General features: G+C 38.1%; 5 protein-coding genes across 7 annotated transcripts; 3 read left to right on the forward strand and 2 right to left on the reverse strand.

Moving 5' to 3' along the window:
* Nucleotides 1-18,432: 18,432 nt before the first annotated feature.
* LOC127654689 (ras GTPase-activating-like protein IQGAP1) lies at nucleotides 18,433-72,668 on the reverse strand. Its single transcript, XM_052141970.1, has 37 exons — nucleotides 72,488-72,668; nucleotides 69,944-70,046; nucleotides 46,298-46,454; nucleotides 46,115-46,192; nucleotides 45,872-45,948; nucleotides 44,491-44,558; nucleotides 43,972-44,085; nucleotides 43,604-43,782; nucleotides 43,228-43,315; nucleotides 42,970-43,133; nucleotides 40,874-40,958; nucleotides 40,512-40,675; nucleotides 39,182-39,342; nucleotides 37,875-37,999; nucleotides 37,624-37,787; nucleotides 31,635-31,725; nucleotides 31,316-31,483; nucleotides 30,797-30,939; nucleotides 29,918-30,088; nucleotides 28,901-28,984; nucleotides 28,682-28,753; nucleotides 28,513-28,582; nucleotides 27,503-27,867; nucleotides 27,253-27,416; nucleotides 26,851-27,075; nucleotides 24,972-25,112; nucleotides 24,652-24,736; nucleotides 23,816-24,048; nucleotides 23,596-23,728; nucleotides 23,400-23,502; nucleotides 22,560-22,695; nucleotides 22,388-22,475; nucleotides 22,088-22,297; nucleotides 20,680-20,846; nucleotides 20,395-20,517; nucleotides 20,155-20,263; nucleotides 18,433-20,042 (listed from the first exon to the last, which is right to left on the reverse strand). The coding sequence occupies exons 1-37, from the start codon at nucleotides 72,531-72,533 to the stop codon at nucleotides 19,929-19,931; spliced, it is 4,968 nt and encodes a 1,655-aa protein (XP_051997930.1). The 5' UTR covers nucleotides 72,534-72,668; the 3' UTR covers nucleotides 18,433-19,928.
* Nucleotides 71,019-76,091, forward strand: cartl (cocaine- and amphetamine-regulated transcript-like). Its single transcript, XM_052142035.1, has 4 exons — nucleotides 71,019-71,341; nucleotides 75,053-75,202; nucleotides 75,513-75,587; nucleotides 75,747-76,091. Exons 2-4 carry the CDS (start codon nucleotides 75,071-75,073, stop codon nucleotides 75,852-75,854), a joined length of 315 nt encoding a protein of 104 aa, XP_051997995.1. The 5' UTR covers nucleotides 71,019-71,341; nucleotides 75,053-75,070; the 3' UTR covers nucleotides 75,855-76,091.
* A 25,519-nt stretch (nucleotides 76,092-101,610) lies between these two features.
* LOC127654721 (cocaine- and amphetamine-regulated transcript protein-like) lies at nucleotides 101,611-102,598 on the forward strand. The gene is made up of 3 exons (XM_052142021.1): nucleotides 101,611-101,869; nucleotides 101,995-102,078; nucleotides 102,317-102,598. Exons 1-3 carry the CDS (start codon nucleotides 101,705-101,707, stop codon nucleotides 102,422-102,424), a joined length of 357 nt encoding a protein of 118 aa, XP_051997981.1. The 5' UTR covers nucleotides 101,611-101,704; the 3' UTR covers nucleotides 102,425-102,598.
* Nucleotides 102,599-106,212: 3,614 nt separating this feature from the next.
* Nucleotides 106,213-111,158, reverse strand: LOC127654703 (protein CDKN2AIP homolog A-like). Of its 3 annotated transcripts, XM_052142012.1 has the most exons (5): nucleotides 111,038-111,158; nucleotides 110,280-110,526; nucleotides 110,048-110,169; nucleotides 108,309-108,637; nucleotides 106,213-107,026 (listed from the first exon to the last, which is right to left on the reverse strand). In XM_052142012.1, the coding sequence occupies exons 2-5, from the start codon at nucleotides 110,522-110,524 to the stop codon at nucleotides 107,006-107,008; spliced, it is 717 nt and encodes a 238-aa protein (XP_051997972.1). In that variant the 5' UTR covers nucleotides 110,525-110,526; nucleotides 111,038-111,158; the 3' UTR covers nucleotides 106,213-107,005. The 3 variants fall into 3 exon arrangements, with proteins under 3 accessions (XP_051997972.1, XP_051997962.1, XP_051997954.1); XM_052142002.1 differs by having other exon boundaries at nucleotides 106,213-108,634; XM_052141994.1 differs by having other exon boundaries at nucleotides 106,213-108,637; nucleotides 111,038-111,157.
* Nucleotides 111,159-111,166: 8 nt separating this feature from the next.
* Nucleotides 111,167-120,632, forward strand: LOC127654697 (gamma-tubulin complex component 4). Its single transcript, XM_052141982.1, has 18 exons — nucleotides 111,167-111,353; nucleotides 111,946-112,074; nucleotides 113,519-113,641; nucleotides 113,727-113,780; nucleotides 113,893-113,949; nucleotides 114,030-114,109; nucleotides 114,245-114,446; nucleotides 116,097-116,262; nucleotides 116,356-116,480; nucleotides 116,928-116,978; nucleotides 117,057-117,162; nucleotides 118,143-118,250; nucleotides 118,345-118,492; nucleotides 118,622-118,799; nucleotides 119,696-119,830; nucleotides 119,929-120,045; nucleotides 120,135-120,274; nucleotides 120,357-120,632. The coding sequence occupies exons 1-18, from the start codon at nucleotides 111,276-111,278 to the stop codon at nucleotides 120,367-120,369; spliced, it is 2,010 nt and encodes a 669-aa protein (XP_051997942.1). The 5' UTR covers nucleotides 111,167-111,275; the 3' UTR covers nucleotides 120,370-120,632.
* The last annotated feature ends 17,583 nt before the right edge of the window (nucleotides 120,633-138,215 follow it).

Below are 138,215 nucleotides of genomic sequence, written 5' to 3' on the forward strand. Positions count from 1 at the left end.
CGACAAAGTGAAAAACAGAGAGCAATAAGGAAGGAGAAGAAAAAAAAAAACAAATCAATTAAAATATGAGTTTGAATAGAGGTGTAATCTGATGAGGGGTCAGTCTCTAGCCCTCATGTGATGACAGGACGACACATACTGCGCTGCCAGCTGAACACACTCCACTTTCTCTCCCATTAGATACGAGAGTTTGTCTACGTCATTTATGTCCTGGAATTCAGGTAGAATATGAGCTATTTTTGTAAAGTGAGTGCTTCTAATGGTCTCATATTTACTGCAGTGAGTGAGGAAGTGAAGTTCATCCTCCACAACTCCTTCAGTGCAGCGTGAACACAGTCTGTCCTCTCTGGGTCTCCGGTTCTGTCCGTGTCGACCCGTCTCTACAGACAGACTGTGCTCACTCAGACGATACTTTGACAGTAGCTTTCTTTGTCTATAATCTTTAATATGGATCAAATATGGTGCCAATTTATAATCCGTCTTAATTCTGTGGAAGTAGTTTAATTTATGTACCTGAGTGACTTTGTGCTGCCAATCGTGTATGTATTCTTCCTGCGTTATTCTGTCTGTCTGTTTCAGTTTGGCCAATCTGAACTGGATGGAGGAATTTAGCTGATATTTTTGTACTAAATAGTGCATAGGGTCACTCTCTGGGTGTCCTGTCCTGTGTGTAAAGGCACAGTGATGGTAATTATCTGGAGGTGCGTCTGACAAATGGAACCAGAACTTCAGGGCTCTCTTCTGGATTTCAGAGAGCAGAGGGAATCTGCCTAATTCTGCCCGGCAACCCAGGCTTGGAGCGCTTCTGTGAGTTCCCAGGATGTTCTTGCAGAACTCAAGGTGGAAAATTTCAGCGGGGTTTTGTCCCAGGATTCGTAATTTAGTTTAAATTTGGGGCCCCAGATTTCACAGCCGTAAAGAAGGATGGGTTTTATGATGCTGTCAAAGATTTTCAGCCACAGTTTAATGGGTGGGTTAAATTTGAACAGGGGTTTTCTTATACTGTAATAAGCCCTACGTGCTTTATCAGTCAGATCTTTTATTGCAGTGTCAAATTTTCCAGAAGCTGAGATTGTCAGACCCAAATAATTATAACAGGTGACATGATTAAGAATTGTTCCCCCAAGTGTAAATTTGTATTTCTTGTCAGTAAGGCGAGGTTTTTTCTGAAAGATCATGATTTTAGACTTGTCCATGTTGATGGGTAAGGCCCAGTCGCTGCTGTACTGGTCCAGAAGCGAGAGGCTGTGGTGCAGACCCTCTTCATGAGTAGACAGCATCAGAAGATCGTCAGCGTACAGGAGGCTTCTGATCTCTCTGTCCTCGAGGGTCAGACCGGGACAAGAGGACTTCTCCAGTGTTGATGCCAGTTCATTAATATAGATATTAAATAGAGTCGGGCTGAGGCTGCAGCCTTGACGGACTCCTTTAGTTTGGCTGAAATAATCAGTACGTTTGTCATTAATCTTAACCCCGCATAACTCTCCTCTCTCTCTCTCTCTCTCTCTCTCTCTCTCTCTCCCTCTCTCTCTCTCTCTCCTCTCTCCCTCAACCCTCTCTCACACTTTAAATAGTTTGTTTATGAATGATTTGCGACTTGCTATTTCTAGACGTTGATAGGTGTTTATAATTTCGATTGAGGCCATAGTGACATTGTAGAGAGCATTTTATTGGACAAAATGTTTTGGATATGCCCCTATGTCATCAATAGAGTGCAACAGTGCCTTCTGGGTTTCCGGAAGTATTTTTCCTCTTCATTTTTTTGCATAGGCTTTTCTTGAAATCCTCTATAAAAGAGTTGTAAGCTATGAACCAAACCAGCCAGCTCTGAGGTGAATCACAATATCACAAACTTTGATTTAAGGCAAAAAAGTATTTGAAAATTGGACAAAAAGACAAAGGTACAAGAAACAGTACACAACGTATCGTCTTTCACTAGCGCACAAACTACAATCCCATGAAGCGGAAGTTTAAATCCTATTAATTTTTTCCATAGACTAATAGATTTTCAATTATAATTTATAAACCTTTAAAGACAGACCTACCGTGAGCTCCGAGGTTGTTCGTGGATGGTATATGCTTCCATTGAAGCCATCAGTCTGCATTATTTCAACTTCATTGTTACAAAATCATGTTTGATAGCTAAACTGGTGTTCAACTACATTACCCATGGTCCAGCAGAGAAAGAACCACCAATCAGCAAACGGCCACTCCCATGACGTACTGTGAGTGACACAAGCAAGTCTGTGTCTCTTCACCCTTAAACTACTTATATATTTGAATATTTTGTAATAAATATAAAATATATTGTTTCTATAATTATAATCAACAACAAAAAAATCAATAGTTTTATATATTCCCATCAATGAGATATAAAACTATTGAATTTAGGTTGTTGATTATAAGTATAGACACAGTATATTTAACATTTATTGCAAAATTATTTGATCTGTACCAATATATATATGTAGTTTAAGGGTGAAGAAACACAGACTTGATTGCGTCATTCACAGTATGTCATGGGAGTGGTCGGTCGCTCTGAAGCACCTTTCGTGGGCTTTGTTGGCTGTGATTCTCTGATTAGTGAAGCGTTTCTCTGCTGGACCATGTCAGGGGGTGTCAAAGGGTACAGATGACACCAAGGCACATGGGGGCCCATGCAAAGGTCTATAGTTGACCCTTAATGGGATCAACAATTGACTTACTGGCTTATATCACCAAAAATAGAATGTATATATATTTACATGATAAATACATACATTTTTATCATTAAAACACATTTCAACTTGTCATCTGATTCTGACACCCCATCCCCCCGCTGTTATTCTGAAAATGTTTCGGTCGAAACTCCTGGCCAATCAGATGTGTAGGACACACACAATGTACACTGTGCAAAGCAGGGACTGACTAGAGAGTCAAAATGCCTCACCAAAGGCTAAAATCAGGGGCACAAAAAAGAGCAAACAGAGACAGTGTTGCCAACTTAGCAACTTTGTCACTAGATTTAGCGACTTTTTGGACAAACCTTAGCTACTTCCGTAGAAGTCGCCAATACTGCCCCGCGAGCGCGTGGTCTTGCTTTCCTGCCTGGACTCGGAGGCACACCTCGCAGTGTGTCTACTCTGTTCAGTTAGACTGACAGAGAGAGAGAGGTGAGCAGGCGAGAAGGCGGAGCAGCACAATTAGTTGACCGCACAGCAGCTGACATAGATGGAATGGGGTTCGGGGCCCCCCAACACCCCCAATTATTTTATTTTCTGCCCATCAATTACTCTAATCAACAAAACACACAACCGTATCAATGAAACGTGGTATGTTTAGTTTTGTATATTTTTCTAAATTTCTTAAACCTAATTTTGGAACTAGGATGGAGGATTTTAAATTGTGTGGGTGCCGAGAGGATGATGCGCGCAGCACTCTGCTGTTTCCGTTTGTCAACACACAGGAGCAGTTGCTAGGTAACAGACATCCAGCCATCATGAAGTGAACGTTCCCACCTGGATCAGAGAAATGCTGTTTTCCCGAATCAGACGAGAGTGCATGCCAGAAGCATAGCCTCTTTTAATATTGTTTGTTACTTTTGTGTGCTGGATTTATTCATCATTACAGTGCAAACAACTTAAAATACTCCGTCATTTTTGGGCATACAGAACTGTAAGACATCATTAGAGACTATAAAGGGTCTACTTTTATTTGTGTAAATTCACAATAACAACAAAACCGTGTGCTTTTGTAAAATAAAGAAAATACAGCCTTCTGTCTCCGCAAGCATATTTCTGAAACACGTCACAAAACTGAACTTAAACTCTGCGAATACTTATCACACAAACATGAAACATATGTCTAAAGAAAGCTTAAAATGTCTACTTTTAAATAAAACAATTCAAATTTAAAACAATTTAAAATATGTACATTTAAAATATTATCCTCCAATGTAATCTGTATGAAACAAAGCTATGTTAGTTGACATGCTATTTTATAAAAAAAGTTACATATTTTACTAGTGGGACTGTTTCCAGAATTGCCAGCCAAGATTCAGAGTATTAAAATTTGAAATATGTCCTAATAAGAAAGTTTTAGTTACATTTAAAATGTATTTAAATTGTATGTTGTGTGATATAAATATGATATGTAATATGATATAAAAATAATATGAATGTTTAGATTATATTTTACCTAGTGTTTATGCTTCCTCAATATCATCAACAAAGCTTGTGCTTGCAAATATCTGTTCAGGTGTAAATGAGTAAAATGCACTTTTAAATATGCCCATATTAGAAAATCAGCAACTTATAATGATTTCTAAAGGATCATGTTACACTGAAGACTGCAGTTATGATGCTGAAAATTCAGCTTTGATCACAAATGGCATTTTACAATATATTCAAATAGAAAACTGTTCTTTTAAATTGAAAAAATATTTCACAATATCACTGTTTTTGCTGTATTTTGGATCAAATAACAGCCTTGGTGAGCAGAAGAGACTTCTTTTAAAAACATAAAACATCTTACTAATCTAAACATTTTAAACAGTAGTGTAGGTCTAAAGTTTTTAAGTCTTTATGTAAATAAAATGTATAGTCAGATTACTTGTTTTAACTTAAACTTTATTGTGATTATTAACTCACATTCATTCTCTCTCAGTCACATTCCTCATTGATAGGCCCAGGGGAGGGGTTTTGTCTCCTCAGGTGTGAATTACAATCAATATTCATGATTATCCTCGCATATGGCCTTTCTAACACTAAAAGTGTCTTATAAAGGTTAAAGGACTATATTGTTTTGTATGAATGAGTGATCAGGATGATTTTCACATCATTTTGTAGCAAAAACTCTAGGCTACAAGATCCAGTCCTCAAAAGTCTTGTGGACAAATGTTGAATATGTGTTATATGGCCTTATTTCAATGACTTGATTTAAAAAACCAAGCATAAACTTTATTTTCTCAAAAATACAAACATGTACACACATGTTGCTCACATATTATTGTAGCCCAGTTTGTGCTGAATACAGTGTTATCAGACTTTAGCCATTAATATGTTTTTAAGAAACTGAAAAAAGCACAAATGTCAAGGCATCTCAAAACTTCTCCAGGGCCCAAAACACCCTCAGACCCCAGAGGGTTAATTGTAATGCTCCTTCTATCCATTTTTGTATATATAATTTCCTTCACCTCAGGAGCACTATTAAATATTTCGGGACAGGACCACCCTCCACCGATGACACTGCTAGTGAATGGCCTTTACTAACTGTTCTGGTAACTTATTGGTCTAATTCTCTCTCTGAAATGAGAGCTTTTTTATTTACTTCTTTTAGGCTAGTTCAGAAACCTGTAGGGCCCCATACACTATTTTTGTTTAGGGCCCCCAAAAACCTAGGGCCGGCTCTGTGCACCAAAAGGAAAAAGGAAAGCCGCATGGGTGATGGATCTGATTGTGAACAAAAAATTAACAAATTGAGAAATATAAGAAATGAAACCAGTAAGGAGATGGTAGAAAGAGAAATCAAAGTGATTGTTACTTTTTCTAAACAATCAGAACAACAAAAGCATCCGATTAAACTATTAAAAAACAATTGAGAAAGAGATAGGAATAGTGAAAGCTGTATCCTGTCTCAGTAATGGAAGAATAATGATCAAATGCAAGGATGAGAAGCAGAAACAAAAGATTCTTAAACTGAAAACACTTGCAAGAGGAAAGGTAGTATGCACAGAAATAGGCAATAAAACTAGAGGGGTCATTTCAGGAGTGCCTCTTAATGTAAGCATGGATGACATCAAAGGAAGTTTGGATGGTGGCACAGTCATTTCTGCTAGAAGATTGCAGACATGGAGAGAAAATATAAGGTGTGACAGCATGAGCGTGTTGATCCGTGTTGATTTGAAGGAAAAACACTACCAACAAAAGTGAAGCTAGGATTTATAAGCTTTTCAGTGTGAGAGTATATACCCCCTCCTTTGAGATGTTTTAAATGCCAACGCATGGGACACACTGCAAATACCTGTAAAGGGAAAATGCACTGTGCGAAATGCGGAGGAGAACATGAGTATGGTAAATGTGAGGAAGGAACAGAGATTAAATGTTGTAACTGTGGGGGAGACCATAGCGCTCCCTATGCAGGATGTCCCATACAACAAGAAGCTCTGGAAATACAAAAAATAAAGACAGTGCAAAATATATCATATGCAGAAGCTACCCGTAAGATAAAAGGCAAAGCAGAAACAAAGAGAATATATGTGCAATTAATCAATGCGGAATCTTCCATCCAGAATAATGTAAATCCTGAAAGAAATGAATCAGATGTTCTGTTTGTGATGAACAAAATTGATTTTGTGGCATTTATTTGTGCAGTGGTAAATGGTACTGTAATGCATTACTGGGAGGATGTCCAGCAAAATCAATAAATAAACTTCAATTGGTTCAAAATGCAGCAGCCAGAGTGCTGACGAGAACCAAGAAATATGATCATATTAGCCCCATTTTATCATTGTTACATTGGCTACCTGTTAAATTCCGTATTGATTTTAAAATTCTGTTAACTACGTACAAAGCTTTGAATGGTCTAGCTCCGCAGTACTTAAATGATCTTCTACCACGCTATATTCCAACATGTTCATTAAGATCACAAAATTCTGGCCTATTAATAGTTCCTAGAATATCAAAATCCACAAAAGGAGGAAGATCCTTTTCATATTTGGCTCCTAAACTATGGAATAATCTCCCTAACACTGTTTGGGACTCAGACACACTCGCTCAGTTTAAGTCTAGACTAAAGACTCATCTATTTAGCCAGGCATACACCTAATTTATCCTCCAACCCACAATTAGGCTGCTTTAGTTTAGTCTGCCAGAACCAGAACCCAGAAACATTGATCATGATCTCTAACTCTGCAATATGAATGTCATCTATGCTTATATTATTTAATATGTTTCCCTGTCTCAACCTCGGGACTCCTATCCTGAGGTCACCAGAACCGGCTGGATCCAGCTCCATTCATGCTTCGTGTTGGACTCCACTGCTACGTGTCGCTGAATGATGATGATGACTAAATGCAGCCGGTGTCAGCCAAACATCACTTCAGTCTATTATGATGGAATTCAGAGGATGAACTGATGCCAACGCCAAACATAAGACATGGGATAATTCATATGCCACTGCCTGAACCTTGGATTTAGGATGGACCTCACCGAACCTCACCGAAATTACCGGCCAGGTTGAACTGCGTTTCACATCCCTGATCTTAGCCTGCATCACCTCGGTCTATTGATGGACTATGATCTTGAAATGGAATACATAGACTAACAATTGCCAACAAAAGCCTTCATCAGCCAATTAACAAGGACAATTACATCTATGTGAACTTCTGCAATTAATCAAGATGGACTTCAAAGACATTGGTCATTAATCATACAGTTCAAACACAATCGATGTTTAAACACTGACCCTTAACACTTACTTAGTTTACTAATTTTAAACCATGACTTTAACTATACATAAGTAATATTGGCATTATATTCATGATGTTAGCCAGAGGGGAACTGGCTCCCACAGTGAGTCTGGTTTCTCCCAAAGTTATTTTTCTCCATTAATCTACATCTTATGGAGTTTTGTGTTCCTTGCCACAGTCAATTTCAGCTTGCTCACTGGGGTTATTAATACAATTATTATTTAATTACACGATAAACAATTGTATTTTATCAAACTACACAATGATGACTCATAGACATAATAGACTTTAATGTCTATTATCTTCTGTTAATGCCTGAACTTCTGTAAAGCTGCTTTGAAACGATGTGTGTTGTGAAAGGCGCTATACAAATAAAAGTGACTTGACTTACAGCACAAGTAGAAAGGAAGTCAGACAAGTTAAAAATAATTGTAGGATGTGCTAATAAATTCCTAAAGTTAACAGGAATTTCAGCTGAACAAGTCCATGAGATTTTAAAAGCGATAGAAGGAACTGTTGCTTTGGACATGACTCAGAGTAACAATACATAATTCTATAATGTCTTTCCTACTATTACATTGGAATGCCAGGAGCTTAATAGCAAATGGGCTAGAATTTAAAAAACATATCACAGAAATGGGAAAAACACCAGACATTATTTGTATCCAAGAAACATGGTTAAATAGCTCCTTGGAATTTAAGATCAATGGATATGTAGTAGAGAGGAAAGACAGAGAAAATGGCAGAGGTGGAGGGTGTGCAACATTTATTAAAGAAAACATAGCATATAAAAGAATATATAAAAATAGTAATGTAGAATACATACATATAGAAATAATGGGAATGAATGAAGTAATTAGAATTATAAATGTGTATAATCCATGTAAAGAAATAAGTAATACTTTTCTAAAAGAGGTGATAGGTGAGACACAGGGCAAAATTATTATGTGTGGGGATTTTAATGCACATAATGGTTTATGGGGTAGTAAAAACACTGATAATAACGGGGAAATAATAGAGTAATTTATAGAAGAGCATTCACTGGTTTGTTTGAATGATGGGAAACCAAAAAGAATGGATATAACAAGAGGTAGCTCTTCATGCTTAGATCTCACTACAATGTCAGAAGCATTAACTGGTAAATGTACTTGGACAGTGCATGACGATAATATGGGCAGTGATCATTGGCCAGTAATATGTGAAATTCAAAATGCAGTACAAAGGCAAAATATTAATCAATGTGTAAGGTGGAGATATAAACTGAATTGTATATGTTGTGTGAAGTAAATTTCAATAATATGAAACTGGAAGGAAGTGTTGAGGAAAAATATAATAAAATAGTAGAAGGAATTATCTTTGCAGCAAAACAGTCTATTCCTTTAATAAGAGATAATGGAAAGAAAAAGAAAAGTGTACCATGGTGGTCAGAAGAATGCACAGTGGCAATTAGAGAAAGAAATAAGGCATTTCAAAGTCTAAAAAGATGACTAAATCAAGATACAATCGTAGAGTATCAGAAGAAAAGGGCAATGGCAAGAAGGGTAAATCAAAATGCAAAAAGAAAAGCGTGGCAAGAGTTCTGCAGTACTATTGGGAAAGAGACTGAAATGCATGTGGTCTGGAGAATGTTTAGGAAAATGAATGGCATTAATAACTATGAGCAGATCTCTGTAATAGAAGAGAAAGGGAAAATGGCCATTACAAAGTCTCAGCTACAAACTTTGTTAAAATCCACAATACTGAAAACTTGGATATCAATATGGATGAAGATTTTAATTCTTTTGAGTTAAAATAGCTATTAACAGTTCAAAGAATACAACACCAGGGAGAGACATGATCAGTTACAGTATGTTAAAAAACTTACCAGAGATAGCATTAAAGCATTATTGAATTTATATAATTATGTTTGGAATGAAAGTACTTTGCCCAAAGATTGGAAAAGTGCAATAGTGATACCAATAGTTAAACCTGGGAAAGATGCAACAAAATCTAACAGCTATAGACCAACGGCACTCACATCTACATTGTGCAAAGTAATAGAGAAAATGATAGTAAGAAGGCTGAATTACATTTTGGAGAAAAATGTAATTATAATAGAAAATATTATCACCAGATCAGAGTGGTTTTAGGAAAAGAGATCTACAATGAATGTTCTAATCTTATTTGAAAATGATGCAAAGAAAGCACTTCTAATGAAAGAATATCTTGTTACAGTTTTCTTTGATACTGAAAAAGCATACGACACTTTATGGAGGGAAGGACTTTTAATTAAATTAAATAAACTTGGAATAGGGGAGAATGTATAATTGGAAATTAGATTTCCTATTTGAAAGTACATTCCAGGTAAGAATAAGGAAAGAAATGTCAGCACCGTATGATATTATGAATGGGACTCCACAAGGAAGTGTCATCAGTCCAATTTTATTTAATTTAATGATTAATGATATATATATAGAAATAGTTAATCCAAATATTGGAAAGGCATTATATGCCGATGATGGAGCAGTATGGAAAAGAGGTAGGAATTTAAGAAATGTAGGTAGGAATTTAAGATACAAGAAACAATAAGTGAAGTTGAAGAATGGTCAATAGATTGGGGATTCAAATTTTCAGTACCAAAGACTCAGTATATGATTTTCACAAAGAAAAAGAAAATGAAACAAATGATTCTGAAATTATATGATCAACCACTAGAAAGAGTGACAGAATTCAAGTATCTAGGATTAATATTTGTTGAGAAATGAACATGGAAGAGACATATTAAGAAAATTGAAAACAAATGAAAAGGTATAATAAATAAGGTAAGCAATAAGATCAACCCCTTTAGATGCCATCAGGGTTGAAATGGGGGAGATGCCATTAGATTTAAGAAGGGAAAAACTAACTATTATGTATTGGGTTAACTTGCAAGGAAGTGACAACAGTCATCGCACATGCACAGTTTTAAAAGATTGCTGGGAATATAAAATAATGGAGGAAATAGCTTTGGATGGAAGTGTGAACAGTGGGTCAAGGATTGTTGTCTGGAGAGTGAAGTTATCTGCCCTAATCTGCCATGACATGGTGTGCCTGTATGGAACTTTCCTGAACCTATTATTGAAATGAGATTATTAGAGGCCCGGGAAAAAGCAGAAAAAGGGTATTATAATAATAGTAATAAAATCAATGTGTTTATGAGACAACATTTTTACTCTTTTATGCAGATGTTTACAGATGGATCTAAAGATACAATGGATTGAACAGACTAAACCAATTAGGACTGTAATTTGTTCAGATTTGTCATCAGCTCTTAAAAGTATAATGTCTACAAGAACTGACAGAGAAGATCTACTGATGGAAATCTATACATTATTGTACAGATTGAAAGCAGAGGGTATAACAGTATACTTTTGTTGGATACTGGCAGGGAATGAAATAGCTGATAAGTTAGCAAAAAAAGCATTAAAGAAAAACTTGGTGGATATTAAAGAACCCCTGGGGAGAAGTGAGGTAAAATCAGTGATTAAAACTAAACTAGTAAATTTATGGCAACAATGATGGGAAAATAGCAGCACAGGGAGATGGGAGACTAATTGCAAAATTAGTAGGAAAAGTACAATTTTCTGGAAGGTATAGAAAGGAAGATGTAATGATTTCTAGATTAAGACTGGGACACACAGGATTAAATTCAACACTTGTAATAATGGGGAAGCATGAAAATGGTATGTGTGATGAATGTGATGTTTTAGAATCTGTAGAGCATGTATTCTTCAAATGTAACAAATATGATTTTCAACGCAGTAGTCTTTTTAATAACATAAAGGATAGACCAGTAAATGTCACGGACCTCTTGGGAAAGGGTTTGAGAGATTCTCAGACATATAGGTCTGTTTTACCCTTTTTAAAGAATACAGGACTAGAGCACTGGATATAATGTATGAGGATTGTGGTGCTTCTGTCCATTCTGGTGGTTGAGGAGCCCAGCGTGGAAGCTGGAGGAGCTGAACACTCAGCGCCAGCTGAAGCGTGGGCTCTGATCCTTTGGGGTGGGTGAGGCATTACATCCTATTGTATATATATATGTGCAATATATGTATATAGGGTAGCATATACACTCACCTAAAGGATTATTAGGAACACCATACTAATACTGTGTTTGAACCCCTTTCGCCTTCAGAACTGCCTTAATTCTACGTGGCATTGATTCAACAAGGTGCTGAAAGCATTCTTTAGAAATGTTGGCCCATATTGATAGGATAGCATCTTGCAGTTGATGGAGATTTGTGGGATGCACATCCAGGGCACGAATCTCCTGTTCCACCACATCCCAAAGATGCTCTATTGGGTTGAGATCTGGTGACTGTGGGGGCCATTTTAGTACAGTGAACTCATTGTCATGTTCAAGAAACCAATCTGAAATGATTCGAGCTTTGTGACATGGTGCACTTTCCTGCTGGAAGTAGCCATCAGAGGATGGGTACATGGTGGCCATAAAGGGATGGACATGGTCAGAAACAATGCTCAGGTAGGCCGTGGCATTTAAACGATGCCCACTTGGCACAAAGGGGCCTAAAGTGTGCCAAGAAAACATCCCCCACACCATTACACCACCACCACCAGCCTGCACAGTGGTAACAAGACATGATGGATCCATGTTCTCATTCTGTTTACGCCAAATTCTGACTCTACCATCTGAATGTCTCAACAGAAATCGAGACTCATCAGACCAGGCAACATTTTTCCAGTCTTCAACTGTCCAATTTTGGTGAGCTCTTGCAAATTGTAGCCTCTTTTTCCTATTTGTAGTGGAGATGAGTGGTACCCGGTGGGGTCTTCTGCTGTTGTAGCCCATCCGCCTCAAGGTTGTGCGTGTTGTGGCTTCACAAATGCTTTGCTGCATACCTCGGTTGTAACGAGTGTTTATTTCAGGCAAAGTTGCTCTTCTATCAGCTTGAATCAGTCGGCCCATTCTCCTCTGCCCTCTAGCATCAACAAGGCATTTTCAGCCCACAGGACTGCCGCATACTGGATGTTTTTCCCTTTTCACACCATTCTTTGTAAACCCTAGAAATGGTTGTGCGTGAAAATCCCAGTAACTGAGCAGATTGTGAAATACTCAGACCGGCCCGTCTGGCATCAACAACCATGCCACGCTCAAAATTGCTTAAATCACCTTTCTTTCCCATTCTGACATTCAGTTTGGAGTTCAGGAGATTGTCTTGACCAGGACCACACCCCTAAATGCATTGAAGCAACTGCCATGTGATTGGTTGATTAGATAATTGCATTAATGAGAAATTGAACAGGTGTTCCTAATAATCCTTTAGGTGAGTGTATGTGTGTGTGAATAATAAAATAATAAAAATACAGATGCATCACCCATGTAAGCTAAACAGTAGGTGGTATACCTACTCTTAAAGCGTGAATGGCCATTAACAAGAAGAAGAAGAAGCGAGTTTTCGAGCAGGATTTAGCTACTTTCCATTTAAACTAGTTGGCAACACTGAACAGAGAGCAAAAGTGAACGAAAGAGCAGAGAGGCAATTGCCAAATTTCTTGCCAAGCATGAAGCACTAGGTATGACAGGCGAAGCTGAACCTGGCAATAGCGAGGAGCTAGTGTAGACTTGCAAATAAACTGCAGCTAGCTAGCTTAACCTTTAAATAACGTTAGCACATTCACTTAACCACATAAGATACCAATATAATAGATAGATATAAATGCCCTTATAATGTAACGAACCCCGCCCCTTCGGTTCGCCCCGATCTCACTAACGTTCACGCTCGTTTTGATTCCTCGAGCTCTCCCGCTCGCACGCAATCTCTCCCCGCGGGCTCACATGCCCGCTCCCAATCGCCAGAGTATTGATTACACCTGCACTCGTCCCAATCACCACATCATTGTTTACACCTGCACTCACCTCTTTAAATACCACAGCACATTCGTCTCACTCTTGTTGGTTATTGTTTAGTTACCCCTTCACTTTGCTAGCACTAGTGTTCCCCTAGCTCCCCCTGTTTATTCTACTTGTTAGATTGCTGCGTTTATTCTGATTACCCCGGCTTTGACCCCTTGCTTTCCTTGACCACTCTATTGTAGATTTGCCCTTTTGTAATATCCTGATTTTCCTGGCTCTAGACCCTAAGCTTACCTCGACCATTCTCCCTCTGGATTTCCCCCACTGTACCTTCGCCTGCTTTTTATCTAATAAAGCAGTTTTGACTTGCATTGTGACTGTCTTGTGTGTGTGTGTGTGTGTTCGGGTTAGGCCTACATATAAGTAGGGATGGGTACCAAAACCCAGTATTAAACAGGCCCCGGTGCTAAATTATAAAAGACTGTAGTATTGATAAGCTCCGACATTACAGATCTTTTTAACGTTTTGGTGTAATTTATAATCACGCTGCTGCAGCTTCTTTACTCTGTTTCATAGCTGCGCTACACACACACACACACTCTCTCTAGGGGTGACCAGATCCCAACAAACCAAATGTGGGACAAAGAGTAGCTATGTTAATGTGGTACACGTTACCAATGCTGAGAAGTCTACATTTTTTATATTACATCTATCTAAATTAAAAAATAAACATTGCAATTTTCCCCGGCACTTTGTAGGCAGCAAAGACAGTGACAGGTCCACCTGCACTTGACCCACATTTTGCACAGTTTGATGACCACCTTCCTGCTTTCTTCACAGCCATTGGATACAATTATTTTATTGACATTTTAGATTTGTTTCCAGTGAGAAATTGAGTTTAAATAGTGACTTTGCTGTTGTAAACATTACTGTTGCTACTCTAGAAACAACATTCTTTTAAAAATATATATATTTTTATCAATTATTATGAAATAAAGTTATTTATGAATAAAGTTTCAAAATGTTGACCCCCTGTCCATAAATCCTGATGGTGGCCCTGGACCATGGGTAATGTAGTTGTTCACCAGGAATGCCACTATCAAACACAATTTTTAAACAATGAAGATGAAATAAAGCAGACTGATGGCTTCAACGGAAATGTATACCATCCATGAACAATCTCTGAGCTCATGGTAGCTCAGTCTTTAAATGTTCATAAGTTATTGTTGAAAATCAATGAGTCTATGGATACAATTATTGGGATTTTTACTTCCAGAACCAGACTGTTCTCTATAGATTTATCACAGTTCACGTGTCAACACTTCTGGCTCTTAATAGTAGTGTTATCAAACTTCCAACAATAGATGTCCATGGACAATCACCAGTTTTAATAAACAGTTTAAACTGACTTTACAATAAACATCAACCGTTTCAACTGTTTCTGTAGCTTGACACACAGCACTTTACTGCAGTATACAGCACATGTGTCATCTTCCATTTAAATGTACAACAGTGTCTGAGCGAGGCGATCATTACGGAAAAGTGTTCCCAGGTTTCTCGACTAATGTGCTCAACTCAAGTCCTGTCTTGTTTTTAATATTATTGTTTTCACTATTGCAGCAAATGTTCATCTCTATTTTTTGACGTGTATTTACATTGTATTCATATCTCAAGATTGTAATTCTTCTTGTTGTACATACTTGTAACAAAGTTCACAAGATGGGCAAGAAGGAAGCTGGGACCGGCTTGACAAACATGTAAGACACTTTAATGTGGCACTTTTCAGTGTTCATTTAAGCAATATCACACGAGTATGATATATATATATATAAATGGCCCTAAATCAGCACTGCTGCATCCGAATCACAGCAGTGCTGAAATAGAGCCATATCGCACTTTTGCGAGTGTGATATTGCTTATATACAACAGTTCAATGAACAAGTACATTTTAAAAAATTTGAAAAACTGAGTGCGGTCATAAAAAGAGCATTTGTGCATGGAACTACTTTCTTACGCGACTGATCAGAATCTGCCATTGCTGGTTCAAAACAAATTATGTGTCCAAGCCTCTCAAAAACATAACTTCAGATCTACTAGTATCACAGCTTGGGCTGTTTCTAACATGTTATTGGAGAAACAAGCATGTGTGTGTGTGTGTGTGTGTGTGTGTGTGTGTGTGTGTGTAGAGAGAGAGAGACAGAGAGATGGAGCATGTGCGATCACATGTTGATGATGCTGTAGTCTGTTAGTCAGCTTTCTGAAGATAATGTCATATTATTTATATCAATATCCAATATTTTCTATCAATATCAGATATTTTCTCTGTGAAAAATAGCGTCCAAGTGGGGGTATTCCTCCATATTTCGCTGGTGCGCAAGTGTCTTTCACTATAGAAACCACAATCTCCTTTGCCATTTTGAACATTATTTTCTGAGCCTTAATTCTGAAGTTGTTAGTTTAAAGCCATTTAAAGCTATTTCTTTGCTTTAGTAGTGTAGTAGTTATACAAGCGATTACAGAGTGGTGTTGAATATAACATTGAGTGATGCTGGCTCACTTCACATCACCAACTGGCTCATAGTGTATGCAAAAATTGTCTTTTGCCTCCTCCTGCTGGCTAAAATATGTAATGTAACAAAATTAAATGTAAAGAGACATATACAGTAGCTCTTAACACATATGCACTGCTCTTATACTATTGTTTAGAACGACACAAACACAAGCAGAGTGAATCACACAGTGAAGAGTTTGAGTGCTGATGGTGTGAGACCATCAGTACTCATGGAACATCTCTTGTCCAATCAGATTCGAGGACCGGAATTAACTGTTGTATATTAAAGACTACAACACAGCTGCTTTTAGCAGCTCCAACACATATTGCTTTTCAGCATAACACTGACACATCTCTCTACCCGTCTGCCACTGTCTCCTCTCTTTAAATACTCCTGCCGCCCCTCACCAGAACACAAGACAGGTGTGGCACACAGGCTCACTACTTATCTTCCCAGCCTCGCTCTGCCCAGACTCCGTTTGGAGTTACTAGACAAGAATAATATGAATAATAGATGTTAATACAGGAAAAGAATATGTGCTTGATGTTACATTTGTATCAAACACCATTGCATCAGTATGTGATTGGACAGTGTATCAAGACGGATGTATAGGGAGTGATCATTACCCAGTCTGGTGCAAGATAAATATTGCTACCTCACTGACCACAGATGGCACAGGTGAGAAATTAAACTTGAAAAAGCTAATTGGGAGAAATGTTTGGAAGAAATTGATAGATATCTAAGTACATAAATAGACCATAATTATTCAGTGCTATGGGCACTGCCATTAATACAAACTGTGGAGGAAATTACAAGTGAAAACTTCTGCTTAGCGAATGAGTAAGCATGATAAAGGCCTATACGTTTGGTTAATTCAAAATGTATGATATGTCTGCTTTTAAGTCAACATTGAGCTGTCTAAAACCTAGAGAGCTGCTTATCTAGATGGTATTTTTAGGCATATATTACATACATTTGTAAAGTGATGCAGTCTATTGTGTGTTTTTTTATATATATAGTGAGTAAGATTTTAACATCGTTAACAGCTAAGAGTTACTAAGTAACCTCTCTGACCAATTTGGTGAGTGGCTGAGTCAAAGGCTGTGTCTCGTTTGGAGGGATGCGTCCTCCGGATGTCGCATTTGAAGGCCGCATACGTCATCGAGTCTTTCAAAAGCGATTAGGACATTCCAAATGCAGCCTTCGAATTCAGAGGATGCATGAGGTGTATCCTTCTTGGGCACTCTCAACCCACAATTATTTGCTTCAACGTAAATGCGTTTGTGTCATCTTGGACACTGCCACTGACTCCTAGCGGCTTGGATGTTGTATCATTTAAAATCAATAATTTTCAGTTTCAGATGCCATTGTAGAAATGTAGAATTCACAGTCAGCCATGATAACTTTAATCAATGAGTGTACGTGTCAAATAACAGGACGGTTACTGAGATTAAGTGAGTAGTATTGAGCTGGTCATGTGAATCCAACATGGCCACCCCATGAGGGGACCCTCTTATGTAGAATAAATCAGCTTTTATAAGGTTACTGATGTGACTGGAGTCTTCATTTTAATGTGAGTGCTCATGATTTCCTACATATATTGCAAAATTACAATTCATGTTTTAGGAGTTAAACTTTTTTAATGAAGAAAACATTACTGAGTGAATCTTTAACAATCTCAGCAATATAGGTAGTAGGAAGTAAAAATCTGTCTTGTTTGAATTGGATCAACTGCCACTAATTGGAAATCATTGAATGTGAATTCGGTGGGAAATACCAAATTTGTGTAAGCCAGTGGAAAATGTTGCTTTGTGGAACGAATGTGCAGAACCACTCATGGCCTCAAGTTCTTTGCACTGCTTTCTTTATTCAAGGTCAGTCAGCCTAGTCGTGTAACTTTTGTTCACACAAAATCAACGGTCAGTCAAGACTAATAAGTACATCAGATTTTGGTTTGTTTCTCACCAACCCTGGTCATATTCCTTCAGAACAAGACTTTAGAGTCGCATAAAATAATTTATTAGACTTCTGAATAATACTTTGTGTCCGTTTGAAGCTTGAAGAGGTGGTCACCATAAACCACAATTCTATGACATCACTGAGCACACATTTTTTTTCCCAGAATTTCTTCCTTTGTGTAAAAAGGTTATAACAACACAAGAGTAAGTAAACAATGACTGAATTTAAATTTTGGGGTGAACTATCCCTTTAAACATTTCAGTAACGTTTACTAACCTGAATACCCTTTGTAAAGGTCGGTCTGTGTGGACCTGTGTGGAGTGGTGGTGGCGTAGTGGGCTAAAGCACTAAACTGTCAATCAGAAGGTTGCTGGTTCAATCCCCACAGCCACCACCATGGTGTCATTGAGCAAGGCACTTGACTCCAGGTTGCTCTGGGGGGATTGTCCCTGTGATAAGGGCTCTGGAAGTCACTTTGGATAAAAGCATCTGCCAAATGCATAAATGTAAGGTCTGCATTTGAAATGTTCAAAAGTGATGTCATATTTCGGCCATTTAAACAACAGTAATACAACATACCCACTTGTACAGATAAATCAAATAATAATTAGTTATACCTTAACGTGTCTGGGCTTCAAAACAATACTGTATGCATCATTCTCTCCATCACTGTGGTGATAATTGTTTTTATTTTTTATTAATAGTTTTAAAGGTGCAACAGCTAACAACTGACTGCTAGAGCTATCTGCAGTTCATGAAAGAAACAATACAGTGAGCATGCATTTTGTGTCTTGAAAAACATACACGAGATCAAAGACTTTCAGGTATAATTGAAATTACTTTTTGTCATGTAAAACATTAGACAGTGAAATTCAGCATCCTATGTCATCATTCTGATCAGCATTTTTATGAGCTACTTGTACTGTACAGTTTGCTGGTATTATAAGCAAAAATACACGTTTTATGATACATTAAGACATTTGAACCCCTTTGCAGATCATATTTAAAACAAATATGGCATTCCAGTATTCCAGATGCATATGTGAATATGCATAATACAGCTTTCTGAAACATTGACATAGAAAACAGTGTGGCACTTTGTTTAAAGGGTACAATAGCTAAAAAGAAAATCTGTCACCAGATATCAGAACCGAACACCAGAAATGTACATAGGTTTTTCCTTTAAAGCTGAATCCTTTCTTGTCATGTACTACAAATTCCAGCATATCAAATTATGCCAGTTTAAACCGTTTTTGTAGAATGGATTTCCTGAACATAATGAAGCATACAAACCAACATCATTACCAATTAGTCAAAATCTGTAACTGCAGTATCACGTAACTTGCTTTAGATACATTTTATAAAACCGATGAGATAGATTTAGACATTAAAAATATGTTCTATGTGCTTCTGGCTGACAGGAGGAATTTATGAGCCATGATAAGGCTTTTCCACCAATGTTTTCCTTAAAGTTTATTCAAGTTAAAGCACCGTATAACAAAGAAAAATGGACAAAACAATGGACACAAGGCTATGAAAATAAGTGGGACGTTAACTCATCCAGCATACAGTGTCTGAAAAAAATTATATATATATATATCATCAATTATCATAATTTTTTACCAGTCAGTTAAGTGTACCTACTCATTGTTGGGTTACAAATAATGAACCAAAAGTTGCTCTAATAAATATATTTCGATAACATTTGAAGGAATGTAGCTATAACACTCATTTTCTTTCCTATAGGATAGGGATACTAAGAAATGATTTCTTTTCTCCCAAAGATTAGAGGAAGTAATAAAAAAAGTTCATTTTACATATAACATATACAGTACACAAAGCTCATGCAAGTGCAGCTTGCAAAAGATCAAAGCAAACTAGTAATGACACCCTTTTGGACACTGATAATCTCAATAAAAATGAAAGTCAACCATTATATATCCGGAACATTAAGGTTGGTGATGAACCATGCATTTAGTAATGTACATTCAAGGAATCTATCCTTTAAGAAAGGCACAAAAGGTATGCAGGCATAGTCAGAGTAGTGCAGAAAAGACACATTTAAACTGTAAAGATGCATGTGGTGTAGGCTTCATTTGGTGAACAACAGTCTGAGAAGTCCCTCTCTGAGTCTCTATTTGCCATAGAACTTCTTGTTGAGCAGGAAAATGAGAAGGTTCACATTTACAGTAGCTTTATCAAACAGCTTCATCACTGCCACTCCCTCATATTGTAACTGGAGAAGGTCCTGTAATCATGGAGTAAAAAAAAACATAAAACATTGTAACAAAAGGCAACGCCTTCCTCTATACATGATATTAGATTATGAGATGTTTAGGGAGATTTAGAAGAACTTTCACCTGGTATTCCAGCATTAATGTCTCCAAATGGACTCCCATTAACTTAGCTTTCACATCAAACACTCCTACAGCCTCAGATGGGGAGATCTCGAAAATTACATTCTTATACCTGTACAAGATGACGTAAATTAAAGTTATTAAAAAGGACAAACAGGAGAAAATTGACACATAAAGTACTGGTTATTGCCTATAAATTATATACATTTATAAACCCAAAAGCAATGAAAAGTTGAAACTCACTGATTTTTCTGTAAATCCTCAATGTCAATGAGCACTCCCTTTTCATGCAGACGGGCTGCTGTGTACTTCTGCGATACTTGCTTACTCTTCTTAGCCTTATTGTCTCCAGGTTTCTTAGACACTCTGTGTGAAGGAATGACGTAAATAATTTTTATTTCCATTGCTTTTCTTTTCCATTCTCCACCTGAAGCCAAGAGCTCAACAGCAATCATCCAATCAGAGATACAAATATGAATAAACCAAAGCAAAACTACAAAGTAAATATTGTTAAAACTTGTCACTCACTTGCCCTTGGTGGCTAAATTGTCCATGCATGTTTTGATGTATTGATTGTAGTAGTCAATCTGCACATTGTAGAAATTGCTCTTGGAGTTCAGACCAGCATTAGTCTGCTGAAGTTTTACCAGCTCTGCCTTCCGTCTCTGACGATATCGCCTCTGGTTCCGGATATCCTACGCACATCACCACCAAATAAAAGTGGACGTATAAGTATAAAATATATAAATACATACTCTAGGATCTCATTCCAGCCCCTTTATATAATTTTTTGAAGTTATGCCCTCACTTCTTTAGTATTCGTCAACCTTTCTATTATGTATAGAGTAACAATAAAAAAAATGCCAAAATTGCTAAAAATATTTTTTTTTCTAGTTGCTAGATTACTAAAAGTGTATAGGGTTGTTAAGTGATCCGAGTGTCCCAATATGCATTTCCACTTCCATAAATCATATTTTTCACATCTATATAAGTGTACTATCACAGGATATCCATTTCTTTGATTATTACAAGACAAATGAGTACTATATTCATACGAGTTCTCAAAATTAACACGTTAATGTGTTATTTTTTTTTTTATCACAAATAACGTATTTACCATTAATACAGCATTTACCAGCATAAACACTGGTTGGAAGGGCCGAATCTTTGCGATATGTCCACAATATGTCATTGCACTGACGCACACTTCACAACATACACAGCAGTGATTCAGTTTCAGTGATACAGTGATGGGAAAAAAAGAGCTCTAAAGGATATTTGTTGTACAAAACAAAGCAAGTAATGTGCATTTTAATTTCCACAGAAGCACGTCAAGTCTTAACTATCACCAAAACGCAGAATGAGATGTTTTTGTCTGCAAGCGCTTTTCATGTGGAGTTCAAAATGGCGTTTGATGCTAGCAATGATGTCCTGACGCAAATTATGAACACAGCTTCACGATAGCTGTAACAATGCGTATAGCCACAGTCTGCCAGCAGATTAATATTGTGGAGGATGAGAGTTTAAGAGATTTAATGCCCATTGCAATGAATATGCAACCTATGTGGGCACTAGTTCTTTCTATTAGTCAAACTCCCTCTTAGACTTTGGGAAATGTTTAATGTTACTTGAATTGGCGCTATTTCAGTGCATTTCTATCTTTATATTGTGGAAGGCTTGAAACCCACACAAATTTTGATTTAGAAAATGTTTCTAAGTAAACAAATGCATTTTTATAGAAATTTCAGCACTTTTGCGATTAATCGCAATTAAACAATTTAATTGACTGACAACACTAATTCATACAAATGAGACCTAAGGTATGTAAATAATGTTTACTGAAAAAAAAGACACATTTAAGGGATATTACATTGTGGGAGCCACTGATAGGTCTGAAAATCCCAGGATGAGGTCATAAAGTTCATAGGAATGGTACCTTGGCAATGTCGTTGATAAGATCCTGGTATTTCTTCTCAGGGTGAACCTTGCCCAACTCTCCTAGTCTTTGCAGGTTGCTCTTGATCTTGTCCTTTTTGCCTTGCAAGGTAAGGCTGTCATCCACAACTGGTTTGGCTTTCTTCATCTTCTCTGGGGTCTTTGCATCACGAATGGCTCGTCGCTGCATCGCACGCTGGTATTCAGCTTCCTATTCCAAAGTAAAACAGAGAAACTCTATGAAACCAGCACTGTTTTTATTCAAGTCACTTTTATTCTGAAACAACTGCTATTTAAGGACCTGCTCTGGTGTAGCAACAGTATCGAAGATCTCAGTGAGGGTCTCTCCTGGCTGGAACCTGATCACATCGACTATAAGCCTCTTAGTGCTAAATAATACAAATGAATGGTCAAAGATTTATGCAGAAATAGTAATAAAACAGTTTGCACATTGAGTGAAGGATTATCCTTACTTGAGGAGGAGAGTCTTGGCATCCATTTCAGCATTGGCCTCATCAGGAACATCAAACTTGTTGGTGAGTGTGAGAGAAACTTCTGTCTTACCCATCATTTCCTTATTGGGATCATCAGGTGGAAGTGGGCTCTCACCTGAGAGAGAATGACAGTCCATTACTCTGACACTGTAGATCATCATTCAACACCAATATTAAAAAGCAAGATTTTCATAGTAAAACGTATGAACTTTCTAACCTTCTAGAATGCTTAACAGATCATTAATGTCTCACATTTAGAAATAATTTTTAAATATATATCTACAGTATATATAGAATGTGTATTTTTTTTTTTAAGAAAGTTAAGCTCAATCTGAAGTATTTGTGGCATTGTATTTCTTGACATATGTATTTACTTGCACTCCAAGTCCTCGTGGTGGTGTAGTGATCGCCTCAATTCGGGTGGCGAAAGACGGATCTCTGAGACCGTCAACCCGCGCCTTTTATCATGTGGCTTACCGCGTTACCGCGGAGACATAAAAAAGCTTGTGGAGACACCCACGCACAACTTGTCACGTGCCCCACCAAGAGCGAAGCACATTATAGCGACCACGCGGAGGTTACCCCATGTGACTCTACCCTCCCTATTAACCGGACCAATTTGGCTGCTTAAGAGACCTGTCTGGAGTCACTCAGCACACCCTGGGATTTGAAAAAGTATTGTACCTTATTATTTCATGTTAACGATTGCATTTACTGATGTTAACGAAAACAGCCCAGAAAATCCTAAATGTCATATAACCTTCATAAACCCCCTGCTGTAGGACTTCACAATCCTTTGAAATGAAAGCAAATGCTCACCTATTAAAGACTCTATGGTAGGCACTTCTCCCAGGTCATCTAGCAACTCATGGATGGGGTCATTGTGGTCTGGTGCAATAGCATCCTGGTGATCCAGCAAAAGCTGAAGAAGATAAGACGGCAACATATTTAATCCTGAAAACCAGCTATACTGCTGCATTGTGTGTGATGTCTACAGCAAGCCTCAGAAGGTTACCGTGTGAGTGTTGATGATCTCCCCGATGGAAATGTAGATCACAGGCTTGGTCAAGGTGACCAGGTCAGAGTATTGATCCACATTGAACTTGTCTTCCAAAGAGGGGACATCACAAGCGGCCAAAAAGAACCGTCTGAGGGACAGAATTTATCTTGCATCAGCATGGATTGTGTTTGTGTAAGTCAAGAAACAAAAATAGGCACTCTCATGTCACTTGTACCTAAATTTCTGGTATGAGTTGGAGAGGTATTCGTTAATGGGGTTCAGATGAGCGTTGTCTCCGAGGAACATCTTGTTGGAGGCGGCATGCTGCAGCATTTTGGCGATGGATCCCAGGTTTCGTCTCTGCTCCGTGGTCAGCTGGCCTCCAGCCGATAGGTCGATGATATCAAAGGCATCAGGAGCCACAATGGCAGGATTCATGTAGCGGTAATACAGCAGGTTGCCTACAATCTTAAAAGACAGTCAGAATGTGTTTAGTCTGTGCTTCAGGCCAACACAACATCTGTGCAACTTTCAAATCCACAGCTAAAAATCTTATTGTGCACTTTTCTATCCTTTATTTGATCATCTGCTGCTGGGGGGTGAAATAAAAATATAAAGAAAAAGAGAAGGAATGAAAGTAGAGTGAAAAAGGAGTGACTTACCTAGGCTGGTAGCTCATCAAAAATCAGAAACCTCTTGAAAGGGATATAAGCAAGGGCCAAGAAGAGAGCTGGAGCCATGGCATAGAGAAAAAGAGAGAGTGGAGGAATCTTTCCAGGAAAAAAAGAGAAAGAGATGGAAACTAGTAGTATTCCATTTGGAATATCACCAAAAAAACAAGAGACACAAAAGCAGAGAAATGCTCAGGATTCAGGACAATCGACAATATTCCACAATGGGACAGAGCTGAAATATGTAGAAGCAGCAAGTGGGGAGCTTAGCGATGTGACATTTAGCAAAAAGGTAAACACAGTGCCTAAAGCATTTGAATATGTGCCATCTTGGTCTGGACTTAAAGTTCTGCAATGGAACAAAGTAGGAGTGATTTCTAGAAGCTGTAATGACACAAACCTTCAAGAGCTCATCCTCTGTGGCATCAGGGAACCTTTCGTGAAGTGTGTCCTTAAGAGTCTTGGCAGTGAAGCGCATGCCATATCTACAAGGGAGCACATTTAGTCAAATAAACAGACTTGCATACAGGAACAAAGGAGCGGCTCATGTAACCGACCTCTATTTTAATATTCAAACATAGGCCTGCCAAGAGTCATTTTCATATATTGAAGAATGATTTATGGTTGCCGCATAAAGAAATGGGTGCAAACGATGAAGACAAAGACTTTCTTAACCCACAAGGGAAATGTCACCCAGCAAACGCAGGTGTGTGAACTCACGGGATTTTATCCACAGAAACAATTATAGCCGAGAGGAATTTGTCTGTGACCGTCCTCATATTCTTGATGGAGGCTTCCAGGCGGGTTCGAACCTCCTCGTGACTCATTGCTTGCTCTGGCGTCACATCATACGGCAATTTGCTGAAAAGCAGGAATCGGATGGAAAGTTCAAGATTATTCAAGAAGAAGCCCTGAAATGTCAGCTAGCAATACATTTTACTTTTGCATTATGATTTGTATTTATTCACATGTATTTAATTAACAGAAAACTTTCCAATAACCAGGCCCACACGGAATGTGTCCGCAGAACTCTGCAGAAAGCTCCATGTTTTAAAGCTTTGCTTTACTCACAGAAAATAAATAGAGTGAGCAATAGTTAAGTACATGTCTTTTACATACATGTAAATAGGTATTGCTTATAACACACAACATAATCAGCCACCAGGAGATGGCGCCAAGTACATGACACTCTGCTTCCCAATCTGGACCCTATCCACCTTAAAAAGTACCCGAGATGCACACAATTTCTTGCTTAACAGAAGAGGAGTTTGACCGTTCGCTTAAGAATTGTCATACTTGAAAACAGAAAGTAAACCAAATGAACACAACTGTCTGTTCTCATTTTATTTTTGTCCTTTATTGTATCACTGAAATATAGTGGAGGTCTGATTCAAAATCAGTTATTTAGTATTTAACCTGCAACACACTGTAAACATCACACGATAGGAAAAGAGACAAGTTTGATTTGCATTAACTACACTTTACTACGTGCAATATTATATCAAAACATCAGTAGCTCTCCACAGGAAACACCCCTTGACAGATATTCAACGATGCGCTGTTTCTTCTCCAATAAGGTAGGAATCATTATAGGGACTGCAAATGAAATGCAAAGAAGAATGGTGAATGAAATAACATCAAGAACGTGCATGTCGTGATAACTGTAATAGGAAGATTGACAGGTTGGTGGACGGTGTCAGGATACACATAACAATGTGACAGAAGGGTCTTTGTTTCAAGGCACGTTTTAATGATGTGATAGTGTGTCCAAGTACTTGCACACTTTTTTGATACAAACTAAAATGTACACACATTTCATCACAAAAACAGTGCACACTTTGAGGGTGTAGTAAAAGTAGGCGAATTGGGATGCAGCAACAGACTAAATGATGACTCAAATGACACAGAATGGAACTGAATCTGATTTCATTACTCATACCTGCATGCTTTGGAGAGAGAGCGCATATATTTAGTTGTTGTATTTGCATGGGTAACAAGTTCATATGTACAATTATTACGTTTTATTTGTTTGGAGAGGCTTTTGGACACTTGGGAGATGTTTTTGGACAATAGGATAAATTATTTTTGTAATGCTATAGCTTTTGATTGTTTTGTCGTATCAACACAAAGTTACAGGTGACATGATTGGGAACAAAACAAAAGCTGTTATTTGGAGCTACCGTATTTACACCCTGAGATATTTAATGTTAAAATATCTCCCAATATCTTCTTAGGCAGAGCGTCTCATAATTTATCAATCTATATCATTACAAAATTTGAAAAGTTTTCTTTTAAATGATACCAAACAATTGATCCTCTTTGATATTTTGTAGAGTTATAATTATTTAATTTGGACATGCCACTGAAACAGGAAATCTTTAAAAACACCTTTTGAGCTTAAATGGTTACTTGTTTTATATTTTGGGTAATTTGGCTAACTCTTATTTCTGTTTAACACATTTTAACATGTTTAAATCCATTCCACAGAAGTCTGAAGATTTTGCCCCAAAGAAAATGGGCAAAAAAACAAAACAAATCAATAACGGAAATAGTGTTTCCTCTTTGAGGAACATAGGTTTTAATGTGTCAATATTCTCACCTGGCCTCTCCTGTTTGACTCTCCATCTGGTTCACCCAGCTCTTGTATATGTCGACAGGGTCAGTTTTGATGTTAAGTGTCTTGTCATCCATGATTTCCTTCACGACAGGAGCCAGTATCTGCCTGAGGGCATTCTGACCACGGGCACCCCTGTTAAAGCTCACCACCATCTTAATGACTGTCGGGTTTCCTGTTACGATCTCCTGGATTTGATCCACTTTTGATCTGTTTTTACAAGACAAATATCACCAAGAGGTTTATAGGAATGCAATGTATTCCATCATAATCTTGATAAATACAGTTTCTAGAACCAATACTTATCGGTCCATAACTATTGTTGATAAAATACAAACAATAGTGAGTATAAAGGATATAGAGCATAATGTAGCAATCAGTTCCTACTTGATTTCTTCTTGTAGGGCAGTTTTGAAAAGATTGAGCAAGAGGTACTCTTCACGCTGATTGGAAGCATAATTATACAATGTGAAAATCACAGAATCCATGAATTTGGTCGACTTGTTCTGTGGCATCTGAAAGATCAGCTTGGCCAGATAGGTGGGATTGGTCTATGGAAAACACAGAGAGCAAAACATAATCCAATGTTCGTTAGAAACTTTGATGTAGCCTCTTAACTAGACTTGGTAAGTCTTACCTGCAAGACATAGAAGAGGAACTGATATGCCTCCAGCTTATCTCTCTTCTCTTTACTGAGAGCCTTCAGGCCTCCTCTCTGCTTGTTCATCATCATGAGGTTGGACAGTTCACCCTTGTTCTTCTTGGTGAGCTTCTTGCTGTGAGAGACCACCTCCTGAAGGGTGATCTTGTTCTTCACTAGTAGGCCAATCTTAATGTCCATCAGATTAAGATCATTCTCCAGCTGTTGGTTGGAGCGGATGTTGGTGATCACCTCCTCTCTGAGCCGCATCAGCTCCAGCTCCTCCTGGAAGTCCTGGTCGCTGTGATCCAGCAGGTGAACAAACTTACGAACGACTGCCATTGGAGGGTCATCTGCGTTGACTGTTAAAAATGGGGAATGGTCTCATAATTGGGCATCAAAAATAAAGGGTGGACCACATGATATTTGTGGCTTTTAGTACATGTCTATTAGCTTTAAGTCCATCTATGTGTAAGTGTACACCTACACTGGTTGAAATGTTTAACTTATAGCAGATATACACATTTGAAATGGTCTTTCTCTTCAAGGAAAAAAAAAAAATCTATATATATTGGTGACTCATACTGAACTCAAATTGTTGTCCAGATAATAGCTCTCTAGAATGAGAAACTCCTGTTAAAACCCCTGTCATGGACCAACAACAAATCATGCTTTATGGCTGTGATGTAACCTAAAAGCTATTTAAAAAGAAAAAAAATCTCTCTCAAACATCCTGTTTTCATACGACAAGCCTATTCAACTGGTGGCCCTTAAAGTCGCCCACATGAGGTTGTCTTAGGGGCTGTTCAATTGTTGTCAAATCATTTATTGGGTCTTCTATAGAAGTAGTTGTTTTTATTTGGTGTCTATTGAAGTGGGAGGAGGAAGAATAATCGTACAATTTTTGAGGCATGTTCTCAGTAAAAGAGAATATGAAATACAATCGGCTTCAGTTGAGACACAGCAAATGCCAATATTGGAGTATATGAAAGAGGGTAAATGCTTACTGAGCGTTTTGTAGTCATCTCTTGCTTTGTTGGCTCGAATAAATGCCTGAATTTTCACCACATCATTTATCTAATATCAGAAAATTGGAGGGAGAACATTATATACATCCTGACCAAACAACTGTGCAATTAATATAAATTATACTGCAAGCATTTAAACAATACTCACATGGTCTTTGAAGTATTTCAAACGATCTCTGTATTTTTTGCGAGCTTGCTGCATCCTGACCATTGATTGAATCTACAGATAAAAGGCATTCAAATATTTACTCACATAAAGTCGAATCAAAATAAACATGCCAACTGAGATATGATGTACTCAGAGCTGCTCTGAGATGTTGTTTCATTCCATTAGAACTTCTGTTGCAGCTGCTGATCATCGTCTTACCTTGACAGCATCATCTGTATGATCCTTCAGGTACTGCTTTCTGTCTTTGTACTTTTTTCTCTCCTTAAAGCCTTTCCAGTGAGCCTAAAAGGCAAACATTAATGCAGGGCATTAACGGTCAATAGCTGATCCAAGCTGGTGTAGATAGTTTGTAGATAGGTTTCGACATGGTTAAAACTATCCGAGCATACATTAGACCAGGAACAAACCAGCTACCATGTTTCAAAAACCAGCTTGACCCCCTTACACTGGTATAAGCATTTTTTCAGCAGGGAATGTTTAGTTTTCCAAGAACAGCACAGCCTTAAAGGGAAAGTTCACCCAAAAATGTAAGTTATCTAATTATTTACATACTTTCATGCCATCCAAAGAGTATAACTTTTTTTCTTCTTCTAAACTCTAATGAGGGTTTTGGAAGAATATTGCAGCTCTGTAGGTCCTTTCAATATAAGTGAATGATGACCAAACCTTTAAAGCTCCAAAAATCACAAAGGCCACATAAAAGTAATCCATACGACTCCAGTGGTTTAATATACAGTATGTCATTTGAAGCGATGCAATCACTTTGGGTGAGAAACAGATCAATATTTAAACTTTTTTTTTTTTTACTATAAAGCTCTACTTTCACTTTCAGAATGTGAAAGAGTGTGAAAGTGTAGACATTTATAGTTTCTCACCCACATCTATCATTTCGCTACTGAAGATATGATTTAACCACAGGAGTCTGACAGATTACTTTTATGCTGCCTTTATGTGATTTTTTGAGCTACAAAAGTTCTGGTCACCATTCACTTGCATTGAAACTACCAACAGAGCTGAAATATTCTCCTAAAAATCTTCATTTGTGTTCTGCAGAAGAAAAAAAATCTTTATACACATCTGGCATGGCATGAGGGTAAGTAAATGATTTTTGGGTGAATATCTCTTTAAAAAAAAAAGTTAATATAGTTTTAATTTACAGTGATGTCCTTTAAAGTTTTGTCTGGCACTAATAGGATGAAGGAAGAGGAGAATGACCTGTATGCATTTTACAGATGGCTCCTGAGACTCCAAGAACCCAAGACGTTCTTTCATTCCACGCCGCACCAGAAAACCACGGCAACGCGCCTGAAGCTTGGCGATCAAACTCTCGTTGGCCAACCACAGCTGTTCTCTGTTATATGCCGTTGTTACTCCTGATACAACAGACTACAAAGACACACAGACATTGTTGATTTAAGAGGTGTTAAATTATTTAAAAAAATATATTCTTTCCAGCAGCAGTAGAAAATAAATCTTCAATAACTTGCATTCATATTTTATCCCTTAAAGGGATAGTTCACCAAACAATTAAAATTCTCTCATAATGTATTCATGATTTTCTTTCTTCTGCAGAACACAAACAAAGATTTTTAGAAGAATATTTCAGTTCTGTAGATCATTACAATGCAAGCGAATGGTGACCAGACCTATGAAGGTCCAAAAATCACATAAAAACTGCATAAAGTAATCCACACGACTTCAATGGTTAAATCCATATCTTCAGAAGCGATATGATAAGAGTGGGTGAGAAACAGGTCAATTTCTCACCCACTATTATATTGTTTCTGAAGATATGGATTTAACCACTGGAGTCGTGTGGATTACTTTTATGCAGTTTTTATGTGATTTTTGGTGTTTTAAATGTCTGGTCACCATTCAGTTGCATCGAAAAGACTTAGAGCTGAAATATTCTTTTAAACATATTTGTGTTCTACCTAAGAAAGAAAGTCATACACATCTGGGATGGCATGGTGGTGATTAAATGATAAAGAAAATTGCATTTTTGGATGAACTATCCCTTTAAGAGATAATACCTAACAGCTGAGGACAGGAAAATATTGTTCAGCTGTAACAAAGAATCCCATGAAGGTCAACCTGTATTTCCTCCTTGTTGAGTTGAGTGTTGTTTGGAACAAAGTCTGCAGACTCATCCCAGGTGCCTTGTCCAGTCTTCAGGTTATAGTAGTAGTTGTGTCCTCCCTTCACCCAGTGCTTCATCCATTCACTGCCATTTTCCCCTATAAAAACTCACTCTATTACTCTATTACCATGCATATAATGCTCCTAATATCTGACATATCACTCAAATAGGTGTCTTAAGAGGTTACACACCCAAGGAAAAAGTTGGGAGAGTGGCTTTTTTCTCTCTTCCCACATCTCAAAACATTTATGTGTTAGCGTTTGCTCACATTAATTTTGCTGACAGTGTCTTTAGAAAGTGGGGTTTTGGAGAAAGGGTGTGTCTAATTCAGTGGCTTCTCCACTAAGGATGTTAGTAAAATGGCTAAAAATCACTTGCAGCACTTTTTATTTATATACACATACACAGCATATATATTTGTACCAACTATCATAGCAAGTTCCAGAAACAGCTAAACAAAAACCCACTCTCACCTTCCTTTTTCTTGTCCTCCTTGATTTTGTACAGGTCATCCTGGTATGTCTGAGCACATTCTGGGGTGACTCCATACAGACCAGCAGCAGGTGAGCGCAGAGCTGCCAGCGTCTTAGAAGCGTCCCTGTTATCCACAGCCTCATTAATGGACTGGATCGCCCGAGAGACTAAAGGAAGGCAAGAAGATCACTCCTTTGAAAAACTGGGGTGATTTAAACAAAAGAATAATCCTCCTTCAAATCTTTAATTAAAGTTGAGAGATACAGACTGAATACACACACAAGTAGAGAGAAGTTAAATTTAAATGAGAATTATTACACTGCAAAGCTTCTTCTGAGTCCTTGTTGGCTCTCAGAATGGCATCCTGGATCTCATCTAGCCAAAGTACTGCAGAAGGATCTCCACACTCCTGGAAATACATTTACATTGACAAGAAGTCATTAACCCATTAAACAGAATTTAAAGCTGACCCGTTTCATTCTGTGTCAATAGCACCAAACAGATTTGAAAAATGTCATTTTTAAACACCAACTCTATCTGCAATTGCTTGGAAAAACCGATAAGACTATCCAAAACTCACCAATGTTGTTATGTCTACCCACTTTGGCAACTCAAACTAACAAGAGTAGAACTGACTCAAACTGACTAGATTTTGAGTTTTTAAGGATAATACTAATATGGGCAATAGGTGTCAGTCACACCTATGAGATATGATGCAGTACATTAATTCCATTAACCAACATGTTTAAACTGTCAACAGGTAAACTATTGTATTTTTTTTGTATCTCTTTTGTGGGTAACACTTTAAAATAAGGATCCATTTGTTAACATTAGTAAGCATCATTAGTTAACCTGCATAAACAATAATTTTACAGCATTTATTAATCTTGATTAACGTTAATTTAAACATATTCATTGTAAAAATCAAAAGTTGTATATGTTACCATTAGATAATGCACTATGAACTAACACAAACTAACAATTGTATTTTTATTAACTAACATTCACAAAGATTAATAACTGCTATAAAATATATTGTTTATGGTTAATTCATGATACCTAATGCATTAACTCATGTTAATGAATGGAAACTTATTGTAAAGTGTTAACCTTTGTGAGCACTTGACACAATCCTATTAATGCATCCTATCAATAATTTTTTCATGAAAAAATAAATAAAAATGAATAAAGCTCATTCCATTCCTTTATTTACTCCATTCAAATCGTTTTTGCTGTCACTTTGGATAAAAGCGTCTGCTAAATTAATAAATGTAAATGTATGACCTGGATGGAAAAACACCTCAGATATCTTTACATAAACACCGTTTTATACCAACAAATACTGTATAAATGATAGACAGTAAGTCAGGCAGTAGGAACTGCTAAAGCTATATAAACACTTATAGTCAAAAACAAGAACAAACAGAGCTAACCTATTTCAATAAGTGTAGTGGTACTTACAGTGGCAAGAAAAAGTGAACCCATAGAATTACCTGCATTTATGTATAAAGTTTTCTTAAAATATGGCTTGATCTTCATCTAAGTTACAATAATGAACAACACACAAATTATTATATTGTTCTTGTACATATTGAATACATCATTCACAGTGTAGGTTAAAAAAAAAGTATGTGAATCTTCAGACTAATGATGCCAATAAAAGCTAATTAGAGTCAGGCATTGGCAAACCTGGCATCCAGTTAATGAAACGAGATTGGAGGTGTGGGTTAGAGCTACTTTAACTAACAACAAGCACTCTTTTTAAAGTTTGGTATTCACAAGATGCATCTGCTGACATAGACCATGACTCACATAAAAGAGATCTCAGAAGACCTACGATCAAGAATCACCTGGATCGTTTGCCATCAGAGGGAAAAATTAATTCCCAAAATCAATATATCCTCCCAGATAATTTCAGGGTGGCTGTGCATCAGCTGAAGATCCGTAGAAGTTGGGTGATGCAGTAGAGCAATGACCCTAAACATCGATGTAAATCCACTACAGAATGGCTTAAAAAAAAACAAATCCATCTTTTGGAGTGGCCCAGTCAGAGCCCAGACCTTAACCCAATACAAATGCTTTGAAATGACCTCAAGAGAGGATCGACCAGTTATTCAATCCAAAGTTTTCTTTTTAGCCTTTCTAGAATTTCCACAAATTGATCTGTTGGATTAGCCACACCCCATTTTCCAAACCCCTCTCTCCAACTCCATCATCCTGATCACGGGAGCCCCACAGGGTTTTGTCCTGAGCCCTCTTCTCTAGTCTCTCTACATATATGACTGTGTGTCCTCTCGCAGCTCCACTTCTATCATTACGTTTCCTGAAGACAGTGGTTATGGGGCCTCATTTCTAACAACAATGAGGCCATCTATTTTGATGAGGTAGAGAGACTGACATCATGGTGCCAGGCTAACTGCCTCACTCGGAATGCCACCAAAACCAAGAAGTTGGTTGTGGACTTCAGGAAGAGGCAGCAGAGGACCTACACCCCCCTCTCAAGATTGGCGGGATACCTGTGGAGAGGGTGAATAGTTTCAAGTACCTTGGGAGTACACATTTCTGAGGACCTGACCTGGACTCATCTCACTCAAGCTCAGGTGAACAAAGCTAGACAACGGTTGTACCAACTGAGGAAATTCAGGGTCTATCCAGTGATCATAAAAACGTTCTATACTAGGGCTATAGAGAGCATACTGACTCCGTGCATCTCAGTGTGGTACGGTAACTGCTACAACCAGGATAACAAAATCCTGCAGAGAATGGTGCGCTTAGCTGAGTGCATCTCCGGGACTGCATTACCCTCTGTTCAAGACATTTACACCATGCGATGCAGTAACAGAGCAGTTAAAATCATCAAGGACTCCATCCACCCCGGTAATAGTCTGTTCAGCCTGCTGTGATCTGGCAAGCACTTCTGCAGTCTGATGGCCAAAACTAAGAGGCATAGGAGGAGCTTCTTCCCTCAGGCCATCAGAGTCTTCAACATGGACATGCCTACCTTCACTTATCTCATAAGACTCTTATACTATAGTTATACTCTGTGACACTCTGCACACTCACTTTGTATTTTTCCTGCCACGTAACATACTATGCATCTTCGTAAATTCCTTGTTTATATTTATTTATTTTGAACAGTTTTAATTGATTCCATCCACAAGACAGACAAACACAACAATAAAATACAGAATCAATTATATACATTAAACCTTACCCCCCCGAACACATGGATCTTAACACATCCCCAAAAAACATGGGTTGTGTCCCAGTCTTCTTGACATCATCAACAGGTGGGTGTGTCTTTAAGGCCAAGCCTATACAATCTAGAGGGGGTCCAATAATATCTATGCTAAACCTTAAACTGCATCAGATGCACCCTTGAATCTCTGGTTGTAGACTTGATGTTTTTTAGAATTCTAGCCCACACTCCCTCCTCCAATACCAAGTTGAAATATTTCTCCCATAATCTCTTGAGAGAAGTTGAAGCTCCGTCACCCAGACTCTGAATTAGCAGGGAGTAATACACTGATGCCTCATGACCTTTTCCAAAAGGCAGTAATCACCACTCCCAGAGTACCTGCCGCTAAAGGGGGGTGTATGCTACTCCCAAAAATAGTACACAGCAGATGGCGCAGCTGTAACTACCTAAAAAAACTGAGATTTGGGAATCTTAAAATGTTGAACCAGGTCAAAAGGTCAATGGTTGAACCATTGACCTTTTCCATATTTGTTTTTATATTATTATTATTGTTACTTATTTTTATTATTATACTATTTATATACATGTCTATGAAGCTGACTAGGTTTGCAATTCACTTCAAGTTGTATATTGTATATAACTGTGAATGTGAGAAATAAATAAATAAAATGGCAGTAAGCCTCAGAAATTTGCTTCACCTGCAACATTATGAGAACAATGATTGACAGGCAGAAAGCGTCAAGTGACCGCGGATTGTGGAACATTTTAATTTGCTGTTTACAGAGTCTAGAGCTGTCAGGTGATATATCTCAGGACACTTATTTCATTAATATCTTTGAGGGAGTAGTACTATTTTTAGCAAACCTTTCCATAAAAAAAAAGATTAAATAAAAATCGCTTACAGCACCTTTAAGCACATTGTTTTTGTCTATATCTGTGACTTTGATGACGATGAGATCACATTTTATGACCAATTAATGCAGAAAACCAGCTAATTCCAAAGGGTTCACATACTTTTTCTTGACTATTTATATTGTTTTCTCCCTTGGATTAATTACTTATGCTTATCTTCTCATTTTTAAGCCGATTTGGAAAGAAGCATATGCTGAATGATGCCCAACAGATGTTGAGATACATTACTACTGTCACCAGGTGGTGCAGCAGCTCTCCTATAATAGCGCCAACTGCATGTACATGCTGAGCTCAGTTTCCGGAGCACAGTTTGTGGCTCCCTGATTTGCTGAGTGCTCATGCCCCTTTTTGCAATCTGCCCGCCTTTTTTGCAGATCTACAGCAGCACAGTGAGCACACGAAACCCGAGGGTGTGGCAAATTGTGCAACCGAGGGAAACGCTCCTTTATATGTTGATAAGACTCGGCTTCAATGGGTAACATTTCATCGCCTGTATAAAAATAATTCCTGCTGGATTAGTACAAATATGGTACAAAGAGTCCCATTGGGGTGGAGTGGAATTTATATGCACTTCTGAATAAAATCTGTCCACTCTGACAAAGGAAGTGAAAAGGGGTGTGGTGCAATGTCCAAGATTACATTACCATCTCCACTGGGCCTTGTTTATAACACCGTACGTTAGAAGAGGAAATATTTCTACTCCAAACATTCTCGGGTAAATATCAAACGTGTAAAAGTGTTCTTTAAATGTGAACGTGCTTAACATCCTGTTTTAATTTCCTACTTAAATGCTAAGAAAATAATGACTTGACCTCAGAATTCAAATGCATGTATAGTATACTTTCATATCACACTTCTTACAGTACAGGTCAAAGCTACACAACAATTCTAATTTTACTCAAAAGTATAAGATTACGTCAATTAAGAATCGTCTGAAATAGTTGCTGCCTGTCTAGTCACATATCACTCCATCTTTTGAGGACAACTTATGTCTTCAGCTGGAGATCGTTTTAAATTGCGGAAGTTAAAATATCCTCAAACTTCCTTTCTAACCACTTCCTGAGTCAGTTGAGCAGATCTAGGTTTGTCTGTGCTGCTTCACACAGCAGAGTGACCCATGCTGGTGTAAGCCAGGAGTGATGTCACAGCTAAAAATCCTTTACTTAGCAATGGCAGCATACAGGACCACAATTTTGCCCATTTAAGGCAGAGAAAGAGTCATCAGACTTGTTATTTCCGACGTCTGTGAAAATCATGACAAAAGGAAATACTTAGTTTTTCCAGCCATGTTTTTGGTCTGCATGCACTCTATATAGGAGTTTGGCAGAAATTAGGGTCCAATAGCAGCATCATGTCAGTTATAAGACAAAACCAAGTTAAATGAGTTGTGAGTTAGATATATGGTACACAAACACTTTAGGTTCAATTTAAAAGAACTACCTACAAAAAAGCAAACCAAACATGGTATTTAGGGTCTGTAACATCTGACGCCTCAGAGTCCTCTGGATATACTAGTAAAGATAACTTAGAAACAAATGTAACCTTAACAGACTGCTCTATGCCATCTGTACAGCTCTAAACCACAGTGGCACACTCTGCTGCGGTAAACCGTGGCGTCTTATGTGCCCTCCAGTATTCACCTGCATCCCTGAGGTTTCGGTCTCATGTCCACAGGAAACACGTGGCCTAAAAACTGACTAAACACAAAACTAAAATGATTGCTTACCTCTTAGACATGAACATACTTCATTTATCTCAATCGGTGAGCCTCAGATTAGAGCCATTATCTGCTATTACCCATAAAAACGATTCCTCAAAAGAGGTCAAGTAAGGTCATGTAAAATGACTTGAACATTTTCAAATAGTCATTCCTACAATTATATCCCAGTACATGAAAAATGAAGGAACCTTTTGTTGAAATGGACAGGGAAGCTGGCGATTGAAAGCCAGACAAAATGTGGGAGTGAGGAATGAGATGGTGTAATGTCAGATGATGTCATCAGACTTGAGTCAAGAGAAGCTCATATGGCTCACATGATAAGTATAAAGTGAGAAAGAACGACTTTCAAACCTTAGACTTCCCTCAGTGAAGGGAATTCCATCAGGTGCTACTATGAAGTCTAGACTTCTATGACTGAAAATAAAGCTTTTTATGTGCCCTAATCAGAGTGCAGAAAGTTTTGTGAGATTACATACGTGGGCCTTCTCTCTCCTTGACTCCTGCAATATATCATAATAATGCTGGGCCAAAGACGGATCTATATCTGTTAGCTTGGCGGCAGGGTGCTGTAAAGCAGCCATTGTCTTCTGTAGGTCACCCTCATCCAAGGCCTCATTGATCAGACCAATAGCAGCAATCCCTGAAACCATAAGAGGTTCAGCACTATCAGTACAATCTGAATTACAGTCAGGATAGCTGTGAATACTTTGCACCATGTTAGACTCACTTTCATGTTCCTCTTGAACTGTACTGTTGACCTGGTCCACGCAGGCCTGGATGTCATTCCAGGAAAGATAATCACTACCCTCTTCCCTCGCAGCTGCCTTCAGACGTATCAGCTCATCTATATACCTGCAGGAAATCACCAAATAGAGTGAGATAAATCAGTATGTTCTGCAACCATATAGTCTTTGTTAGCATGTTTCTTTAAAGTCAACATGAAATAGCTTTCACAATCCATTTTACTTTCTTTCATAATATAACCTACTTTAAAGTGAAGCAGGATTATCAAAGTCAATTAAATTTAGGACAGGATGTGATTTTCTTTTCCATTAAGAATTGATTGAATAGTGAAAAGTGGGCGTTCCATTCCCAAATGGAGACAGACCTGAATTAAAGTTTACTAAAACAATGCCTAGAGAGCTATTTGGATTTTGGTTAACATTATTTAATACCCCACATCAGTGTGATGATAGTGGAAAAGGAACATTATTTCAGAGGGGGAATTGTAGTTATCACAATGTCAGCATAAAAGTAGTCTGTACTTTTGTAATCCATATGACTATATCTTCAGAAGTAATATGGTGTGGGTGAGAAACAGATCTATATTTAAATCCTTTTTTAATTTAAATATCCACTTTCACTTTCAGAAAGTGAAAGTGGAGATTTATAGTAAATAAATATGGATTTCTCACCCAAAGTGATTGCATCTCTTCAGAAGACATATTAAACCACTGGAGACTTATAGATTACTTTTATGCTGCCTTTGTGCTTTTTGGAGCTTCAATGTTCTGGTCACCATTCACTTGCATTAAAAGGACCTACAGAGCGGAATTATTCTATTCTAAAATCTTTGTGTTCTGCAGAAGTCACACATCTGGGATGGCATGCAAGTAAATGACTAGATCATTTGTATTTTTGGGTGAACAATCACTTTAAGGTATACAATATGAATGCAAGTTATTGAAGCTTTATTTTCACACAAACCATTTCTAAATTTCTATCATTATTTACTCACCCTCATGTGGCTCCAAACCTGTATGACTTTCTTCCATGGTACAGCAGAGGAAATGTTCATTCACCTCAATCGCCATTCACTTTCATGGCATTTTTTCCCATAACATTTCATTCATTTTAAGTGAATGGTGAGTGAGGTTAACATTCTGCCTAACATCTTTAGAACAACGGACTACAGGTTTGGAACAACTTGAGGTTGAGTAAATGATGACAGAATTTTCATTTTTAATGGTGAAATGGTAAATGGTGTCAATAATGATTTCATGTTGATGCGAGTCTGTCATCACTCACTCTCACCTCTGGGCATACTCATCCTCTACATTGCTGAGGCCGGTGACAGAACTGCTGAGCTGTTTCCAAACTGATTGCCGGTCCCCTACATCCAGCGCCTCATTTATCAGCACCACAGATGACAGCATCTCCACAGCAACTAGCAGTTCCGGGTGTGACAAGGAGCCCTGCGCAGTCAAGCGGAGCATGAAAATCACTCAGAATAAGCTGAACTGTTCCAGATCATCAACTTATGTAAACTTCATGTAAATAATTTAATTTGGAAGGATGGGTACAGCAAAATAGTTAATATTTATATTAATATTTAATATATTTTATGCATAGTGCCAGATGGAATCTACTGACTTTATTCTAACTTAGTGTTTATTTTGGGGGATAATCTATGAGATTGCATAAACCTGGTTAAATGTGTTGCAAAGACCTGAGAGTATTTCTCTCTAATTGGCAGCTGAGAGCACAATCAAATTAACAAAAATAAATAAACAAAGAATAGACTAGAGCTGTCAAAATTAACACGTTTAATACATTTACTAAATGTTGACATTAGATTCTGACATTTTATTGAGCTCAGAGTGAGTTTGAGCACTGGTTGCAATAGGGCGGAACCACTGAAATGTGTCAGGGGTCATTACACTGACACACACACCACAAACACATACGTCAATGATTCCATGTTCATTACGTGGACAATGCCAGCACATAAAACAAAGCAAGATAATTCTCTGCAAGCACTTTTTTTATGTGGAGTTCAAAGCAGTGCAAATCATGTAAATGCAGCTTCACGATTGCTGTAGCAAAGTGGATAGCCACAAATAAAATATAGTGGCAGAAAAGGGTTAAAGAGATTTTATGTTCATTGCAATTAATACACCACCTATAGGGACAATTTATTTCTGTTAGACAACCTTCCACTTAGACTATGCAATGTTAGTGCATTTCTGTCTTTATACTGTGGAATACAGTTTGGAAAATGTTAATAAAACATTGTTGTGTGGGGGCCTGGGTAGCTCAACGAGTATTGACACTGACTACCACCTATTTTTACTTTTCTGGTAGTTTATCTCTATAACCTACAGTATAGTATGCCTTCAGACTTGCAAGATTATGCAAAAGCTGCATGGACAACTTTTATAATACCTCTGGAACATTTTTAGCTTTACAGGGTTTGGAACGACATGAGGGTGAGCAAATTATGATGGAATGGGGAGGCATGTTTAGAACTTTTTGATTGATGGGCGATCATTGAGTCTGTTGAGTTCTGTGTTGGTCTGGGTATACAGTAGATCTTGTCTGGATATGAATGCGGGTGTTTGTGGGGGTGTGTGTGAATTCTAACCTCTGGGCTCTGCTGTTGCAGGCTGGCAAGTTCTCTTTGGTACAGATCGGCAGCAATCGGGTAAACCTGCGGCAACTGAGCATCTGGGTTCATCAGTTCATTAACCGTTTCCTCTGCTACACTCTTTCTGATGGCAGCATTAATCCTCTCCACTGCCCGTAGCACTGACAAACACACACAAACATCTCACTCATTGTTCTTTTCACAGTGACAGCTGTGGGACAGCATTAATGAATAAATAAAATAGAGACGAACAAAACACTGGCATCTCTGACACGTTTACATTTTCTACCATGGCTATCTGGGAATGCAAACTACCTCAGGATTCAAAAGAATGTAGTGATACAGAAGGGAGTACATACATTTTTGATAGTCTGCTGCAAGCTCATTGGCTGCTTCCACTCCACTCTGTAACTCTTCCTTGATCAGTGGCTCTCCAGGGGCATTCTAGATATGGCAAAGATTGAAGAGGAAAGATATGATGATGAGATGCTACAATCTAGGGCTTCACAATTTGGTAAAACAAAATAATTGAACAATTATTTTGACCAATATTGCAATTGAGATTTCAAATGCAATACGATAAACATTTCTGTGTAGTAGTAGACAATAGCTGGGTTTCTAAATGTTCGCATATAGCACATTTAAAAAAATGTGACGAAACAAAAATGAATTGTTGCACGTTTCCATCCACTACGTCATGCACATTATCTTGAGGGAGCCCGCTTTGTCTTGATGGAGCAGCTGAATGACCTCCTTGCTTAGGGGAGAGTTGTATTTGCAGGATTGTAGCATTTGTGCCTCGTTTTATTAAATGCTGACACCACAGAAAAAGTGTAATATCTGGTGTTCAGCAGAGACACGTATATAAACATGTAAACTGCGAGAGAACGGACTGGAGGGGGGCCTGATGAATGCATTTTGTACCGGGCCCAATAATTCCTATCTGCAGCCCTGCACAAAACTACAATTTTCTGCATCCTGTTTAGATTTGTATAGTAACTTGTAACAGCCCAAAACCTTTGGAGTTATGCAAATTTGAACCTGGAGCATTATGTAAGGGATAATCAGGAATGTTGCAGAGTTTAAGACCTTTTTCAAGACCTGAACAAATAAAATTAACAAAACAAACCCACACACTCTCAAAAAAGATTTGATTCATAGTATGGAACTTTTAAGTTTAAAAGCTGACATACTGTTTGCGTTTCACTGCATCCAGCTGCTCACTCAAACAGATAAGGGAAATAAAATGTGCACTCCTACAATAATATATAACATATTACAATATAAACAATTAAAAGTAAACATTGTCATATTTCATCAACATTATATCATTATCATCATCATCAACAGATCATCATTAGTGATCACTTGTCATACATTTCCGATATTGCTTAATGATTGTGGACTGCTCCGCAACAGCTGGAAACACTCACAAGCCCCGTGTGTGGGGAGAAAATAGTACCATGTTTTCACTCTGAAAGATGCAGTGCATGCATTTGTTTAATTAAATTGTACACTTTTTAAGTTTGATAATCACATTAGACATATAACAATTCCCCATCTTTCCACATGCAAATTTAAGACCTCTTTAAATGATAATAAAGACTTTTGTTGTATCATTTAAGATATTTAAGACTGTTTATGACCTTACATTTTAGAAAACTGAATTTAAGACATTTTAAGACTTTTTAAGGATCTGCGGGAACCCTGGTAATGTACAGTCAACCTGTTGTTATTGCAAAATTAACCCCTTTATGGTGATCAGGACCCGACGCGAAGCAGATAACAACCGGCTGACTGTACATTATCCCACTTATTACACAGCTACTAACCAAATAAATAAATTGACGTAAAATATTGATTTGCATGAGTTCGGTTGGTGATTATTTTGTAAAAATTATCATCTGGCTGCTCATTATCCAGTCTATTACAAGACTATTAATATATAAATAAATAAATGGACTTGAAACATGGATTTGAGTTAAAAAATAAAAAAATAAATTGTATTAGCTTACTTGTAGAGATCACACAGTGATCCAAATAATAGGAAGATGACTCCCAGATGACCAGTACCAGCAATATCCAGATAACCGGTCAGACAGCTAGATAGCTTCATTGACCAATCAGAATCGATTAGTCCAGAGAACCATGTAATAAGTTTTCTTAATGCACGATGTTTAGCAAAAGACTTAAAGCGACAAACAGAGCAATGAAGCGTGCACATATTTTGGACTGCTTGGAGTATTCTGCATTCTGAGCTGTATTCTGAGCCCTGAGCATGTTTGGAGTATGTGAAGTAGATTTCAGCACAGAGTAACACCCCTTCACTTTAAAGCACAAGACGCATGCGGAAAGTATTTATTTAAAAACTTACAATTTAGATTTTAATTGGATTCATTGTTTAGCCCTACTGTAATACCATCATTCTTTCTCAAATCATTATGTATCCCATTACCTGATCCTTCAGCTCACGGTCTGCCAGCAGCTGTTTGAGGTACCATCCCTTGTTCTGACCCTGTACAGACTGCAGGCCTAATGCTGGGGAACGGAGAGCATTATACAGCTTGTCCTCATCACCACTCAGCAGGGCCTGTTCTGCTGAATTCAGGGCTTTGGACACTGAGACAAAACTCAAACAATGAGATCTCAGATCATTGACTCAAAAGAACAGAAAGAGCTCGAGGGGTAATGGGATAAGTGGTCAAGTACACACAGTTGACTTTGCTGACGTTGCCCTGAATTTCGGCGTGTGTGAGCAGTTCGTCGTAAGCATCTCTTTCAGCATCAGAGTTCTCTCCAATCTGCAACCAAAGAAATATATATTTCATTTATGGTCTTTTATCTTCATACTATGCAACAATGGATAAATTATCAATTGTTTTTAAATTGGTATCAAACTACTTCTTAGAACATTATCACAGTAGCTCTGTTACAAAACATAGTGAGCTGCTGTGCTGCATATATGGGCAGCTAGCATCCAAAGCGGCATTCAATCAATCATGGAATATTATAAGTGACTAAAATGACCATAGCTACCCAGATATAACAAGTATAATATTTGGAAACTGGCTGCAGAGTGCAGTTCGTACTCTTTTTCGGGAACTGGCCACTTTCTCAGACTTGGCCTGGAACAGGGTGTCCTGGTAATGCTGGGCGGCGCTCTCATCCAGGTGCAGTAACATGGCATTTGGGTTTCTCATGGCAACTATAGTCCCCTCAGGGACTCCCTGGTCAATGGCCTCATTGATGGCGATCACAGCAGCATGCACTGAATCATTGCAGTAGAAGATAATTCAGATCATTTGAGCACAGACAAATGTAAAACACGTCATAATTTACTGTGCTAAACTATTGGCAGTACAAACTACATCTAGTTGTTTATGTTTACAAGTTAAGAGTGCCAATATGCCAAGAGGGAAATTGCCAGATTTAAAGCAAATGTTGAAAAAATACTCACAGGCTGCCTCGTCCACAGACAATTCATTGGCTAAAATCCCACCAATTTTGCTAAATGCTGGCATTTGAATGTTGTACTTCTCTAATTCACTCTTCATGTTATTAATCTCCTCCTCTGTGAAGAAAAACAGATTCAACAAATAAGTAACAGCAAAAAATGGTGATTGTGCAACTCAATGGAAAGTATTCTGTATGTTTTTTTTATATTTACTATTGTATGAATTTAGACAGACTCAGTATGAAGATTGCAATGTCATGCTTTAATAAACATATAAACCTTTTGGAAAGTAATCTTGGCTGTGCATTTTTCCTCAACTCAATGTGATTGGCTAGACATCAACAGGTCTGGTAAAAAATATTTTCAAGCCATGAACTTGGCAGGCAGATCAAGCCAGACAAAATGACAGGAAACACTCATACAATTGGTAATGACTTTCACATTGACCACAGCTCCCGGGAACAGGGGAATTTTCCTGCTGTTGTTGTATAAACTAGAGAATTAGTGAGCAAGCTGACTCACCTGTGAAGGCGACCTTGCCATACAGGTCTGTTATCTGGGGCGCAAGGCCAAGTTTAAACAGGTAGAGACTGTAAAAAAAAGAAAAGTGATTATGGAAAATGAAATACCCATGAAACTTAGTTCAAGTTTAACACATCCCAAACAAGCGAACTCCATCAACTCTAACAACTACAAAGCCCCACAATTGACCCCTCACCCCACGCCAGGTCTAAGCCAATTTTTCGCACCCAGTATGCTGTTATTTCCTGTTACTGAAGGCCAGATTTATGGCCATTGGGCCCAGCGTCAATTCTGCACCGAGCTGGAATGTGAGAGTTACACATGGTGGAAGGATTTCCCAAACCTATTGCTAAATGCCTACACAGAAACAGAACAGGTTCCCTCCTTAATTCCAATGAATTGATTATATCTGTAGATGCAGAAATAATCCATGAAACCTTGTTGCCTTGCCCCTCTTTCATAGTGCTCATGAATGTGCAACATCTAGATTTTCATAGAAAAGTTACTTTGTCGTGGATGAAAACGAAAGTTACTTTTTTGATCGTTCTCATCAAAATGTATGCCTTAGGAAGACTTGGAATATGACTTAGGAGTCGCATGGACTACTTTTATGACACCTCTGGGTGCTTTTAAGCTTTAAAGTGAAGCACTATCCATTAAGTCATTTTGCAGACGCTTTTATCCAAAAATGAATTTCAAACGTGGAACATAACAAGCAATTTGTGGTACAAGAGTCAACAATATTTGCAGTATCACACTGCCAAGTTCTTAAAGTGGCTGGAGTAGACGCTTAGATGAAAGAGACAGAAAAAAAAATGACATTTCTTTTTTCTTTTTTTATATATATTGTTAAATATTAAGTAAGTGCATTTAGTGTGTATTAGTAAAGTACTCTTGGAACAGATGTGTTTTCAGCTGGTTCTTGAATGTAGAGATGGTTTAAGCAGATCATTTGGAGGTTGGAAGCTCATTCCACCACAGAGGAACAGTGAAAGTGAATGATCGTGAAATAGACTTTGTGCCTCTATGTGACGGGACCAGTGGCGGTTCTAGCTTGTATGGCGCCCTCAATGAGAGGGCAGAACGGTCATGTAAGTAACCAAGTCTAGATTAGAAAAACTCTAAATAACATAAATAACATTTAGATGTTATTTTCTGCCCCCGTATTTTGAATTTCAGGGCAATTTTTTGTTAATTTCTGTGGTATTTGTGCCTCGAGCCCCCATTAATAGCAGACCCTGGAGTGGTCTAAAAGAATGACATGAGGGTGAGCAAATTATGACAGAATTTTCATTTGTGGTTGAACAATCGCTTCAATAATTGTCATTAGAACTTGAGTTTGAAAGAGATTTGTGAATGCCCACAGAGACATCCTAGTTACCTGAGAGCATGTATGCAGTAGATGCAGCGTGGCATGTTCTTCCTGTCGTAGATGTCTGTTGTCTCAGGATAGAAAATCTGGCAGAGAGAGAGACAAGTGTATTTTCATTGATGAGGTTGAATGCAGCATTGTTGCCAAACATGGGACGGTTGCTGAAAGGCAAGTTCTGTCATGCATGTGACTCAATGGAGAAGAAACTCATAAAAGAACAAAGGAAAGCTCTTATACACCTACACTACTTACCTTGGGAAGGCCCTTATCTGTCATTGCATTTAGCCATTGGATGATATTGTCTGTGTGTCTGAAATGGAGCCCAGTGGCCTACAAGTGGGACAAAGGAACACAAAAGCAGCATATGAAATCCAACCTTCAGCTATCTCCATATTAGTGCTTTTGGAAATGTTTTTCCATAAACTTCAGTCCTACCTTGTAACGTGTTTGCTCACGGTCATAGATCCTTTTGAGAGAGACCACACTGGGAGCGAAGAAGTTGCCCATCTTGGCAAGGTATACGCCGTTCCTCAGGCCCTCTTCCAACTCAGTGGTGGGCGGGAGATCCTCATTTAAACACGCCTCAATCCATCTGAAACACACAAATGCACTGCGTATTCAGCAAGGCAAACACACTACCTACAGAGGATCTTAAACTTCAGTAAGCCATGTCATTGTATAGATAGGACTAATGATATGTAGGAGAGGGGCAATGTGTTCGCAAATGAGCTGGCCAGATGAACTGGACTTAAACTCGCATTAAAGCATGTATGATATCCACGAGCCCCTGTGTTCAAAAAGCTGATTGTTTTAAACTAGTTCAAAGCTTGATGAAAATTAATTAGTACATAAACATCGATACTGTATCACTGTATATTTCACATACTTCAGACAAAGTTCAACAGCTGTGTAAACTAGTGTGAACTTGAAGAATAAGTGTGCTTTTATAAGCAGATGTTGATGGACTGTCACAACCCAAACTCATTTAATCAGGAGTCAAAATTTTTTAAACTTGTATCTGGACTTCAAAGGATTTAGATCTCTTTTTTGTTAAATTTAGTTGTATGATAGCAGTCCACTTTTCATTCACACTGTTATTTTTTGGAACCCAATTGTAAATAAATGATAATAAAATATTATAATAGTAATATATCTCAATCGTTCACCTTTAACTGTTAAACCCTCATGCTTTTATTTTGATATTCTGAACTCTCCAGGATGTCCTGTATGTGTCTGTTTGTAGGCAAGTTCACAGTAGTTTAATTCACTTCTTATTCAAATTCTGGTCAAATGCACCTCCGATGTCATTCTAAATGCATATTATAAGTGTACCGAACTATTGAGCGTCTACATCTGAGATGATGTTCATGAGTAGACCTCAAATATTGTGCACCGCGTGAAGGCTAAAAATAGCCGCGAGTGAGTGTGACAGAGCAGCGCCATTCACTGACACACTGGAGCTGCGTGTGCATTTTATATATTTACTTATAAAATACAGCCTTTTTGATTCACAGAGCTATCTCACGTCTTCAAGTGGATTTGAATAAAATGCACGAGTCATATGAACTACTTTAATTTTGTTTTATGGTTCTTTTATGTAATTTTTTGAGCTTGACAGAAACGAACATGACTAACACACAGTATTGGATTTGGATCTGGCTCTTCGGACTTATACCCGATCCATCTAAAAACATCAGTATCGGAGCCGATACCAATCCAGGTTTTGGATCAGTGCATCCCTACTGCTGACACCATCACTAAGAAATGCAAAGGCATTTTTATAAAGGCAGCATGTTAGACTGCAAGGATCAATTCATTTGCATGCATTTGTAGGGCTTGGCACAGTTTCAAATACATTTGAATGCCTTTATTAAGCTCACAGCCCTTCGGGGAGGGACTCAAATAGAGAGTCAAATGTTTTGATCATCTGAAAAGACCAGCATTCACTCATGGTATGAAAATGACATTTAAGCACACCATGATCTGTTCTCTTTCCATCCTATTATTCATTTGTTAAGAGCCTTGTGTTCACGTTTACGCAGTTTTTTGTTTTAGTCATAGTTTTAGTCTTTTGATGAAAATATCCTTTAAAATTAATCGATATTTTGTCATGTCATATTCAGAATTTGACAGACTAATTTTAGTCAATGAAGATAATGTATGTTTTGTAGTTGATTATAATGTGCAAAATGACAAAAATGTGCAGACCAAACTTTAATCTAATAGTCACATTTAAAAAGAAAATTTAAATCATAATTTTCCTAATTTAAATTCAAACATATACAAGATCTGCATGCCAAATACTGGTCAATTATCCTTGTTGTGAAAACCTGAGATCCTGAAATACAGTAAAAGTATACAGTGCATCCGGAAAGTATTCCCAGTGCTTCACTTTTTCCACATTTTGTTATGTTACACCCTTATTCCAAAATTGATTTAATTCAATATTTTCCTCAAAATTCTACAAAAAATACCCCATAATGACAACGTGAAAGAAGTTTGTTTGAAATCTTTGCAAATGTATAAAAAAAAAAAAAAAAATCACATGTACATAAGTATTAACAGCCTTTGCAATGACACTCAAAATTGAGCTCAGGTGCATCCTGTTTCCACTGATCATCCTTGAGATGTTTCTACAACTTCATTGGAGTCCACCTGTGGTAAATTCAGTTGACTGGACATGTTCAGTTGATTTGGAAAGGCACACACCTGTCTATATAAGGTCACACAGTTAACAGTGCATGTCAGAGCACAAACCAAGCCATGAAGTCCAAGGAATTGTCAGTAGACCTCCGAGACCGGATTGTATCAAGGCACAGATCTGGGGAAGGGAACAGAAAAATGTCTGCAGCATTGAAGGTCCCAATGAGCACAGTGGCCTCCATCATCTGTAAATGGAAGAAGTTTGGAACCACCAGGATTCTTCCTGGATGCCCAGCCAAACTGAGCGGTTGGGGGAGAAGGTCTTTGGTCAGGAAGCCAAGAACCCGATGATCACTCTGACAGAGCTCCAGCGTTTCTCTGTGGAGAGAGGAGAACCTTCCAGAAGAACAACCGTCTCTGCAGCACTCCACCAATCAGGCCTGTATGGTAGAGTGGCCAGACAGAAGCCACTCCTCAGTAAAAGGCACATGACAGCCCGCCTGGAGTTTGCCAAAAGGCACCTGAAGGACTCTCAGACCATGAGAAACAAAATTCTCTGGTCTGATGATGGCCAATACCATCCCTACAGTGAAGCATGGTGGTGGCAGCATCATGCTGTGGGGATGTTTTTCAGTGGCAGGAACTGGGAGACTAGTCAGGATCGAGGGAAAGATGAATGCAGCAATGTAAAGAGACATCCTTGATGAAAACCTGCTCCAGAGCGCTCTGGACCTCAGACTGGGGCGAAGGTCCATCTTCCAACAGGACAAAGGATAACAAAGGAGTGACTACGGGACAACTATGTGAATGTCCTTGAGTGGCCCAGCCAGAGCCCAGACTTGAACCCGATTGAACATCTCTGGAGAGATCTGAAAATGGCTGTGCACCTATGCTCCCCATCCAACCTGATGGAGCTTGAGAGGTCCTGCAAAGAAATACCATACCATACCAAATTTATTTGTTAAGCACTTTACAACAACCAAAGTTGACCAAAGTGCTGTACAGAAAAATATACATAAACATATGTACAATTAATAACCATGGGAGAAATGGGAGAAACTGCCCACAAATAGGTGTGCCAAGCTTGTAGCATCATACACAAAAAGACTTGAGGCTGTAATTGGTGCCAAAGGTGCTTCAACAAAGTATTGAGCAAAGGCTGTGAATTATGGGGTATTGTTTGTAGAATTTTGAGGAAATTAATGAATTTAATAAATTTTGGAATAAGGCTGTAACATGAAAAAGTGAAGCTCTGTAAATACTTTCCGGATGTACTATATAATTAATACACTGAAGTGTTAGCTACTCCTTAGAAGTTAGCCTACTGTATTCTAAAATGTTCATGCTGACAGAGCTCCAGCGTTTCTCTGTGGAGAGAGGAGAAACTTCCAGAAGAACAACCGTCTCTGCAGCACGCCACCAATCAGGCCTGTATGGTAGAGATACTGTTATTAACTTTCCGTGTTTAGTCAGTTAAGGATATTGCGTGTAGCGTGTTTTTACAGAAACGGTGTATTCACAATGCAAGTTAAGCAACTAAAAATTATGCATATTATGACTAGTGTGTAATTCAAGTTCAAATTTACCAGTTTATTCGTATGTTGTTGTGTATATATATATATATATATATATATATATATATATGCTGTGGATATAGTGATTAATCTCAAATATAAATAGGATGTGTTTGAGGGATGTAATTAACCCATTTTAAAGAGGTTAATTTTGCTGAGGTTCAACGGGTTCAACTCTTGCAGCTCAAGTGGGGAAATCCCCAACATACTGGATTATTGGATTAGATCAATCCATATCTAACATCTTCTTTTATAAATGATGTATCTGTAAGTTCTATATATATATATATAAAAACATCTTGCACTGTTAATATCTTGCAGTTTAATTTTTTTTCTCATAATTTTCGTCAACAGTACGCTTTAATAAAATCATCTGATTATCGTCCTGATGCTTCTTTTTCATCTTTAATTAGTTATCGTTGACCAAATAAAAAACACTTTTTCAGTATTAGTTATTTTGTTGATAAGATTAACATTGCTAACAAGATGGTTTTGTTCAGAGATAAACAGAATCCAGCAACATACCAGCTGGTTTCTTCACATGTCCAACACATTCACAACATTCTCCTGTACATTTCAATCTGTTGAGCACACATACATACAGTACAAAAACATTCCACGAAGGTCAACATGTGCGGTTACAACAAAAACAACCTCACGTCAAGTCGACCACATTACAACCACATACTTCGAATATTGAACATCTGGTAAAGAAATAACTCCCTCTAAAACACACACTGGTGGCCAAAAGTTTGGAATAATGTACAGATTTTGCTCTTATGGAAAACAATTGGTACTTTCACCAAAGTGGCATTCAACTGATCACAATGTATAGTCAGAACTTACGTGAAAAAACTACAATTTGAAAAAAAAATTCAGGGTATGATTGCACCAGCTGTGCTTAAGGTCTTATGTAAGTTGGGATGTAAATTTCACACCAAGTGCTTAGTAACTTGTTAATTTGTAACCAAATCAGTGCTTAATTTGGTTTCACCACCTGTTCTTAAGGCAAGACTTGTAGGTCGTAAGCACTTCGTAAAGTGATGCATAGACGCATAATATGATGTTTACTTGTATTGATCCAATAAACAACTGTCACATATGTACACCGAAGTGTTAAAAAGCCGTGAATTTCAATATGATCTTGTTACGGCTGATGTTCAAACATTGGGTTCAAACATTGGGTAGAATTCAATGAAGCTGTCAGCTGAGGACATGCGAGGCATCTATTTCTCAAACTACAGACTCTGATGTACTTATCCTCTTGTTTAGTTTTACATCTGAACTTGTCTGAGCCAGTTGTCCTTTTGTCTTTGAAGACTGTAGTGTACACCTTTGTATGAAATCTTTTTTGGGGGGGCAATTTCAAGCATTGTATAGTCTTCATTCCTCAAAACAATGATTGACTGAGGAGTTTCTAGAGAAAGCGGTTTATTTTTTTGACCTAATATTGACCTTAAGACATGCCAGTCTATTTCATACTGTGGCAACTCAAATACAAACACAAAGACAATGTTAAGCTTCATTTAATGAACCAAATAGCTTTCAACTGTGCTTGATATAATGGCAATAAAGTTATTTTCTTGTAGCAAATTAGCAATTTAGCATGGTTACTCAAGGATAAGGTGTTGGAGTGATGGCTGCTGGAAATGGGGCCAGTCTAGATTTGATAAAAAATGACTTTTTTCAAATAGTGATGGTGCTGTTTTTTAAATCAGTAATGTTCAGACTATACTTTGTGTTGCATGCCACTTTGGTGAATTAAAGGACCAATTTCCTTCTGAAACAGCAACATCTGTACATTATTCCAAACATTTGGCCACCAATGTAAAAGTTCTCATTTTGCCAAGATAGCAGTCCACCAGCAGGTCAGCTGGCAATGCAAAGTACACACTTCCATTATCATGGAATTTTCATGACATTTACATATTGCTAGTTGTCTGCTTTGCAAGGTCTGCTTCTGTTTCTTAAAGGGACAGCAGATGGGTGGTCAGGTAAAGTGTGTGTGCCGAGCCACATCTCTGCCTTAAATGTGAAGTAGAATTTTTTGAGTAAGAAAATAGTAGAATAGCAGAATAGCTATTCTATAGTAGAATAGTATATATATATATATATATATTTTTTTTTTTTTTTATATATTTTTAATGATGTTCACTCACATTAGGTGAAGACTCATTATCAGTCATTATCAAGCTGCTTTTTCTGCATATGGTGTTGGGTGCACATTCATGTTGAGATCATACAATCAGCCGAATATTACTCGCTTGTCATGACTGTTTTTGCTGCTAGATGTCAGTGCAACAAACACAGATTTTGCACATTTAAAAACAGTATTCTTAAGTATTCAAACCATTGACATCTGCAATTTTTGAGCAACATCAAACATTGAGGACCGTGAGATTCTTGAATTTGGGAACCCCTTACTTAAAGATTCTGTAAGCGCCCACACAGGGCACACATTCACAGTGGCTCTGTATCAACCTTCCTTTCACTATCTCTCTTTCTCTCTCTCCATGAAAGACTCTCTTTAATAGCTATTTGTGGTTGACACGCCTTTTCAGACTCACACACATACACATAGGAGGTCACACCCATTAATAAACAATGCTTTAAATAGGCCCTAAGACTGATCTAAAAAAGATGAATTTCATCACTGACAATTTTTTTCCTTATCGTTTTCTGTATGTTCCACAGAAGAAAGTCATCCAGGTATGTACCAACAAAAAATGACAGAATTTGTAATTTCAGGTGAACTGTCCCTTTAAGATAGCTAACATCTAAGACTCAAGCTGAGAGTGAGTAACAGTATCCACAAGAGCAGACTTCCTTCAGTGTGACACAGGAAGACAAAAGCCACACAGTTCAGAGTTCATTCCAATAGGAAGAGATGAGAGTGAACTCACTGTCTCCCGAGGAAGACACACAAAGCATTCCTGCTGCTCCTATTTTGTAACAATCTAAGAAAAACACTCAAAAGAAAGCTAAAAGGGATATATCATGATCATTAAAAATGTGCCTTGATCTTTTGAAATAAAAGAGTTTAAATGTAATACAACAACATACAGTAGGCATACAAAACTTTTAAAACTCAAAACATTCTCCCCAATTCAAAATGACCATTTTAAAGAAACAAAGCAGCAAAATGGCTAGGTCTGACATTCTTGGAACAGAAACCTGAATATATTAAAGGGATAGTTCTCCAAAAAAAAAAAAGGAAAATTCTGCATTTATTTACTTACCCTCTTGTCATTCTAAACCTGTATGACTTCTTTCAATAAAAGACATGTCAGGCAACATTTTTGCCTCAGTCACCATATTTATATTTTGTATATAATTACCGGTACATAGGCCTACTTGCATTATTAAAATTCACTGATTCACTAAGCAGAGAAAATACTTGTATAAGGCAGATGGAACTCAGATGGAGATAACAGATATAACAAGTCTGTTTTAAGCATTTCTATTCACCCTGCAGCTGAGTAGGTAGCATTTTACACAAAGCATTTATGCCTTTCTTGTCAAAGGTGCTGTAATATGAGCGAGTGCCACGATGTGATGAGGCAAAACTAGATGGTTCCAATGGTGTGCGCTTGCCATGTAGACATTTTCATAGGTCATAAACAGGAGCAACAGTTTTATCCTGTTGCTCGCTTGCAGAAACACAGTTAAACGCAATTTGCATGTCAAATAAACAGGTTTATATAGGTTTTATTCTGGAATTACATCAAAAAACAAAATTCTTAACTACTGTTCATGTTAACGTGACAAACGTGTGCAGGAATTCCCTACATTATGAACATTGAACTTGTTGAAATTATTAAAATTGTGCTCAATTACTGCTGTAGATAGGAAGTCCCACCTTACGGGTAAAAGAGCCTTCAAAGTACAGGCATTTCACCTTTTAGATACAGACATCGCCTGTCACTCAACTCGAGAACACGTATGCACATTAGCAATAAAAGCCGGGAAAGTTGCGTTTTTAGCTTAATCTGAGGTTAACATTTTTTTTTTTATCTCAGATTGTACTGCTCATTTGAAATATGTTTTTGATAGTAATCTTGACCAATAGTTTTTAGATTTTGGTCTTTCCCCATTCAAGTAGATAGGAGCTGAACTGTCATTACTGGAAATAGTCTCCTGAAAGTATTCCAAACAAGACTGACAGTGGACTGACTTGCTAGGAAGACTTTGGTTACACTCACAAGCTTGTGCGGATCCAGCGCGAGCAGCAATCTCCTGACAGTTTAAATGGCCGGGATCGCCTGCTTGGATTGTCGCCATGATTTATGAATCAGAGGAACTTTTAAACCTGATCCTGAAGTTTTGATTCTAGCTGATAGAATACGCACTTCAGAGGAAGATATTAGATGAGCGCGGGAAGAAAATGCTGGATTTTCGTGAGGTTTAAACGGGATATCTGCATATCTGCAAACAGTATATTATAGAAGTTTTATTGATATTTGCCTTTTATCAGTAGAAAAGAACAGTTGAGGAGAGACTGTTAGAATACGTGCTTCAGAGGAAGATTTTTATGAGCGTTTCACAGGATGCTGGATCTGCTCAAGTTGTGTGAAGTTGGTTTATTAAATCTGTTTAAACGAGATATGCGCATATTTGTAGAGGGTACATGATTTTAGTTTTATTGATATTCGCATTTTTATCATTAGACAAGACAGTTAAAGTTACAGGGAACTTTTGCGGAGAGAAAGGGAGAATGAAACAGGTGAGCACTTTAACATTATGAGCTCAAATGAGTCTGCCGCGGCTCTGATATACGGACAATTTAAATGAGACTGTTGCACACCGGTCTATTACTGTAGTAACACATTGGCAAGCAACAAAAAAAAATTCATTGTGACTGGCCGTTTACATGTCTCAGTCACTTCACATGCAAGCAGGAAGTTTTCTGCGCCCTCAAGGATTTTTTTTTGTTGTCCAAACAGGAAACGTTATCATCTGATGCCGATAATTAAAGTCAGAATAACAGCCGATTTATCGGCCTTTGTGATATATCGGTTGACCACTAGTTCAGACGATTGTTTCATTATTGTGACATCCCTACTGAAATGATCAGGAACCTTCAATAGTGCAATTAACTATCTTTATATTCCTCGTGAATATATATAAACTCCTTTCAGCTTAACAAACACAGGATAAAATACTCAATAGTAGTGAATTTCTTAATAGAAAATGTGTTATCAGCAAACGCCCTATCATCTGGTCAGTTTGGTTAATCTATTCACCAATCAAAACACAGCTGAAAGGCAGAGAGTTAAAAACACCACCACTGTTTCAACATTAATGCGTTTACACTTTAAAACGAGCAGCAGTTATATTGTAAAGGTGCTGCGAAACAAGAAAAAGTATTTGTCATTTAGCATAAAAATGACTATTATTCATTTATATGCAAATTGCAGAAGGCCAAAAGAGGGAGCCAGCATGAATATGAAAATAAATGAATATGATTTAAACATATTTCTAAGGACAACAAATAGCATGAAACAAACAATTCTACACATTGTGCTTGCATCTGTACCAGTTGTGATTGGCATGAAAAAGGCAAATCAGTGGTGGTGCTTATGTGACTACAGTGAAATATCTAGGAAAAGGCACAAAGGCACCACACCTATCCATGTCTTTATCTCTCCCTTTCTCATCTATTCAGAAAGTCAGTGGTGTTTCATTGTGACAGGATAAATTAAAGATCTATAATAAAAGACCACATTTCATGCAAGCGACCAAGCATAAACACAATAGACATATCTGGGTTGCTGTTAAACACTCCACCCATCTTAGATGTCTCATAGAGAAAAAGACTGCATTTTGGGACCAGGCAATGACAGAAAAAGCCCAGAAACAAGACAAATTGAGAGCGAGATTGTTTCACTGTGTGGGCCAGCCAAGTGTTCCATTACATGCTCAACTGAAGTGGCGGAATTCAGTGCAGAATGACCTCTAGCATCAGGTGCCACAGACACTCACAGGCTGTGTTGAATCTCCTCTCAACAGGAAACTGCCATCTGAAACTCACTCACCCCAGACCAACCTTATGGACTGCTTTCAGAGTTTTGCCACCTCTTTCACTGGGTCTTTTTATCTACATTGCGGTTTTAAATGTTGACATATCTTAGATTAGCAAAAACTAATCTAAGATATGTCTTAGATTAGGCAGATCTTAGATTAGTTTTTGCCCCACAAAAATATTTGGACACTTAAACCCATAGGCGGAAATCGCGGGGGGGTCAGGGGGGTCAGGACCCCCATCTGAGGGTTGTCCCCCCCTAAAATATCATTAAAATATTTGTAATGTTAATAATATAATGATATATTCTTAAAATAATTGTTTAAGAAATAAAATAATACAAATGCAAACGGGGCAACAACAAAAAAAACCTTGGTGTCCCCTTCAAAAATTGCTCTTGAGAATTGTTATGTTTATTGTCCCCCCCAACATTTTGATGAAATTTTCGCCCCTGCTTAAACCACACTTCAACTTTAACTTTCCTTAGTCATTTTTGCAATTACAGAATTTAAAAAAAAAATAGATATGCAACATAATATGCCATTTCAAGACATTAATTGATGCAATAAACTGAATTTGAAACATTTTCAAAAGTTAAAATGTGACCAATTTGATGAAAAATTAAGATATAATTTGTCAAATCATTTTTTTCGAATTGTACCTAGAAGGGTTGAGCTATCTTTCTTTGAAATAAATGCCACTTGGTTTAAAATGTTGTCATCTAATGCAATAGCATTAATACATTTCTTAAAACCCCAATATACTTCCAGAGAAGTTCTTCATTCAGGGGTAAAAAGAAGTTTGAAAAAGCCGAGCGATTGTATACTATTTGCGAACATTCACACAGCGGCCACAATGCTGTGGGAGGCATTTAGAAGTACATTAAAACAGGAGGACACTCAAGACTACCTTGTGACGTTAAATTATTTTATGCCTCATTCTATGAGAAGTATTCACATGAGATCAGAAAAAGAAGCTGTTTTAAGCACTCAATGATGATTTAAAGTAATATACTGTATATATGCAGTAGGTAATGTTTTATTTGTCTTGTTTACATTCTGAATTCATGGAGAAATTGAGCGACACGCTAATATGCAGCCATAATATGCGCTGATAACACTGTTATTGTAGTATGATGGCACTGCAAATATGGGATAAAATACGATTTCGTATCAAGCCTTAAGTGTGGCTTGGGTGTCCAAATGGCCTACATTTTGGGGCCAGTGTAAGCATTAGAGGAAATGGTCCTTGCAGCTTTAACGTCTCCAATTTCCATTGATATCACAGCTGTAAGCTAGGGGTATTTAAAAAAAAATATATATATTTTGATTGTACAGTCATTCATTTTTTCAGGGAGAACACATAATTTTCACTTCCACATGTTCTCACAGAAAACGCTCAATTAAGCAATAATTAGCCCTTAGAAGTCCAAACCACATATGTTTTAAAGAAGAATTTTTTTTTTACAGAATATCTTAAGATTGACTGGCAAAGAGTCATCACCATTAAACGCTAACTAAAGCAATTATTCTCAAAGCATGTTTCCTACTTAAGGTGTTGTCAACCTAGAGACTAAGTATTTGAAATTACTGCAACAAATATCAGAATTTGATTTGTAATAAATTATAAATCATTTCAAAATGTTAAAATACACAATTTAAGCCAAGAGGTCAATCAGTGACATTTAGAGGCTCTATTGTCAAACGTTGTGCCATTACGCATATTCACCAAGCTTAAACTTTGGTACAAAAACTACATTTCTTTGCATTTTCACTCTCCTGCACGGTTTTCCTGGGACGAGTACCTGTACAGGGCATGATGGAGTAAAACAGTCAGTACAGAAGGAGAGGGAAGACAAACACAAGGGCGTGGGCGCTTTCCTGTCCAAACAAGGGAGAGGTTGTGAGAGTGAATGAAATCTACACTAACGCAAATCTAATTATGGGCAATTACCTTATTTAACTGTATAATCATTTCATTACATCTCTTAGCAAAATCTCACCAGCAGTGAGTGAAGAAGTTTCACTTCAGATCAACCCAGCTTGTCCACCATTTAAACTAGCAGCCAGCATAATGCAGCATAGACCAGCATGGGAACCGCATGCTGGTTAAGATGGCCTTTTTAGTAGGGAAGTTCCCCTCCCTAACTCCAAAGGCTTTATTTGTTTCTCCATTCACTACTGGCTTTTAATGCCTCACCACAGTTGCCAGGTGACTATTTCCCAGGTAATTAACAGTAGCTTGAGAGCTGTTTAGTGCTCACAATTGCCTTTCACAAGGCAACATTTCAAAATGGAGCAACACTGTGTTAGTAAAACTCACATGTGAGCAAACTGTCCACTCATTGGTCAGAATTGTTTATGCACTGTTTGGGGATTTAGCTCATACATAGATATAGCAGTTAAAATGATTACCAGTAAACAAATTTAAGTAATGTTTAGGTTAGGGCTGGGACGGTTACCGCATTACCGCAATACCGCGGTCACGTGACTCCAACCGCGGGTCTGAGCTTGTCACCGTCGTCACCGCAAAAAAACAAAAACAAAAAAAACATTGGCCTGCACATGTGTGCACGTTGTGTCTAATGACATGGATTCGTTGTGTCTAATGACATGGATTCATTGATTCTAATGATATGGATTATGTCTAATGATATTAGCCTACATGGATTCAAGGTTTTCTAAACAAAACTTATCAAAATATGGAGCAAATCCGACCTTTCATGAGTTGGGGAGCGCAATGTTCCATGACACATAATAACATTCCATTTGTATTAGAGATGCTGCGGATGGGCTATTATTATTTAATCCGCAACCGCATCACAAAACTCATCTGTCCGCACCAACGTTTTTTGATAAATTTTCAAAACCGCATCCATGGCGCTGACTGTTTTAAGGTCTGAGCGATGCAAAGCGCTGCTGCCGCGAGGCTAGAAAGCTCTTGGCTGTTCTAGAAAGGAGACTGATCCAATGCAGCAAAGATATTTTAAAGGCTAAAGTCCCTAGTAGGCTATAGCCTATTGGCTATGTTGTATCCCCAGAATATCAGCAGTGAAGTCCGTTTCCGATTGGCGCACAGGGATAAAAATAAATAAATAAATAGTAACGCACATCGGCAAACCTGACTACTAGGCTACTGTAGCCTAAAATTTTATCATTTTGTTTTGAATTTTGTTTAAAATGCATTTTAAGATTTCTATTTATTTCTCATGTCTGTGAGGCAGTAGGCCTAGCCACGAAGTTTCGGTTCATTTATGAGAGAGCTCACGCGCAAGAGATCGCATCGGCCTTCACGTCCTGCTGCTGATTATATGTCTGCTATATTTGCTTCTTATTTATTAATTCCAGGCAATTAGTTAATGAAACAGTGATTAAAATTAAGATACAATTTATACAAAACGAAATTTTAAGTTAAAGAAAGGCTTTCTACAAAACAAAACTTAATAAAGTGGTCAAAATCATGTCTGACCCATCTTCAATGCGAATGTATCTGAGAATAATCTTAAATAAGGAAATCTATACAGTGATTAGTTCATGCCAAATTACGGCTTGATGAAAATTTGACTATTAAAATTGTGCTCGTTTTTTTCTTCGGATGTAGGTGACAGTATTTAAAGTCTGTCTATCAAAAGCGACTTCTGATGTGTGCGCCAAAGTCTGTCGGGGGGGGGGGGGACTTCTCTGATCCAATGTAATGTATTTAATGCGGTTTACCGCTATACCGCGGTAATATCTTTCTTTTCAACCACGGTTAGAAAAAATCCATACCGCCCCAGCCCTAGTTTAGGTCACGATTGTGGTACAGAATGAGAATTCCAATCGGAGTTTACCCTACAAATAAATATTATCCGTCACTTGTAATGGAGCTGTAAAATTTCTGTCATGGTTAATTTTATCCATTATTAGCTAGTTTTGCATTATTTCAGCAATAGTCAGCAAAAAGCATTTATCCATGTTTTGATCGTGATATGTGTAAACGGTGACATGCTCAGGTATGCTCATGGTTATAATAGAGTAAATGGTTGGTTCCTTGGTACGGATTGCATTCTCACCACAAGCGAACCGCTTCAGAGTTTGTTGGAAATCAGACCAACCTCATTGATGTGGTCATGAAGTGATTGTTTTGGTATGGATCAGAGTGCCAATTGCTGTTTATATGCATAAACGAACCAAAGAGAGAAACCAGGTTCTGAAACCAATGCTCCAAACAAGCCAGTTGTGAAAATGCCCTCTCATTGCAGCCATTTATAAATATATAGCTTTGTGTACAGTATAAATCCAACTTAACATGGATTTAAAATAAATATTTTGGGTTAAATACATCTTAATCAGAGAATTATGCTGCATTCCAATCAACCTGGAAAGTCAGATTTTCCAACTTCCTACTAGGAAAAGTGCAATGGAATGTCACTTGAAGTCGTAATTCCAACTGGGAAACTCGTGCGGAAAATTTTCAACTCTGATTTTGCCGAGATGCAGGTGCGTGACATCATACAATCATGTTGGCACCAAAGGAGATGAACAAAGTAAGTGTACTTTTTTTATAATATCCATTAATGAGTCAAAGTTCATACATTACATGATATTAAAGCTTGTTTAATTTGTTTTTGCAGAGACAGGTGTTCAAAACTTGGTAAATTATACTCCCTTTTGATACTTGTACACCTGTAGCACAAATGCTAGTGCTGCAGAATTGTTTATCAATTGGGTTGCTTGGAGATGTCTCTGGTGACAATCGAACCCGTGCCAAGCTAACAGCAGTTTTACAGTTTTGTTTCCTTACACGTCAACTTCCGAATATCTGGCAATGGAATGCTTTTATGCTCAGAGATTGGAGATGGCAAGTAGGAATATCCCACATCCAACTTTGAATGGAACACAACATTATTCCGACTCGACCTCCAGTTTGAAATAACAAACAATAAGTGTTTACAGTAATGCCTTTACAATGGAAGTCTATGGAGGGACCGCAAAGCACAAGAATCTGTTATTTAGACTGCATAGAAAAATTTTGCCAAACATTACAGGTATTAGCATGAGACTAGTCTGATAAAATCACTTGGTAACCTAGTCTATAAACATTTTCAAATCATACCATGACTATGTGAACACGTTAAACTTGGTAAATAAAGATCACATAATATCCATGCAAGAATGTCCATGGTACAGACGCAAAGTAATCTGTATGACATTGTTTACAATGTTTAAGTATGCTCAACCACTAAACTTCCATTATAAGTGCAATACTGTAACTCAGGGTTCCTTAATAGGTGGCCCGCGGGCCACATCCATTTAGACAAATCGCACTAAAGGTCTGTTCACACCAAATCCGTGACTATGTTTTGATACAAACTTCAGACGAAAGGTCTATGCACACGGCCTATAAAAAAATACAAATAAAATGTCACCCCTGTACAGTAGGCAGCACTGTTGCTGTTCTTCAAACATTTATACCAGTCTCCTGCCCAGCTGTCAGAGCTAGAGATTAAAGGAGCAATATGTAACATTAATATCAAGCGTTTAAAATGGGTACTGTAGTCCAAATTCAAAATAATGTAGAAAGTTGTCTCCCCCTCCCTCCTGCCCAGACATGAAGCTGACGTGGGTTGCCAGGTTGAGGACACACAACATGAACGAGCATACTGACAATGGCAGGTGATGATCCTTGCACTGTAAGTTGATCAGCTAATGTATACGTCTGCAATGTTTTTATTGTTTGCAATTATAAACCAGCTCATTTGTATTTTTTATAACTCTGTCAATGTTAGCTAGATGTATTGCTGGCTTCCAGGCAGCGTGCTGTGTTCAACTTAGCATGTTTCCAAAATCTCTGATATCATATTATGATAATTTTATGCTTCAGAACAGTAAATATATTACATTTTGCACCTTTAAAATATTGAACGCTGTTAATGCATTTATTCACCTAATTTGGCATAACTGTTTCACTATGTTCTGTCGATGCATTCTAAGGAGTATAGTCTTTTTATGTGAGTGAACTGAGTAAAGAGTGCTGTTGCATAAATATACATCCCATTTATATTTGCACATGTACAGTCTAAACAGACTCCCGAAGCCAACTACTCTTTTTCATAATGTCAGGATAAATGCCTGTATAATATAACATATGGTACTGTGATACAAATACACGTGGAATAGTGCACAGTAAGAATAACACTGTACAGTAAATAATATGATGCATAGCCTAGTATTAAAAAATAATATTAAAGAAAACATTGGCTCACAGTCTTTTTTTATTGTTGCAAAACATTGTTATATTATCCTTAAGAACAATAACAATATTAATGCTAATATTTTAATAATTTAATCAGCAATTAGGGAAAGTGCAGGGAGGAGATCCCGCTTGGAAATGAGCAGGACAATTTTTTCCAACAGGCAAAGTTGTGTAGTTTTGTGTATCTGTATACAAACAAAATGTTTGAAATCAATAAAACAGGCTACTAATATTGAGAAATAGAATGGATAAAAAAAAATCTGAATAAATATAAATAAATGTGTGTGTAATTATAATTATAATAATAATAACAATAACAATAACAATAACAATAACAATAATAATAGCTGCAGCACATTTTGTTTTGTTTTATTACATCGATGCCTGTGGCCCTTGACTTTGTATTGTTGACAGAATTTGGCCCTTGGTGAAAACTAATTGGGGAGCCCTGCTATAACTGTTCTTTTCTTTTCTTTTAAATGGAGGGAAAAGTCTAAAATATCTTCTAAAGGAAATTGACAGTATGCTACAGTTGCTTACCATATAGCTTAAATTGTATGAAATCCAGAATAGTCCTTTGAAAGAATGTAGGAAATGGGCATTGTTGTGCACAGTACCTTATATACTTTGTACGGTTACCATTAAAAGACCTATTCCCTACAGATGGCCAAACACAGAGTACACCCACCCACACACACGCACGCACGCACGCACGCACAATGGGTTTCTCTACCTCACTTTGAAATAGTATTTAAGACTGATTTTGGTACAACAGGAAATTGCATGAAAACTTTTTTGTAATAAAATGGAATCATTTACTGTTTTTGTGAATTTAAAAGAGCATTTGGATAGACTAGAAAACCAACCAGACATTTTGCAGTCTACCTCAACTTTTGAAGAAAAATTAAATATCGGGGAAAAAAATGTGCTCGAATGCTTTCATTACTCAGATAAGTACTTTGTGTTGACATCTTACAAAGGGCAGAGATCAGCATTTCAGCTTGGAATGGCAGCCAAAATCATAATGTTTCTCAAAACAAAGATTTTCATTTGAAACAAATCATCAATTTAAAACTCAATGAAGTGCTAATGGCCATAAAAGAGACCAGGTATTAATACATCCTCTAAATATTTTTCTCAAAGAAAACACATTGTACCTCTTTCCCGTCAATACAAGCTAATATTCAAAACAACAAGTGGAATGTGGCATGTATTACAAGCTAGACCTTCACAAAGTTATGAGAGAGGGCAAACCAAAGATTTAAAATGGCCCAGTTCTGAAGGGCCGAACCAAATATCCTTGCATCCCAACATGGATGCCAATAATAGCAGCGGTGAACCATACTGCCTTAAAATTGTGCTGTGCTGAGCCATACACACCATTGTTATCTTTTCACGATCCTCTTTCTCACTGCATCCTTGATATCACTCTTCTTTTCCACACTTACGGCACCAAAACCTACAATTAACAGCAGGCAAAATGAGAGGTTCATATAACGCTTTGAAATAATGGTGGCAAACGGCCTGTTTTGGAGACCTCGTGACACATCATCTTAGAGTAGTTGCTTTGCACTGCAGCTGAGCAATGCTGACTCTCCTATCGCAATCTCCTATCAGACATTTTTGCATCGGTTGCATTTTTTCTCCAATGATGGTTAGGTTTGGGGTTTATTAAATATGCCTTCCTCTTCACTTTATTACAGCCTGTACAGCTGAAAACCATTCACGCACAACTCACGTTTCACGCCACCACAAGGACATTTCACCCAGAAAATGGAGCTCAAACTTGCCGATACAACTAACCATAGTTACCACTTTGTCCACTGGGGGCAGTGTTCTGCATTTCGGTAAGCACGGACCTTTTTTTGATACAGAAAAGCCTTCTCACCAGCACAGATAGACAGATAGATGGTGTTCACAATTATGTATGATGCAATGCCATTATTCATTTCTGTCACTACAAAAATCTTCCCATTTTAAACTCCTCTCGGTAGCGGTGGGCGATATGACCAAAATTCAATATCACTTTATAAGTAATTTTATATTAAGTTAACGGTATAGTATGATATATTTTATTTTTTTTGTAAACCAACAAAAAAGTACAGTGCCAGTCCTCTCTAAATGCAAACTATGCAAATTGTGTAGAGCCCCCAATCTGCCAGGGGACCCTCATGCATTTAAAGTTGTTAAAAGTAGCCTAGGTGGGGCCTGGGTAGCTCAGCGAGTATTGACGCTGACTACCACCCCTGGAGTCGCAAGTTCGAATGCAGGGCGTGCAGAGTGACTCCTAAGCAACCAAATTGGCCCGGTTGCTAGGGAGGGTAGAGTCACATGAGGTCACTATTAGTGGTTCTCGCTCACAATGGGACGTGTGGTAAGTTGTGCGTGGATTGTGGAGAGTAGCATGAGCTTCCACATGCTGTGAGTCTCCAGGGTGTCATGCACAGATTGACGGTCTCAGAAGCGGAGGCAACTGAGACTTGTCCTCTGCCACCTGTATTGAGGCGAGTAACCGCACCACCACGAGGACCTACCAAGTAGTGGGAATTGGGCATTCCAAATTGGTAGAAAGGGGGAAAAATTATATTAATAATAATAACTATTTTCTCAAAGAGTACTTTAAGAGATTACAGATATTATATCATAATTTTCTGTAAAGCTGCTGTAAAACTATTGTGAAAATATTATTGTGATAAGCGCAATACAAATAATGACTACTAGCCTATTTATCATATTTAAAATTCTTATTTAATCTTTACATCATTCCAAAGCTCATACTCCAGGTGTCCAGATACGATATTACAATAATTTCTACATTGGTATCAGTACAACACATTAAACCATGCAAAATCAAAATGCGACATTTGATTTAGAATGTAAGAAAGGAGCACACACCTGTTCAATCATGCAATCTCTGCTGAATGTCGTCAATGCTTTAACAAAATCTATTAGAATTTTAGTCAAAAGTTTGCACATTTAGAGAAATATTGATGGATTCTTGTATGTTTACTTCATATTCCTTTCACAGCAGAGACTGTCCTTCGCCACTCTTTTCCATACTCTTTCTTTCCGACAGGATATAATTATCAAGCTTCCCAAGGATTACTTTTTCCTTGCAGTAGTTTCCTCAAAAAGAACCTCCAGCTCTTGTCAACTGAAGTTTTTGTTCCTTTTAACACATCTCACACACTTTACATTCCAACAAATGTGCTTGCTGCTAAAAAAATAAATAATTTATAAACAAGTTCATCCTCATTTTCAGTCCAAATGTAAAATTATAAGAACCTTAGGTTCTCTCTCTGATTTTTAAGAAAGAGTGCTCTCATCCAACAATGTGAGAAAACAGCACCTTTAAATGCAAAAATAAATTCCTCCTACTACGTGAGACTTGTTTCAGAGTCGTCCCGCGTTCTGTGTGTTTTTCTCTACGTTTGTTCATCTCTCTCACTATCAGTCTAACGTGCAGCTAGGTGTAATGTCGCACACACAGATATTTACAGTACATACTGTGATATAGATGGAATAAAAGATTGCTACCAGTTGACACTGTGGCAACAAAATGAAAAAACGTCATTAGAAAGACTTTACAGTAATAATTCATGCATTTATCTAATCAGCCAAACATGTGGCAGCAGTGCAATGAATAAAATCATTCAGATACAGGTCAGGAGCTTCAGTTAATGTTCACATGTGATATCAGTGATTTTGACCGTTGCATTATTGTTGGTGCCAGATGGGCTGGTTTGAGTATTGCTGATCTCCTGGGATTTTCACGCACAACGGTCTCTAGAATTTACTGAGAATTTAGAATGATGCCAAAAACACAAAACATCCATTGAGCAGCAGTTCTGCGGATGGAAACACCTTGATGAGAGGTCAACAGAGAATGGCCAGACTGGTTCAAGCTGACAGAAAGGCTACGATGACTCAGATAACCACCCTGTACAATTGTAGTGAGCAGAATAACATCTCAGAATGCACAACACGTTCAACCTCGATGTGGATGGGCTACAACAGCAGAAGAACATGTCTGGCATTTTATTAGGACCATAGTGTTCCTAAAAATGTGCTGAGTGAGTGTATATCGCCATACTGCCTAGCCCTACTTCTCGGTATGTTTCATTTTGGACTCTCTAAAGCCTTGGCAGAACTTCGGTAGAAGACATTGGATTAGCTTTATCAGAGCTTTAAAATACCTCTGGAAAGTGAGACTCCAGCAGAGCGGAGACATGTTGGACGGCATTCTCCAAAAACGCATCCACTAAACAGACTTGTAAAACACATTGTTGACATGTCTGAACAGCTTAGAAATCGAAATTGACTGACTCACAACAAGGTAGCTAATCCATTAGTAGATCTATCTGCACAGCTTATGTCCTGACCTCTATATATCCTCATGACCTTGTTTACACCCAAGTTTACTGCAGTGTTGTTTTAACTATTCAAATCTCTATACAACGCCATAAAAACATTAAACGTTATGGTGGAGGGATAGTCAGACCAGACAAAAAAGGCCAGATGGAAATACAGAGTATAACATAGGTGTTGAATTTCACAGCCCAGAAGCCAACACTATTAAACCTGAGCACATTCACATACAAAGCAGCATTTTTAAATATCCGCACTGCGGTATTCTATAACAACAAATAAACACAATTATTTGCTTTTAGACGCTGCGTTTAAACCTGCAAAATTCTCATAATTCCAGAGGACTACTGCACTTCGATATCGCTGCATGCTACATGCATTCCAGCATTTCAGAAGGAAGCCTGAGGGCAAATTCTGTCCACCAAGAAGGCCTGAGAAAGAAACTCTCTCTCGTCCTCCATGTAGAAGCCTGATGGATGACGCTGAGAATGGCAATGGTGTTATTGCTTTTGGCCTATTATTAAAGCCATTCATTTAGGACTACTTGTTGGTGCAATAACATCAGAGGACACGTCAGAAGACAAATGAGGACATGTGTGAATACTTGCACTGGGTATAAAGTGCAGTAAAAGAGGCAGAGGCTTTGCATCTTTAAACATTATCTGCCGACCAAGTACACAGTATGGTTATGGTCTGTCTCTTTCTCTCCCGGTATGTCACACACTCATTCCCACAAACACCGGAACCAGTCTCTATGACAACCACATGTTGCCACAGCTACAGCTACAGATACTGAAATCAACAGGGACTTACTCACTTCCTCTTGCACTACTGATGTGTCTGTGTGTGCATGTAATGTGTAGGCTGACAGGACACAGCCTCCATATTCTTCTAATGATTAGAAAAATGTAAATGTGGCAGAGTAAAGCAAAGGCTAATTAGTCAATTAAAGGATGAGTGATCATTAGTGGTGCTCTGTGTTTACAAAGGCAAACATCACTGTGACTATTGACCATTCTTGGTTAGGGATTTGAACAACCCTCATTCCTAAGAGACACACACTGGCTTAACGCTTATAAAATGCCGAAACATTGCTTATGCAGAACAATCTGGAATCATGTGTAGCAAATGAACAGTCATGTGAAGTCCTGTTTACATACAGAACAGCTTCAGAACATCGAATCTGCAGTAAAAATAAAAATAAGCTAAATGCAGTGCAACTAATGAAACAGAAGTTTTTGAAACTTTAAGTTCTTTTTATATTGACACAGTGTCTTAAAAATGTGATGGTCCTGCACAAGATGCTGAAGAAACAGCGAGACGTGGTGCAACAGTCGAATATGTACATCCAGCACGTGTTTACATTGTAAAACAAAGGAAAACCAGAGCAGATGCATGCAAAAACAGGTAGGCCTGTTTATATTTTCATTAATTAAAAACCCAAACCGGACCCAAACTTGAAAAACTGACTCAAACCCAGCCAGAAACCAGCCGTTTCTCGGATCCTGTCGGATTGCAGACCTCTAAAAAGAATATCATAGACACTTGTTCAAAGCCCTGCCCTACAAATCTAAAGTTTTTTTTTTTAATTATTATATTACATAGAACTTTTAATATAGTATATTACTTAAATTTTGTATGTGGAATTCAATTTTCAATAGTAGGTTCCAAACTTGTGAATATATTTTCCAACAATCATCCCTGTGATTATCTAATCAGCCATTCGTGTGGCAGCAGTGCATAAAATCATTCAGATACAGGTCAAGAGCTTCAGTAATTTTTCACATCAACCATCAGAATGGGGAAAATCTCAGTGATTTGGAGTATGGCATGATTGTTGTGCCAGATGGGCTGGTTTGAGTATTTCTGTAACTGTTGTTCTCCTGGGATTTTCACACACAACAGTCTCTAGAATTTACTCAGAATGGTGGCAGAAACAAAAAACATCCAGTGAGTGGCAGTTCTTTGGACGGAAACGCCTTGTTGATGAGGGAGATCAACAGAGAATGGCCAGACTGGTTTGAACTGGCAAAGTCTACAGTAACTCAGATAACCACTCTGTATAATTGTAGTGAGAAGAATATCATCTCAGAATGCTGTTATGGGATGCAGGTTGGGGCTAATTTGGCAACACGAGAGAGACCTACCGTACACAATATTAGCCAGGGTGTTTTAATGTTGTGGCTGATTGTGTATGTGTGTGTGTGTGTGTGTGTGTGTGTGTGTGTGTGTGTGTGTGTGTGTGTGTGTGTATATGTGTGTGAAGAGGCACCCCTCCCCCTTTGCTTTTATTTTTTTCCCCCTCTTATTTACGCTTACATGTCGTCGAAAATCTGGCAAGTAAAAATAATAGGGGATTCTTTCTCCAATATGTCTGTAGTGGGTTGATTATGTGCAAATAAAACACAAAAATCTTATGACTAAACAGAAACCAGAAGAAACAGCTATCTACCATTTTAAATATATATTTTTTTATGATTATTTATATTTTATTTAACAAAGTTAAAGTTTTGTGTGACATTTTGAGTAAACATTGTGTTAAAGAAAAGTGAATATTTTTTTTTATAGCATTTTTTTTTTCTATGTTTAATTTTACTAAATTAAATTGTGTGATATATCTGCAATATATCGGCCACCCTGCTCTCTGGACATCAGCATTTGCTATTAAAAAACCCTCATCGGTCGACCGCTAATAGCTACATGTTTAAAACCACTCAGAAATCCTTAGAAACCGCATAGCAATACCCTAGCAACCATCCACAACACCCGATCATCGTGGCTGCGGGTTTTGCATGGGTAAACACTTTAAATGTTAAAGTTAGGGCCACGTACTAAAACAATGACTGAACAATAATATTTGAATATATGCACTCAGGGAAATTCTGAAATTAGCTGTGGTGGAACTTTCTGGAACATGCAGGAAGACACACCACAATCATATGAAAATTAATCATCACGCAGTCATTGAAAAGACCACCAACAGAAACCAAGCTGCTATTTTGACGTGAAAACAGTATCATGCATTAACTGCCAACTGCATCAACTGCATTTTATTATGGAATTCCTGGATGCAGTTCTCAAGGTACTTATATCTCTTGCATTCCAGATGAGCCATTTTTAACTTTTAACACAAACCATGCTTTCATAATCTGTTGGTAACAGAAGAGAAATGCCTCAAGAAGACTTAATCTTAATGGGCCGTCTGTCTTCTGTTAATATATATATTGCAAAAATTATTACCGTTTCGCCTCCTCCAAGTGGCACAAGTATTCATAGGCCATGTTCTGCTGTCTGCGCTCATCCATCTCCTCCGCCGTGAGCCGCTCCACGCCATCCAGAACAGCTAAATGGAGGAGAGCACATATATTAGAGCTGTGGAAATGACAAACACACTATGGCTAGGACACAAGCATGCTACAGAGCTCTGTTGAAGTAACGGTTAAACGGTTACAGTTCTAAACAACTATACATGAATGGCAGGAGTTTGTTGTTGTTCTTAAAAGCAATATATAACTTCTCAAATACATTTACTTGGATACAGTGCCCCTCAAATGGTAGCCAAAAATGTTAGTTATTCAACCACTCAAATACATCTCTTGTCTGAAATGCCTGATCTCTAGTGTTCTTAAAATCAGTGCTTATTTCACATACTGAAATCATTTAATGGGGCTTAATGTCATGTGGAAAAAGAAGTATAATCTATTAATTATTAAAAACGACTACACATATTCCAGACAGGAGAAAAAAAGTATGAAACTTTGGATAAACACATTTTTAAGCTCTTGGAGGCTCCATACTCCAAAGAAAGATTATTGAATTGTTTTAATATCAGACAATGTCTAGACAAATTTGCACAGAAACATTTGAATATTATCTGAACTGTAACAGTATTTATTTTCGTCCTTCGCCAATGTGGACCTGTTCACCATAAGACGCAACAGTAATTCAACCTTCTTTTAGAAGCCTGACTTAAAAGGGATAGTTCACCCAAAAATGCCATCCCAGATGTGTATGACTTTATTTCTTCTGCAGATTTTTTGAAGAATTTCTCAGCACTGCAAGTGAATGGTGATTAAAATTGTGGAACCCCAAAAAGCACATTAAGGCTGCAAAAATTTAATCCATTAAGACTCGGTGGTTAAATCCATGTCTTCTAAAGCTATCCAATCTGTTTTGAGTGAGAACAGACAAAAATGTAACACATTTTTCACTATAAATCTTGACATCAGTGGTCTCCTTGGCGATCATGATCACAAGCTCGATTACACTTCCTAGTGCCATCTAGCACTCTGCGTATGCGTCAAGCACTAGGAGGGCGTGGCCGGGCCGTGATAGAGCACGGCTGGCACTGAATCAGCGGGAGAGCGAGATAAGGTGCAGCCGGAGTCGCCGGTTCAAGAGAGAGATGCACGTGGCCGCGTTGCATGCGTGTCTGTGGACTTATGTTGTTAAGTTAATTTATATCATTAAAGTTTATATTTACTGTTAAGCCGGTTCCCGCCTCCTACTTGCCCGTCCTTACCAGTTACATGGAGATACAATTCACAACGAGAAGTGAGTGGCCTCGCTGTCAGCCACGGTTCACTTCAGTCCATTAGGACCAGAAACAGTTAACCATCTTCCCGCCTGCAGTGTTGGGTAAGTTACTCTAAAAAAGTAATTAAATAACAAACTACTATTTACATCTTCTACAGTGTATTAGATTACTGTACAAATTACTCTGTCTGAAAAGTAATTGCATTACTTATTACTAATTACTTTCTAAAAACCTGATCAACCTCGACCAGATGAAAAATACAAGGATAGACATGAAACCATTCTTTTAATACACTCAAATAAAAATGAGAAAATCTAATCAATTATTCATGAACTGGCCAAAGAATTTAAGGGGGCAGCATTGAATTAGAAAACATATATTTTAACATTAGATGTAAAATTTTGATTTTAAATTCAATATTGTTTAATATAGAATTGTTCTGTAGACATCAGAAGTAACTGTAATTAAATTACTGAAAATAAAGAGTAATCCCTTACTTTTTCACTTAAAAGTAATTTAATTACAGTAATGAATTACTTAGTAATGCATTACACCCAACACTGCTGCAGAGTAACTGAGAAATACAGTTTAATAATGAGGGAAAGGTTCCTGTTTTCACGAAGGGAAAAGAAAAAGTAACGCGCGTGATAAGATGTTTTTTCTAATGCTGGAGACATGAGTGATCTGATTCTGATCTTCATTAGGGCGTTTATGATGATGGGCGTCATAGGTGAGAGACGACAGCTTCGTTGTGGGCTATTTAATCGACTATTACATTAAAATGATAAACCAGAGTGTCTGTCAATCTTTCAGGCATGCAGACAGTTTACCATGCACTGTCGCTTGATCCTCATCTTATGTCATTTTGATATGAACTGAAATCATCAAAGATAAATAGAGAAAATATCGATACATTATGTAAAATTACAATATAAACATTTTTTATTAACTTTTCTTTTTCAAAAGTTGGTCACGCGCGAATCTCTGCCTCACGCATACATGCATGCATACATACATCAGTAGTCTAACGCGGAAGTTGTGAAGCATGCCGATTCACTTCAAGAGCATACATTAAACATATAAAAGACGAGGAAATGTCTCAAAATACATAGAACGGCACTGTCTTTGAATTGAGTCATTTGCATAAACTCAAATGAAGAGTATTCTCGTTTAACAAACTGAGCCACTTTTTTCAGTTGGAAGTTGAAAGTCAAGGTAAGAAAACCTGAAGACAGCGTATTACTTACACCCATATCTAGGACGGAAGCCGTCAGTCTCGTCAGAAGTTGACATGTTTTCTCAATAGGTTCAGAAGTCCTATTTCCCTTAGAGTTGTCGATGTTGGTCTGTTTTTCTTTATGTTTAGACTTTAAGAAGGGACTTCTGGCCCCCTTCTTTCTTCGCTGCACAGTATCAGAGACTTTTTTTCTTCTTGAAAAATGATGTCATGGGCGTGTTCCTTCCTAAATCCTAAAGTATGCGTTTCAGGAAACACCCATTTCGCGAGTTACACTTTCAAAACACTTAACTGAGTCGGCAGCGCCCTCCACAGCACACAGAGGGGGTAGTAGTGGGTCAAATAACTGCTCACTGATAGCCCAACTCATCATTATAACTTTTGATATCTTTGGATTGATGGTTCAAACTCATCTGTCAGCTTTTGCAACAATATATCAACTAATGATTATTTTTTTATTGATTTGTTATAGTCCGTGATCTTAATTTTGACATATCATAATGTTGTACTGCACTACTTTCATGCACCTCTCTGCAACATTTATGACGTTATGAAAATATGACCATAAAAAATGAAATTCAAAATCCGCTAAATAAAACCTTAAATAATCACTCTTCTTAGGTTGTCACGCCAAAATCTCCCTTCAACATTCTGGGAAGGTTAGTTTGTGGTCCTAACACCTAAAAAGAACATTCCTAGCGTTAGGAGTTGGTCCCCCCAAAAAGAACTATATGGGAACCATCACTAACGTTAGGGAAACGTTCTGTGTTTGCTGGAGAAATGCAATCAAAAAATATCTAAATATGAATCAGAAATAAATGTGAGCTTTATTTAACTTGAAACGGTATCGGACCGACCATTATGAGGAGCTAGTCATGTCTGAATATTTTATCTCAACTGGGAATGTCTCTTATTTAATTCTTTGGGAGGAAACATGAGGATATGCCTCTAAATGCCTTATTGAGGATATTAAAGATGATACAACAGGGCGTTTAGGCAGGGACGGATTACCGACCGGGCCAATGGGGCCAGTGCCCAGGGGCCCTTTACTCTCAGCCCCCCAAGTCATAATCCATCCCTGCATGTAGGCTACATGCATAGGGTACAATGGGGCTAAATGCCCTTTTGATTATTTTAATAACAATAAATAATTATTATTTATAAAGCACATTTCTTGGCACTCAAATCACTTTACATTGTATATGGGGAATCTCCTCAACCACCACCAGTGTGCAACATCCACCTGGTGATGTGACAGCAGCCATAGTGCACCAGTACGCTGACCACACATCAGCTATCAGACCTCGGTTTGACATCTCATCCAAAAAATTATGCCTTTTTACAGCATTGTGACCTCATCACACAGACCGAGCACCCCCTGCTGGCCTCTCTAATACCTCTTCCAGCAGCAACCTTATTTTTGCCCAGGACATCTCTCATCCAGGTACTGGCCAGGCTCAACCCTGTTTAGCTTTAGTGGGCAACCAGACAGGAGCTGCAGGGTGATATGGCTGCTGGCTATTTTGTCTCAGAACACTACATGGCAACAAACACACCACCAATGAACTCTCCAGACACCTGTTTGACATGATGCACTCAAATTCTCCTGATCCTTGAGGTCAAAATGTCATCTTTGAGGTAATTCTAAGAAAACTATTAGATAATTATAAGATTAGATAATAATTTGTATAATGTGCGTGTGCGTGGTGGTGATGGAGGGGGGCTTTTCTTGGGAAGGTTGTAAAAGTGGGCCCACAGTGGCTATATTTTTATGTTCATTTAATAAAATAAAATAAATATTAGGTAATGTAAAAAATTATACATAAAAATACTTTGTATGATACATTTTATTTTATAATCATTATTATAAAATAATTATAAAATTAAAAACTAGATAATTATTATCTTTTCAATATATTTTAATATACATTAGAAACAATATAATTATTCATAATAAAATTATTTTAACATTTTAATAATATATACAAAAATGTAAATTATACAAATATAAAAAGTTATATAAAATGTATGAATATATTTATAAATTATTATTATAAAATAATTATACAATTAAAAACTAGATGATTATTATTGTTTTTCAATACATTTTTGATGGTTAAAATAATTAAAATGTTATAATGATATATTATTTCATATTTTTTTTAATTTAAAGTATAAAGTTACACAATAATTTTTATTATTGTTCACACAATATTTCTTTTGTATTATACTTTTGTATTTCTATTCAAATGTATGAATATTTTTTTTTTAATCGTCACACTTTGGGACTAGAAAGAATCACCTTTCCTTTAGGAGGCATTTAGACCCGTTGTACACTAGACCTATGAGAGCAGGGGAGAAAATTAATTATTGAACTCGCCGTAAACTGGCTGTTTGAGCTCCAACAATCTCAACCTCAGCAAAATAAACATGTTTCACCCAATAGCTAACCCGATATAAATGAAGTCAGGGTGGGGCATATGAGTTTATAAAACAGCCAGTGGCACTGTTGAGTAGTCAGTGTTAAAGTAAGTTATAGACACCTCAGTATCCTGTGATTGTTGACCCTGGGCAGCCCACACATCTCAGGACCATGGAGAGCTCAGGGATACTGATAGGACTGATCATAGTCAGGATCTTTACTGTCATGTGCTGTGGACAAGTTTCCCAAGAACTATCCTCAGATGAAACACAATTGTCCCAGCAGGAAGCGGAGAAAGATCTTGTGAGTATCTTGTGAGACGCTGAACTGACGTTTATTGCTAACATGAAGTCTTTTTATGTGTGAGAGCCAATTAGCTGTGAGCCAAACCAAATCTGAAAGACAGACATTTGCTTCAGTATTTTCACTTGTCTAATGGTAGGCTACTTTCAAGTAGACCTCATGAAGTGTCAAATTGGTTTGTTTATATTTATGCTATATTTTTTCTTCAAGATTGAAATTAACAGCAGCTATTTTTCCTGATTTCTGAATATCTTAAATCCATAAAATAGGTTAAACATGGATTGTTTTGTTGCTCAATCTTTTTGCACAGGTTGAAGCTATGGCTGCACTTTTGGGGAGACACCAGACCCATCTGCCGTCTACAGAAAAACGTGGCATTGCACAAGTACATTTTGTCCCATCACTTTTTCATAATTATTTTCATCTTGTTATTAGTAATAATCAGCTCTTTTTCAAAGGTCATGTACAATATGTATATGTCTGAATATAGTTAATGATTATGATCTTCGCATCTGGCCATAAAATGCTTTCTCCTTTTCCTTAGTGTGCCATGGGGTCCCGCTGTGCAATGAGACTGGGTCCACGCATTGGGAAACTGTGTGATTGTGGCAGAGGATCTAACTGCAACTCATTTCTTCTTAAATGCATATGAATCAAAAACCAGTAGAAAACCCCTGAATTCTCTGACTGTCTAAACTGCAAGACTCCAGTTGTATAGACATGCACAGATGATGAATTGAAAGAGATCGAGGGTGGAAATATGTTTGCTTGATCACTTGCACAGGCTCTGTGATAAACAGAACTCAATTAAGTTCAGCATGATAGCGCAAACAAAGCATGGGTTTCATGTACATATTTATCTGTGTGTGTGTTTTGTGTTATCAATAAACATTATTCTCATCACATTTACATGTCTTTCTGGATGATCTGTTTGATGCATCCTTAACAAACGACTACTGGACTATTACTCAAGCAAATGTAGAACTTGCTGGGGGAAGCAATTATGCAAATATATTCCAACAAATCAGAAAAAAATGGCTAACCATTATTCATTTACAGTATTTTTTTCAGCAAATTTTCAGACTCAACTCAAGCGTCACAAGCAGCTGCTTTCAAATCAAGTGACATTGTTTAAATGGATGGATTTTCCCCCCTCTATAGTAATCTGTGAATAATAGTTTCTCTGTTCAACCACGCATAAAAGAGGCAGTTTGTTTTAGTAGCTATTGTTTAGTGGCTTCCAGTGAACTGAAGCCTAGAAAACCAATTCACCACAATACCAGATAGGCCATAATATTATGAGAAATACAAAGTCTTTCACCATCATGGCTAGTATTAAAAAAAGAGACGAAAGAGTGGGATGCACAGCCAACAGATTTGTTTCTCATCAGAGACGTATATACAGATTGAGGGTTGTACAGATTGAAAAGTGTGTGTGATTTCTATTCTGACTGAGTTTAATTGGAACTTATAACCTACATCACAAATGGATTTCTAGCAGATATTAAACTAAAAATGAGCTATATACAATGTTGCATAAGGAACATCTGATATTTAAAGTGTATAAATATAGAAAAATCTGTAGTTTTATGACCTTTTAGGAGGTAATAATAGTGATGCTATACCTAATTGCTTTCTACCAATATGAAATGATGTTCGTAGACTGCTATACCATTTAAGACAAATCTCAGTTCCTCAAAGCATCCCCACCATTATGTTTGCTTTTAGCCTTTCTTTGTTTATAGTCAATCAGGGTAAAACCCGGGGGGCCAATAATTACTCTCTGTGATCTAGGCCCTCTTCCTATTGATTCAGAGGAAGAATGATTTCCCTCTACCGCAGTTAGCTGAAACTAGATCCAGAACAATAGAAGAAAAAGTCCTAAATACAACAATAACACATCAAGCATTCGTTTTTCTAGACGAGCTAATTTGTGACATATTGTTTATGATGTGTTCTTATGGGCCACACAATACACAAGCTTTCCCACTGACACATAATAAAAGCATATTTGTTTTAGGTTTTGCAGGAAGTATGTCCCAGTTATGCCATGTCAGAACCTGAGACCGAACATAATTTTTCCTTATATTACACTTACACTAAAAAGAAACATTCAAGAAATGGATTCATTTAAACATCTCTTACACAAGCAGCTCTGATGATTGATTAAAAAAACTTTCTCAGTGCTGGATGTCCTCCATTACTGTAATTGTTAGACATCACCGTGTCTTTAAAAAAAAGCTGTCAGCTTCATGACTTACATCAGGCTTTATAACAAAACTCCATTCTGAGTGTTTCTCCTGAGGAATAAAAAAGGTCAATATATTGGTGTCTGAGAGCATAACTTTCTGTTCCATGTTGTTGAGATCGTATGTGTGCTACCCCCCGAGGCACAATGGTACATTATTTAGATGTCCTATATTGTACACACACTCTCTGGTTTTAATGACCCCTGAATAAATACAGTGATCCTGTTATTCATGAGGCCAAACCACTGAATTATTCATGGTTCAATTGCTCCTAACACAGAATAATATTGTAGTGTACAAAAATCTGTTTTCAATTTGCTACACTATTGTTTTGTTTTGTACCTCAGTTCTCATGTATTTGAAAGTGAATATGTTTATTTTACTGCACAACGCCACTTCAAAACTCATCACAAATGCAGAGCATCGAAAAATGCAGCTAGTTTATCTAATGCCCAAATTGCTTTGTTTTATTAAGACCTTTGAATGCAAACAGGGAGACTTTTATATTTCATAACTTATCCTGCAATGACTTGGGAGATTACTTGTTTTCAGCATGTTTTTGCCTCATAAAAACTGATTAAATGCTCAGATAGATATGGTTAAAGTCTTTAGAGAGCCATATTTGCAAAGAGAACAAATATGATGAAAATACTTAGCAATTTTACATCACTTTTTTATTATGATAGGCATTCATGACAATGAATTTTATTATGACAATAATCACTGCACAATATCCTGGACAAATTGCCAGGGGCTGTTTAAGACATGAACATGAAAATGATCCATCACCAACAAGGGGTTTGCAAAAGTATGGTTTTTTTTATATACCAGTGTTATTTGCAATGCTCCTTTGCTTCCACATAGAAGCCAACAGCATAGAAAATATACCGCATCATTTGGAAATGGGGGATGTATTGCAAAATAGGCCAGTGAAAACCAGTATTTTCTTCACTTCCAATCATTTACATTTGTGTTCTTCAGTAAAATCAATCTTACCAAAGTGAAAGGGCTTGAATTGTGTATTTGTGAAAATATAACACCTATAAGGTGCAATCTTTATTGTTGAAAATACTGGTGTTTTGTCAGTTACTGCTGCTAAAGGATTGAGGCCTACCACAAAATGCATTTACAAATACAACTTGACATTGTGACATTGTCATTTTACAAACTAGCCTACTTCACTGAACAATTAAAAAGGACAGAACGGGGACCAGTATATCTACATTTTTCCTGCATTTGAAATCCAAGGATTTTTTTTGCAGAATGAACCCAAAAATGGGAACAAAGTCCCATTCAGTTGTTCTGGATTGAAAAGTTATTTTTAAATGTTGGTATGCAGTTAATAACTGGTTAATTTTGTTCCAATATTTTTTTTAATGAAACCAAAGTCTAAATGGTTTATTACAGTACATTTTCAGAATTAGACCACTTCCTGTTGCCAAAAAAATTTGACTTCTCTTTTTTTAGTGGAACGTGAAAAGCATGTGCTTTGATTCTGAAGGAAACTGCTGCATCACACATTTCTTTGCCTTAAAAGGATAGTTCACTCAAAAATTCTCACATAATTTACACACCCTCATGCCATCCCAGATGTGTATGACTTTCCTCAACACAGCACAAACAAAGATTTTTAGATAACTGTTTCAGCTCTGTAGGTCCTTTCAATGGAAGTTAATGGTTCCAAAAAGCATATAAAGGTAGCATAAAATTAATCCATAAGACTCTAGTTGTTTAATATATGTCTTCTGAAGCAATGCAATCACTTTGGGTGAGAAACAGATCTCTGATTTTGCTATCACTTTCAGAATGTGAAAGTGAAAGTGAAGATATATAGTTCAAAATAATTGAATTATTGATATGATTCTCACCCACGCCAAAATCATATTGCTTCTGAATACATGGATTTAACTACTGGAGTCGTAAGGATTACTTTTATGCTACCTTTATGTGCTTTTTGGAGTTTAATAGGTCTGGTCACCATTCACTTGCATTGAAAGAACCTGCAGAGCTGAAATATTACACAAAAAATCTTCGTTTGTGTTCAACAGAAGAAAGTAAGTCATACACATCTGGGATGGCATGAGGTTGAGTAAATAATGAGATAATTGTTTTTTGCCATGAACTATCCCTTTAAAATACATTGTGGGTCGCCTTCAGTGACATGATAAAGAGCTTTTAGACAACTGTATTACTACGTATACATGCACGGTCAATCCAGTTACAAGGAAAAATATTGAGGTAAAAAAATCAATTTCTCAGTTGTTTCCAAGTCTTTACTGAATTATTGTTAGATATGATGCACTGATATAGAGTTGATGCTGCCGGGTTCTGACCAAGAAGCAGATCTGTAATTAAAACAAATGAATATAACATGTTTTAAAAACAATCGGCCTGCATAAGATGACATGTAGTTCAAACACGTCCAAGCACGGTGTCCATGCATGCAGAAGATTTTGGCTGTTAATTGATTTTAGATGGTCAGATATATTTTTGAAATATTTTTGGGGTACATTTATTATTAAGGATACACAGGGTTGGGAGGGTTACTTTTGAAACGTATTCCAGAAATAAAATAAAATGGCTGTAAAATGTCATTTGTAATGTATTCTGTTAGATTACTCAAGGTCAGTAACGTATTCTAAATACTTTGGATCACTTCATCAGCACTGCTAGATTTTTTTCACTTGTTTTGATTTTAAAAACTGCAAGTACAGTAAGACAAAATACAATGTTAAAAATACATTCTCTGAAAAACCTAAATATCTTATACAGTGTTGTTTCTAAACAAGATAAATCAAATTGATCTTGTTTTAAGGATTTTCAGATATTTTTACAGGAAAACGATACAGAAATTATTATCAAGAATATGATTTTTGCCCTAATATGAAAGGCCTTACTAGAAAAAAGAAATTATGATCCAAAGTGAATTTTCTTGATAAAAAAATATGATCGTGTCTGGTAACATGTGCATATAAAATGGCTAGAAATAGCATTTTAGCTTAGCGTAAAGCTGACAATTTACACAAGGTTTATTTCTATTTCTTCTGCTCCAAACTTACTTCAAACGTACTTCTCTGTCTGCTTGTATGACTGTAACACATCATAAGAAAGTGTTTCACCGCTGTTCAAATGTACTTTGGATCGCTTTATTTATTTGGATAAATGTTTTGCATCTGAATGGACTAAATATTAAATTAAACAAATAACAATAAAATGCAAAGTAATCTCTTCAGTAATCAAAATCCTTTTTGAATGTAACTGTATTCTAATTACCAAAAAATGGTAAATGTAGTGGAATACAGAAGACTAAATGGGAGTGGTAACTCACTTTTTTCTTTTTTATTATTAACAATTATTATCGACAGCTGCAAACCATGTGCTAAATGTGACATTATGCTGCCATCTGGTGGTTAACCAAATCTTAATTCGCAGGACTTGTGACTTCTAGAAAATGTCCATTACGTGTTTGCCGTTAAATAACATATAATGTGACCATTTATTTATTCCTCAAAATATGCCTACGGTTTTCCTTATTGTTTACTTCAAGATGAATAGTTCACAAAAATGCACAGAAAATCAGTTGCTAAGTTTGTTCTCATTTGTCGTTTTCATTGAGCACTAGGGGGCGTTGTTTGTTTGTTTCCTAAATGTCAAGGTTGAGATTAGCCTTGTTTCTTTTTGGCATAACAGAAATAACTGAATTAACAATTTCCATTTCCTATCCATGCTTAAAATGCTTACCCCTTATTTACCACAAAGATATTACAGAGCCCTTTTCACTCTCTGAAAAAGGCTAATGGGGGTTGTATGTGCTTGTTTTTATTATTGGGGGTATAATAATATATCCATCCCCCCATGCCCATGGAATCTATGCCCCTGCTGATATCGCAGAATGGAACAGGATTCAATAAAATGCAGAAACGGCCCATTACAGCGGGAGTGTCAAAAGTTGTCAAAAGTGAAATGACTTTGAATGGATTTTTCAGTCCTCAGTGGAGCGACAAAGTTAGTGAGAGAATGAGTGAATCATTAAGCCTGTAATAATCATCTGCTTGTTTAATTATTTATGCTGTGTAATTATGGTTCTTTGGTGCTGGTGGAGAGGGCTGGCCAAATGAAGAAGTGTTTCTGAAATGAGTTTTTAAATAAACACTCATTTGGATGATGAACACTCGATTTAGTGTCAGAGAAGGCATGTTGCTTGATGTTATAATTGTATGGTGCGTTAATGAACAGCCTCCTTGTGTCACTAAGATAGATCTGTCCAATAACCATTGTCTGCCACTCATTACTTTTATCCCTTCATATTCCCCCTGTGACAAGCTGACCACACCCAAGCTGATTTCATCATGGCTGCTCTGATGATGACAACTTTTGCTTCCAACAGTGGCTCCTGAGGGTTGTTTCTTTCTCCTCTGTCTGAGAGTGCTTGGAATCCCATGACTGCACACTTTTGGACATTACTTGTCTTGTTTTACTTTCAGCCTTTATTTATTAAGAAGGCTAAGAATAGTTCCCTGTCTGTTGCTCACTTCGACGTTGTGTCAAAGAAGCGACACTAGGGGTCTCTCTTGAGTGCCTCTGATCTATGAAAAAAGGCCAATGAGAATTAGGCAGATAGTATTTGCATACCCCGCCCTGGACATACAGGTATAAAAGCGGAGAAATACCTCGAGTTCATTAAAAAAATTTCTAAGGAGCCGATGGTCATGTATGCAGTCAGCTGCGAGTTACACACCCGTTCCTGTTCCTCTGACGCTTGCCTGCTGTTGGATCTACAGCGCACTTCATTGGCTTTTTCCTTCTCTGCACGGCAGTGCAGTTTGCCCTTGGGCGCTTTAACAGCGCAAAACTAAAAGAGTTTATTTTAAAAAGTGATTTTCTCTGAAAGAGCAAATACACTGCTGGCGTCAAATGTCCTTTTCAGGACGTGTCTTTATAAAGATGCCCATCTGCCCCTGTGTAGTTCCTGGATGCGGTAGAGTGCTCTCGTGTGTCTGGGTTGATCGGGCGTATGTGGATGGTTCATGTTTTCACTGCGAGAACATGACCATGGCAACGTTGCGGTCGTGGCTTGCTTTCAATAGAAAGCATGCCACTCCAGCCGCCCCCCGCATTTCTCCTTCTTCCCACGGGATTGAGGACGATGCGGCTGGCGATGGAGGCGATCTGGGGATGGCAGCGGGTGCAGCTCCACCGGGTATGCCCCCTCGGACCACGCTGCCACCTTCGGGCCAGCACGCCCAGGCTGAGGCTGACAGGCAGATGTCCGATATACTTGCCCGGGCTGCCGCCAGCATGAGGCTGGACTGGAACCCTCCGTCCTCCCTACAGCCATCGTGGTTGGATGACTGGTTCCTGGGGGCTCCGCGCCACTCACAGCTGACTTCTGCATGGAGGGCACCCCTCTCCACATGTCACCAAGCCACTTGCTCATCCGCTCTCACTACCCTCGACGGCAGAGCGGCCCACGGGTACACAGCAATCCCCCTTGTGGACAGGGCTGTTGCGCTCCACCTGTGTCCCGAGAACCCTACCACCTGGCGGGGTCGCCCTGTACTCCCCTCCAAGGCCTGTAGGACAACGTCTTCATTGACTACCAAAGCCTACAGCGCCACTGGACACGCCGCTTCCTCCCTTCATGCCATGGCCCTCCTGCAATCTACCAGGCCAAGGCACTGAAAGATCTGCACGGGGGTAGCCCTGATCACGACATACTGCAGATACTGCAGGAACTGCAATCAGCGACCGACCTCGCCCTCAGGGCCACAAAGGTCACAGCACAGTCACTCATGCAGGCGATGGCCACACTTGTGGTCCAGGAACGTCATCTGTGGCTGAACTTGATCGAGATGCATGAGACCGACAAGTGCGCATCCTCAACGCCCCTGTCTCCCAGTTCGGCCTCTTAGGTGACACCGTTGAGGACTTTACCCAGCAGTTCTCCACGGTGAAGAAAGAGACGGAGGCCATCTCACATATCCTGCCCTGCCGCAAACCTGCCGCCATGGGCCATGCCCAGTCTGCTCGCCGAGGGCATCCTCCTGCGGCGAAGAAACAACCTGCTCCGCCTCAACCCAGGCCCAGCTCTCAGCCCACGCGTCGAGCACCCCGCAGGAAGCAGATGCCCCCCGTCTCACAGAACCCCTCGAGGACCCGGAAGGCTCCCTGGCACTCTTGAGATGGTCGATATAGGGACCAAGACATTAGCTCCGGAGCGGGTAAGCAGACCACTCCGTCCCCCGGTGGAGAGCCGGGAGGAGAATCTTTTGTTGGATTTATTTAATCCCTAGACGGGGTTGCGGTACCCACATTCTCAGTAAATGAGCATATTTCCTTTGTCTCTGGGTCACCTGGCCCGCAAATGCCGTTCTCACGGCACTCTGCCACCACACCTCAACAGTCACAGCATGCTGGACACGGACCCCCTGCCCTCAGACCCACGACTGTTCCCCGGCCGGCCGGTTCTGACGAGTCCAGTGGATGCCGCTACAGGACCTCCTCCTCAGTAACTGCCGGGTGTGTGGAGCAAGGTAAGTGCTTCGAGTCTCTTCTCAGCACCAGAGCCTCGGGAATGCATCTGTGCCTCCTTACCGTACTACCTGCTCCGCCCCACTGCGAAGCCCTGCCTGGTACATGAAAAATAATAGTCCCTTTGGTGCCCCTAGCACGGAGCTTGGATGCATGGCTTTCACTTTCCAACCCGTCATGCTGGCTGGCCCAGACCATTCGACTCGGTTACGCAATTCAGTTTGCCAAGCCTCCGCCCCCCTTCGCGGGCATCTGCTTTTCCGCAGTATACGCTGAACGTGCCAAATCCCTGCACGCGGAAATCGCTACTCTCTTACTCAAAGACGCGATAGAGCCTGTCCCTCCAACTGAGATGAAGAAGGGTTTCTACAGCCCTTACTTCATCTTACCCAAGAATGGCGACGGCTTACGACCGATCTTGTACTTGCAAGTTTTTAACCGGGCCTTGCACAAACTCCCGTTCAAAACTTGCGTCCCTTCCTACAGTTCGGTTTGGACGGCCAGGCATATCAGTACAAAGTCCTCCTCTTCGGCATGTCTCTGTCCCCTCGCGTCTTGACGAAAGTCGCAGAGGCAGCCCTTGCCCCGCTCCGAGAAGCCGGCATCCGCATACTCAATTTCCTCGACGACTGGCTCATTCTGGCCCACTCCCAAGAGTTACTATGCACTCACAGAAACCAGGTGCTCAGGAACCTCAGCCGTTTGGGGCTTCAGGTCAACTGGGAAAAGAGCAAGCTCATCCCGGTTCAGAGCATCTCTTTTCTTGGCATGGAGTTAGACTCAGTATCAATGTTAGCACGTCTCAACAACGAGTGTGCACAGTCAGTGCTGGAATGCCTCCGCCACCTTCAGGCCAGGCACAAAGTTCCCTTTAAAACTTTTTCCAGAGGCTCCTGGGGCATATGGCGTCCTCCGCAGCAGTCGCGCTGCTGGGGTTGATGCATATGAGACCACTTCAGCTCTGGCTTCAGACTCGCGTCCCGAGACGAGCATGGCACCACGGCACACACCGTGTGATTGTCACCCCTGCCTGCCGCCAAACATTCAAACCCTGGACAGACCTCTGCTTTTTGCGGGCAGGAGTGCCCTTGCAGCAGGTGTGTCCTGGTCACGACCGACGCCTCCAGATCGGGTTGGGGCGCCGTGTGCAATGGGCACGCAGCTGCGGGCTGTTGGAAAGGGGCCCCGCTGCTCTGGCACATCAATTGCCTAGAGTTGCTGACTGTTCTCTTTGCCCTGCGGAAGTTTCTCCCGTTAGTTCGATACAAACATGTCTTAGTCAGCACCACTGCGGAAGTGTATATAAATCGCAAAGCCGGCGTACGCTCCCGCCACATGTTGTCTCCTCCTTTGGAACCAGCAGCATCTTAAGTTGCTGCGCGCCACTCACATCCCCGGTGACCTCAATGTGGTAGCGGACGCGCTATCACGACAACGCTGGCCTGGTGGAGAGTGGAGGCTTCACCCCCAGTCGGTCCAGCTGATTTGGGAACGATTCGGCAAGGCCCAGGTAGAACTTTTTGCCACCCAAGAGACCTCCCACTGCCCGAACAGAGGCTCCCCTCATGGCAGATGCGCTGGCACACAGCCTGGCCCTCGGGGCTGCGCAAGTACGCATTTCCCCCAGTGAGCCTTCTTGCACAGGTGCTGTGCAAGGTCAGGGAGGACGAGGAACAAGTCACCATAGTGGCTCCCTACTGGGCCACCCGGGCCTGGTTCTCGGACCTCGTACTCCTCGTGACAGCCTCTCCCTGGTGAATTCCCCTGAGGAAAGACCTTCTTTCCTAGGGATGGGGCATGCTCTGGCACCCGCACCCAGACCTCTGGAACCTCCACGTCTGGCCCCTGGACGGGACGCGGAAGATCTAGCTGGTCTACCACCTGCCGTCGTAGACACGATCAGCCAAGCCAGAGCCCCCTCTACCAGGCAACTTTATGCCCTGAAGTGGTGCTTGTTTGCGAATTGGTCTTCTTCCCGGACTGAAGACCCACAGAGGTGCGCAGTTAGGTGCTCCTATTCCTGCAGGAGAGGTTGGAGGGGAGGCTGTCCCCTTCCACCTTGAAGGTGTATGTTTCCGCTATCACGGCCCACCACAACACAGTAGACGGCTAGTCTTTGGGCCAGCACGACTTAATCATCAGGTTACTAAGAGGCGCCCGGAGGTTATCCTTCCTGGCCAAGCCTGTTTGGTGGACAGCGGAAAGGGAATGCTGTCTCCAAACAGAGGCTTTCCCACTGGGTGGTGGACGCCATTTCATTGGCCTATCACACCCAGGCCGTGCGCCCCCCCTTGCGGGGCCGAGCACACTCAACAAGGAGTGTTGCGTCCTTGTGGGCACTGGCCAGAGGCACCTCCCTGGCAGACATATGTAGAGCAGCAGGTTGGGCAACACCTAATACCTTTGCGAGATTTTACAATCTCAGGGTTGAGTTAGTATCGTCTCATGTTTTCTCAGGTCCGAGCCGGTAGAACTCGGTAACACGCTGACGGACTGGCCAGGTGGATTGCTTGCACCTAGCGCCCTTTCCCTCGGCCGAGGTAAAACTATGCGCTGTCTCTCTCAGGAGATCCCGTATATTCGGATCCCTGGATGACTCCTCCCTAGCCCTATGGGTCTGCAATTCAGCAGAGGAATTTGCCGACCCAATCCACTGTGGGTACTCAAATCTACCCTGTACTGGAGTAGGTGCTCCACAGGTCGGGACTCCTGCTTGGACTCCTCCTGTGTGTATTTTCCGCGGTACGGTCCCCTTACGAGTGGACCCGTGTCTCCCTTAGGCAGTTCCAGCTGCCCCCCGGTCACCGTGTTGTAGCAACTCCCCCCTCCTTGAGGCTGGATCTACCACCGTTATTTAATCCCAGACTGACACAATGTTCAGTGGGGGGATCTGTGGGGGCCATGACATCTGTTGCAAGGCGCCCTATTCTTCTATTGTAATCTTTTCTATGTTTGGAAAATGTTTGGGAGTCTAAAATGTATATTTCGTATTGACACACTAAACTGAAGATATAAATAACCATCTTAAGACAAATGTAAACTGTGTAAGACAAATGCTTTTGTGAAACATCTTATGTGCCTGAGACTTTTGCACAGTACTGATTTATATATATATATATATATATATATATATATATATTCTTCTTTTTTTTCTTTGTGTGTGTATTTTAGCTTTGACCACAAGGATGTTTGTTGGGGTAAGGATGGTGTTGTTAATGTCAATGAAAAGTGTTAATCGACAAAAGAATGCTAAGAATACACCACAGAAAAATACAAGATCTTATGTAACTTCTCCCCCAATTCCACAGAGCGGCATGGTCAGTCGTCTCCGGTTTTGAATATTAATAGCAGCATTTAATGGGAGGGAGCTTATATAAAATTATGCATGTGCCAGTGATTCTAGTGAGACAGTAAAAACATTAGTTATGTAATTGATTTCAACATCCGTTTTGAGTTTTATCCTTTTTGGAGAGGAGAATACACTTCTTAATATGTGCAAGAGAAGTCATCCAAAGTACATCCTGTGAATTGCTGTCCTCCTCAGCCTGCTGTATTCTGTTTTTTCTGTTTTTTTTTTTGTTTTTTTTGGCCCTTACTTAAAGATGTAAAGCTTTTGACTAAAAAAGGCTTTGAAGTGAGTAGGTGGAATGAAGTGGAGTCATTAAACAATATTATAAAGCTTAACAGCACACACGCGATAGCTATACGGTGCAATTAAGGAGATAAGCAACTCCTCATCAGAGCAAATAAAGCTTTGTAGGCAGGGAAGTGTTGAGGCAGATTTTTCAGAAACCCCTAATTACCTCACAATGACGCACAACAACTCAGACCGCCGACCCCGGTGTGTGCAGACAGCCTTTCCCAAAATTCTATGAATATATCACTGATGCTTTTTGCCCCAGGCAAAAAGGAGTAAAAAGGCTTTCACTTTCTGCATTTGAAAAAGAAGGACTCTAATGTAATATGCATGTGACAGTGTTAGGTAAGAATACTTGTTTTGACAAGTGTCAATTCCATTAAAGAAGACGTTAGTTGTGCTTGTTCATGCTTCAAAGGCTACATTGCTCTTTTCATGCATCAGGAGGAAAGACGTTAATAGGATGTTTTAATTATTCATCAACTTTAAAATGAAGCATGAAAAAAATATTAAAAGAGAGATGATTACATTTGACAGCAAGATTCCCATGCAGCAAAACATGTAGGTACAGAATGTTGCACTGTGTTATTTGAAGAAGCGCATCGTACGCCTTGCTTTGCTCTGTGTATTTTTCCCTTTAATCTTCTCCCAACGTATGCCACAGCAAAGGCAGCCTTTGCAATCAAACACCCTCGGTCACATCTGTTCTCCCTGTTATGTATCATTCTTTTCCTAATCTGGACCCAGAAACACTTCTTTCGCTTTGTGCTTGACCAGCTCATTTGCGCTTTTGACATTTTTTTCAGGACAAACTGTTTCTCGCAGCTATAACTGCAAGCTGAAACCCCTAAAAATGTGTTAACATTGGTTTTATTCAAGTCAGAAATGTTATGTAACATCACTGAGATTACCCCAACAAAATTCATTTTTAGGGCTAGATTAGTTAGAAATAGCTTCTTCAGGTAGTACTTTTTACAGTGCAGCTTCCATCTTAGCTATGTCCAGTGTTGGGGTGATTACTTCTTTTTAGGTAGGATTACTTTTGGATTACTCTTATTGCAAATTTAAATGTATTAAGGAATATTCCATTAGTAAACATGAAATCAAAAAGCAACTTGCTATTTGTCAGATGATGAGTGAAACGAAAGGAGCTAAAATTGACGGTATGTTAAATGGATCACAATGAGAACATTCTGTACACGTATTTTCAATTTTAAGAGAATTGTTTTTGTGTCAGAGTCTGGAATAGGGACTGGAATTTTTTTATCTAGCTTTGAAATCAGTAATGAGTAAATGTCTCTAGATATGTTTGATGTGCAGGCCTACGTCCTTATAATTATTCACGAGAAGGTGTGGCCTTAACCTATGACAGGCTCTTTTCCTGCCATCATGAAGTGCTTTTGCATGGTCAGAAGAACGAAGTGCGTTTGACCGGCTCTTCTGACATTTTTGGTTTTTTACCAGAGAGTGTCTAGAATTATAAACAGCTGGACGTGAGTTTGTATGCAATGGACACTTGACTTAAAATACAACATCAGAACCATCAAAATGAACTATTACAAATGCAAAAGTACATTTAAGATTATAATGAGTTGATGTGGAGTATTTTTCAATGGATATAATTTTTCCCCTGTGTCTCTTCAAAAGACAAGTTATTTTTGTATGTGGTTAAATAAGAAACAGGGCCATACTGTCTTTTATATATTGTATGGCAAAACATATTGCAATATTGTATTTTCAGGCTCTGGCTCAGACCGCTTTAAAAATGTAGGAAAATAATCAGTAAATTACACACAGTGCTGGGTAGATTACTTCAAAATTGTAATCCGGTATTGATTACAAATGACATGACTAAAATTGCAATCAGTAATGTAATCTCTTTGAATATGTTTTTTTTTTTAATCCAATCTGATTACTTTTGGACTACTTTTGGATCACCTCTGACCTAACCTTTTGCTAGATGATGTCCTGTTTGTTAAATGTGATGTCACATGCATTTGAGGATAATCTATACCATTTTGACATAATGTTGCTTAAATGCATTTAAATCCTTACTTAGTGAATCAAACTATGAGAATTGATATGATTCTTTGTGTTTTACTCTCTATTTGTCTGTTACTGGGTGAAATAAAAAAGCTCTTACAGGTCATAAACACACACACACAATTAAAAAAAACTGATATGTATGTTTTTTTTTAAGTTGGTAGAAACAGATGGAGTGAATCATTTTTATTTAGAAGATTTTTATTTTAAATTGACATTTTGTCTTTCAGGTTTATTCAGATAAACAATTTTAATTGATTCACATATATGAACAAAGTAAAACAAAACATGTCTTAACCCCCACTATTACCCCTCCCAATCCCACCCTGACCCCAACAACATCACAGTGGTCAAATTATATAGACACACATGTACAAAAATATAAATAAAAAATATTATAATAATAATCACATATCCATAAATGACAGATACCCGCCCCGTTTCTCCACGAACATGTTGTACCTCCCCATTTTTTAAATGCCCCTTCTTCATAGGCCGCCACCTTTCCCATCTCCGAGCACCACTCCTGAAAAGAGGGTCCTCCAGCCAACCTCCAGCACCTTAAAATAACCATGGCACTGGTTAGGACCTAACTCTTTATGTGTCTACTTTCAATATTGATGACCGCCCCATTGCCCAAGATTCAGAGTCTGGGACAAAAAAACATTGCACACCAGACTCTGAACCTTTAACCAAAACTTCTGTCTATCAACACATCCCCAAAAGACATGGGTTATACTGTAACTCTGTCATCTGAATGGCATCGCCAGCAGGTGGGTGAGTCTTTAAGACCAAGCCTATACAATTTATAGGGGGTCCAATTGAACCGATGTAAAATCTTGAATTGTATAAGGTGCACCCTTGCGTCTCTAGATGCAGTTTTTTAGAATCCTAGCCCACTCTTCCTCCTCCAATTCCAGTTTAAATCTCTCTCCCATTATCTCTTGATAGAAGCTTAAGCTCTGTCCTAAACACTCTGAATTAGTTGGGAGTAATACACTAATGCCTCAAGACCTTTTCCAAAAGCAGTAATCATCACACCCAGAGTACCTGCCGCTTTAGGGGCTGTATGTTATTCCCACAAATAGTACAGAACAAGTGGCACAGCTGTAGATACCTAAAAAACGGAGATCTGGGGATCCCAAAACCAAATTTTCAAAAGATCTCAACACCCCATTCTCATATAGGTCACCGAGTGTATTAACCTCCCTCACAATCCACTCTGACCAGCAGAAAGGGGACTTATTAATGCATAGTTTGGGGTTTAGCCATATGCTCGAGGCAACATTTAAATAAATGTCCGAATTAAACACTATGGACACTATTGTCCATACGAATGCAAAAATTAAATAACGGGGCGTGACTTAACTTCTCTGGTTAAATTGATAGAAAGGCTTTGCAATGGTAAAATAGGGGCATTAACTTCCTGTTCAATACAGAATCAGGGATGTGCTCTTTCAGGGGGAAGTGACCAATGAGCCAAATGACTGAGACCAAATGCACAATAATAAAACTAAATCTTGGGTAGGCCTAGCCCACCTTTGTCAATCAGCCTATGCAGCTTACTAAAATGTAATCTGGGGTGCTTGCTATTCCAAATGAAGGAATTTGCTATGCTATCATATTGCTTGAAATAAGAGGGAGAGATTGTAGCAGGTAGTTGAATTTTGGAATACAATTCATTTCAATAACATTAACCTTCCCAATCATAGATAAATGTAATGAAGAACACCTACTCACATCGCTCGAAAACCTTTTTATTAAAGGGTCAAAAATAACTGTAACTAAATCACACAAATTTGTTGCGAATAAAACAACCAAATACTTAATGCACTGTTTGGGCCACTAGTAGGTGCCCGGCAGGAAGGCCATTACTGGCCAGTACGCTGTCAGAGCCAAAGCTTTGGATTTAGACCATTTGACTTTGTAACCTGAGAATTTGGAAAGGCAAGGCATAGATCTAGTGGGGGTCAGAGATGTAAAATATCATCTGCATAAAGCAGAGGCTTATGGCTCAGTGGTTGAGGCTCAGAGTTACTGACCAGAACCAGCACCACCAAGATGCCACTGTTGGGCCCTTAACCCTATCTGCTCCAGGGGTGCTGTATCATGGCTGACCCTGCACTCTGGCCCAGCTTGTGGCCTGTTATGTCGAGCAGACCCGGGAAGAGCTTGTCCAAGAATTTCATCATATCTCTGCCCTCCTCATGTTCAGGAATTCCAACAGTTTGCACGTTATCCCTCCTGGTGCGATTCTCAAGGTCTTCCAACTTTTCAAAAACGTGTTTCAAAAATCTGCCTTGGTTGCAAATGGATTAGCAGCCAATTCCCTCTCCGATGACTCCAGATAATCAATCCGTCTCTCTATGTTCCTGATCCTTGTAACCAACAGAATTTTATTTCCATCGCCGTAATCGATCGACATATTACAATGAGATCTTCCAAGTCTGCAACAACCTTCGTCAGCATCACAAACATGCTCAAATTTCTCCCACTGTGCCATCCAACTTAAGTACCTGGTCTGCAGGCCTGTCAGAGGTTTCACCTTGAGCACGTAAGTGTCTTTTGATATCTCCAGAGCCTAGGGTTTTTAATTCTTTGTCATGTTGATTTCAAAGAACAAATATGTAGTAGGATGTCAAATCTCACCGATATATACCACAAAAATAATTAAAAACTAGTAAAGCTACTAGTAAAGTTTATCATAAAAGTTATAAATCTGAGAAATATATTCTTCATTGTTTACATGAGATCTCGCCTGAAAGAATCACCCTTCGTTGTCGTCGTTCAATAAACTATGCAATCTGAGCAGCATTAATGTTGTAAAACTGTATATTAGAGTCTCATAAACAAAATGAGCCTGTCTCCAAAGTCTATTTTTAAAAATGGGGTGTAGTTTTATTCATAATAGCAAAGCCGTGCAGTCAGATTTGGTGTCATCTTGAAGGGCGGAGCCTTAATTTTACTCTGTACACCACCAGTGATTTTACAGAGAAAAAAGCTTGGAGGAACCTCATTTTTTGTTAGATGATCTTCAAATTTGAAGCATAACTTCTTTAGACTTGTGGTTTTGAGAACATTGTATTTCTGGGTTGTCTTGGCACTTTTATTATTGTTTTTTAGATTATAAAAACATGTTCATCACAAAATATTAACATTACTATAAACTTCAGCTTCTCTAACTTTAAAAAATAACAAAATATATTAATTCTGCCCAAAGTGTCTTCTGTCAAAAGATACCACAACTGTGTCCATACTCCAAAGGGTTCAGTAAATACAACCATTTAAGTTCAGGTATGTCATTTTCATGGTTTGTGCTGAAAAGGGGGTGCGTATCAACAGGTTAAATGTGGATTACAGTGTGAATATGAAATTACATGCGTTTGTGCAATTTCATGCGTTTGATAGACAAAACCCTTCCAAAGAAGAAGATTTATGACACAAAGAGTGATTATTCAAATAATAAATCAAATGTATTGGTCAGTAGTTGGTTATCTATGCAAAGTTGAGAAAACATGAAAGCCCACCTCCCAATGCTTCTTTAGATTTGACGTGGAATCATTTGCAGTGATTATGATATTACGTTTTGGAAGGTAGGGTTTAGGCACAGTAATCTTTTTGCCCTGTGTCTCCTTAAAAGTTCAATGATTTTTGTAAATCTAGAAGTCAAATGCTAAGACTGCACCATCTTCATGTTTAGTGTCTAATATCAGGGCTGTGCGTGTGCAAGTCCACAACCCTCCCACTCTCTTCTGAAATAAAACACTCGGTAGGCTGATTTAGAATGAAAACAATCTTCAATAAATAAATAATTTACTGCCGTTGCCTATTAACATTTAATCATGTTGTCCATAAAAAATATTGTAATCAAATTATAACTATTATGAAATGCATTTAATCTAATTAAAGTACTCAATTATGTAATCCATAATACATGTAGTCCATTACTACCCATCACTGATTACATTAGTTATTGTCTTTGGCTGATGGATAATGTAATACAAATTTTATCATGTAATATATAAAAGTAACTGTAATCTGATCACACAAAATATGTATAATGTCATGTAATCCAATTACAAGTATATCATTGATTATATAATCCATATTACATGTAATCTGTTACTATCCAACACTGTTTATGAAACAGCTGTCACTTCAGAATTTTACAAAACCCTGTTGACACTGTCTCATCCTGACTGTATGGCAGATCTTGAGTGTGTTGGATTGGCTTGTAGGATACACAGACAGAACATTGATGGATGTGAGAGGAAACACACTAATGGTCAAAACTTGTGCTGTTAGCCTAATGATTAATGCAATCCATGGACTGGAGTCTGACTGCCACTGTGGGATAGTCGTTGACAATGAAGTGACCTGATTCAGTGTCTCTCTGTATATGCTGACATTTAACATTACCCACTGGCCACTTCAAAGCTTGATTAACTGAATCTAGCCCCATTTATCAGCTCCATTTTGAGGTTTTAGCAATCTAAATGCTGTATGTAGCGAGAGAGATTGGCTCATGTTCATGCTCATGTGTAGTGTCTCACCTCCCCTTGACATATTAGTGAGTGTGTTGTGATGTGTTGTGTGTTGGTCCTTTGACAAATAAGGGTCTAGCACTAACAAGGGTGCTCTGAAAAAATGCTACCGCCTTCTGAGTAATTGACAGCCAGTATACGCTGCTCTTTCTCTCTCTGGTTTAGTGAGTCTCCCTGTTGCTATGCTGAAGCTCCAAGCCAATCTGAAACCTGAATTTTTGTATTATCCTTTTATAGTCAAAACCAGGTTCGATGTGATTGTGAAATTTTTAGCCCACTCTTTTTCTACTTTCAACTTATTTTCAGTCATCCAGGTCATCAAAGAATGTTTTCTTTAGATTCTTCAAAATAACTTCTGCAAGCCCAGTTTGGACATTTTCTGAAAACAGAGAAGAATTGTAGAAAGCACAATTTCAACACTGTGTCCAATGACTTAGAGACTATCTGAATGAACCTCCATAGATGTAAATGCAACTTGATGTAATTCCTCCAGTTTGATGTGGCACATGCATAAATAAGTATATGTGCTCTTAGTGCGCTCACAATTTTAAACATTACCAGAGAGGCAATGAGGCTGTAATGCACGTAAAATGATCACCTGAAGGCACAGAGAAATTAATACACAGGGTAGGAAAAGAAGGGAAGGTCATTAAATGAGTGAGAATACATCTTTGAACCAAAACAAATGTGCCAGGATCTTGTTAGGGTTTGGAGGAACACTGTGCATGGATGAGTCAGGCAGGTGACTAATTCCGATATCTCCAACACAACACCGGTGATTCCTCTTTGAGATTTGACTTCAAAGGAAAAAAACACCTTCCACTTTGCCGCATATACTGTACGAACAGCCTTATGGCTGAGGCTCAGGTAAACATTGTTTTTTCGCAGGCCAGTTATCTAAATATAAAAGTGAGAGTTTATTTATAAAAGCCTTCAAACTTCCTTTGTTGAGGAAATTGAAGATATTGAGCATAGATTTCTTCAACTCCAAACCTGATTAGAGGGTGGCAAACCCATGCTGAAAGACTACAGCAAACTACCATTTACAAACTGTCAAGTCAACTTGTGAAATCTTTATCCACAACTGTAGCAATGCTTATGCTTGGGTTACTGCAGCTGACAGTGTATTTTAGGTTGTGTTGCTCTCAGCCATTTTCACACTTGGTCTGGATTTGAAACCCAACAGCAATCATGTCCTATCCAGTAATCATCTCTTCAGAAATGGTCTACATGCTTGTGACAGGAATGACATCCTCAGGACCTTATTTAAGCCATGTGGAAAAAGTTATGCTAGTTATGACTGTGTAAAAGAAAACATTTGCTGGTGGTAAACCGTTCAAATGACATGCGTGTTTATGAACTATTAGTCTAGGACAAATTGAATAATTTTTCTGGGAAGATGAAAATAGTGCTGGTTTGACGTGAATGGTGAGTGGAAATACCATGACAGTGGTGGTGTTAATAAACAGGTACGAGACTGTTTTGAGAGAACAGTTTGACCCGTAATAATGCATATGGTAATTGGACTGATATGACTCATGCAGCCCACAGAGCAATCAGTAAAACCGGATTTGATTCCTGCCTCTAGCTGACAAATGGGCTCATGTAGCAACTAAAACCTGATCAAAGTGAGGGTTTGTTTTGCATATACCAGCAGGAAACATAATACCACCTATTGTGCCCAGAATAGGATCAATAAGCAAAAAGGTGGTAACATTTTAAGTCTCAGGTTTTTGCCTATTATGACATTTTATCAGTTTTCTCTTGCAAATGGACAACATATTCTTAAATAAAGAAGCCTTTAGAATAAAGGACAATTCTGCACTCTTCTGTTTTACCTGCATTCAAAAAAATGAAGTCATTTACCTGACTTAATTTAAATTTGTTTTTGCAAGCAATTTAATGTATTTCATTCAGATTTAGTCTTGTTTCAGTCAGACAACATAATTTAGTTGCATTAGGTCAAATCAGTGTACTATAGCAGTTTTAACTTAACTTTATTAGGTTTGTCAAAATAAATGTACTAATTAATTCTTATGTCGCTCCCACTTAATTTAATCATTAGTATACGCCAGGTGAGCAAGTGTAAGGGCAGTGAACCTGTTGCACTATTTATTTGATAGCAACTGTTTAGAGCTAAGCAGCACTTGAATCAAGCATCACTTAAAAAAACGTCCATCCTCAACCTAAGCAGAAGCACCAATCTTCAGCTCAATGGTAACCTCCAAAACTCCAGAATGACACTTTTATACCAGTACAACAGAACATTAACCACTAACCTTCTCGCATAGTTGCTGAGATGAAACAGGAGATGTAGGATATATGTGCAGGCTTTAATAGAAACGACAGTGTAACAAACAAACGGGAATTGACAAAGGAATGCAAAAGCTAGAGGGTACCAGTGAGGGGACCTGGTCAGGAGGCCTGTGAAGCGGCCGCAGGGCGAGGACTGGGTCAGGAGGAGTCTCTGGGGAGCAGGTGGAGCCGTGGAAGACTCCGAGGATGGAGCCAGGAGAGGCTCGATGAAGGCAGGCAGAGCCTTGGGAGGATCGACGAGAGCTGGCACCGACTGGGGAATGACCTCCGTGGTCGTGAGCACTGGGGTAGCCAGTGTCCACTGTATAATCCACTGTATAACGGGAACCGCAAAGTTCCAGAGCCTTCTCCACATATTCACAGAGGGTCCAGTGAGTACAAGCCAGATGTACCGGTCCGGAAGAAACACTCAAAGAGAGTGGTCTGGATTGTGCGCTAAATTCTCTAATTCAAAATTTCACGGACGTGATCCTCAACTGGACAGTCCCCTTGCTTGAGTAGCAGAATTCAGTTGCTAGATTCACGTGGGTCAGTTGTTCTGTCACGCGTTGTTGCTGAGATGCAACGTGAGACGTAGGATCTATTTGCGGCTTTAATAAAAATTATGAGAGTTAAACAAACAAACGGGAACTCAAAACAACAACAAACAAGAACTGACAAAGGAATGCAAAAACTAGAGGGTATATATATACAAACAAGAGCTAATGAGGGAATGGATAACAGGTGAGAATGATCGGGAACAGATGGCAGTGATGAGGGCAGTGCATACTGGGTAAAGTAGTCCAGGGGAAACACCTCAAAATAAGAGTCCTAGAAAACAAGAGGGAGACAGACTGTGACACTTCTATTCTCATCTTGTGCAAACATGCATAACATTTCAACATTTGCTCACCCCACCCAGTCCCATGCCATGCATGCCCAGTTTCATCAATGCTACAAAAATTATTCATGCAGTCCAAACTCAAATGGAGTCAGTAAACTTCAATTTGACAAATTTAATTGGATATAGCGCAATTAAATCAAGTTGTGATAAAATGTTCTAGAATTTTGTTGCTTTAGAAAGAAAGGACCTGAATGAATCCTTTTTTATTTGTGGTCTTTATCATGAACTTCATGTTTTTTGTTTGTTTTTTCCTCTCAAACCTGGAAACCTGATGTTAAAAAAAAAAAAAAAAAAGAGTGTTTTGTCATGTTATCTGAAAATGTGCTTCAATCTATACAATCTAAGTTAACTGGTGTTATTCATCTCAAAATTATTCAGTGTGACCTAATAAATCAGAATAAATTAGGTTTCATTACCTATAGTAATTTTTGAAGGTCAGATCAAATAAAAGACAGGAGCTAGTTGTCAGATGGGGAATTGTGATGAGGGCTTTATCTCAGTAATTACAGGATTTAGAATCAAATTTTGACCATACTTATCTGTGTTTTCTATAGCAGTGGTTTTATTTGTTGGTTTCCAACCCCTAGTTCAAAACCTTAGTCTTCAATTAAAAAAGCTACTCTGAAACTTCTGTCCTCCAAGCACCAACAATCATGCCACGGTCGAAATCAATAAGATCACATTCTTTGCCCATTCTGATGGTTGATGTGAACATTAACTGAAGCTCCTGACCCGTATCTAAATGGTTTTATGCACTGCTGCCGCACGATTGGCTGACTAGATAATCACATGAATTAGTAGATGTACAGGTGTTCCTAATAAATGCTCAGTGAGTGTATATTGCTATAGCTGTTGGGAAAGGCTCTCAGGACAAGGGTATCCTTGTTCTCAGGACAAGGGTATTTTCATGAATGTCAGGTCAGGGCAAGATGTCACATTTTGTTGGCCAAAACACTAGTTTAATATTAGTATATGTTACATTTCACATTTTACATTTCATAATTGGCTGTTTAATTCCAGTTTGGTTCCATTTTGACAACTTACCCCAGATAGTGTGACAAGAAGTTGTCACAAAAGGTCAATGTGTGCTAAATTAACTGTATCATTTTACCTACACTATACAGTATAACCTGCAACTGTTACCTTGTGGAGCTAGTTCTACTTGATCTAACCCTTAAAATGTGTTATGTTGGTGTAACCTAATGTAGTCAGGTTGATTCTGGTATTTTAACCCTTTAATACAAACCTCAGATCTTTAGTGACTTAGGACCTCAATCCACCCCCTGTACCTCATCCATTTTTTGGAGTTATGCCCACACCTATTTAGTTTTCCTCAACCTTTCTTTTCAGAATAGTGTAACAAAACAAACTACATTTTTTTAACTGCTTAAGTACCAAAAGTTTAAAAGGGTCATTAATGATCCTAGATAAAGTATATAATAGTGTTTTGTTTTTTGTGCTTCCATAAATCACATTTTTATGATTATTTCATATCTATGTAAGTTTACTATCACAGGATATACTGTACATTTCTTCGATTTTTACAAGACAAATGAGTAGGCTACTATATTCATACAAATGACAACTATATCACAGATTGTCTGTGTGACAATAGTGAATTATCTGTTTTCCACATTATATTATATTATATTATACATGCTATGCAAGGTGGCATTGATTGTCAGTGACTGACTTTTTGATCTTGCAATTTGAAGAAGCAAAGGGTAAGTAAACTTTAGCAAGTGTAACACATGAACAGTATGATATGACTATTGTCATTTGGGTGTACTATTGAAATTATGTAAGTTGTTCATCTATAAGTGCCTCACTAAGTGCCTGAGAAAATACACTACCGGTCAAAAGTTTTGAAAGACGTACCTGAAATGTTTCTCATGATCTTAAAAATCTTTTGATCTGAAGGTGTATGCTTAAATGTTTGAAAATAGTTTTGTAGTCAAAAATATAATTTTGCCACCATATTAATTTATTTCATTATAAAACTAAAATTTTATAAAATATATATATTTTTTTAAATTGATGACTTGGCTCAAATAATAAAGAAAAGCAGCCAATAATTGCCCAACATAGATGAGAACTCCTTCAATACTGTTTAAAAAGCATCCCAGGGTGATTCCTCAAGAAGTTGGTTGAGGAAATGTCAAGAGTACATGTCTGCTAATTCTAGGCAAAGGGTGACTACTTTGAAGATGCTAAAATATAACACAGTTTTGATTTATTTTGGATTTTGTTTAGTCACAACATAATTCCATAGTTCCAATTATGTTATTCCATAGTCTTGATGACTTTACTCTTATTCTAAAATGTGAAGAAACATAATGAAATTTGACCGGTAGTGTATATATGTGTAGCTTATGTATAAATGATGTGTTATGCGTAGATATGCGTTTGACTGAATTCTGTTCTATATTTGTTGCAACGTCTCTATGATAAAAAATAAAACATCAGAATACATCACAATATACATACATTTTTTTAGGTTAACATTGTTGTCAGTGTTGGCATTAATAGTGGAAATGTTAAATAGCTTTATTACATAACTATTATCATAGCTTAATAACTATAATGGATAGCTATTAAACATCTATTATATAAGACTTTTCAGAAATGTACTTCAAAATTGAACAATGAGAAATATTCACCCCAGTAAAAAGTGTGACATCCATTCCCAGTATTTCCCATTTATGTTTGTTATGGAACACACCAGCAGTAGAATGTACACTCACCTAAAGGATTATTAGGAACACCATACTAATACTGTGTTTGACCCCCTTTCCTCTTCAGAACTGCCTTAATTCTACGTGGCATTGATTCAACAAGGTGCTGAAAGCATTCTTCAGAAATATTGGCTCATATTGATAGGATAGCATCTTGCAGTTGATGGAGATTTGTGGGATGCACATCCAGGGCACGAAGCTCCCGTTCCACCACATCCCAAAGATGCTCTATTGGGTTGAGATCTGGTGACTGTGGGGGCCATTTTAGTACAGTGAACTCATTGTCATGTTCAAGACACCAATTTGAAATGATTCGAGCTTTGTGACATGGTGCATTATCCTGCTGGAAGTAGCCATCAGAGGATGGGTACATGGTGGCCATAAAGGGATGGACATGGTCAGAAACAATGCTCAGGTAGGCCGTGGCATTTAAATGATGCCCAGTTGGCACTAAGGGGCCTAAAGTGTGCCAAGAAAACATCCCCCACACCATTACACCACCAGCACCAGCCTGCACAGTGGTAACAAGGCATGATGGATCCATGTTCTCATTCTGTTTACGCCAAATTCTGACTCTACCATCTGAATGTCTCAACAGAAATCGAGACTCATCAGACCAGGCAACATTTTTCCAGTCTTCAACTGTCCAATTTTGGTGAGCTCTTGCAAATTGTATCCTCTTTTTCCTATTTGTAGTGGAGATGAGTGGTACCGGTGGGGTCTTCTGCTGTTGTAGCCCATCCGCCTCAATGTTGTGCATGTTGTGGCTTCACAAATGCTTTGCTGCATACCTCGGTTGTAACGAGTGGTTATTTCAGGCAAAGTTGCTCTTCTATCAGCTTGAATCAGTCGGCCCATTCTCCTCTGACCTCTAGCATCAACAAGGCATTTTCAGCCCACAGGACTGCCGCATACTGGATGTTTTTCCTTTTCACACCATTCTTTGTAAACCCTAGAAATGGTTGTGCGTGAAAATCCCAGTAACTGAGCAGATTGTGAAATACTCAGACCGGCCCGTCTGGCACCAACAACCATGCCACGCTCAAAATTGCTTAAATCACCTTTCTTTCCCATTCTGACATTCAGTTTGGAGTTCAGGAGATTGTCTTGACCAGGACCACACCCCTAAATGCATTGAAGCAACTGCCATGTGATTGGTTGATTAGATAATTGCATTAATGAGAAATTGAACAGGTGTTCCTAATAATCCTTTATGTGAGTGTATATTCTTACACTTAGTAAGCTATCTGGAACAATACAATAATAGCCTTGTAATGTAGACAATGTAGATTAAAAAATACAATCATGTATAACATTTCGTAAACACTCAATGTTTTGAGATGTTGTTGTCTCTCTCTTGTTGTTGATATAATCTTGGCAACTTTACGCAATGAGTCATCGCCGGCGTCCTTGTTACGCATGGACAACAATCAATGTATGAGGTGGAGCAAAAGAAGGAATGAAGTGAGTGGTCTCTGAGTGGAGAAGATATAAAGTGACTGAACCGCGGGAAGTGTTGACTTGAATCTCAGTGAAGAGGACGCGTTCATTCTGGGCTTTGACCATGGAGAGCTCCAAACTCTGGACAACAGCGATGGCATGCGCGTTGCTGCTCTCCTTCGTTCACGGTGCTGAAGTAGACGACTTTGACAATGAATCTGACTCACAAAAGAGAGCTTTGAGAGAGTTTTACCCAAAGGACCCGAATTTGACCAACGAAAAGCAGCTCGTAAGTCTTGCATTATAATCGGTCTTTATTGGCGCATAGAAAACTTTTTTGTTTTTAAAAGGGATTTGACATACATTTACTTGCAGTGTATTAGTGCTTTAATTTCCATGTGAACATGTTCGCAGCTCGGAGCTTTACATGATGTTCTGGAGAAACTGCAGAGTAAACGGATCTCACTTTGGGGAAAGAAGTTTGGGCGTGTTCCCACTGTGAGTACAAAACTGGATTTTGATCCTTTTTATTTGTTACTTGACAAACATATCAGCTCAGTATGTAGAGTAAAAAAAAAAAAATTCTAATTAAAATCACGCATTTTTGTATTGAATCACATTTGGAGTTTACCCAACGATACCATATCAAACCATGTTGGGTAATTGCTTAACCTATAAATGAATAGCATATTTCAGTATGCAGTTGTCTAACACTGGTGCTTTGTTTTCACATCAGTGCGACGTTGGGGAGCAATGCGCCATCAGGAAAGGATCAAGAATTGGCAAAATGTGTGACTGTCCACGTGGAGCGTTTTGCAATTACTTTTTGCTGAAGTGCTTGTAAAGATAAAGATGGAACATGAATTGGAAATATACACATACACTAATACTAAAGATATTTATACATTGTGTGATTTCTATTTTTATGATTATGAAGTGCTAAAATAAGAACAGATGAATTTGAACGATTGTTCAATTATTTGCTGCTTGTGAAGTGTAAGTAAACCTGAATAAATTGTGTGAACTTTTATTTTCTAAGGCAGTCTGTGTGTTTCCTATAGTGTCAAAAAAGTTGTGTCAAAATTCTCTCATCATTTACTCACTCTCATGCCATCCCACGTGCATGACTTTTTTTCTTCTTCAGAACACAAACAAAGATTTTTAGAAGAATAGTTCGATCTGTAGGTCCACACAATGTAAGTGAATGGTGACCAGAACTTTGAAGCTACAAAAAGCACATAAAGGCAGCATAAATGTAACCCATACGACTCCAGTGGTTTAATCCATGTCTTCTGAAGTGAATTGATAGGTGTGGGTGAGAAACAGATCAATATTTAAGTCGTTTTTAATATAAATCTCCACCTTCACATTATGGAAGTGAAAGTAAAAAAGGAATTAAATATCGATCTGTTTTTCACCCAAACCTATCAGTTAACATCTAAAGTCTTGGATTAAACCACTGGAGTCTTATCGATTACTTCCATGCTGCCTTTATGTGCTTTTTTGAGCATCAACGTTCTGGTTACCATTCACTTGCATTGAAAGGACCAACAGTGCTGAAACAGTTATCTAAAAATCTTCGTTTGTGCTTTGTTGAAGGAAGTCATACACATCTGGGATGGCATGAGGGTGAGTAAATTATGACAGAATTATCACTTTTGGGTGAAATATCCCTTAAATTACAAGAAACATCAGTACTATTGGTTGCAGGGAAATTGCAGGATGTTTAAAAGAGCTAAGTAGATTACATGCCTACTAGACTATTACATCATAATCAACTTAAATTCTTTCTGAGATATTGTAAGATCTCAAAGACAAAATAATATCTTATAATGTGGGTCATTTTCCCTCTTGAAGCTTAAGTGTGTAACTTATTAATTGTAAACTATTCTTCATAAATGTAAGACTTGAACACTTCAAATCTTGATTTGAACTGGAATGCATGAGAGGATGCCACTGGAGTCAAGGAATTTTCAAAGGGCAACTTATATTTTGGGATTTGATTGATCACGTCACTATGCTTATAATTTTATCCCCATGTACACCATCTTAAAGGAATGTTCTTTTATCTGACATCACGGATTTGAACAATTCCTTTTCATTCTCTTTCTTTTGATTGTCTTACACTTAATCAATCTGTATATATGCTTTCAACTGCTTAGTTATAAAAAGGATACAAAATGTGTGACATTTCTGTATTTAGATTTGCCCGTGACTCAGAGAGGATGTGAAAAAGAACAGTAGTACAGACTGTCCCATGATTAGCTCTGCCTGAGAGGAGCATGCAGCCAAGCAGCAAATCACACCCAAATTCCTTGTGCTGTCACTCAAAATCTGCACCCAAATGAGTACTTTCACTCATTGTTAGGTTCATTTATGTTTGTTAATATTTTATAGATTGCTATCGGGAGAGCAGGGACGAGCTCTGCAGTGTCTTGTTTACACTGTGGATGCATTTAAATCTTTACTATGTTTGTACCACCACAACTAGGAGTATGATTTACAAACTGCATAAAGATGTAGGGTATTTTTGATTCATAAAATAAGGTTGCAACAATGTTTAGGCATAGCCTATAAATATTTTTTAAGCAGTTCTATAGTTAACTTCCACACACGCACATTATAATGCCTGACGCATAATTCCAAATACGTAAGAAATAGCTCAACACATCTCTGCATACAGGAATAGATGCATATGATGTGGCCTAATTTTAAAGTGTTTTATCAATAACACCAATCAAACTTCTGTGTCCCTTTGAGCCATTTAATATTGGGATATCATAACTATTTTTAATTATTCAAAAGTTATTCAATCAGTTGTCAAATGCTAACGGAATTCCAGGTCCTGGGGAGAAAGAAAACGTGTAGTGTAAATGTGAGCTGTATGTGATGTGTAATAAAACTGACATTTGCTTAAATTAAATGAATTAGAGCTGATCATTGTATTCGCAAGAGATTAAAAAACACCTCATTGACTTTATAAACACAAAAAGTTATGTGAACCCTTTGTAATTACCTGATTTGTGTATAAATTTGTCTTAAAATCTGTTTTGATCCTCACGTAAGTTACAATAAAGAACAAAAACAATCTGTTTTAACTAATAACACAAATTATTGTATTGTTCTTGTACATACTGAAGGCATCATTCAAACATTCATTGTAGATTGGAAAAAGTATGTGAACCCCTAGGCTAATGACGTCAACAAATGTTAGAGTCAGCAGTTGGCAAACCTGGCATCCAGTTAATGAAACAAGATCGGGGGTGTGGGTAAGAGCTACTCTGACTTATAAAAAGCACTCAGATATTTTGAGTATACTATTTACAAGAAGTATCTGCTGACGTAGACTACACCTTGCAAAAATGACATCTCAGAAGACTTACAAACAATTGTTGCTTTGCATAAAGCTGGAATGGTTTAGAAAGTTATCTCGAAGTGCCTAGATATTCATCTTAACACAGTTAGACAAATTGTCAATATATGGAGATGATTAAATACTGTGGCTTCTCTCACTAGAAGTGGCCGTCCAGCCAAAATAACTCAAAAAGCACAGTGCAGAATGCTCAATGTTGTATAAAAGAACCCTTGCTAGGACACCACGAAGGAAGCCGCTGTGTAGTGGCAGGGGCGTGGTCAAGCATTCGTCCGGAGAGAGGGAAAGCGGTAAGGGTACACACCTGAGCGCAATAATATCTAACTCCTGTTTCTGATTGCAGTAAGCACTGGGGAGAGCAATAAAAGAGGGACCACACTCTCATGAGAGAGAGAGCCCCGCACACACACCCGCTTGCTTGTCTGAGAGTACAAATAAACCTACCGTTTGAGTTTGAAGTCCCCTGTCCTCTGCTTCCTACTAAGAGTGCAAAAGATCTGTTACACGCTGCTTTCCAACAAAAATATTGCTGCATGCCTGAAGTTTTCCAAACACCACCTTGACACTCCACAATGCTACTGGAAAACTTTTTAGTGGACGGATGAAACTAAGGTTGAATTGTTCGGGAAGAACAAGCAGCACTATGTATGGTGTAAAAAGGCACCGCATACCAACATAAAAACACCATCACAACAGTGAAGTACGTTGGAGGGAGCATCATAATTTGGGGCAGCTTTGCTGCTTCGTGGCCTGGACTGCTTTCCATCATTGAGGGAAAAATGAATTCCCAAGTTTATCAAGATATCCTACAAGATAATGTCAGGGTTGCTGTGTGCCAGTTGAAGCTCAGTAGAAGTTGGGTGATGCAGCAGGACAATGACCATAAATATTTAAATAAACCCACTACAGGATGATTTAAAATAGAGAATCCATCTTTTGAAGTGACCCAGTCAGAGCCCAGACCTTAACCCATTAGAGATGCTGTAGGACAATGACCTCAAGAGAGCCGTTCACACCACACATCCTAAGAATATGGCTGAGATGAAGCAGTTCTGTAAGAAAGAATGGTACAAAATTCCTTAAGAATGTTGCACAGGTCCAATCCGCAGCTCCTGGGAATGCTTGGTTGAGGTTATTGCTGCCAATTTGACCCATTTAGTGTTTACACCAATAGACAGATTACATACAAAAATGTTATGCCCTCTATAAGTAGGCTCTGGAACTAACATATAATTAGATATTGACAGAAATATGCATTAGACATTTTTATTTTCAAAAAGCCACTACATTAAAAATGTCATATCACAAAATAGCACAAATTGTTACATCTTTATATGAAATCAGAGTATCTAGTATGATAGAAACTGTACTGAGAAGTAACATGCTAGTGAAGTTTAGACTACAGTAAACCAAACATTGGTTTTCATACTTCTGCACCCATATTTAACATAATTTTTAAACAGATGGCAATTTTACTTTATTTATTTTGAACATTCACCAAATCTGCCCAAAAGTCCACAACAAGGTTACCCACAACTGTGAATGATACATAAAATTTAGATCTCAAGCTAACACAGTGCCAACTTTAATTTCAATATATGTTGACAAAAAGGTATATATGTAATGAATAAAATCTATGTCAAATGTTAAAGTTAACTAAATTGATTATACAGTTGAAATCAGACGTTTACATACACTTAGGTTGAAGTCATTAAAACTCATTTTTAACCACTCAACAGATTTCATATTAGCAAACGGTAGTTTTGGCAAGTTGTTATCTACTTTATGCATGACACGAGTAATGTTTCCAACAATTGTTTACAGACAGACTGTGTCACTTTTAATTGCCTATATCACAATTCCAGTTGATCAGAAGTTTACATACACTAAGTTAACTGTGCCTTTAAGCAGCTTGAAAAATTCCAGAAAATTACGTCAAGTCTTCAGACAATTAGCCAATTAGATTATGATCAATTGGAGGTGTACCTGTAGATGAATTTTAAGGCCTACCTTCAAACCTTCAGTGCCTCTTTGCTTGACATCATGGGAAAATCAAAAGAAATCAGCCAAGACCTCGGGGGAGGAAAAAAAAAAACAATTTAATTGTGGACATCCACAAGACTGGTTCATCCTTGGCAACAATTTCCAAATGCCTTAAGGTACCACAGTCCTCTATACAAACAATAGTATGCAAATATAAACACCAGTTACACCAGTTCTGTCTGGAGGATTCGGTCAAAATTCCAGCAACTTATTGTGAGAAGCTTGTGGAAGACTTCCCAAAAAGTTTGACCCAAGTTAAAAATGTAAAGGCAATGCTACCAAATACTGACACAGTGTATGTAAACTTCTGACCCACTGGGAATGTGATGATAGAAATAAAAGCTGAAATAAATCCTTCTCTCTACTATTATTCTGACATTTTACATTCTTAAAATAAAGCAGTGTTCCTAACTGACCTAAGACAGGGAACGTTTTCTACGATTAAATGTCAGGACTTGTGAAAAACTGAGTTTAAATGTATTTGACTAAGGTGTATATAAACTTGTAGCAGTTATAACAGATCAACATTTTGCTAACCTTCATTAATAAATTCCAGATTTACTCTTGTGAATAACATCCTTTTGAACTGAAACTCACATATTCCATTTTCAACAGGTTGTCATCTGCAAACTGCATATTCTCAATGTAATGCTGTAGCAATAAATAAAGCAAATCTTACTCAAGCGATATTTTACTAATTGAAACAACAGCTTTTTCAAACCACTTAGAACATCTAAGTCAAACATTTTAAAGGTCAGATTTAACTTGAGTTATGGTTGTTTAACCCCTGAGGATCTCCATCTAAACTTAATAACTACAAACCATCACCAAGGCTACAAATAAACAAGGTGACCCTCTTATATTTTGGAACAGAAACTGGCTGTCAAATGTTTAATTCCCTTTATAAACCACTGAATAAACCAACTACGTACTTCTTCATAGTGCCATTCTGAATGACCTTAGACAAAGATAACAACGGAAAATGCAGCAAGAATATCCACGGAGGTCAACTGAATCAACCACTTTATATTTAACGGTAACCCTGGTACCACTCCAGCAGAATGGAGCTCTACTGGTCTCCTTGAAAGGGGTAGCTGAGAGCTGGAGGAAAGACTTGACTCCTGGGCTGTTCATCCAGCAGAACCAAATCTTCGACATCTCGTCCTCTGAACCTGCGGCGGCAAACTTTCACTGTCACTTTCTGCCCTTGAAATACTTTGAGTGCTTCCTTGGAGGCCATTGCCCTGGCGGCACACTCATCACGTCCGTAACCAGTGCCCATGTAAACGGTGTGGCAACGCAGTTCACATACCTGGCCTTCTCTCTGGGTACGTCCCGAGGGCAGGTCAGGAATGTCTTTGAGTGGAACGAACACACAGCTAAGGCTGGCCTTGCATGACTCCACACAACTGCGGAAGATCTCAAAATGTTCCAGGTTGGGGCCATAGCCACCCACAGACACAAGCTTCCAAGCAACAGCCTTGTAGAGTCGGTTGAAAAAGGGTTGGTGCTCTGCGGGAGCCCCTGGTGAAGGGCCTGATTTCAGAGTACTGGCAGCTGGATGCCCAACACTCTTCACAGGATCTTTAAGGTCCGTATCATTGGGTTTAGTTTTCTTTACCAGGTAGTCAGCACCCACTGCTGCAAAATAAATGGAAAAGCTCAGAGTAAATCAGTGATGCAAATCATTCTGTGATGTAATTGAAGGAATATTCCGAGTTCAATACAAGTTAAGCTCAATCGACAGGATTTGTGGCATAAAGTTGATTACCAAAGAATATTATTTAGTCTCTTTCTAAAAAAAAAAAAGAAGAAATCTCTTTCTAAGAAAGAAGAAAAAAAGAAGCAAATATCAAGGTTACACTGAGACACTTACAATGGAAGTGAATTGGGCCAATTTCTGGAGGGTTTGGCAGAAATGCGAAGCTTATAATTTTATAAAAGCACTTACATTAATTATTATGTAATTCATACTCAACTGCCAAAACAAACACACCCCTCCCTTCAGTGCTCCTTTGGATGCACCCCCAATTCATGCATGTGTGACAGTTTTATGCACACCAGCTCCAGACACTCACAACTGTCCTGCTACTAAATTTAACATCACAACAACAGCATATATAGGTTCTGTGAAACATAGCAATATTTATGTTACCTGCCTATCGAGAAGAAAAAAATAGCAACTTCTGCATCCGTCTTCAAGCCATTTACCTCTTGGAGATCTCTCGAATGCTGAAAAGCCTCAACTTATCATAATCTTTCTTTTTTAGTTTATATTCGTCTAACCTTCTTCTCTTTGTCTGTTTCTCTGCCATTTGTCCTCCTTGGAGTTTAGAAAGTTTGCATCACCCAGATTTGCCGTCGCTCTGCTAATTAATTTCCCTCTTGCTCTGCCCCCACTCCCATCTTGTGCATGCGCAAGAACCACCCCTTGTTGCTGATTGGCTGGAGTAGTGTTTTGTGAATCGGTCTGATTGTTTTTATCCCATTTACAGAGCCAGGGCTGTGTACAAATACTAAAAAAAAATTCAGCCCAACCATAGAACGGACAGCTAGCAGACTGTGAGGAGACATTTGCAAAAGATTAGAATTAATCTTTGGATTAGATTTACTGATCGTTTTTATGGTTGTTTCAGGGTTTATGTTGTTACAGCAACGCAGATGTAAAATTAGATATAACTTTACAAAGAAAGGGTTAGTAAGCGATTTTATCACATTAAAAGCATGTTTATGTCTTGTGACTATACTTTTGAAATTAAGTGCCTCACTAACTGTGATTTTTGCTTTTATAAAACAGTTACTACAAAATAGTACCCAAATGTATAAAAACACATTTTATAAAGCAAATAATAATTATAAATTCAATGAATTATGATTATAATATTATAAAGTGCCATAATTCCTATTGAAGTTATAGCTAATTTCTCACTAAGGCTGGAACGCTCTATTGACCAGTCCACATTCAGGGCCGTTACTATCTGTTTTATAATCTAATCTTTATTACCTGAACTCTGTCAGGTAAAAAAATATGTCAAAGATAATACATTTTACCTGAGACGGCAGGTCTTTTTGTTTTCCCCATGATTTCATCTCTAGTCTTTCTCTCAGGGGCCTCTTTCACAGTGATTCCTTCTGCCATTTCATTTACCTTGTCCATTACAGGTTGTGGGTATCTGCATTAATAACACAGTTACAACTGAGGTTTTAGCAAATGCTCCATTTATTAAATAAAAAAAGAAAACATCCAGCCTTTTAACAAAGTTCGTTAAGAAATGACAATTACCGACAGCCCAGAAACACGTGGTTGGCCCAAACCATGGACAGAGACAGAAGTCTGTCCAAACTAGGACTTGGGGACCCAGGTTGGATAGTAGGAAAGGTTTCCATATTGCGCAGGATAAACTCTCTTCTGGCTTCCCACTGTTTATTTGTCTCACAGTGTCCTCTTAATGATTCCACCCAGTTCACCAGTTGTGGATTCTGATCGAGGAACTCTGAGACAATGTCTTCTCCTCTCCCTTGCGCCATCACTGAAACCACACAGAATAATCAAAGCATTAAGTGAAACCTCTCAGTTCGTATGGTGTGGTAAGAGTGTGTGCACAGACAAATTGTATGTAAAGGCACTGTTAAGCTGTCAGGCAGTAAGTGCTGTAAATCTAGCCTTGTAACCCAGCGACAGAAAAACAAACAGTACATCATTGGTCGGCAATATATCTATCATAGCAGACTGGATATGGATAGTTTAATATTTACCTCAGTGTGGTCAGTGTTTTTTACCTTGCGGTTCGTGGCTTCCGCATACGAGAGTGCAACGCTTATTATAGTTTGTTTGAGCTAGTTATCACGTTATAATTACTAAAGCAATTCAGTATGTTTGGTTTTATATCTCTGTATATATGATAGGGATTTACACGAGTCATGATTACTCTAATAAAAACTTCAATTTTATTTGCCAAATATCTGTTGCTAACTGAAACACCAAAGTACAAAACAAGAAGGTTTGCAACATGTAATTGGGAGAACATGTGCAATGTTTACCGCTAAAGGTATCCCCTTCGTTGACTCCTCATCAGATGTAGACAGTAAAATTATATTTGCAATGTTGTGGTAGAACTGCCAGTGTGCTTCGCTTGACGCGCTTGTAGTTACGTCATCAACACGAGACGGGAGTTTTGGCGGTGTGAAAATAGCAGTGACGCGAGTGATGTGAAGTTATTATATTTCTGTTATCATTTTAATCATTTGGATACACTATCTTACTAACAGTTGCAGCATAATGATTCATGAGCTGCTGCTGGCGTTGAGCGGATATCCTGGAACAATATTCACTTGGAATAAACGGAATGGATTGCAGGTATTTGTATGCAGGATAATAGGCATTTCTGATTGTGATGCATGTAATTCTGATTATTACAACCTTGTTAAACTGCAACGCGAAAATAAGGAAATAGAAAGACCCATTTTAACCCAACGTGCTAGTGTTTTTATTTTATTAATCACTACATTTATTTTTGTAAGTCAATTTATGATTATGATATTGCCCCTCATTAAAAGTCACCGTACGTGACAATACCATGGTACACTGATGGTATCAGATGGTAATATCATGGTAATGAATGATTATCATATTCATGGTATTTACATGCCACTTCAAGGCACTTCACATAATAATAATATGGGAAAACCAGAGTACAAATCCATAAAAACTAAGGTATTACCATGGTGCATGCCTAATAACATGGTAATACCATGGTACTTTGATATAAATACCATGGTGAATAATTTGCATATTCATATAGCAAGGTATATACATTGTATTTCAAGAATTCTATGGTATATAATTATGGCACATGCCCAAACAACATGGAAATACCTGTTTTTTTTTATTTTTATTAATGGTATGCTAGCATAATGAGATTAGTTTTAAGCAGTGTTGCCCATCACAGGTGTCCCAGGACCTGCCGTTTCTCCACCCCAGTGAAACCAGTGTCCTCAATCGACTCTGCAAAATGGGCACTGACTATGTGCGCTTCACAGAATTCATAGAGCAACACACAGGTCATGTCCACCAACAGGTAATTTGTTCTTATTCTGCATGTAAAGTATTTTGCAAACTAGATACATGTAGGTAACGTTTGTAAAGACAAACTTTGATGTTAGCTTGACAAAGCCTTTGATGGTTATGCAGATATTACAGTAAGATAATCAGCCTGCTAGCTAGCTAGTCAGACACATAGATTGTCAAATAGATAGATGGATGGATGGATAGATAGATAGAGAGGAGAGAGAGAGAGAGAGAGAGCAAATTAAAGCAGATTAAAGGCCTTTTGTGGATATGGTACATTTGAATTTTTTGACTGTTGGCGTTTGAATTAACAAGCATTCTGTTGGGCCGTTCCGTCAGTGTAAGTCTATGGAATTTTAAAATATTTTGATTGCCCGCTGAGCGAAAAAAATCATTTAGTTCAATCATTTAGAAAAGACATGGCACAACATACCAAAATAGACTGAAGGTCTGTACCAAGTTTGGTATATGTAACTTGTTTGAAATTTTGTTAATAAGTGTGTCCATAGGGGGGCGCCATATTGCAAAATAAGTTTACACTTAAAACGTTAAAGTTCATGTGGTGTCATATAAATGCTTAGAATCTGAACTTTCCATAGAACACCATCACTTTTGCATTTATGTTACATAAAATAACTAAATTAAGGCCTGAAAATATTCATGTCGCAAATAAGCACCACCTAGAGGTCATGTTGTAGAAAGTTTAATATGAATATAAAAGTCTTCTGCTGTAAGCTGTAAGCCCCAAGAAACTAAAACATGTATATCTATAAAGCTTACCTCAGGCAGTTGTCTACAAAACAAGCCATTTTGTACTTGCCTGTGAGCTTGCTTGGGTGAATAATCCAATGTTATATCCTAAATGTCCAGAACAAAATATGTGGTCCAGCAGGAAAAGCATGCTAAACAAATCATCGGAAACATATGTTATCAAAAGTTGGTGATAAAATGTTTATCGTAAAAGGGATGATCCCAGCTCTCAAATGACACCTAGCTTGAGATTTTAGTCACCTCAGAGGCCGAGATATTAGATGAAACCTTGGGGGTGGTGCATGAACTGAAAATTAGACTGAATGTCTATGGACAAACACATCTGTGAGGGCTAAAATACGATAGAGCGTCACCAACATTTCAGATCAGCATTTTGTGGCGGAAGATATTTTATTAAAAAAAACACCATACATTTTTTTTAACTTTCTGTTCATCATAAGATTGTAAATCTTATTTCTAAAAATAAGAAATAAGTGTTCTAAAAAATTGGAAGAATTTATTTTGCAAGTAGTCCACAGCATGTGTGAATGGCCTAAAATGCACCAGAGTTTAAAGTAATAACAAACTTAGAATAACAGTGTGTTGGATTTATCAAGCCATCTTAATAACATGGTCAGACGAGGGCTGAAGTGTTTCTTCTCATATTATCTTCTCATGTTTCTATGGTTTGCTGTGTCTTTCAGGAACACTACTCCAGCCAGCCGAGTCAGTCTGGGCTTCATGGCATTTACCTGCGGGCATTCTGCACTGGGCTGAACTCTATGCTGCAGCCATATCGACAAGCTTTACTGGACCTTGAAAAAGAGGTTTAACATTAGGAGTTTTAGAGTACTAATACATTTTATGGCCTTATTTGCAAATAAAATTGAAGCTTTTAAAATTTCCCAACAGTTTCTTGGTGATCCACACCTCTCCATTTCTCATGTAAACTACATGCTTGAGCAGGTAATGAAAATCTGAATTTTTTAACTGCACCCCCTAAACAACTGAAACTTAATTATGCTGAATTTATTTATTTATAATGTATTGTTCTAATGTGTCATTTTTTTATTCCTAGTTTCAGCTTCTCTTCCCATCCGTAATGGTTGTTGTGGAGACCATCAAATCTCAGAAGGTTGGTAGTTTAGGTGCAACTAATTTGAGGTTAGTAAACAGTGAATGGAAACCGTGTCTTCTTTCTCATCCATTCAACAGATTCATGGCTGCCAGATTCTAGAGACTGTTTACAAGCACAGCTGTGGAGGACTGCCTCCTGTTAGGATGGCCTTAGAAAAGTGAGCTCCCATCTTAAAAAAAAAAGAAAAGAAAGAAAAAGCCAATCGTAATATGATCATTCAGTTCACATGGCATAATACGAGACACACAATTCTATTTTTACTTCTATAATGGTGGTGTTTTGTTTTGCACAGGATTCTTGCAGTGTGCCATGGCGTGATGTATAAGCAACTAGCTGCGTGGATGCTGCACGGGTTGCTACTGGATCAGAGTGAGGAGTTTTTTGTCAAGCAGGGCCCCAGTGCAGGCGGAGCCACAGCTGCACAGGAGGAAGAGGAGGAGGACCTGGGTATCGGAGGGCTGAGCGGAAAACAGCTTCGTGAGCTGCAGGATTTGGTGAGTAACAAAGGACTTAAAAATCACTTGTGAGATTCAGGCTGGTTCATACAGTGAAGTTAAAAAGTCTTAGGGCTCTATTTTGAAAGCAAGCAAAGTGCGCCTTGCGCTATGATCTTGCACTAAGTCTTATCCAATTTTCGTGAGAGCGCTAATTCTATTAGCTCTATGTGGAAGAATTTGTATGAATGAGCCACAAACTCTGCACCTGTAAATAGTAAATGTAGATGAATAACACAAATAACATTCTGTACCATAAAAACAATATAATTTTGAGTAAGTTTTATTTTATTATTAGATATTTCTATTTTGTGGGAGTCCCGCAAATAATTTTTGTCTCGAGCTGAACTCTGTTTCACCGGTTCCCACGGGTCCTGCGATAGTCCATGGTAGTGCAGGTCTCTAACTCAAATTACAGTATGTACCAAGCAATAGCCTTTTTATGAAACAAATATTTATGAGATTTGTATTAACTTATCTTTAGGTCATAGGTCTTTATTTTTCAATTAGTATTCTGTTTATATTTACAATTGTATTTATGATCTCATTTGTATTGGTATTTTTCCACCTGTTGTTGTAGAGTGATTTTTAAAGGTGCTTTAAGCTATTTTTTTCCATGGAAAGGTATGCAAAAGTTTTTCCTACTCCCTGAAAGATATTAATGCAATAAGTGTCCTGAGATATTTCACCGGTCACTTTGACAGCTCTAGTCATTTTGCACGTTCTCATAATATTGTAGTTGCAGTGAATTATTGAGATGCATTATAATGCAATGTTTTTCATAACGGTTGTAAGTTGAGGGCGCAATTTTACTACTGTTGTTTTTAACAAACGTGTCTGCTCTCAATAAAGCTCATTTTGGTATCTTTGGAGTTCTGGGTTTTAGAAAGGAAGGGCGTAGCTATTCCAACGGCTCAGTCTTGTGGAAGTAGAACAGCTGAAATCGCTTACAGCACCTTTAAGTCACAATAAGCGCCATGTGTGCGATTTCGTCAAAATGCACGAAAATACCAAAACTTCATGTCCATGCTCATTGGCTTTGCGCTTATGACGTATGGCATAACGTGGCACTTAGCGCTAGCACTCTTAAAATACGGCCCTTAGTCCACATTGGAAATCTCGGATTCTAAATCAAATTTTTACCTGGAAATAGAAAGTTTTAGAATTCTGAAAATGTTTAAGATTCTGCACTATTTTAGATTGCTAATCAAATAAGCACATTTTTGACATTGACCATTGTAACTCCTTTGCACAAATGGTCAGATTTCCTTGTTTTTATTGAATGGTCAGATTTCCTTGTTTTTATTGAAGCACCAAAGAGTGGAACATTTGGAACATTCCCAAATTATGCTGGGATAACATGGATCATTTGGTTTTGCACAAAATTGAGGAGTCAGTGCCAGCTTGCATGCATGTTGTCATTAAAGCAATGCATGTTACATTTTCATTCAGATTATTTTGATAAAAGCATTTTCACAAGTGGACTTCTTGTGGACCTATCTGGGGTGATTTCAAAGACTCTAAATGTATATAATGTGTGTGCTAGTCTTTCATATTCCATACATCCATATATACTGTACAGTGTGTATGCGTATATTGAATATTAATGGGATTTAATTCTCTTCTGTTCAATACTGTTTCTCTTTGTAGAGATTGATAGAGGAAGAGAACATGCTCGCACCATCCCTGCAGCAGTTCTCCTTGCGTGTGGAAATGCTTCCCTCATACATCCCTGTTCGAGTAGCTGAGAAAATCCTCTTTGTTGGGGAGTCAGTACAAATGTTTGAAAATCACAACCAGAGCCCATCCCGAGCCGGTGAGTGGGTGGCTGTTTTGCAGCTGCTCTTTCAGATCTTGACGTGTTTGTGAGGGTTTTCTGTCCTAACACTGACCTCATGTGGTTGCTCAGGATCCATACTGAAGCATCAGGAGGACTTGTTTGCAGCAGAGCTCAACAGGCTCAAACAGCAGCCTCTCTTTAGTCTGGTAGACTTTGAAAATCTGGTTGATGGCATTCGGAGCACAGTTGCTGAGGTTGGGCATAGTACTTATTAAATATAATTATTAAGTATATAAGAGTGAATCTTACAAAGCCTGTTAAGAATTGCCAGGAAAAAGGTCTGGATTGCACATTTTAGCCCAACACAAAAAGAGGGGGAAAACATATTTTGCATAAAGATTCAATCTATTTTTAAGATCATTAGAATTTTTGGCATTGAGAAATGTTCATTATTCATTAACAAAACAATAATTGAGAAAAAAGCAAATTATTATAACGTCCCGACATGTTAATGATAATGGATCATATTTTAATTGTAATGTTACAATACAAAACACTTATGGTCCTATAATAATGTGCATTTTCTTTATTTATACAAAATATAATTTTGGCTTTGTGAGATTCAATCACACTAACAGCACTACCAAAGAATCATCAGCTGTCCCGAAAAATTGTGTGTTGGTGGCTTTTTTATTTTATAGCACTTATGGACTTTGATGGTAGAGGAATCTGATCTCTTGGGACAGCTCAAGGTAAAGGAGCATATATTTGATTTATTGTGTGGTACACATGTCTTTGGTTTTACAATTATTGTTTTGTTTTTGTTGTAGATCATAAAGGACTTTTACTTGTTGGGGCGTGGTGAATTGTACCAGGCCTTCATCGACCTAGCTCAGCATATGCTGAAAACCCCACCATCTGCAGTTACTGAACATGGTATTTATTTTACTGGTAACACTTTACAATAAGGTTGTATTCATCAACATTAGTTAACCCTTTAACCTTGGATTGAAGAATAATTATACAAATATGAATAACTACAGTCTTGACCAACACAAAATACAGTAGGTATAATTTTAAAGCTTAGAAGCTGTACTTTACGATGCATGAAGGCATTATGATCAAAGCTGAACAAGTGCTGTGAAATTTTCACACAAATCAGAAGTGTACCACTACCTTAGAGAAGGGAATTCCTATTAAAATGAGCCCACATACTACGTAATTGGATGCATAGATCATTAGATAATCCACACTTTTGCTAAAAATATGTTTCCTGGATCAGATGCTAATCGGAAATTATGTAGTACGTTGTCCAAAGTTATGGAACGCTAAACCAATCTTATTATGATTCCGATCACTGCAGTCAAAAGTGGATGTCATCCAAATGTGGGCAGAGAGGATCGGACTAAAGTTTTTATTTTTTTCATCAGTTTCTAAGGCTGAGAGTCTCATAACATATAATCAATATAATAAAAAAATTGGAAACTGTTTCTTTAAAATGATACAAAACAACTGACCTTTGTTGTTGTTGTTGTTTTGTTTTTGTAAAGTTATTAGCATTTAATTTTGGGCATGCCACTGAAACAGGAAATGTTCAGAGCATAAAGGGTTAACTACGTTAGTTAACATGAATTAACAAGGAGCGATACTTTTACAGCACTTATTAATCTTGATTAATGTTCATTTCAGCATACACTAATCATTTTCTTGGTTTACATTATAACTAATGTTTCCATAATTTAATGCATTATGAACTAACATTCTAGCACTAGCAAATTAAAATGATAAATTTACATTAACCAAGATTAATAAATGCTGTTAAAATATTTTATATATTAGGTTATTATACCTAATGCATTAAGAAATGTTAACAAATCCTCTCCAAAATTCTCCTAAAATTGTCAAATATTTTGCAGATGTCAATGTGGCATTTCAGCAAGCGGCTCACAAAGTGCTGCTTGATGATGACATTCTTTTGCCCCTCCTGCACCTCACTGTAGACTACCAAGGGAAAGAAAGCAAAGGTATTGTCTGCACACTAAATATTGTTATGACCCTCGCCATACCCATCCATGTATTAAATACATTTCACAATACTTGGATAACTTTGCTTTGAAGCCGAGGCTTCAGGGAATCGAGAGGGCACCACACCTCCTCAGGAGAGTTCACCTCGTGAGGCTCCACCCACTGGTTGGGCTGCGCTGGGATTGGCTTACAAGGTTCAGTGGCCACTGCATATTCTTTTCACCCCTGCTGTTTTGGAAAAGTATGTAATTGCACTATATTAGCCATATTAGTAGTGTACATAATATACTGTATATGTATTTAAACACTATGAACAACACAACAGCCTGCATAAATTGCTCGTTATTAAAGACTCGTTGCTTCATTGTAGGTATAACGTTGTGTTCCGTTACCTGCTGAGTGTGCGTCGAGTTCAGTCAGAACTGCAGCACTGCTGGGCTTTGCAGATGCAGCGCAAGCATCTTAAATCAAACCAGACAGATGCAGTTAAATGCAGACTACGCAATCATATGGCCTTCTTAGTGGACAACTTTCAGTATTATCTTCAGGTAATAACTTGCTTCGTTTCTTAGGTTGTGGCCCAGTTCCCATGCTTCTACTATGCACTAAAAGTGTGTACTTTGTGCACCTTGATGCCAAACACAACTTTACTGCTTCAATAATATACAAGTTTTAACAGAAGAATTGTGAGGAAAGTGCTTTCATAAAATTATAAGCTTCGCATTTCTGTCTTTTAAACCACCAAAAATGAAAATTCTCTCATCATTTAGTCACCCTCATGGCATCCCAGATGTGTATGACTTTCTGTCTTCTGCTGAACACAAATTAAGATTTTAGAAGAATATTTCAGCTCTGCAGGTCCATACAATGCAAGTGAATGGTGACCAAAACTTTGGAGCTCCATAAACGACATGGCAGTGATTGTAGAGGATTTATAGTAAAAATTGAGAATTACTTTTATGCTGCCTTTGTGCTTTTTGGAATTTTAAAGTTTTAGACCCTGTTTATTTTGCATTGTATTGACCTACAGAGCTGAAATATTCTTCTTAAAATATTAGTTTTTGTTCTGCATAAGAAAGTTAGGTAAAATGATGAGAGAATTTTCATTTTCTCATACTTGTTTTGAACCCTGCATGTTCCTTTAATATGTAGCTAATTTCCTTATCTTGAATTAAATTATTAACTTTTAGGCTCATACATTGGCATGGCAGCTTCTGCCTCACATTCCTCAACACTTTTTAAAAGCATGCACAGATAAATACTTTGAAAATGACCCTTTATTGTATACCATCCAAGCATCTTATTATTTACAACATACTCTGATTTGGAAGATTAATTCTAATCTTGCATACTGTTCAGGACAGTGAGTATGCAAATTAGGATGCTGCATCTGATTCTACAAAAATTTATATTTTAGTTAATGTTTTTGCCATTTCGTCATCAGGTGGATGTTTTGGAGTCTCAGTTTTCTCAGCTTTTACAACAAATCAACTCCACTCGAGACTTTGAGAGCATCCGACTGGCCCATGACCATTTTCTCAGTAATCTTCTTGCCCAGTCTTTCATTCTGCTCAAGCCTGTGAGTGTTCAGAAAAAAATATCCATGTCTTATTCAAGTTTTGCAGTTGCACTCTTATATGTGATTGAAAATTAACTTGTTAACTGTTTTGCTTCCAGGTTTTTCACTGTTTGAATGAGATTCTGGATCTCTGTCACAATTTCTGTTCCCTGGTCAGTCAGAACCTTGGGCCTCTGGATGAAAGAGGAGCTGCACAGCTGGATATTCTTGTTAAGGTAGCTTTGATTGTATGAGACGATTTTGAAATTGTTATTAAATGTAAGACTGTAGTACTACATGTCGTTGCTGTATTTTTACTGTACAGGGTTTTAGTCGCCAGTCATTCCTGCTCTTCAAGATTCTTTCAAGTGTGCGTAACCACCAGATAAACTCTGACCTGGCTCAGCTGCTGTTACGCCTAGACTACAACAAATACTATACCCAGGCAGGAGGCACACTAGGAAGGTAGGTTTTGAGTCATTCAGTGGTTTAGTGAGCTGATTGATGCAAAAATGAAATTAATGTTTGGTTATTTGTTGTCCTGCAGTTTTGGGCTATAAAGCAAAGTTTGAAGATCCCAGATGCAAACCTTGAACAAGTATCCATTTCAGCTATTAAAACAGTTGTATAATGCAGTATTTGTGCTGACCTATAGATTAAATAATTTATGAGGTGTCATTGTGTCATTGTTCATGTCTTTGCTATACTCACAAAAATGTTCTATGTCATTTTTTAAGTTAAAAAATATTCAGCATATGTGAATATGTACAAATTGTAAATATCATGTGGTTTGTAATCTCTGGTGTTAAATAAAACAAACAAGTGAAACAATCCTGATTCTTTTTTTTAAACTACATTCAGTAAAATGCATGCACTAAAACACAGAGGACGGTTAAAAGACAAGAGACACCGGAGGGGATGGTTTATGTAGACAGGTTGTGACAGAATTCAGAATTACTGTCGTAGCTGAGGCATTTTCCACAGATCAGACTCTGAATCAGCCACTCCAGAGAGACGACAGGCATGTCCTTGGCCACATGTTTCAGTACCTCAGAAGAAACTGCCAGGTCAAACCTGACAGCTGGAATATCTGTTAATGACAATTTATCACCTTGTCACCACTCAGTTCATTAATATTAAGGGTGCACCAAGTAGTTTTTCCCAATTTGAGTAATACTAGTCATATCAGAAAAGGCTATTGTATCCACAACGAGGGTGGCTGTCTTGAGATTACACGACCAGCCAAACACCTCTGAATTTATCTCTGTAACCCCTCTATTAGGGAAATGTATTCACTGGTAACAAATACAACAGCTGAAGTCACAACGATAAGTGTCAATATGAAGTCCAAAACTGCTCTTGTATTGACCAGGAAAACAAATTTAAAAAATTACTTGTTGCACCATTTCAAGCTTTATCATTTTATCTCTACTAAGGTTAGTGTTCCTCACCAGAAATGTCTCGTTTTACTTTATGGTGATGAACTTTCACCACACCACCCATGGAAAGCAAAGAAGTCCACAAATCCACCTGATCCTCTAATATGAGCAGCACTTTTATGGCATTAAAAGGGTTACAGCAAGGATGCCTGAGTATGGAGAACACACACAAAAGAAGTCAAAAGTAAGGATGTCCCCGGTACCATTTTGTTGAGAACGAAGACCAGTACTGATACTTCCATTTCGGTACTCGATGCTGATGCCTCTTTTTTGTTTTGTTTTAATTTTTTCTGAATTCTATATAAACAGTTTATTTCAATTTTATCATCAAAACTGTGTTTTCTATTTTTCAAAAAATAAAATGAAAATAGAACAATTACTATTCAACATAATATTGTATTATTTTCATCCAATTAATACATTATTATACAGAACCTCAAAGCACAATCCAAAATACAACATTGGAGTTATTTTTGTCAAATAAAGGGATACATGACAAGAGCATTACCGATGTGAGATATTGCTTCTATGATACAATTGCCATTGATTTATTATTATTTTTATTATAAGTAATAGTAATATTACATAACTATACACTAGCGATATATTTCTGTTGTAATTTTTTCCATTTAAATTGAGCTTTTATTTTGGAGTTAAGTCCATTCAGTTTCTGTTTGTTTTTGATGGTAGCTTCTCATTTCCGTAGAAGCAGTTGACCCAATGTGGTTATTAAAGTGCAAAATGCTGCCAGTAAATAAGTATGTAGTCTGTATGTGCATTGTGCTACAAAGTGAATTAGTGGTGTGTCTGCTGTCATCAGCTACATACAGAGCACACATGGTGTTTTCCATTTTTTATCCAAAGGAGCTCAAATGTATGATGAGCCGGTGTTGGCGCAACATCAGCTCCACACGTTCTCTGTGAAGCACGCAGCACATGCAAACTATTTACTGTATTTATCTCATTCACTCGCAGCCTTTGCGCTTCAATAATCACACTAGGACATAACGTGATTTTAATTTGTGCGCTAAATGTTGACGGAATGATATTCGTACGTCAGATGGAATAGGTTTTTGGTATCAGAGCATTTTTATGAGCATGAGCACAATTTCATGTGTGCGGTATTGGACCCGATTCTGATACCAGTATCAGGACATCCCTAGTAAAAAGACAAGAACTTACCACTCCACAATGTTTCCCTCTGGTCCCAGACCGGCAGGATGTAGTTAGTTCCTGTAGTTGAGCAGCTTCTTTTTCTGTCAGCAGTTCCTCACCCAGATCTGAGACACACAGGAAACATCACCTGCCACTCACACAGCACCTGTTCTGAAAAAGAATGAGAAAGTGTATATATTTTATATTTATATACAGTATATGCAACCGCAATTCCAAAAAAGTTGGGACAGTATGAAAAATGCTAATAAAAACAAAAGTGTGATTTGTAAATTATATTCACCCTTTGCTATATTGAAAGCTCTACAACTAAACATTATATTATATTTTACCCTGTGAATTTCATTATCGTTTAAGAATTTGGGACAGTCGAGTGTTTACCACTGTGAAACATCACCATTTCTTCTAATAACACTTAATCATTTAGGCACAGAAGACACAAGTTTGTTAAGTTTAGAACATGGAATTTTTGGTCCGTTTCCTTTTTGGCACGGAGAACATAACGGCTGTGTTTTTCTAAAACGTATTGAAATGTGGACTCTTCAGACCAAAAAAACAGTTCCACTGTTCTACTTTCCATCTAAGATGAGACCGAGCCCAGAGAAGTTGGCAGCGCTTCTGGACAGTGTTGATGTAGAGCTTCTGCTTTGCATAGTAAAGTCTTAACTTGCATCTGTGGATGCAGCGGCGAGTGGTGTTGTCAAACAAAGGTTTACTAAAGTAATCCCAAGCCCATGTTCATGATATCCATTACAGATCAATGATATTTCTAAGATAGTGACGTCTGAGGGATCGGAGATCATGCACATTCAAAAGTTTTCATCTTGAACTTTACACACCAAAATTTGACCAGATTCCTTGAATCTTTTAACTGTATTGTGCACTGTAGAGGGTGAAATGCCCCAAATCCTTCCAATTAGTCTTTGGGGAACATTGTTCTCAAGGTGCTGGAATATTTGCTGAAGCATCAGTTGGAAAATCGACAAGTCTCAAATAATCCTTGCTCTTGAAGGACTAGGCTGTTTTTGGAGGCTCCTTATATACTATGACATGATTGCTTCACCTGTTTAACATCTCCTGTGTCACATCGCCTTGTTATTTCAACTTGTCAAATTGGTATTAGTCTTAAATTGTCCATCTCAACTTTTCTGGAGCATGTTGCAATCATCTGATTTGAAATTACTGAACATTAAAAAAACAATGAAATTCACAAGGAAAAACATCATATAGTGATTACTTGTGGTGCTTTCAATATAGCAAAGGGTGAATATAATTTAAAAATCACTCCTTTTTGTTTTTATCAGCATTTTTCATACTATCCCAACCCTTTCAGAATTGGGGTTGAATGCACACACACACACAGACACAGAGAGAGAGAGATTTACATTCATAAGTCATTAAAACCACTCCACAGATTTAATATGAGCAAACTATAGTTTTGGCAAGTCATTTAGGTCATCTACTTTGTGCATGACACGAGTAATTTTTCCAACAATTGTTTATAGACAGATTGTGTCACTTTTAATTGACTCTTTCACAATTCCAGTGGGTCAGAAGTTTACATACACTAAGTTAACTGTGCCTTTAAGCAGCTTGGAAAATTCTGAAAATTATGTCAAGTCTTAAGACAATTAGCCAATTATCTTCTGATAGGAGGTGTACAGAATTAGAGGTGTACCTGTGGATGTATTTTAAAGCCTACATTCAAACTCAGTGTCTCTTTGCTTGACATTATGGGAAAATCAAAAGAAATCAGCCAAAATTGTGGACCTGCACAAGTCTTGTTCATCTTTGGAAGCAATTCCCAAATGACTGAAGGTACCACGTTCATCTGTACAAACAATAGTACACAAGTATAAACACCATGAGACCACGCAGCCATCATACCACTCAGGAAGGAGATGCATTCTGTCTCCTAGAGATGAACGTAGTTTGGTGTTAAAAGTGCAATCCCAGAAAAGCAGTAAAGGTCCTTGTGAAGATGCTGGAGGAAGCAGTTAGACAAGTATCTATATCCACAGTAAAATGAGTCTTATATCAACATAACCTGAAAGGCTGCTCAGCAAGGAAGAAGCCACTGCTCCAAAACCGCCATAAAAAAGCGAGACTACAGTTTGCAAGTGCACATGGGGACAAAGATCTTATTTTTTGGAGAAAAGTCATCTGGTCTAATGAAACAAATATTGAACTGTTTGGCCATAATGACCATTGTTATGTTTGGAGGAAAAAGGGTGAGGCCAGCAAGCCGAAGATCACCATCCCAACTGTGAAGCATGAGGGTGGCAGCATCATGTTGTGGGGGTGTTTTGCTGCAGGAGGGACTGGTGCACTTCACAAAATAGATGGCAACATGAGGAAGGAAAATTATGTTGATAAATTGAAGCAACATCTCAAGACATCAGCCAGGAAGTTAAAGCTTGGTTGCAAATGGGTCGTCCAAATGGACAATGTCACCAGGGATACCGCCAAAGTTTTGACAAAATGGCTTAAGGACAACAAAGTCAAGGTATTGGAGTGGCTATCACAAAGCCCTGACCTCAATCCGATAGTAAATTTGTGGGCAGAAAAAGAGTGTGCGATCAAGGAGGCCTACAAACCTGACTCTGTTACACCAGTTCTGTCTGGAGGAATGGGCCAAATTTCCAGCAACTTATTGTGAGAAGCTTGTGGAAGACTTCCCAAAACATTTGACCCAAGTTAAACAAGTTAAAGGCAATGCTACCAAATACTAACACAGTGTATGTAAACTTCTGACCCACTGGGAATGTGATGAAAGAAATAAAAGCTGAAATAAATAATTCTCTCTACTATTATTCTGATATTTCACATTCTTAAAATAAAGTAGTGATCCTAACTGACCTAAGACAGGGAACGTTTCTACGACTAAATGTCAGGAATTGTGAAAACTGAGTTTAAATGTAATTGGCTAAGTTGTATGTAAATATATATAATTTGTTTGCCATTATTATAAATCACATTTTAACTTTTTAAAAATTCTACATTATATCAATATTATATCATGAAATTTCACTGTTTGAAATAATGTGTATAATGAAATTATGTACATTGAGTTTACATTTATTTATATAAAAGTGCCAAAATGGTACTGTCTCTTTAAGAGTTCAACCAGTTCTCACAGTGCATCCGTGCTGTGTGTGATTAAAATTAATGTTTCTTATTTCCTTTTTGATCAACCACTGACTCTAAAGAACAGAAAGGATATTAAATGACACATTAACTGAAAGAGAGTAAGTGGATCTCATATTTGATTAATACACATTATACGGAATAAATATTCAAGCACTTTTCAACAAAGCAAGACAATTTTCAAGGTAATCCAGTACTTCAAATTCTAAAACCTTAATTCAAACACCTTAAGCACTTCAAGGACCTTGTGCAAACCCTGTGCGAATGCTGTTAATTATAAAGGAACCTTCTTTGCAACCCTTCTAGATACAATTAGAAAATATGAATTTTACAAATTATATTCTATCATTAGTTTATCAAATTAGTCACATTTTTGCTTTTGAAGTTTTCAAATTAAATGTATTAGATCAATTAATGCTTTGAAATTGCATATATTATGTTGCATATGTATTTGTTTTTAAATTGTATTTTTTACTTACATAATTTGTACTACTTACAAGTATATACATTGATATGTAGAATCCATGTGTGATTCGAATTAAAGGTTTCTTTTTCCTTTTAAAACTACAACTGGCTGTAAAGAAAAGAAAGAGATTAAAAGAGACATTATTCAGTGACATTTGGATCTGTGACAAGCTGAACATTTACTAGCCAGTGGCTAATCATAGACACTTTTAGTCACATAGCATGAGATTTGGTTGCACACGTGAGTGATTTACTTGTGTTATATAGAGTTGCCACATAGTGAAAGATCGATCTTAGGATTTAAGATTCGATATCCAGATTGATCGAACAAAGATTGCATTGGAAAATCAGTATTTTTACCCACCCCTATAGTGAACAGAGATTTTGATGGTCATGATTGATTGGTCTTGGACAGAACTGTTTTTTGCAAGTTTCTAAATATCGAGTTTTGCCTTGATGTGGCTCGTCTTTTATTTTGGTTTGCGATATTTAGAAATTCTATATTTTGTCGCATCCCTACCCACAAGCCAACCTTGAAGTAGCTAATCTGGACAGCGGGCCGTGGGAAGGAGGCCTTCCTCGAAGAGGACAGCCACTGGGTCTCAGATGGGTGGTGACCCGAGACCCCTATGCATCTGTTACCTTTGACCCCACCGCCGCGCTGTGGGTCCTCGGCTGCTGCCATCCCCCAGTTTGGGGTTGAGTAAACACACAAGGAGAGGATGCGTTCAGATGAAACGCCCTCGACCAAATGTGTCACTTAATACGTCTTAAGTTACTGCATGATTTCAAAGCACAAGAAAGTAAAAATATAATCAGCACTTCCAAATTCACTTCAAATTTGACATTTTTAGTCAATTTAGTAAAAAATTTTAAACCCTTGTAGTTTTGGCAAGTCATTTAGGTCATCTAAATGCACAATGGATGATCAATTGGTATAGGTGTAGTTGGTCCTATGCTCCAAGATTTATCAGGACACATTAGCATTTACACAACAAATGTGATGTGATCACATGCGTTTTCAACAGCCTCAGAGTGTGTTTTGAGTGATCCAATCACAAAATTTACACCTGTACTCCGCACTGTCCACTTGTGATCAGATCGATTGTAACAGATGTTAAAAGAAGGTGTATACATGGGACAGATCCACTTATGAAAGGTAAGAAGATGCAGTCACATGCACACAACAGGACATACTAGTGTGACCATTTCCAAAGAAAATACTGTGATTGTGTGTCTACAATACTTCTCACATGCCAGACTTGGCCCCTCGCCTGTGTGGCTTGATAAAATCAGGCATTCTGATTGGACCCAGGCCCCCAATGCTTTTCCCACCGAAGCTGTGGTGTGACGGGGCCTTGGATGAGAGTGAACTGACGTCAGCCAGGTCTCCTGAAGTCATGGAGCTTCCTGTGCGGGATGGGGACATGTCGTTATCTACAACGCATTGGTCCACCACAGGTTCCTGAGACTCTTGAAGAGATACAAAAGGTTTGTTTTTGAGCAAGTTCTGTTAGTTGCTCCTAAGAATATAGATATTAATCTATCAATCTTTAGTAATCAAGCAAAGACATTTAAAAGGCACAGAGAACAAAACATTAATCAAGGCAACACCTCTTACCTGAGTAACCTTGCGGTCAACCTCTCTGCCGTCTTCATAATAGACATCGGTAATGATGCGAGTGACAGTTGTGCGGACCTCTTGGATGGTGCGAACATTTCTGCGCATTGACGGACCAGACTGGGTTCTGGTTGGTGTACTTTGTTCTCCCTTAACATAAAGTGAGAGTAAGAAAAAGCATGAAGATACAAATCTTATATGTACACCAACTGGAATAAGACTTTAAATATTCAGTCTTATTCATTTCAAATTGGAGCCAAGACTTAATTTGACAAAATCGGCTTTAGGTTGATATTGACTGTAAAAAGCATTCATTAAAGTTATTTCAAAATATATAAATGATTGTTTGTAGATCTTGATTCATGGAACTTGAACTCACTTTCAACAGCACCTCTCAATATTAGGATTCAGGGACATCCTAACTCTAGAATTGTCTATTATCGATTTAGATCCTAACTTGAATTTACCAGAACTTTAAAGAATAGTTCACCTAAAGCTGAAAATTCTCTCATCATTTACTCACCCTCACGCCATCACTGATGTGCATGACTTTTTGTCTTCTGATGAACACAAATGAAGATTAATAGAAGAATACTTCAGCAGTGCAGGTCTATACAATGCAAGTGAATGGGAAGCTCCAAAAAACACAAAGGCAGCATAAAAGTAATCCATCAGACTCCAGTGGTTTAACCCACGTCTTCAGAAGCGATCTCATTGGGTTTGGGTGAGAACAGACCAAAATATAACTTATTTTTTTATATCAGTCACTCCTTGGCGATCATGATTTCAAGCTCAATTACACTTGCTAGCGCCATCTAGCGTATGCGTCAAACAGTAGGATGTGTAACCTTGAAATCGTGAACGTGCCTAGGGACTGGAGATGTCGAGATTTATTGTGAAAATTCAATTTTTTCTCACCCAAATCCAACTGGATCACTTCAGAAGGCATGGATTAAATCAATGGAGTCTGATGGATTACATGTATGCTGCCTTTATGGGTTTTTTTGGAGCTTCAAAGTTCTGGTCACTATTCACTTGCATTGAAAGGACCTACAGAGAGGAGATATTCTTCTAAAATTCTTTGTGTTCAGCAGAAGAAAGAAAGTCATCCATATCTGGGATGGCATGAAAGTGAGTAAATGATGAGAGAATTTTTATTTTTGGGTCAACTATTTCAGAGGCAAAGGAAAATGTTTTTTATTTATCTAAATACCACATTTCTAAATGCATTACATCATCCGTCTAAATTTATTCTAAAACTATCCATGACTGTTTCACTTTGCTGGGTGGGCTGCTGGTCGATTGGATATCAATGTTCGTTTGTTGTGACACATCTCTCTGTCGGACAGGTGTTCGAAGGGACAGCATTTCAGAAGTACTGGGAACCTCTTTTTCGCTGGTAGGGAAGGACAGGCCACTCACCAGATGTGGCTCAGATTTGCCGTCAGGACCTCCAGGATGCAGAGACTGATTCAGTACGGCTTCACTGACTCTGCCTGAAGTTCTGTTGCCCACGGTCTCTCTCGGGCGGTAAGGAGACAGCGAGTCATTAGTGTTTGGGGAGGTGTTGAATGGCTGGCTTTGTTGCCTGCTGGAGAAGTGGTAAGAAAAACTATTAGAAACAGAAGCTTAGAAAGACTATAAAGTACATATTATCTGATTTGAATGTTTTAAGATTCTCTGAAAAAGATCTAATCAAAGAGCTATTTCACACAGCACACAGTTTTTACAACAACAGTGTTTCTGATATGTAACAAAGCTGAAATCTAAACAGAAAATAAATGGATTTCTGGGTTACTACATTAAGTATTTTTTTTAATAATGGCCACAATTATAATATGGTTATCGAGAGAGTGCCACTGAGAATTATTGCAAACTTGATCATCATAAAATGAGGAGACAGAAAGAATACATTTACATAGAAATAGAAATTAATCTACACAGAACAGAACCCAAACCCCAAGGTGTAGCTATAAACTGCTTGAATTTTCTGGATTCAGTCACAATAATTGATTAGAAAGTAGGGCTGGGTATCGTCAGCCACCTCACGATTCGATATATCGCGATACATCACAATATCGTGGTTCGATTTCGCTTTTGATTTAAGTATATTTGGGTATAGTACAGTTATAATGTTCATTTTGCTTGCATACGATATGAAAGAAATTCTCTTTTAGCTAATGCTGTTATTAATTATACAGGGGACCTTCAAACTTGTTAAATTGCAGACATATCAATTTTACAAATGTTATTTTATCATAGTTTTTCATCACTTTGGTGACATTTTAGCTAATTTTTTTAAATGTAGTCCATGTATTACATCAATAAATATGGTGTATTGAAATTGTATATATTATATTGCATATATACAGCATATTGTTATATGTTTGTTGTTTCATGCCTAATTTGTACTATTTAAAAGTATTTACTTAACATGTAGAACAAGTGCTAAAATAGTACTGTCTCTTTAAGTCCTGTGCAGGGACTTTGACAATAGAGTTTGTTTGGTCGAATGGCTTCTTTACAGCATCCACGCTATGTGTGATTAGAACTAAATGTTTCTTTTGTTGTTTTTTGATAAATAACTGACTGTAGAGAACAGAAAAGATATTAAAATAGACATTATTAAACAACAAACGCTTTGCTTGGATCTAGTCTTTGGACTCACATTACACAGAAAGTGTCCAAAACTTCTATGCCACCACACCACTCAAACACTGGAGAGTGAAAAAATGACCAGCCAGTTGCAAATCACAGATATTTTTTGTTGCAAATGGGAAGTATTTACACACATCGGATTGTTGGGGGATTGAAGACATTTTAAGGATCAACATTGGGATTGAACAAATGAATAGCCTAAGTAGAAAATCTATATTTTTGTCAGCCCTAGATACAAAAACATGAGAGAGGTCCAGCATGTCTGTGAGAGAAATCGTGAATCATGAAGGATCAGTTTGTCTCTTTCGTGCCTCATAGAAGCGTCTCAGACTGCCCTGAAAATATCCAAGATACATGGATCTAAGTATCGATACAATATTGCGAGAAAAACTTGTGATATATTGACATTTGATTGAATCGACACAGCCCTATTAGAAAGTGCTACTCATTTGGGCGCTGGGATTATTACGCACTACTTGTGCGGTGCTTACACGTGCAGTGTGAAACAAGCCTAAGAGCACCAGGAAAGCACCTTGAGGTGGGGGAAAAAAAACGCCAAACCTAAAAAACTGATCACAACCTTGTGCAAATGGGTCATTCTCCATTCTACAGCTCACTACAACCCCGACCAGGCAAGAGTGGCACTATCAAACCTACTTAAAGCTTCTAAAGATATCAAACACCAAGGGAACTCTATTTATAACCTCAACAAGAAATCCAAGGTCAGCTGTGCCCAATTATTTTGCAGGGCTTAAGACAGGGCTTCCATTTTAATATAGGAACATCTGTGCCTCTGATCGCCTAATTTACATCTAATAAACAAATATAAAGAATATTGCTAATATCTTACATAGCCATGAAAATATAGTGCTTAACAGATCAGCAGTGTATGAACTTTCAAATTTGAATGATCCATTTACTGATAATATTGTGAGGTATGACATAATAATATATGGTAATAATGTTTGTTAGTCGCATGGACTACATTTATGGAGTATTTTTTCAGCTCATCAGACATTTTACCATGAACTTGTCATTGAATTATAAACAGCTGCGTGAAGATACTTCAAAATTTTCCATTTGTGTTACACGGAAAACAAATAACAGCATACGGGTTTAGCCCAACATGAATAACAACAGAATTGGCATTTTTTGGGTGAACTATTCCTATAAAACCTTTCTCTCTAATGAACAGAGGGTGGCGGTAATGCACTAAAAGCATGTTAAAGTGTGACACTGCGTTCTGTTTTCTGATGAGTGTGATATTTAAGAGGAAGACCACTGGACTCCACATCATCCTCCACCTGGACCTGCCTGTGAGCCACCTGGACCTGCCTGTGAGCCTCCTGCACATGACTAAACACAGAGAGACTGGAAGAATGACAAACAGAGGGAAATATTGCATGCCATGCTCCCAATACACTTCAATACTCTCTATCCATTCCTGTTGCCTGCTTAGAATTTAAATTATATCGATTTCTAAGTGTCTAGGCATCATTAAGGCAATGTATTTTTTTTAATTTTGTGTTAAAACACTGTGGCTGTGAATCAGCAGCTGTGAGTGACAGAAGACAAATTAACCCAGCCCACAGATAAGCTTTTGCATAGCAACCACTGCATGTTACCTGGTTACAGCCATGGCAACAATGGTAGCCTTGGAGACAGAACCTTCTTCATCAGTTAATTCTGTTTCTACAAAAGCATTAAAATCAAGCTTAAAAAAGCTGTACACCAATTCTAAACAATAGCATTAGGATATATTGGCTTCATACTGCTTCAGTTAGCAATTAGCAAATAGCTTAACATTTTAATGTATACATCTAATACAATGAACAGGATAACAGTTTTTAAATAAAAGTGAAAATAAGATTTTAAAAAATTAAGATTATATATTTAGCATGTGTCATTTGGTAGAGGGTGTGAAAATGTCAATGTCAGGTTTCCACCACTTTTGACAGATGAATTTCCATGATTTTTTTCACTGTATAGAAATTGCACTCAAAAACAGCAATTTCTAGCCAATAAAGTATTTTAGTTTAATCACTATAGAAACTGAAAAAACAACTTTCAGGTTTTATTAATTTCCATGACTTTTCCAAGCCTAGTGATCCCAATATTTCCAGGTTTCCCATGTCTGTGAAAAGGAAAGGAAAGAAAAGGGGGCAGACAGATAGAAAGAAAGAAAGAAAACAAATGAAAGAAAGAAAAGACATAGACAGATAGAAAAAATACAGAATACAAGAAAGAAGACAGACAGATAGAAAGACAGAAAACAAGAAAACAAAGAATTAAAGAAAGAAAAGACACAGACAGATAGAAAAAAGACAGAATACAAGAAAGAAAAAAGACAAAGAAAAGAAGAAAGACAGGTAGAAAGACAGGAAGACAGACAAAGAAAGAAAGGTCTTTTACTCTGCAAACTGAAATGTTCTGAGCCCAAGCTGCCCTTCTCCACTGGGGTGACCAGTTTCATCCTGAGACTCTAACTGAGATATACCAAGTATCTAGGGAGTTTCCCATCTCCCTCCACTGTGACCCTCTCTGCTCTCCACTACCGACATCTCACTGGTAACATAACCCTCTAATGGTTCAGAGAATGAGGTAATCTCTGCAAAATGTCAAAATTACATGAAAAAAAAAAAAGTTTAAGAAGCAGGAGGTACAGCTAACAAGGACAAGGGGGGTATGGGGGTTCTTTGTCTGAGGAAAACTTGAATCAAGATCACTCTCACCAGAATCCATAAGGGTGGTATAGAGTTAGCAGATATCTACTTACACAGAGATTAAAGAAACGTGCTAAAATAGTAGAGAAAGTGTTTGTATGACATTTGCAAACAGACAATTTCATAGTCAAATAAACAGCAGTGGACACATAGTATGACCGTGTCATATATTCCCTGTTGTCTTTTGTTTTTGTGCTTTTATGTTGAAGTTCTTGTTTAGTTTCTGTTAGGTGTTTGTAGTTGTAGTTTCATTTTATGATTGGTTTTCCCTGATTATTTCTCATTCCCTGATTGTTTCCCCAGGTGTTCCTTGTTTTCCCTTGTGTATTTAAGCCCTTGTTTCCCCCAGTTTATTTGTCAGTTCTTGCATGTTTGGTTATGCTTTGTGCTAGGTTCCCTATGTTTTGATTTATTCTGAGCTTTCTTGTTTATTTGAATAAAGCTGTGAATACATCCTCATTCCTCGCCTGCCTCATCACAGACAGAACTTAAACCAGTTCCCATTTTTATTTAGTTCATTTATTTTGCTGTTATGCTCCTCACTTTTAAATTACTTTGCATTAAAACATCTGCTAAAATTACTAAAGGTAAATGTAGATTTTTTTTTATTTATTTTTTTAGAAAGGATGCAATATCGGAAGGAACCAGACGTGCTGTTAAAAGTTAACACCTTAATGATGTGCCTTATAGTGAACACGATTACAAAGATGTTGAGATGTGCAGTTATTTTATACTGAGAGTCCACGAGACCTCTTGCAGAGACTGCTGTGTTTCCCCAACATGCGAGAATTAAACAATACAAACAATAAACAAAGAACACCACAGAATGCATAAACTATGATAAGACACACACTTTTAATGTGGCAAACATAAGCAAACGCATTAATTAATTCCACAGCGTCTTCTACACCATTTACTTTTAGCTTTGTCATGACTCGTGACCATTGTGCGCATTCAGTGATGAAGGTAAACTGGCTTGCATTGGAATGACATAAAGCAGCCCTTCCTTTAAACAAACAGCGGAAATCATTGATTTCCTTACTTGAATAACTGCTGCATCACTGGCTGATTGATCCACGACAGTGGATGTGAGCTACCAGATATATCAGGCGGTGTGTGAAAAAAGCTTGGAGGATCATCAGAGACTCCAGCCACCCGACTCATGGCTGTTCTCACTGCTACCATCAGGCAGGCGGTATCGCAGCATCAGGACCCGCACCAGCCGACTACATGAGAGCTTCTTCCCCCAAGCAATCAGACTTTGATCTCTCACGATCAATAATCACACTTTATTAATCTTATATCTCACACTGGACTGTCAAATATATTCTCCACAATACAACTACTGTATTTTTTTATATACTCTTTATTTTTTATTTTATTGTATGTATATTCTATATTGTGTGTATTGTTTACTGTACATTGTATATCATTATTGTGTTGTGTAAGTATGTGTACATTTGATTTGTAAATTGTTTTGTGTAAGTATGTTGTTTATTGTAATTGGTATATGTCTCGTCACTGTTATGACTGCTATGTTGCTCGGAATTGCACACAAGACTTTCACCTACTGTTGCACTTGTGTACATGGTCATGTGACAATAAAGTGATTTTATTTGATTTGATCTACGGTGCATACAGCTGAGAGAAACGCTTGAGGCGGGGTTTTCTGCATATTGCGCAGAAGTAAAAAGGTTGTGGTCGTGAAATGTGGTGCTGTTAAGAATCATAATACGACTAGAAATATGTATCAGAACCCCTAAAAGACAATAAAATATCTTCATATTACGTTACCAAACCTACAAAGAATCAATAAAGTTGCTTAACTTTATATAAAAAAAATACTTTTGAGGGTTTAGTAGATACCCTTAATTTTAGAAGAGGGAAAGAATTGAATTTTGCAATGTTGCATCTGCATTGGAACGATCCCGATATTTATTCTTAAAATCTCAAGATCGATCTTTTATTCAAAGATTAACATCAAGATCCTTTCTATATATGCCAAAAACAGTATGCCAATAGAGTAGTATGTCCAAATTCTCAGTATTTATAAAACAGTATACCCAGAAATATACCAAAAATAACCAGATGTCCATAATTTTAATGGTAAAAGACTGTAAAAAACTGTTTTACCATAATGACCATTGTTATTTTTGGAGGAAAAAGGGTGAGGCTTGCAAGCCGAAGAGCACCATCCCAACCATGATTCATGGGGGTGGCAGCATCATGTTGTGGGGGTGCTTTGCTGCAGGAGGGACTGGTGCACTTCACAAAACAGATGTCATCATGAGGAAAGAACATTATGTGGGTATATTGAAGCAACATCTCAAGACATGAGCCAGGAAGCTAAAGCTTGGTTGCAAGTGGGTCTTCCAAATGGACATTGACTCCCAAACATACACTCACCTAATGGATTATTAGGAACACCATACTAATACTGTGTTTGACCCCCTTTCGCCTTCAGAACTGCCTTAATTCTACGTGGCATGGATTCAACAAGGTGCTGAAAGCATTCTTTAGAAATGTTGGCCCATATTGATAGGATAGCATCTTGCAGTTGATGGAGATTTGTGGGATGCACATCCAGGGCATGAAGCTCCCGTTCCACCACATCCCAAAGATGCTCTATTGGGTTGAGATCTGGTGACTGTGGGGGCCATTTTAGTACAGTGAACTCATTGTCATGTTCAAGAAACCAATTTGAAATTATTCGAGCTTTGTGACATGGTGCATTATCCTGCTGGAAGTAGCCATCAGAGGATGGGTACATGGTGGCCATAAAGGGATGGACATGGTCAGAAACAATGGTCAGGTAGGCCATGGCATTTAAACGATGCCCACTTGGCACAAAGGGGCCTAAAGTGTGCCAAGAAAACATCCCCCACACCATTACACCACCACCACCAGCCTGCACAGTGGTAACAAGGCATGATGGATCCATTTTCTCATTCTGTTTACGCCATACTCTACCATCTGAATGTCTCAACAGAAATCGAGACTCATCAGACCAGGCAACATTTTTCCAGTCTTCAGCTGTCCAATTTTGGTGAGCTCTTGCAAATTGTAGCCTCTTTTTCCTATTTGTAGTGGAGATGAGTGGTACCCGGTGGGGTCTTCTGCTGTTGTAGCCCATCCGCCTCAAGGTTGTTCGTGTTGTGGTTCACAAATGCTTTGCTGCATACCTCGGTTGTAACGAGTGGTTATTTCAGGCAAAGTTGCTCTTCTATCAGCTTGAATCAGTCGGCCCATTCTCCTCTGACCTCTAGCATCAACAAGGCATTTTTGCCCACAGGACTGCCGCGATACTGGATGTTTTTCCTTTTCACACCATTCTTTGTAAACCCTAGAAATGGTTGTGCGTGAAAATCCCAGTAACTGAGCAGATTGTGAAATACTCAGACCGCCCGCCTGGCACCAACAACCATGCCACGCTCAAAATTGCTTAAATCACCTTTCTTTCCCATTCTGACATTCAGTTTGGAGTTCAGGAGATTGTCTTGACCAGGACCACACCCCTAAATGCATTGAAGCAACTGCCATGTGATTGGTTGATTAGATAATTGCATTAATGAGAAATTGAACAGGTGTTCCTAATAATCATTTAGGTGAGTGTATCTCCAAAGTTGTGGCAAAATGGCTTAAGGACAATAAAGTCAAGGTATTGGAGAGGCCATCACACACCCACTGGGAATGTGATAAAAGTAATAAAAGCTGAAATGAATCATTCTCTCTACTATTATTCTGACATTTCACATTAAAACATTTCTTAAAATAAAGTTGTGATCCTAACTGACCCAAGACAGTGAATGTATTCTACGACTTAATGTCAGGAATTGTGAAAAACTGAATTGTGTATGAAAGGTGTATGTAAAAGTTGTTATTACATCAATACAAATATGAGATGTATTTTGAACAATCTGAACATATTTGTTTTTATTTTTTATAAAATAATGTTTTTGTTTTTTTACCTAAATACATGGAAGCACAGCATAGTTCTAGCGGGAAGACTAGCAGCTGTACATCATCACATCATTAGCTGGGTAATTCCTAGCCAATCACATGTAAGCCATTGCTTTATAAGTCTGCTCACAATCTATCACATTGCTGTTTCAGTGTGCTAAACACAGGCAACCTCCACCACCCCACCACCACCAGTTGAGCCCCGTCCAGCACGGGGGTAGGCTCCTCGCCCCTGCCTCCTATCTCCGTCAGGATATTACGGTTCCGGGCACAACTCCCTCGGACCACCAGACGGGCTAAAGAGCCTACGCCAAAGAGAGAGACATTGCTTTCTGTTTTACATTTATCAAATAAATGGCATCTTAAACTTCACTCAAGCCTTCCCGATAGAAACTGTTTTATTGAAAGAATTCAGAATTAAAGAGTTCTAGTTGTACAAAGAAAACACCATCTTGTGCATTCAAGCAAACAGCAGAGGGCAGTATATAATCCTGCTCTCCATGTTCCAGTAGCTTCATAAGGACTTTGTAGGAAGCCTCTCAGATAATGCTGTGAAAATGATATACAACAGAGTTATAGCAGCCAGTAACACAAACACTCTCAACCAATACCTCTAAGTTGTGGCCTAAGATCACATTTATCTGCAATGGATAAAACATTGCACACATACAAATATTCATGTTTATTATGGCGCATAACAAATAGTTTATTATTTCCTCTTTGAATCATATATCATGTGTGTCTCATATATATCAAAATCATTGAATCATATAAATCTAAAGCTTAACATTAATCTTGATCTTCCCATAATGATATTCAGTTAGAGTGGAGAAAATTGGCTTCTTCTGTCCAGCTGTTAATAGAAAGAGCAGTAGAACAAATGCTGTTTTAATCATTCAAAATACACACAAGAGCATAATAGCCATCTCACTTCAATATGAAATGTCAACACAACTTGTTTCAGACAAAAGATCTGATGCTCTGGATGTATTGTGTGCCACGATCTGATTTTCTCCTTGCGCAGTCAGTCAAAGCAGCTTGACATCATCTGTTGATGACTGCAATCTGGTTAAATTTTGACTGTGCTGCTCTTCCAGTGAGAACCCATTTGATTTTTACAAGCTAATGTATAATATTTTATATCCAGTTTCCCTTAAAAATGGTTGCATATTTGCAAATGCAACATATACAACCAATGCACCCATGCACAGCATGCATTA

Source organism: Xyrauchen texanus, chromosome 2 (assembly GCF_025860055.1).
Source record: "Xyrauchen texanus isolate HMW12.3.18 chromosome 2, RBS_HiC_50CHRs, whole genome shotgun sequence".
Lineage (NCBI taxonomy): Eukaryota > Metazoa > Chordata > Actinopteri > Cypriniformes > Catostomidae > Xyrauchen > Xyrauchen texanus.

Bases quoted from the DNA above. Each gene is read 5' to 3' on its own strand.
- LOC127654689 (XM_052141970.1), bottom strand. From the start codon at position 72,533: ATGTCAACTTCTGACGAGACTGACGGCTTCCGTCCTAGATATGGGT. The intron at 44,559-45,871 runs GTAACTAGGATG...TTTTTTTTACAG, and splicing joins TACTGCATACATGCTCTCAG to TCTCTACCTGTTTAAACTTG. The intron at 31,726-37,623 runs GTATGTAATCTC...ATGTATTTCCAG, and splicing joins CAAGGAGAGAGAAGGCCCAC to GAGTGTGGAGATCCTTCTGC.
- cartl (XM_052142035.1), top strand. From the start codon at position 75,071: ATGGAGAGCTCAGGGATACTGATAGGACTGATCATAGTCAGGATCTTT. The intron at 75,203-75,512 runs GTGAGTATCTTG...CTTTTTGCACAG, and splicing joins AGGAAGCGGAGAAAGATCTT to GTTGAAGCTATGGCTGCACT. The intron at 75,588-75,746 runs GTACATTTTGTC...CCTTTTCCTTAG, and splicing joins AAAAACGTGGCATTGCACAA to TGTGCCATGGGGTCCCGCTG.
- LOC127654721 (XM_052142021.1), top strand. From the start codon at position 101,705: ATGGAGAGCTCCAAACTCTGGACAACAGCGATGGCATGCGCGTTGCTG. The intron at 101,870-101,994 runs GTAAGTCTTGCA...ACATGTTCGCAG, and splicing joins TGACCAACGAAAAGCAGCTC to CTCGGAGCTTTACATGATGT. The intron at 102,079-102,316 runs GTGAGTACAAAA...TTTTCACATCAG, and splicing joins AGTTTGGGCGTGTTCCCACT to TGCGACGTTGGGGAGCAATG.
- LOC127654703 (XM_052141994.1), bottom strand. From the start codon at position 110,524: ATGGCGCAAGGGAGAGGAGAAGACATTGTCTCAGAGTTCCTCGATCAG. The intron at 110,170-110,279 runs GTAATTGTCATT...TTATTAATGCAG, and splicing joins CACGTGTTTCTGGGCTGTCG to ATACCCACAACCTGTAATGG. The intron at 108,638-110,047 runs GTAAAATGTATT...TTTATTTTGCAG, and splicing joins AAAAAGACCTGCCGTCTCAG to CAGTGGGTGCTGACTACCTG.
- LOC127654697 (XM_052141982.1), top strand. From the start codon at position 111,276: ATGATTCATGAGCTGCTGCTGGCGTTGAGCGGATATCCTGGAACAATA. The intron at 113,642-113,726 runs GTTTAACATTAG...ATTTCCCAACAG, and splicing joins TACTGGACCTTGAAAAAGAG to TTTCTTGGTGATCCACACCT. The intron at 120,046-120,134 runs GTAGCTTTGATT...TTTACTGTACAG, and splicing joins AGCTGGATATTCTTGTTAAG to GGTTTTAGTCGCCAGTCATT.